General features: G+C 41.3%; 3 protein-coding genes and 2 long non-coding RNA genes across 8 annotated transcripts in view; 4 read left to right on the top strand and 1 right to left on the bottom strand.

Annotated features, from left to right (window-relative positions):
* Positions 1-53,296, top strand: part of LOC134615630 (adenylate cyclase type 1-like) — a 60,974-nt gene extending 7,678 nt beyond the window's left edge. The window contains exons 4-20 of one of the 2 annotated variants that reach the window (XM_063460188.1): positions 4,884-4,995; positions 13,775-13,902; positions 15,657-15,815; positions 25,904-26,045; positions 28,167-28,322; positions 30,921-31,115; positions 33,409-33,506; positions 33,654-33,738; positions 34,498-34,587; positions 36,309-36,583; positions 36,988-37,114; positions 37,525-37,641; positions 41,206-41,352; positions 42,611-42,709; positions 43,184-43,298; positions 45,660-45,784; positions 50,680-53,296. In XM_063460188.1, the coding sequence (XP_063316258.1) occupies positions 4,884-4,995; positions 13,775-13,902; positions 15,657-15,815; positions 25,904-26,045; positions 28,167-28,322; positions 30,921-31,115; positions 33,409-33,506; positions 33,654-33,738; positions 34,498-34,587; positions 36,309-36,583; positions 36,988-37,114; positions 37,525-37,641; positions 41,206-41,352; positions 42,611-42,709; positions 43,184-43,298; positions 45,660-45,784; positions 50,680-51,009 (2,500 nt within the window). In that variant the 3' untranslated portion in view covers positions 51,010-53,296. Of the gene's footprint in view, positions 1-4,883; positions 4,996-13,774; positions 13,903-15,656; positions 15,816-25,903; positions 26,046-28,166; positions 28,323-30,920; positions 31,116-33,408; positions 33,507-33,653; positions 33,739-34,497; positions 34,588-36,308; positions 36,584-36,987; positions 37,115-37,213; positions 37,490-37,524; positions 37,642-41,205; positions 41,353-42,610; positions 42,710-43,183; positions 43,299-45,659; positions 45,785-50,679 lie in introns of those variants that run through there. The other variant, XM_063460189.1, reaches the window with a different exon arrangement.
* A 21,035-nt stretch (positions 53,297-74,331) lies between these two features.
* igfbp1a (insulin-like growth factor binding protein 1a) lies at positions 74,332-76,967 on the top strand. The gene is made up of 4 exons (XM_063500756.1): positions 74,332-74,891; positions 75,010-75,182; positions 75,495-75,623; positions 75,803-76,967. The coding sequence occupies exons 1-4, from the start codon at positions 74,510-74,512 to the stop codon at positions 75,911-75,913; spliced, it is 795 nt and encodes a 264-aa protein (XP_063356826.1). The 5' UTR covers positions 74,332-74,509; the 3' UTR covers positions 75,914-76,967.
* Positions 76,968-82,676: 5,709 nt separating this feature from the next.
* On the bottom strand, positions 82,677-103,501 carry igfbp3 (insulin-like growth factor binding protein 3). The gene is made up of 4 exons (XM_063500615.1): positions 102,910-103,501; positions 98,730-98,977; positions 95,766-95,885; positions 82,677-82,821 (listed from the first exon to the last, which is right to left on the bottom strand). The coding sequence occupies exons 1-4, from the start codon at positions 103,271-103,273 to the stop codon at positions 82,696-82,698; spliced, it is 858 nt and encodes a 285-aa protein (XP_063356685.1). The 5' UTR covers positions 103,274-103,501; the 3' UTR covers positions 82,677-82,695.
* Positions 83,142-98,867, top strand: LOC134646746 (uncharacterized). Its single transcript, XR_010096779.1, has 3 exons — positions 83,142-83,228; positions 83,881-83,973; positions 98,759-98,867. It is a non-coding gene; the product is annotated as an uncharacterized LOC134646746 (long non-coding RNA).
* LOC134646745 (uncharacterized) lies at positions 103,198-140,902 on the top strand. 3 transcript variants are annotated; one of them, XR_010573289.1, is made up of 4 exons: positions 103,198-103,307; positions 103,727-103,845; positions 137,984-138,057; positions 139,229-140,902. It is a non-coding gene; the product is annotated as an uncharacterized LOC134646745 (long non-coding RNA). The 3 variants fall into 3 exon arrangements; XR_010573288.1 differs by having other exon boundaries at positions 137,984-138,061; XR_010096778.1 differs by lacking the exon at positions 137,984-138,057.
* Positions 140,903-144,179: the final 3,277 nt, after the last annotated feature.

The raw sequence follows: 144,179 nt of genomic DNA, 5'->3' as shown, positions 1-144,179 counted from the left end.
AAGTTTTCACAGGATTTTTATACGGTCCTGTGAAAAACTAAGCACACCCCATGATTCAGTAGCTTGTAGAACCATCTTTAGCAGCAATAACTTGAAGTTATCTTTTACTGTATGACTTCATCAATCTCTCACATTGTTTTGTAGGACTTTTGGCCCACTGTTCCTCACAACATTATTTCAGCTCACAGAGGTTTAGAGGCATTTGTTTATGCGCACCTCTTCTAATGTCCAGCTACAGAATTTCAGTCAGGTTGACGTCTGGACTTTGACTGAGCCATTGCAAAACCTTGATTATTTTCTTTTTCAGTCTTTTGTTGCATGAGTCAATTTTAGCCAGGCTTTAGCTGTCAGACAGATGGCTTGTCTTGGTCCTGTAGTTGCAAAAAAGGCCAAATCATCACCCCTCCTCACCACCATGTTTTAAAATTGGTACTTTGGTCTCATTTTGGCCGCTTGTTCTCCTACAACATTAAATATGCTAAATGAGCTTGTAGAGTCGGACATATAGTCCTTGCATATTTTGCATTTTCTCTAAACTATGCACAATCTGACATCGGGTTGAATTTGCTGGGATTTCCACTCTTGTTTGTGGCATTGTATTTACACCCACCTGAATGCTCCAGCAAATGAACAAACCCCCTGGTTTTATAGAAGTGGCACACAACACTTGACTGCTACTTACCTTCTTAATTCCTGTGGAAGCAGTAAAAATGCACTCAGTTTTTCACAGGTCTGGTTAGAATCCTGTGAAAATGTCCTTTTCACATGACTGTGGCTTGATAAATTGCAATTTCAACACAGAAAAGTTTGAGAAAGCAGACTTGGTCAAACTTAACATTAAGTGATCAAACAGAGTATCTCCAGCTCCCATCGCATCCTTGTTGCTTATTTGTAGCTCATTTTCGAGCTGTTTAGTTTCACACTCACTGGTTTCATGGGATCATTTTCAGCATCAGCAAGCAGCTGTTTCATTTGTGAAGGAGCCCTAAAATCTACTGTTTCAACGGGAAAATACTGTTAGCAGCTATCTGTCGAACACAGCGGTCCCATCGAGCAACTAAAAGAGCTAGATGCTAGAGTAAGGTAATGATTAAGTTTGCACCCTATCGCACCAAAGGAGACAAAATGACAGATGAAATACTTCAGTTTCAAAATTCACTAACAAAAGGTGTTGCAATTAAGAGGCAGTAGATCTACAGTGCAAGAATTTTTCTTATACAAATAGTGTTAAAACTCAAGCAAGATAATAACGGGCATGACTGTAAAATGGATAAAGAACAAATCAGACAAAGTTAAACATAATGGTGAGTGTGCATCAAACCATAGAGAAGTTTTCTATTGTGTTATTTGTCCCTATGCAGTCATGTTGTAAATCCATTAATATGAAAAGTACAACCAATAGCTGGACTCAAGTATAGTGAAATATGATCAACGATTTCTCTTGCCTATCTCCAAACCTTTTCATCTCTATAAAAGTGGAGTTGAAGCATACGATTGCAGGTCCCCTCGAATGCCATCAGTGAACTTGTCGTCCATTTCTGAGACGTGGCATCTATCAGAGACTCCCATTTGACAGCCTTTTGCAAAGGACTGCTAAGCTAACTGAAGTTCAGATATTTTTAACTTGTGTCAATGTGAATTTAAAAGGAATAAATGTTCACGACATCATTACAAATCCTCAGCATCCTAGGCCTATTACAGCATGTCTTAGGGTGTTTTCATACCTGCGGTGTTTAGTCCGTTGAAATCAAACTTTGATTCGTTTTCCTACTTAGTATGGTTCACTTGTCCAGGTGTGAACACAGTAATCACACTTGGATTTGGACCAAAACAACCACGTCGAGACCCTTTGGAAAAGGTGGTCCAGACAAACTCCAGAGCGGTTTATTTGTCTAACTACCAGGTGTACCTTACAAGCTTGAGCTAAAAAACGTCCGGTAGCCACGTATGCTTTGTGTTCTTAATGCAGGCAAGTACCATAGATATGGGCTAGCAACTAGCTGTGACAGTTGTAATTGTCCATGTTCTACAAGTCCAGAACATAACACTTTCTTCCTGTATTTACTTTTGTTGCTTCTGCCCCGGACATATCTGTCCAATGAGCAGACTTAACACTCTCACGTGGTTTGTAGGGAATCATTTTGGTTTGCCTGGAGTTCACTTGGATTTTTCTCTGTGTGAAAACAAACAAACTGATCAATTGATCTGGATCAAAGTAAGTGAAGTATAGGTGTGAAAATGCCCTAAGGAATGGTTCAGCTTCACCTGATCCAGTCCAAACTATAAGCATTCAAACATCTGGAAAAAATGATTTTTTTTTTAACTTTATCTTAGACATATAGTAAGTTAATTAAACATCTTTTGGGCTTATTGACTGTTGGTTGTGCAGAAAAAATAATAATCTGAGCAGAGTTTGATTTGAACATTTTATGATTTTTTACATTTTGTAATTTACATCATTAATAAGTAATCTACTCATCAAGCAGCTGATATTTACAGGTGAATTTTTAGTAAGCTATTGAATGGGCCAGCTCTAATGTGCTTGTAATGATAAATGTGTGTGAGAACTTGGCTTGACTTTGAGCTGATTACATTCCAACGAGGCAGTAAAAAGAATAGGAGAGCTGTATTAGTGCTGCTGAGTGTAGGAGTCGAGGACTAGGTAGCATATCAACAGCACTCCTGTCAAGAGACAATCCTCCCCACTCTCTTCTTGCTCATACTGTCTGCCTGTCTGTCTGCTCGGCTCCCACACTCACTCACATCTCAGGAACATCGCCGCCCGTTCACCAGCCTCTACTGGCACTCAGCCAAACATCATGGGGCTGTGCTCAGCGAGCATGCTCCCGCTCGTCTCTGGGGAGCTGCTGGAAACACATACACACATAAACACATGGCAGTAAAAAAAAAACAGAAAAAAAAACACCTCCATGTTCCAGAGCAGAGACATACAGCCCCCCAGATTTGGTCCGCCTTTTGATGTGACCCTGAGAACGTTTGATCATACACCTATTTAGCTCCGGCACATTTGCCACCTCCTCCTCTCTGCCCCACTGCCCCCAACACACATCAGCACGATCTGCAGCACAGCACCATTCAAAGATAAATGGCACAACAGAGCGCTTCTGTCGAGCGGCAGTCGTGATCCGAGCTTTGCATACATCAGACTCCTCAAGAACTATAGTGTACTGCCAAAAAAGAGCGCAGCTACTCAGTCACGATGCAGAAAATAGGCCTTCCTCATGCTATCGAGCTTTCACTCATTTTAGTGACTGAGGGGAATGTGTGTGCGCCTGTGTAACAAAAAACATTTTGTCATCATGTAATTGGTCTGGTGTGTAGTCTTATTTGTTCTGTGACAATTTTTGTAGCCGTTTGACAACATTTGAGAAAACACAGAAACTAGAGCACTGGTCATTTGTTTATATAAAATGGATCATCTGTAGTCCATTTTATCCCTAGTGGTCAGGTTTGGTGTTCCTCTTCACTGAACCTCCCCTCCCTCATCCAGAACATTGCTTAGCAACTACAGTCAGTCAAGGTTTACCCAAAGGTTGAACAGGAATGTCCAAGATTACTAACATGAATGGCCTGGTTCTTCCAGAGATCTCTTCCTGTTTAAACCAAGTTCTTTTTCCCCACTATTGCCAAGCGCCTGTCATTAGGTTTTCTCTCTAATATTGCATTCTTCACCTTCCAATATAAAGCACTGTGAGATGACATGGTTTACACTAAGATTATTGACTCTGCTTTATTTATTTCATCTGGGAAGGTTTGATTTCCAGCAAATCTAGCAAAAAGTAACGAGACAGATGATGTACTGCTGAAAAATATTAGTTCTGACTAAGAAAAACTGTGAAAATTGTCAACTTGAATTTGCTGTACCAGGGATTAGTGCTGTCACTGACATTATACAGAGCCAGGAGTGAAAACAGGGAACCTCATTATTTGAAGTTTGACATGTTTCATATGACGATGCAGGAACAGTAAATGTATGATAGAAATTAAGACTAATCTTACAGGTCTCCTTAGAAATTAGTCAACAGAAGCATTTGAAAAAGAAAAAAATTATTTTAATCAACTCTTGCAGCTAAAATTAGCTCAGTCTGCTAAATGATATGCAAGCAGCTGTTGTTTGACTGTAAACTAGAAAACTGATTATGCCTACCTCTGTCTTAAATCAAACTACAATCTGCCACTGTAAAAGGTATCACAAACGAATAGAAGGCCTAACAGATGTAGCATAATATCCTTATTACTACTTAAAAACCTCACAGGCTGGAGGTTATGGTGAAAACATGTGTCATTATTTCTCAAGAGGTATCTATAAAAGTAAACCTAGGCCATTATGATCAGCTCCACACAGCACACACCGGCTCTGATCCCTATACTCCACAGAGAGCAGTGATTTTTCCACTGAGTCAATAAGATCCATAACACCTTGTTTTGCTGCCATCTGGCCTGCCTCTGAGCAAATGAATGAGGGGCTAAGTAGCTTTCAACACCTTCCTCCACCCCACTTCAGCAGCTAGCCAGAAGCAGGCAATTTAGCTCCGTAATTGATTTAGTGTTTGGCCTAAAAGATGCTTTCACTTATCAGAGATTGGATTATAGTATTTGCTGTTTGCTCACTATTAGTCAATTTGTCGCTCAGGTGTGATCTGTTGGTATTGTTTTGTTAAAGAAAAACATTGCTCTGTACAGTTAACATATCCCATCCTTGCTTGTTGAGTGTTTTTTTTTTTTTTTTACTAAATTGAGAACCACAACATGTTTGGTTGATGGTGAACAGGAGGGAGAGCAGGAGGAATCAAAATCAGCTGTCATCGTGAACTGAGCGCTTCACTTTAGATTAAAATCTCTTTTTCATTCTGTCTCGACAGCATCCTGTTTGCAGACATTGTGGGTTTCACCAGCTTGGCTTCTCAGTGTACAGCTCAGGAACTGGTCAAGCTGCTCAATGAACTCTTTGGGAAGTTTGATGAACTGGCTACAGTAAGTCCTCTCCCTTTCCTCTCTGGCTACTATCTATACTTAATTAATAGCAAAGACCATTAAAATCACATTAAACCTGTTCTCAGGATACAAGAGCAGTTGATTGAGATTAAATACCAATTGCTGGTTGTAAATTCTTCCATATTCTCAGAATTCCACTTTGTCAGGTTCAAATGTCCGAGTTTCACTAATATGGTAGCCACTTGTTGATGTTGGTGTGTCACTGAAGATAGATGATCAAATAGCCATCTATTTACACTGCTAGCAAAAGAGGTGCTAGAAATGCATTTGATCTTATTAATTGAAAACTGTAACTCAGTTACCCTGAGCACTTACACATTACGCAGTAAAAAGTCATTACAATACCTAGCAGTGAAAGCAACAGCAGTTTAACAAGCAGCAAGGAGCACAATTGGAAGGGATTTATGGACAACTATTTTATCCTTTCATGTGCACTCAGCATTATAGAAAACCCAACCCCTAAAAGCACCAAAATGAAAAAACCCCCACAAAAAATAAATTAAATGCTTTACTCAAAAAGCTAAAGGGACACTCATTGGGGGAAAAACACATGCTGGATATCTAACCCATGTGGACTGGGTAATGTGTTAGGTTTAAAAGGATGGAAATAATAATTGAATAATTCATCATTTTGATTATCAATCTGCAGAGGGCTGAATTCAAAGACACCAGTGATGGACCAAAACATAATGTCCCAGAGGTGTTCAGTTGGTTTCATTGCCATGCACCATGGGGAACCCAGGACCCACTGCAGCAGTGTGGGGTCTGAAACCGGGTCCAAGGTATCATCCTGATACCTAATGGCAGTCAGGGTGCTGTTACCTAGCCTGTTTGAGGTCTGTTGTTAGTCTTCTCAGCCCATCACTGACCCACCACCATAGCAGTCATACTGAATGATGATACAGACAGCTTAATGTTTTCCATGGCTTCTCCAGACTCCTTCACATCTGTCCATATGTGCTCAGGGTGAACCTGTCTTCCTGTCTTTAGCCCCAAACATTTGCAGCAGATGAGCCTGTTTCTGCTGGAGGTTCCCTTCTGTTAAAAGCGAGTTTTTCCTTCCCACAGTTGCCAAGTGGGTCGTCTGATTGTTGAGGTTTTCTCTCTGTTATTGTAGGGTCTTTACCTTACAATATTAAGCACCTTTAGGCGACTGTTGTATTTATTTGGTGCTATGCAAATGTAAATTTGAATTGAATGGAACTGAATTGAACCCTTGAAAAGCAGGTGGATCTGCCAATTCTGGTATTCTATGATAAATGCTAACCAAGCTCCACTGTGCCGGGCTGTGAGCACAGGGCCCACTAGAGGATGTCAGGCCCTCAGGCCACCCTCAAAAGTCTATTTCTGATTGAAACCTTCACATTCAGGTAATAGCATGTATTGATGTGGTATCCTGGTGAAATTGAACTACCTGTCCAACAATAATTGTTGCCCCGGGCAACAATGATTTAAATTAAGACCAAAGCAGCCGAAACCGATTAACAACCCCTTTGCTACTTCACTGACCTGATCGATATCCCAGAGGTTTAACTGAACGATGCTATACTCTGATTAAAGAGTGTCCCTTTGATATTTTTCGAGCAGTATATTAATGCATTTTTGAAGTTAGTGAAATTTACTCATTTTTGTGGCCTTTTACTTTTTCAACATGGTTACAAGAATTGCTGTAGGTAGAAACCAACTAAGGATTTTGTTGGGTGAGAACAGTCTGAAAGGTACTATAAACTGCTCCACAGTGGGACCAAATCTCAGAGTAAACTCATATCAAGCTTCTGTTTAGCTTCCAGTGATAGGGAGCTAGCCAAGCCCATGTAACATGTATTACTGGAACTAGTAACAATAATTTATTAATGGATGTAAGCTTGGGAGATAGTTGAGGAAGGAAACTCTAGTTGGACACACATACTACATGCTCCAGTCTCCTCATGTCACTTACAAAATACATCCTTCCACTTTTGGTGGCCTATGTAAGCTGTAGGATTTCCCATCTCTCCCTCTGACATGTAAATACTGCTGCGCTCTTAACTGCTATTCGTCAACATCATCCAGCTGCAGGCTCCGGGAGAGATATTTTACTCATTACTCCCTAATTTAATATATAGCATATTTGGAGGAGTGATGATCTCAGAGCCTGGAAGCAAAGCGCTGACTGTATTCTGCTGCTTTAATACTTTATTCATTTTGATCACGAGTTGTTTGCATTAACACACAGATGGTGACAGTGATGAGACTTACAAATAAACTAAAAATAGACCAAAAATGGTGATATGAAAGGCATTAGTGGTTTTATTATTTGTATATGTGGCAGAATCAGCATTCACATTCTCCCCACTTCAGATATTCATGTTATTAGTCATTCATATCCTCGACAGCTTGCTGTCAAACTCTTCCACAAGAGTGCGTCATCTCCCATTTGGCTGTTTGCAGTCTTCAGTGCAGAGAGACCCAGTTGGTTAATTGGTGAAAAAATAATTAGGTGAATGATTGGCCTGACTTCTTGCTCTGGCTCATTCAGTCAGTATATACAGGGTGATGCAGGGCTGTGTAGGTAATGCTGTTTTCTTATTGGTTATTCAGCGACATCAGCAACTCATTAAGGAGGATAACAAAAAAAAAAAGAGAAAAAAAACAAGTTTTGAAGGCATTTTTTTAGTCCATCACACAACTAAATGACACTTTGTAGCTAAGTGAGAGTTTGAGCATTGCATAGTCATTCATTCAATTGTTCTGTTATTCAAGTGTGTACTGACAATCAAGCTGAACTGCACTCCTGGCAGCGATCTTGGTGGTTTGCTGTATACAGGGCACACCTGTTAAATTGCTTTGGTCTTCCCACAGTTGTTGTACATATTTTAATGCCGGATCCACTTGAACTGCTGTTGTATATAATGCACCACTGTAATGACATTACTTTTTTGTAATACAGTAATGTGAGACATAACTGTACTGAATTCAGCAAGCACATTGCAGTAACTAATTGCAAACAATTATATTGTTACTTGTGCTACAAAAGTTGTTCAGACGGGGAAAAAAACGGATATATGTTTTTTTCAGGGTATATTTACACTTCTCTCACTGCGGCTTCCTCCCACAGTCCAAAGACATATAATTAGTGGGATTAAGTTACCTGATGAGTCCAAATTGGCCATAGGTGTGAATGTATGTGCGAATGGTTGTCTGTCTCTCTGTGTCAGCCTTGCCACAGACTGGGTGACCCTGGACAGGTCAGGCTCCAGCCTCCCTGTGACCCTGATAAGGATGAGCGGAAGAGGATGGATAAATGGATTTCCACTATAATCAGCTTATTTTAGTTTTTTTGGAAATAGAAGGAAAATGGGAAAGCGGTTTACAACTTTTGAGTAATGGAGACGTAAACATTACGTAGACTTTACTCCATGGAAAAGGACAAGAATGTGCAAACTTCAGCCCAAACCAGCAACAGCTATCCACCGCTGGTAACATGACATCAGCTCTTTCCAAGCACCTGCAAAGAAAACATGTTAACAAAAATGTTGTTAGTATATACAGTCAGGCTTGTAGCCTTCATTTCTATCTGTGTATTTTTCTGCAGTAGGATTGCTGTGTTTTTTGTGTCAAGCGCTCTTTCACCAGCTTTGGTGTCAGCTTATCGTTAACACTTAAGCACTGACAGCAGTCTTGGTCAAGTTCTTTGAAAATAGTAATTAGTTACTAATTACTGATTACTTCTCCAAGAAAGTAATCCTGTTACTTTATTGATTACTTATTTTCAAAAATAATTAATTACTTTATTACTTAGCTACTTTTTAAAAACATGATACACAACCTGAATACGTAATAAAGCAACAGACCTTTGCCAATTCTATTTTTTCTGCATAACCATCATATAAAATTGAATCAAATGAAAAAGTCTCTTTTAAAAACTTGTTTTATTAGTTTTAATCTTTTAACTTCATGCACATTGCATCAAGCAAAATTAAATTATATGCAACAGTCTTTGACTGGAAGAAATTTGTTTAACATTTAAACCTATTTTCTGCATATTCCAGCATATAAAATAAAAAAATGTTTTGTGTTTACACTCACTCTTTCAAATAGATGCAAGTAAAACACAGAAAAAAATAAATAAAATCAACGACTCAGCAGCACTGAGTCCTGTCGCTCTTAAATCTATTTTCACCTGTTTAGCAGGAGTGGGGCGGGTGGAGGTTTGCCTGGTGCCACAGTGATCATGTCAGTGGGGGTATCCGGGGGTTTCTCTGTGAATTTCACATTCCTGTGGCAGCGTGCTAGGTGCTTGCTCAGATTTGAAGGTTAATTTTTCGCTGTAGAAAGAAGTTTTCTTCCCATGCAGAATGTACAGCGGATGATAAAGTAATTTAAGTACATCCAAGCTTTAAACGCTGCATGGTCGTACTGTCTCCTGCACTCCATATTATTCATTGTTGATCTACACACGTCTGTTGCTGCCATGGACGTCGCACGTGCTTACATCATTGTCATGAGACACTGACAAACAAAATCACGTTTTAGTAATGCAGTAATGCAGCGTGCTTACAGGAAAGTAATAGTAATCTAATTACTTTTTTGCAATAGTAATCCCTTACTTTACTCACTACTTAAAAAAAATTAAATGGATTACAGTAACACGTTACTTTTAACGTGTTACTGCCCATCTCTGACTGACAGAAAACTCTTGTGTACAATCATTAGGACAAGGACGTATGTAGCCTAAACTTCATATTGTTAAGTAGTGTTAATTATCTTAGGCCATGTTCAATTCAATTCAATTCAGTTCAATTCAATTCAGTTTTATTTATACAGTCGCTTCAAGGCGCTTTATATTGTAAGATGGACCCTACAATAATAGGGCCATGTAATAATTTACTTTCTACTTGAAGTAATTCAGTGACATAATGCTATAAATTTTTGTATTTTAAATAATAAAAAACAATGTGTAATAGGCAGTTTTTTAAACAATGACCTCAATGCTACAATTAATCAGTGTAAAAGCTTATGGCCACACCACCCTGATCACGCAGCTCTCATCTGATCTCGGAGCTGTGCGATTACAAATCAGGGCCGCATAAATGATACTAGGTGTTGTGACCGTAGTAGTCCATTTACTATATCTGTTGTCTCACTGTACCATTAATTTTCTATATTACTAAAACTGAAATTGTAAAATATGTAAAACAATTTAATGGGAAACCGACAACTTCCTTATTAATTACGTCAGCTGTAATAAACTGAGGCCTCTCATATGAACAGTCCTTTTTTAGAATATTAATGCAGCATTACGTTTTACTTTATTGTCATAGAAAAACAGAAAATTCACTGCTTACAGCATGTGCAAAAGTTCATTCTGCAGAGGTGGATTTGTCTCTTTAAAAATCAATAAAATGAGGAATCTGCATAAAAATGTTGTGTTTGTAAGTCTATTTGGTTTTAGTTGCAGTGAGGCAAGTATATGGGATGGTAAAACTTGCAAAACAAAGTTGCTTTAAAAAAAAGAAATGATGTCACTGAGCCATCACACTCACAGCCTACAGTGAGGGAGGAAGGCTGGCTGCAGCGAGTCCAAACAGTTGGTGAGCTCCTTTTTTCAGCATGTTGTTCCGAAGAAGCCTCCAAGAAAACAAAATGTATTATTTAGTCCTGGAGCTCATTTATTATGCCAAGTCATGTATTGATCCAAAAAGTGAAAGTAAAGCTGAAGAGGTTAACTGACATGTAGGAGGAGGAGGAGGAAGTCAAGAAAGAGAAGGAATTGGGAGGCTGAGATAGGAAGAGATGACAGGATCGATTTCTAGACAGAGGGGAGATGAGCAGGGCTGAGGAGGTGGAGTGTTAATGTGTGTGTGAGAAGAAGTTCTGGGTGTACTGAGAGGGTGTATAGTTGCATACACTGTTCGTCAGTAAGCCTGTGGACAGTAGGGTTGTTCTCCGGCAAAGGTGATTATATGAGTGATAGGTTATCTTCTGCCAGACCACTGTAATCATATTAATACTGCATGAGCCACACTCACACAAAAGAAATGTAAAGGAGTGTTGCAAAGATTCCTTCCCAACAATGTAAGAAACTTATAAAGTCATGAAGTAAATGACTACTTCAAGTTACTGCCTCAAAACATGGTTCTACAAGCTACTCAATCAGAGGGTGTACTTAGCTTTTTCAGAGGACTGCACAGAATCCTGTAAGAACTTTCTTTGTCACATGATTGTATATAGTCATTATAAACATGCAGAGTTAACATTGTGAATGGATGTATTTGATCTATGATCTTTTCATTATACTAAACAAGGTGCTTTGGTCACTGCTCCTGTAACATTTGTTGTTAATATTCAGCACTTCTCTGGCCTCTGGTAGGTACAAAGAGGCTGTGGCCTTGAGAAAACAGTCACAAGAGGACAGACTGTACCATTAGAAGTCAGTCCTGTCCAAGATATTGCACTCACACTCAACCATCTCTTTACCACATGCTTGACCTCCTCCATGAGGCCAAGAGACAGTTTACTCCTGCTTTCTACATGCAGACACGCACACAAGTCACATGATGGGCAGGATTATCCATCATGAGCTCATTCTGCATCTCAGCAATCAGTCGTGGCTTAACATAGAGAGAGCGATAGACCGAGGGTGAAAAGAGCAAGATACGAGTTATGTGTCTTGCTAGCAGCGCTTTGAAACTCAGCAAGCCATTATATAGAAACCTTGTGATGAGGATATATTGGGTGCATGTGTGTGAGCATTTGTGCGTAGCTGCAGCTGCAACCTAATTGAGATTTATACCCCGTCGTGTTAGCCAGGGAGAAATTCTCTTTCAAACCAGCTCTGTCACAGCTGCTGAGCCTGTCTGTCTGCTGTATGCTACACAACACATTAGTTCCCTGCGGGCTCAACTTAAACTTAACCACAACAGACACATGCCTAACACTAACCTTCACCTAACCATAGTGAAGACAGCATCAAGCAAAACAGAGGCACAAATTCTTAAATGTCTCTCCCAAAGCAGACAGAGATACCTTTCTCTTGTGACATGGTTTGCTGTCAGCAGATAATTTCTGTTCACGGACACGGACGCACACACAGGCACATGCACACTTCTCTCTCTTCCGAGTGCCGGGATAATCATGCACGTTCTGAATTCTCATATCCTCCCACGCCAGAATCTTTCTGCTCCCGTGAGCAGAAAACCAGAGCACCCCATCTTCTCTCTTCTCATCTCTGCCTCTTACCCCGCAATTGTCATGAATCTTCTGTATATATGAATGTGCGTGTTTGTGTGTGTGCACATGTGTGCTTGTCAGTCAGAGGTTGCCTGCAGGCTAAGCTTTGTAGGGTCTACCATTGCAGTTTTCTGATGACTCTGTGTGATACAGTGCCAAAAGGAAAGCCTGCGTGTGCCACTAAATCTTGTGCAGTACAGTATGTGTGCATGTTACCATGCAGCTGTTTTTTTGCGTTTTTTTTTGCAGGTATGTGTCTGAGTGGGGATTTGTGTGTCTGTAAAGGTGTCTGTGTGCATTGGTGAGTGTGTGTGTGGCACCATTGCTGAGTTTGTGCACAATGTGCACTGTGACAAATAGCGGATCTGTCTGGAAATGTGGGGGCGGGATTCTACTTCAAGAGCATGTCGGAGCAATTAGAGTTGGCCTCAACTACAAATACACAAACAGTAGCACAAGCACACACATCTGATTAAAATGAATCAAAATGCAGCTGCAGCTTCCATACAGTTTCTGCAGAAGAAAGGGTTTAAAATAGCAATGGCCCTGTCATAATTAGCTATTTATGGGGCATTAAACTTTACAAAATCTGCGATCCATATGGAAATAAAAGTTAGTCACACCAGCTCACGTCACAGAAAAATTTGACCATGCTATCTAAGAACAATTAGGAGTCATGCTCCGTGTAGAGTAATAATGATAGAGCCATCAAATAAGATGGCTACAGGTAAATGTATATCAGGGCAAGTACCAATAGTTTACAAAATCAGGGACGTGCTAGGATTAAGCTGACCCCCTACAAGGGTTATCTACTGGTGATTTTCAATTGAGTTAAATTAAGAATTTCATTAGCTTATAGCTAATGTTAACTGCTTTGACATTTAAAAAGAGAAAAAATGAGAACACAAATAAGTAAAACAGGATTAGAGAATAAGTTAAATAAAAAGAAAAGCTACTTTTAGCTACTCCTTTAGTGATCCCTTTATTATGAGTGAATAAAGGGATCACTCATTGTGGTGATCCCTTTATTCACAAGGGATCACCACAATTAGTAGCAAGGTCTTATTGGGCAGCAGGATCTTTTGATAGTTAGGCAAATGTGTAAGCCACTACACTATGGAGGAACTGTTAGACAATAAGTTAAATATTTGACTTGCTAAACTAGCAAGGTAGGCTAAACAGTTCAATCCTATGTGTAAAACAATTGTTTTCTGTGCTCTTCTGCTGGTATTTTACTTTCTCCTCATGCTGGAGAAGGGTAAATAAACTCTCTGATATCTGTCTCTATCTCCCTCATATCTTTTCCAGTGTACAGAGCTGTAAAAACGCAGCTACGTTAATCATTATGTGCCACCACACAATTAAAGATTCGTGTTAAAACCAATGGGAATGGATGCATAGTATTACATTAATCCTGTCCAACACTTAATGACATTAAACCTGACAAAGATACATTTAAAGATATGTGTAGTATACACTCAAAATAACGAAATTTTTCTAATCTCACTGACATTGCTCATCTTTCTTTTTCTCTTTGTGTCTGTAGGAGAATCACTGTAGGCGCATAAAGATACTGGGGGACTGTTACTACTGCGTGTCAGGACTGACCCAACCCAAGGCGGACCATGCCCACTGCTGTGTAGAAATGGGCCTGGATATGATTGATACCATTGCGTATGTAACACACTGACATGCAGGCAAAAATTTCTTTGTTATGATTGTTTTGGGGAAGGACCAGAAGTCAACAGTTACACTACAATATGTGATCATCTGAATTGTTTCTTAAGAAGAAAACAATTTTATCCTTTTAAGTTGCTTTTGGTGCATTGCTTCTATGACAACAGTTTCTAGGAAATCTGAGAAAACTGGGGCACTTCTTACCTGCTTCAACAGTAATATACATCGATCAGGGATAACATTAGGACCACTTGTCTAGTATTGCGTCGGTCCCCCTTTTGCTGCCAAAACACCTGTCACAAAGGTAACCTAGAAAACTGACCTTTGTAACATGTGATTGATATTGAGTGTGTATATATTCCAATCCAAACAATTTCTAACCACATAGATTTGGTTGACTTCTAAATCTATTCCCTCTACTTCTTTTTCGTTCATTTGGCACCTAAAAGACACTTGCTTGTACGTAGCCCTGGCTTCCGCCCCGCTCCCTAAAAGGATGTAGACACCACATACACAGAGAACCTTTGCCTCACTTTCCTGTGTGAACCTGCGCCTGTCATGTTCTTTGCCCCACCGCTCTGTCTGGGAGGATGGATGCCGCAGTGGGAGCCCTTTATCTCAAAGGACAGGTGCTGCCATGCACACGCATTCCTCAGTATGCGTGTGAGTGTAAGATGTCCCTTCTTCAACCTTATGGGCAAACCACATTTTCTTTTCTGCCATCCTGTAAACAGACACACCCACCCCCACACACACGCAAACACACACTTTGTGAACCCTTTGCCATTCTCAATTTCTTTCCTCGGCTCCGTCTGTGACTGTCTCACATCTGAAGTGGGTGACCTCCCACAGGTTACTAGGTGATTTACCAGGGAGGAGAGGCTCTGGAAAAGTCCTGCTTTTTCGTCACTGCCCCACAGTACGACTCAGTGAAGGTGATCCACACATGCGCATTCATATTGTAAACACATACATGTGAACATAAACTTTTTTGAAGGCGCATTGAGTAGTTTGTGCTTTTTTTGGAACAAAGTTGAAATGTGTTGGAAACGTATGATTACAGATGCGCTTCTTTACATCAAAGATTTTGTACTCGTGTAGCAACCCTGAATCAGTTTTGCTACACGATTCAGAACTTTAAGATTCAAGATTAATTCCATTATCATAATCTAACACGAGGCTGTAAAACAATATCCACAAAAATAGCAATTAAAAAAAGGGCTCTTGTGCTCAAATGTGGTTGCGCTACAGCAGATGTTTCTGGTTGGCTTGCCACATGGCAGGAAGGTAAACAGGTTGTGGCAGGGGGTGGAATTGTCTTTTAATATCTTTTGGGTTGTGCACCAACATTTAACCTCATTGTACAGATATCACTGATGCTTGGTAGATGGTTGCCTGATTTGTTCCAACACATCCCATACCAGTTAGTGGTGTTTCCTGCTGGGAAACAGCTATGCTTCTTTGGAGATGTTAATAAGACCTTGTTGTGAGAATTTATCCTCTTTAAGTTTCCTTAAAGTGATGAGCTAAAGGTCACTGTAGTCTAACCTAGTGTTGTTAACACTCAGTAATCTGGAGAAATTTGCTGGGCATCTTTTACTACCCAGCATTATCATTGCTTCAGCCACACTGCTTCCTATATGGCAACAAAAAGAAAACAAAACAACAACAATAAAACAAAAATGCTTTAAATGTTAAATTGTCCTGGTTTTTGTTCAAGTAGTTATAAATCATTCTTTCCCCCCCTGCAGGTCGGTGGTGGAGGCCACAGAGGTGGATCTGAACATGCGCGTAGGCCTGCACACAGGACGGGTGCTGTGTGGCGTGCTGGGCCTGAGGAAATGGCAGTATGATGTCTGGTCAAACGATGTCACACTGGCGAATGTGATGGAGGCTGGAGGGCTGCCTGGGTCAGTACTGACTGTTACACCCACTGAAAATCAGACGAACACAGCACACACACTCATGCAAAGACACAGAATACAGTATGTCAGCTACAGTAATATGACACAGTGTTATGACAGACTTTCTGTATCTGTATGTACACTACTATGTTCATAGACTTCTCAAATGGTTATCATAATTCACAGGGTCATTTACATAGAAATGTAAAATTACCGTATTTTTCAGACCATAAGACACACCGAATTATATGGCGAGTTAAGTGAAACAAAACAGTCAGATAAGTCAGACTTAACTCATTCTTCTTGCTTCCTCCACTTCCGTACCATTAATTCATTAATGTTGAATTCTCTCGCAGCTGCTCTATTCCCATGTTGTTTCAGTATATTAATGACTAACCTGTTCTCCTGACTGAAGTTTGGTCCTTTTACAGTATCCTGCCATGCAATTGCATTTGTCCATAACCATCAGGAACCCTCATATTGGCATTGGAAGTGGAAAAAAGTTAGCGTTCATCCTCCAGTTTCACTGTGTTTATGTTATGCTAACATAGCTGTGTTGCTAGTGATCACGTAGCACATCATTATATACCAGCTAGCCCAACTTCAGTAACCCTACAAATGTCACTGCTGTTTAGTTTCCTGTATTCATTTATGTTGGAAGTGATAGCAGAGCTGTACATTTTAAGTTTTTCAGAAATCTCTCAGTCAGAATATGCTATATCTGTCATGGTTGGCTGTGTGGCAGGCAGGCAGGAGAGGTGGATCCAAAATGCAGGACTCAGACACGGGGGTTCAACTTAAAGCGCAGCTTTATTGCTGGGAAAAAACCTTGAATTAACTAAACTCACCAAAAAGCAAACAAAAACCCTAGAGAACTAAAACACTAGAACAGAAATACTAAACTGGAGCTGGAGACCAAAACACTGGAAACACAGAGGCAAAACACACAGCTAGTTGAGGGTACGACGCGACACTGAGCAGGGGCAAACACAGGGCTAATATACACAGGGAAGTAATCAGGGAATGGACAACAGAAGGGAGACACAGCTGGGAGAAATCAGGACTGACGAGACAGGGGAAAACGTAAACAGAACACACTGACATCAGACACAGACCTTCACAATAAAACAGGAACTACACAAGCAAAGACACAGACTAAGAAACGCGGACTAAACACAGGAACACATGGGCAGAACTGAATAAACACTAAACAGAGGAAGAACAGAACCAAAATCACAATGGAAAAACACAAAACGCTGGGTCAAAAGGACCCAGGATCATGACAGTACCCCCCCCTCGAAGGCTGGCCCCAGACAGCCCAACAAGAAAAACAAAACCGCCCGAAAAACAGAAAACCCGACCAGGGCGGGCGGCGGGGGTCCAGGACGGAGGGCTCGGAGCAACACAAAACAGGTGCACTAGACAGCAAAAAACAAAACACGAGTCCCAAAACCAAAAGAAAAGAAACACACCAGCGCTCAAGAAAACAGTCCAAATCAGAACACCTCAGGGGGCCGGCCGTGAGGACGGCAACGTGGACACAGTTCAGGGGGACGGCCAGGGGGCCGACAGCACCGGAGCCCAGACAGTTCAGGGGGTCGGCCGTGAGGACGGCAGCGGCGGCGACGTGGGCACAGTTCAGGGGGTCGGCCGTGAGGACGGCAGCGGCGGCGACGTGGGCACAGTTCAGGGGGCCGGCCCGGGGGCCGGCAACACAGGAGCCAAGGGGAAAGCAGTTCAGGCGGCCGACCGTGCGCACGGCAACGGCGGCGCCGGGCAAACAGTTCAGGGGGCCGCCCTCGACGGCCATGATGCCGACTCGGAGGCTTGAAAAGCGGCCAACAAAGGCGAGGAGGCGCAGGTCGAGCCGGCTCTGACAGCAGAGTTGCCACAGCAGGACCAGGCGAGGCTGAGGCCGGACCAGGCAAGGCCGGACCGGGCGGCCGCGTGGCAGCTGCGGAAGCCAAAGAAGCTGATGCTGACGCTGCAGGCGCGGATGAAGCTGATGATGATGATGCTGGACCAGACGAGGAAGAGGACACGGAGGCTGGACCAGACGAGGAAGAGGACACGGAGGCTGGACCAGACGAGGAAGAGGACACGGAGGCTGGACCAGACGAGGAAGAGGACACGGAGGCTGCAGCTGGCGTGGATGATGAGGCTGCAGCTGGCGTGGATGATGAGGCTGCAGCTGGCGTGGATGATGAGGCTGCAGCTGACGACGGCGTGGAAGCCGGAGACGGAGGCGCTGCAGCTGACGACGGCGTGGAAGCCGGAGACGGAGGCGCTGCAGCTGACGACGGCGTGGAAGCCGGAGACGGAGGCGCTGCAGCTGACGACGGCGTGGAAGCCGGAGACGGAGGCGCTGCAGCTGACGACGGCGTGGAAGCCGGAGACGGAGGCGCTGCAGCTGGCGACGGCGTGGAAGCCGGAGACGGAGGCGCTGCAGCTGGCGACGGCGTGGAAGCCGGAGACGGAGGCGCTGCAGCTGGCGACGGCGTGGAAGCCGGAGACGGAGGCGCTGCAGCTGGCGTGGATGATGAGGCTGCAGCTGGCGTGGATGATGAGGCTGCAGCTGGCGTGGATGATGAGGCTGCAGCTGGCGTGGATGATGAGGCTGCAGCTGGCGTGGATGATGAGGCTGCAGCTGGCGTGGATGATGAGGCTGCAGCTGGCGTGGATGATGAGGCTGCAGCTGGCGTGGATGATGAGGCTGCAGCTGACGACGGCGTGGAAGCCGGAGACGGAGGCGCTGCAGCAGGCGACGGCGTGGAAGCCGGAGACGGAGGCGCTGCAGCAGGCGACGGCGTGGAAGCCGGAGACGGAGGCGCTGCAGCAGGCGAGGATGGTGAGGCTGCAGCTGGCGGCGGCGTGGAAGCCGGAGACGCTGCAGGCGGCGACGGCGTGGAAGCCGGAGGCGGTGAGGCTGCAGCTGGCGTGGAAGCCGGAGACGGAAGCGCTGCAGGCGGCGGCGTGGAAGCCGGAGGCGGCGGCGCTGCAGCTGGCGTGAACGAAGAGGCTGCAGCTGGCGTGAATGAAGAGGCTGCAGCTGGCGTGGAAGCCGGAGACGGAGGCGCTGCAGCTGGCGGCGGCGTGGACGCCGGAGATGGAGGCGCTGCAGCTGGCGGCGGCGTGGACGCCGGAGACGGAGGCGCTGCAGGCTGGACGGATCCCTTGGACCCTCCAGCGACGACAGGAAGCAAAGGCCGGACGGATCCCTTGGACCCTCCAGCGACGACAGGAAGCAAAGGCCGGACGGATCCCTTGGACCCTCCAGCGACGACAGGAAGCAAAGGCCGGACGGATCCCTTGGACCCTCCAGCGACGACAGGAAGCAAAGGCCGGACGGATCCCTTGGACCCTCCAGCGGAGACACGAGGCAAAGGCCGGAGCGGTCCTTCGGACCCTCCAGCGGAGACACGAGGCAAAGGCCGGGGCGGTCCCTCGGACCCTCCAGCGGAGACTAGAGACGAAAGCTGGAGCGGTCCCTCGGACCCTCCAGCGGAGACTAGAGACGAAGGCCGGAGCGGTCCCTCGGACCCTCCAGCAGAAGCCATGACCAAGCCAGCAGTCATGGAGGCCACTAGCTGACACAGTGGCGACTGACAATGCACTGAGCACTGGCTCCGCCCAGGCAACGCTGACATGAGGTGGTACTCAGGGGGCTGCTTAAACTGCAGGGGTCCAGAATTAGCTGGGGCCTGACACCTAGCCTCTGGGGAAGCCCTGGAGTGGCAAACTGTACCAACGGCGGCTAAACCCTGAAAAGTACACTGAGAAGACGTAAGACTTCCTCCCTGCGTGGAGTGAACGGGTGAACCTGGTGGCCCTGGGGCCTGGACTACAGGCGGCACTGGAGGCACTGGAGACTGGACTACAGGCGGCACTGGAGGCACTGGAGACTGAACTACAGGCGACACTGGAGGCACTGGAGACTGAACTACAGGCGACACTGGAGGCACTGGAGACTGAACTACAGGCGACACTGGAGGCACTGGAGACTGAACTACAGGCGACACTGGAGGCACTGGAGACTGAACTACAGGCGACACTGGAGGCACTGGAGACTGAACTACAGGCGACACTGGAGGCACTGGAGACTGAACTACAGGCGACACTGGAGGCACTGGAGACTGAACTACAGGCGACACTGGAGGCACTGGAGACTGAACTACAGGCGACACTGGAGGCACTGGAGACTGAACTACAGGCGACACTGGAGGCACTGGAGACTGAACTACAGGCGACACTGGAGGCACTGGAGACTGAACTACAGGCGACACTGGAGGCACTGGAGACTGAACTACAGGCGACACTGGAGGCACTGGAGACTGAACTACAGGCGACACTGGAGGCACTGGAGACTGAACTACAGGCGACACTGGAGGCACTGGAGGCTGAACTACAGGCGACACTGGAGGCACTGGAGGCTGAACTACAGGCGACACTGGAGGCACTGGAGGCTGAACTACAGGCGACACTGGAGGCACTGGAGGCTGAACTACAGGCGACACTGGAGGCACTGGAGGCTGAACTACAGGCGACACTGGAGGCACTGGAGGCTGAACTACAGGCGACACTGGAGGCACTGGAGACTGAACTACAGGCGACACTGGAGACTGAACTACAGGTGACACTGGAGGCACTGGAGACTGAACTACAGGTGACACTGGAGGCACTGGAGACTGAACTACAGGTGACACTGGAGGCACTGGAGACTGAACTACAGGTGACACTGGAGGCACTGGAGACTGAACTACAGGTGACACTGGAGGCACTGGAGACTGAACTACAGGTGACACTGGAGGCACTGGAGACTGAACTACAGGTGACACTGGAGGCACTGGAGACTGAGTGGAGAGTGGCTGCGTAGGACAGTGAGGATGCAGTCTCTTACTGACGGGAGGATCGAAGGATTTGGTTAGTCTTGATTGGAAAAGATGCTGACGCTGAGAATACCAGGCTGCGAGGGCGTCCAGAAGGGCCGTGGAATCTTCCTTGCCTGGACCACCCATGCCAAACAGCTCAAAGCAACACCTGGCTCGCAGAGCTGCTATTATTTGAGTTAGTCTTTTAATGTCCAAAAAGCTGGCTGTACAAAGGGTGGAAGACAGAAAGTTGTCAAAAAAAACAACCTGAATGAGTCTCTTGGGGGTGTTCTCAGCGTGGATAACGTCCCGGCAATAATTCCACAGCTGCGCGAGGAACAGTGAGTCTGCTGGATCCATTTGATGGTCGCGTCGTTCTGTCATGGTTGGCTGTGTGGCAGGCAGGCAGGAGAGGTGGATCCAAAATGCAGGACTCAGACACGGGGGTTCAACTTAAAGCGCAGCTTTATTGCTGGGAAAAAACCTTGAATTAACTAAACTCACCAAAAAGCAAACAAAAACCCTAGAGAACTAAAACACTAGAACAGAAATACTAAACTGGAGCTGGAGACCAAAACACTGGAAACACAGAGGCAAAACACACAGCTAGTTGAGGGTACGACGCGACACTGAGCAGGGGCAAACACAGGGCTAATATACACAGGGAAGTAATCAGGGAATGGACAACAGAAGGGAGACACAGCTGGGAGAAATCAGGACTGACGAGACAGGGGAAAACGTAAACAGAACACACTGACATCAGACACAGACCTTCACAATAAAACAGGAACTACACAAGCAAAGACACAGACTAAGAAACGCGGACTAAACACAGGAACACATGGGCAGAACTGAATAAACACTAAACAGAGGAAGAACAGAACCAAAATCACAATGGAAAAACACAAAACGCTGGGTCAAAAGGACCCAGGATCATGACAATATCATGTTTAGGTGGTAACTAGCAAGCTAACTTCCTGCTAACTTCTAACTCCGTTAAATTTAATAAATTCTGTTTTCATGGATGCCTGGATGTTAAACTTAATTGTTACACCTGGTAAAGCTGCAAAACGATCATTTTATTAAAGATGAAACAATTTAGACCATGTTTAACTCTCAGTAATGCCACAGTGTTCGTTTGACTTTGGAACCTGAAGGGGACGGATTTTTGGACCCAGATTACTCCGTGAGGCTCCTGACTACGGTAGCTATAATGCTCCGACAATCCATCAAGCGGTACGGTTTTGTAGCTTACAAAGTCGTACTAAAGCATTTTTTGACAGATTTTTGAGTGCCGTGTACCACATAAAATTGGTTTGAGGTCAGTAACCACAACCAGAATTCATACATAAGGCGCACCGGATTATAAGACACACTGACGATTTTTGAGAAAATTGAAGGATTTTAAGTGCGCCTTATAGTGTGGAAAATATGGTACCTTTAAAAAAACCAAAAACAGACAAACAATGAATTTAGCAAGCTATTGCTTACCTAAGTATTTTTCAAAATGTATAAAAATTGTGAAAATGCACTTGATCAGTCACCCATTTTCCATCCATTAACTGAAGATCAGTGAAAAAGTGTATAAAATAGTGTTTGAGCATGAGCTGACATTGTTACCAGATATGAAAGAAAGCTTTCACAAGACTCTAAGCAGTCCCATGGAAAACTGTATCATTAGCTTGTTGGACAAACTTTAAAAAGCTAGAAGCTGAAGTACTCATTTTCTGTAGGTCTCTATCAGTTTTTCACATTATTGTGAAATTTTGGCCCCTGTGTTTGAGGCCATTGTCCTGTTTCATGATTCAATTTTGGTCCAGCTTTACCATTTAGACAGATGCCCTCACATTTGACTCTAGAAAATTTACAGGTCCTGTGCCTGAATCATCACCTCTCCAACACTGTGCTTGACAGCTGGTAGGATGTGTTTGTGCTGATATGCTGTCTTTGTTTTCTTCCAGACATGTTGCATCATGGCCAAACATCTTTACATTGATTTCACCTGTCCAAAGGACATTGTTCCATTCTCATGGATTCTTTAGCTACAGCTTTGCAAACCTAAGCCATGCTGCCATGTTCATTTTAGAGAGAAGAGGCTTTCTCCTGGCAACCCTTCCAATCAAGCCATAGTTCTTCAGTCTTTTTCTACTGTTCTGAGCTTACCATTTTACTTGCTAACTGAGGCCTGTAGAGTGCATGGTTTGCATGGTTTGACTTGGTGGGATGTCCACCCCTGAGAAGACTGTTGTGGTGTGTTAACACATACCTGGATACTCCAGACTAGCAAACTGCCAAAAAATCTGCCTTTATCGACCTGCTCACACTTACTGATGATGATTTGAATTACAGCATCCAACTGCTACTTACCAATTCCTCTGGAAGCAGTGAGGGTGGACTTAATTTTTCACACGAATAGATCGAGGCCTGTGAAAACTTTTTTTTTCCACATGACTGCACATTGTGTAGCACTTTCTCTAATAATCTATCACCATCTGATAAATATAAATTCTAGATCAAAAGCGTGCTCAGAATAAGAGCACATCAAATCATTAGTTAAAAGAAAAATCTTACGACTTTAGCAAAAAAATGTAAATTGTGTATTTACAGAATTCACACGCAAGTATTATAAAATATAAATAAGATAAAAATTCACTAACTGGGTCCATGTCCTTATTTTAGTTTTGACAGCATTTTAGTAGATAAAGCTGATTGGCCTGGACGTGAACTGAGCTGCGGTTTGGGGAAGGCCTCGAAGGGGACTGGCGGCAGCTCCCCGGCCTGGCAGATCTCCATGTACTAAATAGATGTAAAGAAGTTAAAGAATTGAAAAGGGCAGGGAGGGTGGGGCACGTAAACGAGAATGAACAGCTTGTAGAACTGGAGAAACATATATAGATGAGAACTGGAAGGAGAATGTTTGGAGATGTGGTCCCGCTCCTGAAATTCCGATACTTTATCTCCAAATATTGCATGCTGCTTACATAACATAAAATACCTACAGGGATCAGGCATAACATCATGACCATTGACAGGTGAAGTGAAGAACACTGATTATCTCTTCATCATGGCTCCCGTTAGTGAGTGGGATATATTAAGGACTCATATTAGGAACCCAAATTGTGGTGGCTAGACGACTGGGTCAGAGCATCTGCAAAACTGCAGCTCTTCTGGGGTGGTTTGGGTTTGCAGTCGTCATCGGGCCCAAAACACCCCACAAAAGCCTATGACCATACTGCTGTTTCGCCAGCAATAGGGTCATAGGCTAAGACTGATTGATTGATATCAGTTCTGACAGAAAGGTGTCAGAATACACAGTGCATCACAGTTTGTGCATAGCTGCAGACCAATCAGGAAGCCCGTGCTGACCCCCGTCTACTGCTGAAAACACCAACAATGAGCACGTGAGCATCAGAACTGCACTGTGGAGCAATGGAAAAAGCGTCACCTGGTCAGATGAATCATGTTTTCTTTTACAATCGTGTGTAATTTCCTTGGGAGCACCTGGCACCGGGATTCTCCATGGAAAGAAAGCCAGCCAGCTGCAAAACATTGGGTTCTGCCATCGTTGTGGATGTTACTTAGACATGTAACACTTAGCTAAGCATTGTTGCAGAGCATGTACACCCTATTAAGGAAACAGTACTCCCTGATGGTGGTGGCCTCTTTCAGCAGGATAATGTGCCCTGCCACAAAGCAAAAATGGTACAAGAATGGTTTGAGGAGCACAACAGAGTTTGAGGTGTTGACTTTGCCTCTAAATTTGCCAGATCTCAATCCAGTCGAGCATCTTCGATCCATGGAGGCCCCACTTTGCAACTGGAAGGACTTAAAAGATCTGTTGCTAAAAACTTGGTGCCAAATACCGCAGCACACGTTCATATTAAGCGGCGGGTCATAATGTTATGCCTGATTGGTGTATACGTATATGCAGCCATCAGATTGTGTTTTGGACAGCACCACATTTTTTGACATCAGAAGGGATCATATTGGAAAAAAAATACTAGAATTTCACTCACCTCACTCAAGCACAAATTTATTGGACTTTACTACATATAATTAGTGTAATAATCTCATACTATAACTTATACTAAGCTATGGTTTACAGTTTTTGTACTTTTTCCAATAAATAGAAAAGATATTACAGGTCCGATTGAATAAGGTGCTGCTTACAACTGTTGTAAGATACATCCTTAAACTTGTCATGTCGATCTGACCTAGAAAAAGCCAAACAAAATATCAAAGCAATGTAAACATAAAACAGCATCCCTGAGTAGGCACACCAACATCTGCTCAACAAGTAACTGAGAGATCACAACCTGTGTTAGTTTACAGAGTTGTACCAAAATAAACCACACGGGTCATCCTGATATTTAGCTAAGTGTTTTTAACTGTTTCCATACAACATCTGGATTGACTTGGCTTACTGTAATCATTTGTGGAATCATTTCGTTGGTGTTCATGCTAATTGTTGATGAAGTAGTAAATAAAATGATCTTTTAAGAGGTCAACTTTTCCCACATTCTGCCCTGAAAAACCGTTGCAAGAAAATAATTCAGATTTAATGTAGTTGCACAAATGTGCTAACTAGGACATAAACAGCAGCTAAAAATAAAACTGACCACCACGATTAAATTAATGTCACTTCATTAAACTGGCTGCAGAAATGATCAGACCAACACAGTGTATACGGACGTGGTTGGGTTTCTTTATTTTGTTCACTAGTTCTTTTCAGGTTACGGCACAACTCGAGCCAGGAGTCAGCTCCTCTCGAGGCCTCCTCCACTGCACACTCTCCCCATCAGTCTCCTCCGTCACTATATACAAGGAGAGAGTGATTAGTCTCTGCACAAACACCTGTCCCCTCTGCCACCCCGACGCCGCCCCGAGAGCTCACTGCGCCACCCGTCCCACAGCAGCAGGCCAGAGACCACACCCCTGCCACACTGGCACACAGTAACAAGCAGATTTGCATTTTAAACAGCGCTGAAATGAGATCGCCTGTTTGGCTAAATTTGGTTCTGTTTCAAGTGAGGTAATAAGATTTTAGGACTCGTTACCAGATTAGATGATTTATCAGGATGAAAATTTCCATGATGTGACGAGTTTTGAGCAAGCCGAGGGGCTATTAAGCTGATAAAAATAATGAGGGGATAATGATTTGAGACCTTAGCGTTGGACTTTTTATCACCAACTGCTTTTTGTCCTCTGCTTTGCTTGTGCTCCCAGCAAGGTGCACATCACAAGGACCACCCTGGAGTGTTTGAATGGAGACTACGAGGTGGAACCGGGCTTTGGCCACGAGAGACATGCCTTCCTACAGAAGCATCACATAGAAACGTTTTTCATCGTGCCATCACACAGACGGAAAGTACGACAGAATGATTTCTTTTCTGCAGATTCTCTTACAACCGTATAACTTGAGAGGTGACACAGCTGTCAGTGTTGTAATAGTTAATCCTCTGATGGAGGGAGAGGGAGGCAAGCCATGTGCTAAGCTGGCATACACATGACTAGTATCAATATCTCACACCAACTGCACATGTGCGTCGGAGCTGGCTGTTCGTGTCAGAAAAATGTTTTAAATCCCTCGTAAAGTGCACATGCACAACGCTGGCACCGGCATGCACACGCAGATAAACACTTGATCCAGGTTTTGTAATATCCCACATTCACAGTTTACTGTAAAAATCCCACTCAAGCCTACTTAATTTCCATGAATGAGACAATTCTCCACATTTAATTTCATGCCATGTCCTTTTAACCCCTTCATTAATGGAGAATATAAATTTTAAATTTAAACATTTTTGAATTAAAAGATTTTTATGGATAATTAAATGGAGGGAAGATGCAATCAGAAACATTGATGTTAAATTGAAATTTCAGAAGTGCATCCCAGGCGAAATTACCTAGGAGGCTTCAGGAAGCAAAGTTTAACTTGTGGAGGGTTCCAAAATAATAATAATAATTATGATGAATTGGCAAGAAATAACATTACATTCGTCCCTAAAACAGAATATATGTTGCTTTTCCTTTCCACACATGACACTGAAGTAAATCTCTTTCGATTTTTGAATCAAATGAAATCAAGGCCTGATGTCTTCTCTGTCCCATCTAGCCTAAAATGAAGCATAGCAATAGTGAATTTAGGATTTTTTTAAAATTTAGATGCATTTTACTACTTATTATGAGAGCTGTGCTATTTTTGGAGCTACATATTTGTTATTGTCATTTTACATTTACTCATATTTAGTCATATGACTAAATGTAAAAGGAGTGTGCCTGCTTATATTGTGCTTGTTCAGATCTACTGCGCATTATCATAATACATTTTCTTTGTTTGTAATACATGTAGAGTGATACATCTGTCCTAAGGGCCAATGGCAATACATAGCTCTGATTAATGAGGACTTAAAGGCAGCCACTGGCGCAGTGTGGCATGACACACATTTTGTGTTGCTACTGTGTTTTTAATAACAGCTGGCTGGTGGCGACTTTTATTGACCCTGTAGAATACCAAGAAATGAGCAGCACATTATTTTTGGTAATATATGAAACTGATTTAAAAGAAAGAAACAAAACAAAACAAAAACATTTATTGTTTTTTCAGCCAGTATAAAAAAAACCCTTAAAACCATAATAGCTTTAACAAATTTACAAACATAGGACATTTAATAAGACTTACAATTTCCTTGATCTTAATCAAAGCTTTATAATGACCCACAACGGTCAGGGTGACTTGAACTGACTAGTCTTTAAGCACCCTTAAAACAATAAGAACAAAATAATCACATTCACATGTCCAACTATTTAGTTAAAAGATTAAGTACCTCTAAAATACATGGCCCAAATCAATAATTGTATTAATTATAAAAGCAATAGTAATGTAAATGTTCCAGCCTATTTAACCTTTTTCATCTCAACCATATTTAATGTAGTACAACATACAGTAGCAACAGTAATACAAAAATCCTAACAATGTATGCCACAAAGCTAAATTTATAAGTCTGATACAGCACATGATAAATGGTAAAATTCTAATGTTACGGCAAATATCCATATTCAAATACGAGACTGCATAATGCTAATGATAATTACTTTGACTTTGGCATGTTTCAGTTTCATATATTTCACAGTTTCACTTCGCAAGCAAGAAAAAATAACATAAAAAATGAAAGACGGATTGAATTTGTGGATGTATTAGTTACGAGTTTTTGTGTTTACTGTTTGTGCTGTCAATTATTCTATCAAAGCTGTGCTTAATTGTGCTATATACACTAGGCTAAATGTTAGCTTTTTCTTCCTGAAAAATATTAACAAGATAACTGTAAGAGACTTAATGCTTCATTTGATTTATGTGATGTTTTCTTTTTCTTCTTTTTTTTCAAAAAAGCCTATTATAGTATATCATATCAAGCCTTAAATGTGTTTAGTATGTTGAGTTCTTTATCAAATGTTCTATTTATTGTTTTATTTTTATCTTTATTTCCAGATCTTTCCTGGTATTATCCTATCAGACATCAAACCAGCCAAGAGGATGAAGTTCAAGACAGTGTGCTACTTGCTTGTGCAGCTCATGCACTGTAGGAAGATGTTCAAGGCCGAGATCCCCTTCTCCAATGTCATGACCTGTGAGGATGATGACAAGGTATGTGTAAAAAGCACTAAGGGAAGCATCTCTTTGGTTTCAAATGACAAAAGTAATTTGCTATGCTTGCATATGAGTGCACAGAATATGAATTACTAGTTCGCATAGTCAAATGGCAATCCTTTTATTAGACTTGCCTATAGGTGTTTTTTGGGTGGATTGAAATCCTGCTTGGATCCATAATCTGCATGTCAAACAATCACACAAGCAAACATTAATATGTATTTAATGTTTGCTTGTATTGTATTAATGTATTAATATGTATATTTCACATCTTCAGAAGTACCACAGTACTCCTGCCTTATGACAAACTCTTAAAAAGTAAGCCACTGGGACTGATACAACCACTGACATTGACTTTATATATGCCAGATTACAATTTCATGTCCATATGAGCATCACCTTGTTCTTGTTGATATGTTTCTTAGCTCTGTGTGTGACGCGGCAGTGAGTCAGTCATGGAGTCGTCGAGTGTTTGAGCGATTGGTGTTGTGTCACAGTGTCTGGCTGTCAGAAATAGCCTGCTAGCTCTAATCCGCCCAACTCTGTGAGCCCGTCCAGGCATTAGCACTTCATGATTTTGATGAGGTTGCATTACAACTGCTGGTAATCACCCACTGCCTGGTATCATCTCTCATAATAGCATTAGACACATTGTTATATGATTATCCAAGTAGCTAAAATCCTTCCTTTGTGACACATAGCAAATCTATAATAGAATTATGACTGGGAATTGTTTGGTGCTATTTACAAGATCTAATCTTGCTATACATGACAAATTAAAAATGGTGACTCTTGCTTCACTGTCACCTGTCAAGGGGCGGAATACATTAGGCAGCAAGTGAATATTCAGTTCTTGATACAGATGTGTTGGAAGTAGGAAAAATGGCCAAGCATCAGAATCAGAGAGACTTTGCTAAGCCAAACTTTAATGGCTAGGACACTGACTGTTCCAGGAGGGTTTTTCTAGTTAGTACATACTAAAAGTGGTCCAAAGAACGGTTTTGAATGACAACACAGTTATCACCAGGTTCATCTGGGAAAGTTTGTGTTTTAGGGCGTTACTTTGATGGGTTCACAAACATAAAAAGTTCAAGCTTTAGACGTGATTTCAAATATCTCAGTGTGACTGAGCATCTGTGGAATATTCTGAAAAAACAAGTCAAACTGAGGGAGCCTTCACCTGGCAACTATGCTGCTTACATCTTTTTGCTACAGGACATCGTCAGAAATCTTGTGGAGTCTCGATTCCCCAACAAGCAAAAGCTGATTTTATGACTAAAGGGGGTCTTTAAAGCATGTATGCAGGATGTGGCATGTACTGTGCTTTGAAACACATTATCTTGATTAGCTTGCACCCACTTTGGGGGCACTGTGGTCAACGTTAGGAATAACTTTGATTGCTGCATGCTGTGAAAGGAGAAGGGGGGTATCCAGCTGGCAGCACAGAAGGCTGTGTGTGTGGAACAGGAGTTGAAAAAGCAGATCTAAAAGAAAAATGTCTTCATATAATATTATACTGTAGCCAATGAGCAGTAACTTCTGCAGGTAACATGCCATTCTGTAGTTTGTTATCATAATTTTCAAATTGGGCATTATTTTATTCATTATTGTATTTGACAACTGAGTTCCATCTCCCTGGATTCCACCCACAGGACCAATAAAAAACCGTCACACAGAAAAAGCAATTAAAACACACCAATGTGTACTTTGTCTACCTACTTCTTATTTTCTGATTAACTGCTACCTGAAACTTCAGTGTGATGTGACATTAGTGCCACTGTTGTATTACCAGCAGCAAATAAGTATTTATAACCGTATCATCAGATTGTATATTAGACCTTTCTCTTTGCCACCATCAGATCAAAAGCACAATGTCAATACAATGCCCATTTTAATGAGGTTCAGCTATAGTTCATATCTATATATACTTTAATTTACATTATAAAATGTGATCACATCTTAATCTGCTACATGGAACTTGTAGTAAGTTGGCATGTAATCAAGAAACAAAAGAACCACCCCCCCCCCCCCACCCCCCCCCCAAAAAAAAGGCTATTAATGGGTGGTGGAGCAAAGAAAAACTGTTTCTTTTCTTTTTTTTTTACCAAGGTCTTTTAATGATAAGAGCCTTGTGCCTAAATTTGTGTCTGAGCTCTAACTTCACAGTGGTTAAACAATATTCAAGGCCCTGTGGTTTTGATTGGTTAGATTTAAAGTCTTTTTGTTAATTTCTTAATCTGTTTAAAAAAAAAATTCAGTCACCTGACTTCTAATTTCAGCCTTCTCTGCATTTATGAATTTGTGCACGCATAACATGCGTGTGTGCATCTCTGTGAGCTGCTATTGGTGAGGTAGTTTGACGGTAAGTAATGAGTATTATATCCTCAGATATTCAGACAAGCATGTCTGCAAACTTTTTTATCGTCTTTATAGAGTTATATCAAATTCTCCTGTACTCAGGAGCTGTGTAAGTGCTGAGCTCACAAAACTCTTCATTTGTATGCCTCACCGCATCAGCTGACAAGCAGTCAGCCTTAACGCACGAGGCAGGTCTCTGCAGAGACTGATTGTGTTGTCTTTTTCGCTGTATGACAGCGGCGAGCCTTGCGGACTGCATCGGAGAAGCTGAGGAATCGGACGTCTTTCTCAGCCACTGCCGTGCAGCACTCGCCAGGAACGCGAGTCAACCGCTACATTGGGCGGCTCATCGAAGCGCGTCAGACCGAGTCCGAGACATCAGACCTCAACTACATCACCCTGTTCTACAGGAGCAGAGACAGGGAGCGCAGGGTGAGGACACACGAGACCTGAACATCTGATCGAGAAACTCGTAACTTTTCAACAGATATACAAATGTATTAATATATACTTTGCTCATTACAGACACAAGATACAGCATGCTTCGTGACTGCCCCCCCCCCCCCCCCCCCCCTTCTGTCTTACTCTCGCACATACACACCCTACACCAGCTCTAATTCTCTTTCTCCCTCTCTCCCACGCCTGTTGTCTATGTGTGTGTGCGTGCAAGTGGAATCCACCCACCCTCTCAGGAGGGGGTGCAGATAATGATTTGGGAACGTCTGAGCAGCACACGTGATATCTTTCTCCAATGTGTGCGTGGGTAGCCATAAAGGAGAAACAGAACAGAGATGGGTTCATGCGTCGATGTGTATGCACGTGTCAGCGTCTGCATTTAAAGTTGTTTCAGAAGAAATAAAACCTGTGCAAAGTAAAAACATAATTAATTGCCTCTCATGTTTAACTTGTTTTAGCCTTGCGATCTTTTAGGAGAAGCGCAATAAATAAAGAAGACACAAATGAGCATAATGGGTTTTTAAAAATATATTCCTGCACTACAAGATTTCTTTCAAAACACATGTTTTACAAATTTAGACATCCCCTTTCCTTTCTTTTGCAAGAGATAAGTAAAGTTTTTTATTAGTACAAACATGAGCCAAAAAGCCTCTTTTCCAGTTAAATAAACACAATTGTGGCATTCTGTATTCTGGGTAAAAACTATTTTTCTTGTTAGAGTAAAAACAGCTGTGATAAGTAAATGGCTTATGGCTGTCACTTTTTGTGGTCATAAACAAGTGAGGATCCAATTGGAAACACCGTAGGAGACGGAAAAATCAAATCCTGTATTTTCAAAGGGTAAACAGAAGGCTCTGCAGATATGAGGCAGGAAGTCTAAAATGTGTCCTAAAAGTCTAGGTAGGGTAGAAGGAAAATAAACTAGATGCAGGATTAGATGCAGGAATAACAGAGAGTTGTGATGAGGTAGGACATGGAGAATAAATGAGCACAACAGGGAAAGGGATAATAAACCGCATGTGAACTAAATCAGGACAGCAACCAGGGCAGACAAATGAACGAAAGGTGGACAGGAACTATTCTTCGAAATAAAGCAGAGAATATTAAAAGAAGTAAAAAGAATGAACAGTAAGATAAAGACAGGTGGAACAATGTAAAAAAGATGGGTGTACCTTCCAGGTCTGTGGCAGTGTCTTAAACCTGCATTCTTTCTAATGACCAGCAGGGAGAGAATCTACTGGTTTCAAAAACCCCATATGGAAAAGAAATAGTAAAAACTTATATGATTTACTCATGAAAGTGGCCACTTTCTCATTACTTTCATATATTTTTTAGTAAGTATCCAAAACATACAAGTTTCATTATATAATTTTTCAAGGGATCTTATATGTGTTTTCACTCTTGTATGCTTTTCATACAAGTTTCACACAAGACAGATACAAACTTTATAAGATTTATATATATCTTTTCCATATGGGACACAATCTGAATGTATAGAAGTCTGCCCCTCTGCCTCTCTGATCCATTACCTCAGTAAAGACTTTTCTGGTGAAATTAAGTGCTCACTCACTAGTTTCAAGTTACACTGAAAGCATAATATTCATTTGATGAATTATAATCCCCATCAGAGGCAAAAATCACGTACTGTGTGATTAAGCATGTGCAGTATCTCTTGGTTTCTCACGTTTTAAAATCACTCCACTCTTATCACCTTTGGTTTAAAGATTCCAAGATGATGACAAGAAAAGATTGCAAAGACTTTGCTAATGTCACGTTGAATCCTCCATCTTTTATATACATACCGGCATTTAAAATCACAAAGGCAAAACATCTAAGAATTATAGTAAAAACAAAAACAAAGAAATTCAATAATTAAAAAGACAGTTACAAAGAAATCTATAAATTGCTTTGAATAGATTTTCAAGTTCAGGTGATGCACATCATTGTTGGAGTAAAACAGTTTATAGCACCAGCACCAGAGTGTTTGGAAAAACCAACAATAGCACCTTTAAACTTCATTAGTATCATACCATGTTAATATTTGTAGCTGGTCAGTTTCTAATAAAACTGAAATGACCATGTATTTGTCTTCAAACAATCTTATGTACTTATCTCTAGGATGATGTAAAAGCAATGCCAGGATTCCCCATGATAAAGGATTTCCAACACAGTGCTCTGAATGGACCTACACTGTTTTTGCAATGGATGGATGGATTCTTTGTGCTTCTTCTTCTATTTACATTTTAACTCTTGTTTCCTCTTTTCTTAGTATCATCAGGTATATGATGACCAGTTCATCAGTGCTGTGGTTCTTTCTCTGATCCTTGCTGCCCTGTTCGGCCTTATCTACCTACTAATGATCCCACAGTATGTAGACACACACATTCACGCACAAAATGTCCAATCATATTACGCAAAAAATTTTGTGGGCCAGTTAGAAAGGGAGCTGTTTTTCATGGCATTTAGTGAAAACTGGGAAAGCCCTGCTCACTCTCTTGTCTCTTTGTCTCTCAGGGGGATGCTGGTGCTGCTGCTGTTGGTGCTGTGTGTGTGTTTCCACGTGGCCTGTGTCATGTACCTTCATCTCACCAGTGTTCAGGTAAGACTTCCAGACCTCTCCCAGCAGCCTCACGTGTGTAAAGATCACACTCTTAATACACTCTTTGTCATTGGTTTTAGTCACTTTGTTGTTGCTTTGGGCCTCTTAATGGCTATTTTGTGTCTTTTTGTTGTCTAATTCTTTAGGAAGTTACTTCATATGGCTTTAAAATAATTTTGAGTCTCTGTAATTGCTTTGCTTATGTTGGGGGTATTTTGTATTTCTTTAAGGTAATTTTATATATATGTTCATTGTGGGTTTTTTTTTTATTTTAAAGTTGTTTTTTCATGAAATTCTAATCTGACATAATCTGACATTTCTCTTAGATAAATCAGTGTTTCACTATCACTACTATAACTTCATAGTTTTATTTATTTATTTTTATTTAGCCTCCTTTAGCATACACTTAGTGGACTCACAAACTTTTTAGCATTTTAGCAATCTTTGATTAATTATATTTTTGTGTGTGAAAAAAAAGCCTTCATATCGGAGCACCATAATCATTTTTGCATAGTGAGCGCATAATCTCTATATGACACTGTGGCATCATGCTACATTGAACTATCATCATACCCTTTAAGTGTCTCCTCTAATAGACCTGAACATAATGAGCCACACCACAAAATGCACTCATTTTATTTCCAGTCCTGGTTAATGATTTGTCCAAAATGCATTTAAAGTAGATAAACAGGTGCTTCATTTACTCCTTCTATTTTCCGCCTCCCTGCCAACCTCCCTTTCCCTTTCCTCTGGCTTTAGTGCCAACCAGGCTGCCTCACCATCCAGATCCGAACAGTGCTGTGTGTCTTCCTCGTTTTGCTTACCTACTCTGTTACCCAGGCCTGTGTGGTAAGTGTATGTGATTTATATAAATGATATCATGGTCTGTGTTCAAAATCAATTACTATTCACTATATGTAGTTTGGCATATTACTATTCATGGTTGATATGCCACAGTCATGTTGAGTGAAAGGAGTTGTCAGAGTTTCATCATTTCAGTTCTGGTCTAAGGAGCTCGGAAAGAATGTGATTGGACTTCTTTAAATTTTGTCACCTCTCATTCGAGAAGCTTCTTCAGTTCAAGTAGGGATTGTCCCTTAATAGGGTCGTTGGTTACGGGTCAAACCACTGTAAGATCTTGCCTCACCCTACCTTGTGACCTATAGAGGTCACCTGACACAAGATGTGAGTAGGGGTTGAGGCCCCTGGGAGGGATCTCAAAACTGCACTGGAGGTGGCCTCTTTCACTCCTCTTTCTAACCATCTGTCTTCTCTGTTCTAAATGTGAACATTGTCATCCTTGCAAGATTGACCTTTATCCTTTAGACGCAGACGTACAGCTGAGTCTTGTCCTGTCGAGGTGGCTCTTCTATGTTGTGCCATGCGTTTATGGAGTGGCTGTTTGGTTTATCCAATGAAGAAGTCAGAGCACTCCGTGCTGCGCTGAACAGCATATACTGCGCTGTTCTTCTTGTATTTGGGAGTTTTTGTCTGAGGGTGTGGCTGGGTATGAGGTGCACTGGGGTGTCATGATTAGAGATAATTCTCCTGATTTTCTCTGACAAAACTTCATTGTTGGTCACGGTTACAAATACCAAATCTGATTTGACTGCAACTGTATCAGAGAAGCGCTTGTGTCAGCACACCACTATTTTATTTGGATATTTTTTTCTTCTTTTCTTATTTTTCAAAGGAAATGCCCATATGATTTCTTTTTTAATAGTTAAAAAGTTGGCAACACTATAATCAGGATATAGCTAGCTTAGCATAGCAGAAGAAGAAAAAGTTACTTTAAGTTGATGTCACCCCAAAGGAATTTGCACCTCCTCCTGGGGATCTTTCTCCTGATAGTCAAATATATGAACTACTACATTATGAATGTACTAGTTTAGCATAGCAAAGAAACACAAATACTGGTAAAAACTGGCAGATCCTAATCTAACCCCTTTAACAACCTAATATGCAGACCATTGTCTTAAGAAGACTGACGTCACATAGCCAGGCTTGCATTATTTCAGCTTGTCATAGACTTCTCAGTTTTTGTAACCTAAAATGCAGGGGGGTACTGATCATGACCCGAGGGTCGTTACATTGAATTTGAACATTCAGCTTGATCAGTAAACAGTTTATGGCCTCTCCAGTCATCATATTGCACATGGGTGTACTCTAAAGATAAATGCGTGCATGCAGAATCTGTCTGTCTCCTTCTGCAAGGCAAATACGACCTGAGTGCACGAGCAGGTTGGTCTTTACTGCCACAGCTGAGAGATTACTCCCTTACTGTTTATATTACACGGGAAGATAAGGTTCGGAAACAGAATCCAAAGGCATGGTTTATCACACTGTACTTACGCTTTATTCAAATGTTCGTGGTGCTCTGTACCCAGACGTGATGTAGCAAAATAATTAGTTGAGGATCTCTTGGAAAGGAACAAATCAGGCACATAGATTGTTAAATTGTCTATTCAGGTTTCTAACCTTAATGCCATTAGATCAATGAGAAATTTATTATTTAATATTAAATGTTTTAGGATTTTTTAAGATAAATTATCAAGGTAATTTTCTTCCAGGTGGGTTGTGTTCCCTGGGGTAAAGTTGGGACAAACTCCAACCGCTCTGTGGAGAACATCCCCGCAGACACTCTCATGGTTAGATCTGCTAACACCACAGCAACGGACCGGGCTTGTCCCAACATGGCCTACGCCTTACTCTCCTGTGTGGCGGGGACCCTCACCGTGATCCCTTACATTCGTGTCTCCTCGCTCCCCAAGATCCTCCTCCTCTTTCTACTCTCCATCACATATACAGTTGTCATGGAGACCAGTGGTTACCGTCAAGCTGTGGGGTAAGCTGTGTTGTTAAGACTTGTATATGTAATATATGTAAGGTTTATGGTTATAGTCAGGTTTGGCTAAGTGTGCTAAGTACAAAAAAGTTGCTGTTATCCACAAGAACACAAGAAAGTACAAGACAAAAGCTCAAAATCCTATCAAATTATTATCAAAATATTAAAACAGTAGGAGAGGAATTGCAGCAAAATCTGACATATTTCCCTCATCAAAATACTCAGTGTAAAGTTCTGCTTTACATTGTATTTGCATTTGAAGCATGTATTTCTATGCATATTTTCCCACTTTATTCTTCCACTCCAACACATTTCAGGGCATTTTTTTGTATTGTCATTAGTTCTTCCCTACATAACAAAAATAATAAACATTATAAAAATGTTTTTATGTCTCCATCTTCCAGTGGTGGCTTTCTGCACACACGGGGCTATGACCCTGTTTTGGCAGTGTTGCTTTTTTCTGGAGCCCTGGCTCTGCATTCAAGACAACTGGACCTTAAATTGCGACTTGACTATCTCTGGGCAACTCAGGTGTGTGGCTGCTGGTACATTCAACACCCTGTTCTTGCTTCTAGGGTTCAGTTTTAGTCAGGATTTGATCATTGTAATACAGATTTGTGTTTTCTTTAGTGCCTATGCTCAGTCTTGGGTTGTCTCAGTGGATCATCAAAGCCTGGATGTTTCTATTTTGGGAAGATGCTGCATGTTTGTCTTGTCTGCAAATCATTATCTCCCTCTAGTGATAAGGACGGGCAATTACATCTCCTCTTTGCTGTAAGCTAGAGTACGCCATCATAGTGCTTAAAACTTAAAATGTCAAGATCAGTGCCACTTTTTAAAGGATCTGCTATTTGTGTGTGTGTGTGTGTGTGTGTGTGTGTGTGTGTGTGTGTGTGTGTGTGTGTGTGTGCGTGTGTTGCGTGATTGCTGATGTCATGCAGGCTGAGGAGGAGAGAGACGACATGGAAAAAGTGAAGCTGGACAACAAGAGGATCCTGTTCAACCTGCTGCCAGCTCATGTGGCTCAACACTTCCTGATGTCAAATCCCAGGAACATGGTGAGCATCTGCGGGCATGTCCAGGCTCATCCAACAGGGATCGTCAGTCTAAAGTGCGTAAGCACCTTTGAAATCAGAAAGCACACCCTGACACAGTAGGTGCTTTAGGAAGCTCTGAGGTTTAGGTTTGGTGACTTACAGGTCAGAAGGTGTCTAGATTTTTAGGTGACAAGTCAAGATTCACACCTGGGTTTTTTGTTTTTCAACTATTTTGCCTTTTAATGTAAATGTCTCAGTACAGTGCATGTATGTGGGTTTTGAGAAGTTTAGTTACTGGTTTTGCATTTTCAGGAGCTTATATCTGAGGAATTTGAAGGTCGAAGGTGGAGGGAAAAATCTAAAAAGCATACATTTCTAAATTTTGTTATATCTTATCAATATTTTTGTTCTGTTACAGTAGTAACAGTAATTCCAGAATTGCGGTTACTCAATTTGTTCATTAAATTAGGAAGTAATTTCAAATTCAGTTTTTCACATTTTGGTTATCATCTTATGTCTTAAGTATTATGTCCACAAGAGATATGGTTAAATCAGTAATGAATAATAAAAAGACATATCAGTAAATCATATAATCTGTATGGCCCTTACAGGTCATACAGATTTGCAGACCCTTTGCAGGGACCATAGACTCCCATTGTTGGGAAATTATCTCAGCTGTTTAGGACAATGGCACTGCTATCCTGACCATTTGTCATGGTGTTGAAGTGGAAGTGTGTGCTGTTCTGTGGGCCACTCTCTCCCACCACAGGAAGTGATGAAGACATATATAGCCTAGAAATTAGGTAACTCTTGACAGGGATAAACTGAGATTCTAAACTCAGGTTATTTGTTTTTATTAACCAGAGACTGTATATACGGTAAAGGACAGATGCAGCCACAGTGATGCCACACGTTGGTTTTGAAGTCTTTGGTTTGAAGCACTTAATTTTAGCATTTCAGTGACGACATGATGTCATGCTAAAATAATTTTCTGATCATTATATAATCCAGTAACTCAGAATAAGAAGGAAAAATGAATTTAAACTGCAACTTGACGTGTTTGCAGAGACACACAACTGTGGGGATATGTGTTATGCTCGTTCCCACTGTAATAAAGTACATATGGCCTCATCATTTCAAACTTTATGCATATGACAGTAAATGTGAAAGCATGTGATAGGTTCCCTTTCATCTTCAATACCATTTTGAACAATAGAGGAGTTTTATGGCTACTGTGAGAGTACTGGAGGCTGGAATTTGTTAATAATAATAAAAAGATAAAATAGTCCCTTCAACAATCGGTGGGGCTATACATGAGACGATGTAGGATGGTCTGAGGCTGAGACTCGTAAACACAGGGGGGAGGAAGTCAGGAAGTATGTTTCCAGCACATTGGTGACCCCACAGAGTTACAGTGTATAGAAAGGCTTCCTCTCTTTCCTCTGGGCTAAAGTTCACTCATATACTGTATTCATAACACAGCACAGTGGGACTCCACTGCCTGGAAGTTGTGCAGCTCCAGCATAATAATTTAACCAAAATTTTCCATGCACATGAAACTGCAGCTTTGACCTGCAGGCATGCTGATCTCATCTCATAAACGATCGTTGCATCATTTATGTAGCTCTAATATATAGACGGTATTGTGATTCACGGCGGTTGAGCTGCTTCACATTCGTCTTTATTTTCTAGCTCTATTACTTGTTTTAGTTTTGTCCCCTTTGCAATGTCTTTCCTGAGGATCGTTGTATTGCTATTTCTTAAGGGGGCAGTTAAACCAAACGACACAAAACAATATGTTTTAAAATAGACTATAAAAATATTTTTAGTCATGTCACTGCAAGAATTTCCAGCACTTAGATACTCTCAGATTTAGTGAAAATCATTGCACAGATATCTGCTAAACAAGTCAAGATAAACTGATATTATTATTATTACTTTTTATTTTAACTTTAATGTATTAATGTAGCAAATAACCCCTTCACATTGTTTTAACATATGTAACAGTAATAGTACAAATCAGTGGTTGTCACCTTAACATTAGATCTGGGTCACTGGGATGAGCAAGTGACCGGCATGCTGAAAAGCTACTGCAGGGGTCCATGTTTAAGTCAACCCTGCACCATTTCCTGCTTGTTGTTCCCTCCTCTCTCTCCTGCCTACTTCGCTGTTGTTTTAATAATAAAGTCTAAAGGGACTAAAATCCCTGACTGCTCGTTTTGGTTACAGCAGGCACTTAGGCGAGCTTAGACAGCAAACTGTGTCAAAGATCTTCCAAACTTGGGGCTTCTTAAGGACATTGGGGCTGTTTTTGCTTTCTTTTCATTTGAATTAAAAGGTCTGGATCTGTTCTTAAACTCTTCCACAGACTTTGCTGTATATTTTAAATTAGCATATATTTATTAGGAAAGGGTGTTTTTTAAAAAGCTTTTGATGTGTATTAAAATGCTTTGGTTTAATGTGTTTATACCTGCTGCATCTGATTGATTATGCATCAGTATTTTACAGATATAATGACATTAAGGTCGTCTTAAATCTTGTTTTCCGTGCAGTATGAGAATATGCAAATATCAAAATCAGGATGTTCAACTGAAGAGCTCCCCTAAGCTTGACTTCAGCTGGTAGTTTCCAGTGAGTGCGTATAGTACAGTTCTGTCAGGAGGATTGTATTTAAATCAGCATCCCATCAACTGTAGTATGTATTTGGTGATTTGGCTTTAGTCTGGGACGTTCCTGCCCTTCTGTGAGCATTCACAGAAAGCCAAAAGACAGTGAAACCATCCACAAGACCCAACACAGTTTAGAGCAGGCATCACTTACAGAGAACTAATAGTAATACTATTACATGGAGAATCCAAGGTGAAAGTACGTTACAAAGTGTTTGTCAGAGGGGGGCAGAAAATGAAGCAGCCAAAATAGCTAACATGTCATTTACCAATCAGGCATCAGCTGATGTCTGCTGTCAGTGATATTAGTTGATCCGCCAGGGTTGCTAGCTAAACTTATATGTAGTCATCTAAGTATGCTTTGAAAAAACTAATGCAAACACACACGCCCATAATAGAGGGAAAACAGGGACTTTATTGTGAGTGAAGGAAAATGAAACGTAACTTCAGTGGTTAGTGGTACACAATGAGAAAGTATAGCGACAATTTCAGGAGAAATGCACCAGGGATAGTAGTATATTGCTAAGAGTATGAAAATAAACCAAGTAGTTTAATTGGGATTATTTCTTAAAAATGAAAATTTTCCTTTAGAAACTGTACACAGCCCATCTTAAGAGCACTGTTACACTCTGGGAAGAGTGCAGCGTGATCAAAAACCAACTTGCTTTATACAGGCAGACATTACAGCTAAAGACAGCTGAATACAAAAATGGCTGCAAAAACACTATGGACATCAGGATGAAGCATGTTTATTTGTTGGGGTTGTGATGGCACCGGGTCACTGCTATTTAATACTGACAACAGTGAGATCTTGCTCAAAGATTCAGTATGCTAGCACAATCTTCCATATGCAAATATTTCTTCTTCTTTGGTAGTATGGGTTGTTGAATTGTTTTTATTGAATTGTTCTACCCTGCAGGATCTGTACTACCAGTCGTACGCTCAGGTCGGAGTGTTGTTCGCCTCTATCGCCAACTTTAATGACTTTTACATCGAGCTGGATGGAAACAACATGGGAGTTGAGTGTCTGAGGCTGCTCAATGAGATCATCGCTGACTTTGATGAGGTGACTGAAATAGTTTGTTCCATCAGATCATCCATAAATCTGCAGCATTTTATATGTTTTTCATGTAGTGAATCTTCTGGCCAGCAGTGCAATTTTCAGAGATGATGTGGCTATGACCAAGGGTTTAAAAAATACTGTTTATTTATGGAATATAAAAAGCAATGGTGGCAGCTGGGAAAATAAGGAATTACTTACAGATGATTTTTGGCCAACTTGAATCTATAATCAGCTGCACAAAGCATTCCTTTACTCAAACATGCCAAACAAGTCCATTTTAAATTGTATTCAGATTTGTTTGTCACTTGTAATATACACTCACGCTCACCACTTTGTTAGGTATACCTGTTTAGCTGCTTGTTAATGACTGATATCTAATCAATTAATCATATGGCAAAAACGCAGTGCATTTAGGTGTGTAGAGATTGTCAAGACAACCTGTTGAACTTCTAACTGAGCATCAGAATGGGGAAGAAAGGTCTTTTAAGTCACTTAGAATATGTTGGTGTCAGACCAGTCTAAGTATTTTCAGAAACTGGGGTTTTCCCTCACAACCATCTGTAAGATTCACAGAGAATGGTTTGGAAAAAGAGAGAGTTTCCTTGAGCAGGCAGTTAGAACTGCCTTGTAGATGTCAGAGGAGAACCAGACTGCTTTGAACAGAAAAGAAGGCAACAATAATTCAAATAACCATTCACTGCAAGTAATACAGAAGAGCATCTCTGAACAGAGATAATGTGAAACCTCGATGCAGAAGACCGCACCAGGTGCCACTCCTGTCAGCTAATGAGAGCAACCTGAGGCTACTTTCACAGGGGCTCACTAAAATTGGACCACAGAAGACTGGAAAAACATCGCCTTCTCTGATGAGTCTCAATTTCTGCTGTGACGTTCATATGGTAGGGTCAGAAAATAACACTAAATCATGGATCCATCCTGCCTTGTAATGTATCTGGTTGGTTGTGGGGATGTAATGTAATGGTGTGGGTGATATATTCCTGACATACTTTGGGCCCCCTTACTACCGACTAAGCATAATTTAAACACCACAGCCTACCTGAGTGGAGGCTCAGGTAGTGTAGCGTAGTGTTCAGATCATCTCAAATGGGTTTCTTGAACTTGACAATGAGTCACTGCAATCAAATGGCTTTAAGAATGTGCAACCAACAAATCAGCAGGAAATTTGATTTGAATTTTCTTGTTGTGGTAATCTGTTTCTCCTGTTTTTGTCCAATTTTTCCTTCTTTTTCCTCGCTTCCAGCTGATGGATAAAGAGTGCTACAGGGACATTGAGAAAATTAAGACCATTGGCAGTACATACATGGCTGCAGTTGGGCTGGTTCCTACAACTGCTTCAAAGGTAGACCTCCACTAACTATATTTATCTCCTGAATAAGGTTTTTGCACTTGTTTACAGTGTATTTGCACATTTGAAAACTGTTCCGGGTGTCCAGGGTACTGTTGAGAGGCCTAGCCTTTCCAAGTTTGTGTTCTCTGAGTGCTGATCTTTTAAACACTGCCACATTTCACACCACAAAATCCTCTGTAGGGGATTACTGGTATCTGTGGTGTCAGCATATTCTGCTTTCATAAAGTGCATTTAAAGCCCACAAAGCTGCCAAACAAAAGAGCCCTTTATGCAACTTGCTCAAAAGTTTTACCCAAACATCACGGTTTTACTTTTGGGTAACCCTGAAGCATGTCTTTGTGGTTTCTGTAGATACGTATGTATGTTACCACATCAGGGAAACAGAAATGGAGGCTAATATTGCTTCTTACTTCAGGTTTATTTCTGCATTAATATGTCACATATGTGTCTTCCTCTGATTCTCAGGCGAAAAAGTCCATCACCTCACATTTATGCACCGTGTCAGATTTTGCCATCGAGATGTTTGATGTCCTGGATGCTATCAACTACCAGTCTTACAATGACTTTGTCCTTAGAGTAGGTGAGTGAAGAGATACACATACACACTCTATGGCCTATAAATATGGATGTCAGAACTTCTGACCTATTGCACTGGACACCGTGAACACTCGGTGCTGCTAAGCTTGGGAGGAAATGCATCACAGAAAGAGCGTTCCCCGCAGGAAGCTCGTCACAGCGAGACCTGAAGTTCTGGGTTCCATTGTGTTGGGTATCCTGTGGGGAGCCTGCAGCTAGAGCCCCTGTTTAATCCCAGTGAAACCTGGTGTACACAGTGCCATCCTGTCTGCAGCCTAGGTGGCTCCACATGTAGAAACTGCCTCTGTTTGTGTGCTTGGATGGACTTACTCTGCAGAAATGCAACTTTTGGTAATTTTTGCAATTCTGGATTTCCAAAACGGACAGAAAACAAAGTTAGAACTTCAATATGCGCCATGTTTCTGTCTATCACTGAAGTCCTTGGGAAATATTTACATAGATGATGCAATATACTGATGCAAAAAATGTCTTGCAAACATGTATTATCATAGTTTTAGAAATGATATTGATATAAATGATATGAAATTCTTGCAGTCATTTTTTACTATCATAAGTATACTAAACACTTCATTAAAGTTGCATTTGCGTAACATTAATATTATATGGAAATGACAGATAGAACAAGCCCATTGGTCCCTGTTGGATTAAACTATTGCTTTGCGTGTGAGTTTAAACATGTGAAATTACAAGAGGCCGTGTCTGATAGATTTGGGCAGTACTTTATGGGGTATAAAATATGATGCTCTTTTAGAACAGTGCTAAAAATGTTTAGTGTATCAGAATGACAGTGTGTCTGTTATTGTGCATCTATTATTGTGTAATTTCCTAACAGCCTTGCACTACATGTTTTCTGTGACACTAAGAGTGTACACGAAGTTTTTCTGAGAACTGTCATCTATACTCAGTACTCTTTAGATGCTAATATTAAGTGCAGTGAGATTTAATTGCATGTATTGTGTTTTAATAATCACACAAATCAGTAAACTACAGTTACAAGAAGAGATGAAGTAGCATAAAAACATCTATTGTTGCTATGGCGTTATTACTATTGCTTACTGTGTGCAATAGAATATTATGGTAACACACCAGAACTGGGAATCAGTGAACCTGTTATCACTCATTCTCATTCTTCATACCCTCCTTTGCAGTGTTACTGGGAAAAAAACACTGTGTATGCCACATGCATCCTCTGGAAATGTTATCTTTGGCTTGCAACAATGCTTTTCTTCTCACTGCAGCAGCAGCAGCATGTTATACTGCTGGTAAAATGTTTCTCTTAGCACTAACATAAATAAATAAATAAACAGATCATTTGCCCTCGTTTCCTTAAATATTTCCAATTGCTAATAATTAACCTGAAATGCTCTTTCTGAAGAGCACGAGTAAGACACTGATTTTTGTAGGAGTTCAAATATTGTTTTGAAAACTTTAAAGTGATTCAGGACATGAGTACAATCAGAGAAAAACTATAACATGCCACTTTCATTCTGACGTAGAGAAAATGGTCTCTTGGAAATTCAATTCAAATCAGTTTTACTTACAGAACACCAAATCGTCGTCATAGTTACATCAAGATGCTTTATGTTATAATGTGAAGATCCTACAATAATACAGAGAAACCCCAACAATCAGATGCTCCCCTACGAACAACCACTTGGCAATAATGGGAAGGAAAGACTGCCTCAATCTGCCTCCCGGGAGCTGGTTCCATAGTAGAGGAGCCTGAGAGCTGAAGGCTCTACCTTCCATGGTACTCCTAGGAATCATAAGTATCAGGCCACTGCTTATTTAACATAAGAAGTGGCCTCAATATTCAACCCCTTGTATGTAAGAAGACATTAAGTTTCATTCTGGATTTAACAGGCAGCCAATGAGGAGAAGCCAGTATAGGAAATATGCTCTTTCTTTCGCATTTTTAGGGAGTTTTTACAACAGCCTAATAATAATGAATTACAATATACTCCAGTTTAAAATTAATGACTGGTCCAGACAGGAATTAAATGAGGAATATAATCAAAACTTTTTCTTCACATCTAATCTGCTGTTCATAAAGGAAAAGTTAAAAGATATGCCACCAGCTGCTGAAAAATGGTGGGTAAGTCTAGCTGTTTGGTGTATGTTAGTGGAAAGAGAAGTGAATCCTATCACTAACCAACACTCAGCAATTACTTTGTTCTCATTTCTTAGTGCAGCACTGTTTAAATTTGTAATTCCAGTAGAAGCTCGACATGTTTGTTATAATTATATGAAAGCACATGAAAGCTATATTTGAAAATATGTAGCACACATATGTAATATGCATGTGTGACCCAGACATTATATGTTTTGTTCATGTTAACACCAGGCATCAATGTGGGCCCAGTGGTGGCAGGAGTGATTGGAGCCCGGAGGCCACAGTATGACATCTGGGGAAACACAGTGAATGTAGCCAGCAGGATGGACAGCACTGGAGTACAAGGAAAGATACAGGTACAGCTCTTCAGTCCACATGTATGTCTTCTCTGTTACCTACTCTTCTTCTTTCTATTCCCAAATGCAACAATGTACAGATCTCACTAAGATTACAAGCTGCTGCTGTGTTATGAAAATACATGCAACGCAGATCAATATTGCAGTCATAGATAAAAAAATAAAAGATAAAAAATAAAAACAGCATAAAGGTGTCCAGCTAAGATATTTAGAGTGCTATTTGAACTAAAAAGTTAGCTGTTTTGGGGTAACTTTTCCCCGAGTTGGGCTATTTTTGCTGGACATATCTGAATATTAAGGATGTTCCTTGAAAGCACTTGCATAGATTCATAAAATAATCTCTCTCAGTCATCACCTAAGACCCTCCCGAAGCGTGTAGTGGTGTATTTACCTGTGGACACTGTGCCCTCTGAGTGTTATTTTTATACATTTAGGGCTTTCCCGGAGTGCTTTCTTTGGGTAGTGAGTGTGCTGCCTGTAGCTAGTAACAGCAGCTGGTGGCACTTTAAATGCAGTGACCAGTGACCAAGCACTGCTGTCTGTTTTGCGCTCTGTAAGTAAAGCACATGTTTCACTGATGGAGACTCAGTGAAGCACAGTAATACTACACCACACCACACATGTGGAGGTGTGGGCGTGTTTATGCTGTGCTGCAAAACATAACCACCGTGAAGCAATCAGAAAACAACTGTTTCATTTTCTGCTGTGCTCTCACTCACACCGCATACGTAGATCAGTCATTCTCTGGCTCGCTGCTAGGCCGCTGCTTTCTTGCTCTCTCTCGCTCATTGAGTCGGGATAAATTAAGAAAGAGTAAGTAAGTTTGAATGTTTGCTTTACAAGCAGTTGCTGCATACTATAGCTTTTTATTATTGACATGACTAGTTCTCATTTGACAAAGGTAAACAGATTAGAGGGTGTTATTTGGAAATAATTAGAAAAGTTCAGATAAAGTTCATGTGTTTCATTATTTTCATATATTCAATTCAATTTTCTTTATATAGCATCAAATCACAACATCAGTCGCTACAGCTAAAACCTAACAATCAGAAACTCCCCATGAGCAGCACTTGGTCAAAGTGGGAAGGAAAAACTCCCTTTTAACAGGAAGAAACCTCTGCCTGAACCTGGCTCAGGGAGGGGCATTTGTTGCGACCCACTGGCTGGGCGGGAGGAAGACAGGACCACAGACACAGTGTGGAAGATGATGACTAAATACAGTGGTGTATAAACAGAGTAAAAAGACGTGATTGAAGAAATAACACAGTGCGTCATGGAAAGCCCACAGTGGCCTAGGCCTATTGCATCATAACTAAGGACTAGTTCAGGGTCACCAGATCCAGCCCCAACTATAAGCTTGATCAAAAAGCAGCTCAAAATGAAAAACATGTAAACTAAGATACATAAACTTTACAGTCTTCTCTGCTAAAACTTAGATGTCCAAGCGGTGCTGTTCTAACCATGAATTAGAAAAAAGAAAAATAATGTTTTTAGTGATTAGAGCAGGAATCCTACAGGATTCGGTTCTCGCCCACTTCTTTTATATGTAAATGACTTTGCTTTATGCTTGAAAGGAAATTTTCTTATGGTAAATTTTGATTTCGATAGGTTAAGTCTGCTTTCACAGCATGATTTGAAAACACGAGTTGCCTCATATTGTGTGGATGTTTGCCCATAACAGTGAAGGAAGGTGGAGGAGTACAACCAATAGCGGGATTTAGGTTAACATATTTTCAGAAGGTATCAGGAACTCAAACTAGCAACATACATACATTTAGACTTATTCAGCACTGGCATTATGAACGGGCCTTGGGGGTCCAGGCTGGTCCAAAAAGTCACATTAATTACTCAAGCTCAAGTTAATTATTCGCACTGCAAAAACAGCTCCACATGAAATGAGCCAAATATTCTAAAATCTTGTTGTCTTCTTTTCAGAAAAAAAAAATCTGCCACTGGGGTAAGCAAAAGTTGCTTGACTAGAATCCTTAAAACTACCAAATGAATCTAACTGCTGTATGCCTGTAAATTAGACAAAACTGTCTAAAATTTATGCTTAATTGAAAAGAATTTGACTTATTACATGCAGCAAAGGGCCGGCCGCTCTCTGCCATGTGGCATGAGGGCACCTGCTCAATACAGTGAGCTAAACTGGTGCCCATTAAATTCATTTCTTAAATGAAAAAGTTGTTTAAGTGGACTTGCTCTTGAAATAAGAAAAATAATATTATTCTTATTCAGGAGTTTCAACCAAACCATTGTCCTACCCTGTAACTGGTAAATAAAGTTCAAGAAAACGCTAGACATATTTTCCTAGAATAAGCTTAACTTTCTTGTGCAAAACTTGCTTGTTAAGAATGTGTTTTCTTTTTAGGCAAAAAATAAGAAAAAATGTCAAGTTTTTTTTTCCTTTTTATTTTAGTGCATCTGCAGCAGCTACATAATCAGCATTACTGTGGAGGACTAACCTTGGAGCAGATATTCTTATGCAAATCGGACTTTGGGAAGTTCCCTTCCTGTTTATTTAGCACTAAAAGAGGTCATTCATCAGCTTGTGCAGCTACAATGTACTAAGGACAAAAGTAGTATCTGTTTAGCTTTGAAATCAGGTGTTTTCAGTCACAGCTATATAAAATAAGGCACCTAGCCATTAGGGGTGCAACGATACACAAAATTCACGGTTCGGTTTGGTTCGATACTTTGGTGTCACGGTTCGATATTTTTTCGATGCAAAAAAATGTTCATGCCTTTTTAATTTGTCATTTATTAAAATTATAAATATATATCTTAACTCAAAAGTACAGTTTTTAAATTTAATGTTGCTGAAACAACAAAATAATAAAAAATAAAAAAAATCTATCTGATCGAGAAATCACTCATCTTTGGAAAAGAGAGTTTATTACAGAGAAATGGCTCTTTCCAAAATAAAAGCTATACTATACGCTTCTTCTGGGCTATATTCTCAGCAGCATATTAAACATATCAGGTCCCCATAAGGAGAATCATGTGCTAACGGCTGTCTAAATGGCTAGGGTAAAGTTTGTAGCATGCGTGCTTGTTGTTTTTGTCTGCTTCCACTTGTCTTTGCACTAGGATGATGTCGGCGTAAATGTGCAGTCATATTCGTTGTGTTCCCACTAGTGCTGTCAGCGTTAATCTCGTTAAAATGACATTAACGCCATAACGCGGCAAATCTCCGTTAACGAGTTACCGCGGATCGCCCCGTACGTGGGGCTGGACGGCGTCAACACGTTAACAAGGTAACTGCGCTAACGCACTAGTTCCCACCAATTGAGCATTGCGTGGCACATCCGACATACTGTTTTACTTTTGTCCATGACGCGCTTACCATCAGGGTCATGCTTCACATGAAAACCAAGATAGTTCCAAACGCCAGATCTGAATGAGGGTGGGGGAGGTTCAATTTCAGGTAGCGTTGAGGCAGTTGCCATGTTGCAACGAGCTTAGCTTCTGTCTTGCTAGCTTGTGCTGCTCTCAGTGGATCTGCACTCGACAGTGCAGCCTAGGCGGAATAGTCGAACGCAGATCCACTGAGCGCTCAACACAGACAGCATCGTCAGAAGAAAAGTTGATAAAATAAATAAAAAAAATTGTATTGTTCGATACATATGCGTACCGAACTGAAAGCACTGTATCGAACGGTTCAATATCGATACGAGTATTGTTGCACCCATACTAGCCATGCAGTCTGGCTGTACAAACACTGGTGAAAGAATGGGTCATTCTACACAGATTAATATAGGCATGGTACTGTAATAAGATGGTACTTTTGCAACAAGTCAGTTTGTGAAATTCCCTCCCTTATAGATATTTCACAGTCAACTGTAAGTGGTATTATTGTGAAATGGAAGCATTTAAGAACCACAACAACCCAGCCATGAAGTGGCAGACCACATAAAGTTACAGAGCAGGGTCACTGAGTGCTGTGGTGCATGGTGCCTAAAAGCCAACACTGTGCTGACTCATTAAACCTCCTCTGGCATTAACATTTGCACAAAATTGGGAGTTTCGTGTCATGGGTTTCCATGATCAAGCAGTTCCTCTAGGTGTAATGTGTAGGTGTCCCAGTACTTGTGTCCATAGAGTGGAGGTTTAAAGCATGACCTCACTTGAAAATTGCAAAACAAATGAAGATGTGGTGACGATATGTTGTGCTCATAGTTCGCTCCCCTAGCGTGTGATGATTTGACTGATGCTCTCCTGCGCCGAGAGAAAATGTCTCTCCTGTTTGTCTCCAGCTTTGTATCTGCAATCAAAGATATTGATGATATGCTCAGAGTGAACCTGCTCTGATCTGTGAAAAGCACAGAGTACCAGTGGTGGCAGTTCTGGTAGTCTGTTGCCACTAGGGCTTCAGAGTGCCAGGCAGTGGGCACAGAGCTCACTGGAGGGCATTGGGCCCTTAGGTCACCCTCATGAAGTCTGTTTCTGAGTGTTTGGTCAGAGACATTCACACCAGTGGCCGGCTGGAGGGCATTGTGCAGCTCTAACAGTCCTCGTGCTGTTCTTCCTTGCACAAGGGATGGGTTAAGGACCTTCTGTGTGATTCCTTGCTACCATACAAAATAAATATTTTTATTACATTTTCTAATATTAAAAAAAATATACTAAAATAAGAAGATTACCGATAGTTCCTCCTTCTGTAAGATCCACTTTTATCTTTTCTTTTTGTGTTCAGATGCAGATGTAATCCTTTGCCCACATAATATTTTGATTTGTCTTTTTTTAAAAGCATATTATTGTTGCTTCATTGTTTGCAAACTCCTTATATATTTACTTTTTTGTGCAATCTCTTGTTCATTTTTGTCATGTCGCAGGTTTGTCATGGTAAAATATTTGGTCATAAAGCTCATCAAACGTCTGTGTGCCTCCACCAGGTAACAGAGGACGTCTATCGCCTCATCACCAATTACTACAATTTTGTGTGCCGTGGCCAGGTCAGTGTGAAGGGCAAAGGTCAGATGCTTACATACTTCCTGGAGGGACGCAGACAAGGCAGCAGGCCATCTCAAACCCAGCAACAGCCTGGCAACGGTGAACGCCGGGCCAGTGCGTTTGCCCACGGCAGTGTGTGCACTAGGCTTAGCCCCGCCCCGACGGTGACCACCTACGCCGCTATGAGGACCCCAAGCCCAAGTGTGGCTAAACCAACCACATCCACCAGCACCACCAGGTACCTGCCCTCTGTTCCCACTGCAGTGGTGTGAAGGGCACTGTCTCCATCGTGACTACGAAAAAATAAGAATGTAAGAGTGGAGGTGGGTGAGTAACACAGATGGCTGTAGCAGAGAAAGGCTATTTAAAGAGGAAAGGTTGTTCTCCACTCTTCTTCTTCTGTCTGTGGAAGGCAGGGAGGCTGAGACACTGATCATCCAATGGAAAGCCCGAATTTGGGCCTAAAGCCTGGAACCTGAGGCGTCCTCGATCAGACTGTCCCTCCACATTCGAACCCTGTTTGTTGTTTCACACAGCGGGATGTCATGAACAGGATACAGGATGCTTTAGCCACGTTGCTCTGTCATCAATCAAAGGCCAAGGATGTCTCCAGGATTTCATAGCCGACTTCCAAAAAACTGGATCCACCACTACGATAAACTAAATAAGCATAAAAATAAAAACACATCGCAATGCACAATTGAAAGTGTAGCACGCAAGCCTGTCACAATAACTGTATCCCGAAATCTAAGAACGTTAGCTGACCCTTTTCTCCCCGTCTAAAACCAAAACAGTGCTGTTGCCTTAGCGACCACTCTTCACAATGAGATTTTTGCCATTTTTTTTGTTGCCTTTTAGATTGATTTATCAGATTAATTCATTTTAGGGGCATCATTGTCCTAGAGACAACAGTGTTTAAAGTGGTTGAAGCTAATTGTGTAATTTTAGATGGCAGTTAATGACACGAACTTGCCAAAATACAACAAGGCGTTGCCTTTGACCATTTGTGGGTGGTTGATGCTGTATGCTTCATTTCTGCCCCTTCGCTGAACCACACGAGGCAAGCTCTTGATTCAGTGAGCCGAGCTGCTCAGCGTCTTTAAGTGCATGATGCCACTGCTGCATTTCAGTCATGTGTGCTGTCTGTTTCCCTGTGATGCTTGACTTCCAGATTCTTCCTTGTCAAAGTGTAGCAATAAAGCAGTTTGTCTCCTATCTCAGCCTATTCACTCCTTGCATGCTGTAGCCAGCTGGATCCTACTTTGACCTGATAGTGTTTGTAGCCAATAGAGTGTGCATAGCTAGCCACACCAGTCTGTATCTGTGGAGTTGAAGCATGAATTAGAAAACCTATTTTTAGTATTGTGCGAGTGTGATTCCTTCTTCCTCAATGAATTATATTTTAAAAAAGAGAACTTTTTTTCTGTGTGCTTGTTTACAAAGAAATATTTTCTAGTGTTGAAAAATATTCTGTTCTACTATTTTTATGAACTTGAAGCTGCTTTGGAAAGGGGGGAAAAAAAGAAACCTTCTGTTTATGAGGAGATTCCCACAAACCTCTGTGTCTGGATTCCTCATGCAAACCCAGATGATTTATTTTACGGTATAGCATGCTACTCACAGTATGGCTTACCACAGCCATTAACTTTCCTCTAATCTGTACGAGCATGCACTGCCTGGAAGCCTGCGGATCAAACATGCATGCTTTGATGAAGCACTAATGCAGGCGGAGCAGCGGACACACGTTGACTGTGTTTTATTATAGTCCTCATGCATGCGCTAAAGGTAGCGGTCCTCTTGAATGTAAGGTGCTTAATTGACCCGTGTCTTCTTCATGAGCTTGGTGTGCAAACCTTTTTGAGGACATATTTCAGGATAGATAGACTTCAGGCCTGGGGGGGAGAGGTTCCTCCTCCTCCCTGCTCCTGCTGTAATCAACAGGTAGCTGGTTTTCTAATGTGCCAACCTATTTTCATAAACATATCAGACTTTTTCGTGTTGAGCTGTAGCACAACTGAATGCATTGCTACGGTTATTGTGGATTTTCTTTTGTTGGATGCCTGTATTTTTACTGTTCGAGGTGATTGAGTTTTGTTACTCAAAACGATGGCAAGTGTCAATTTTGATCAGATTTATTTGGAACCTGACGGAAATTACGTTGGACTTATCATATTTAAAATAGATTTTAAATCTATATGGTAGCTTGAGTGCTTAATTTAAGTTTGTAAAAGGTTTAAAATGAGGATTTTTTATACACTTGCTTTAAACAATTAATTGAAAGTTGATGAAAAGGAATTGTGTACAATATTTTTCCTGTAAATTGGATATTTTCATACTGTATGATACGGGTTTCAATTGTTATATGTAGGTATTACTAGCTATTATTGTACATTGTAGAGATATATTATGGATGATACAATATTTGTCAAGTTCTTTTGTTGAAGATGTATTTATTGAGATGTTTTATGTGAATGTAAATTTTGGTAAAGAAAATATTTTATACTAAAATATAAGTGTTTGCACTGCAATTATATTGACGTATGATGATTATGAAGAATAAAGGCAGTGGAGATGTGTCTCCTGGACTAAGAACTCTCATTCTGTGCTTATTTTGAACAAACACAGACAGAAATGCACATACAGAGTGCATATGGAGAGGACACGAAACTCAGTTAAACAGTTACGTAACACTAGAAAAACAGAGTAGCTCATGTAAGAAGTTGGAGCAACATCGGGGTCAGTGGCAGTTTGACTCCTCTGGTGCTGCTCAGCATTGGCGGCCTCACGCTGACGACATAAACACGTCTGCTCTAGTAAAAACATGTCAAAGGAGTTAAGTGTGTGGGTGTGTGTACAATATGCCTTAAGTTTATTGCTCATAATGGTTTAAATGCAACAGATACACATAATAAGGGTCTATTTTTTGGTTTGTTTTGCAGAAACTACAGTGCAGGGTTTTTTTTATGTTGTGTCAAATCATAAGACATCTTAGGCAAACATCTAGAAGCGAGTGTCACAACTCAACAATCTTCAAGCATTCACTAGGCCAGGTATTTGCATATAAGGAAACACCAGTCAAAAGTGATAAGGATCCACAAATCTACTAAACACAGTCCACAATCCACAATGTATATTTTGTCTTGTCTCCATCCCCTCACCCGTAACCGGTTGCGGCAGATGGCTGCCCCTCTCTGAGCCTGGTTCTGCCAGAGGTTTCTTCCTGTTAAAAGGGAGTTTTTCCTTCCCACTGTGGCCAAATGCTGGCTCTTAGGTCTTGAGATGACTGTTGTTGTAATTTGTTGCTGTATAAATAAAATTCTATTTGAATTAAACAGTGAAAGAGACCTAAAGTTAAAGAACAATGAAATACTTTTAGTGTTTTATACTTTGATGTACTTTTCTCCTATCCCCCATGCTGAAGCAGAAGCTTTGATGGTTTGTAGAACATAGAAAGCTGTGATGTTAAAACTAAAATGCACAATCAGCACACATACATGGTTGAGAGGACAATTTCAGTGGGTCAGATTAGGCTGAAACTACTTCTGTTTTTTTGTTTTTCTTTTTGGGCCAGGTTGTAAATATGCTATAAAGTTGGATATTAGGATTACACGTGGGAGTCTAGTGGGATTAAGAGCAATCTTTTTTAATATTTTGCACTGCTTTCATTTTTTTCATTCCCCAGAGGTTACCAATTCATGGAAACTCAAATTCCCCACCCACCCTTAGGCAGGACTTGGCAAATGTGGGGAGGAAGAAAGCTTTAACAGGAAACATTCACAGTGCTTAGGGCACTCCTCCTGCTTAGGGCAGTTAAAATGTTTTGCTTATGAGAAAAATGTAAGTTTCTCATGATTTTTACATATAAAAGGCATCAGGACCTCAGTGGGTATTCGTTTGTGTCTTTTCCCACCCTCACCCACCTCACTCCACCCCACCGAAGGCGTTGGTGAGAGAAAAGGAATGTTTCAAGTCCTGTCACAGGAAGACCCGACCTCTAAACATTCATCAGTGCTGTGAAAATGTGTGTGTGTGTGTTTACCACTGGTGTGGAAATGCCATGGCATGCGGAGCGTCCTGCGTGACAGGTTGTCATGGCAACACGATAAGAATACACACTGACATGTAACCAAGGTTGTGTTTTTCAGCGGGTAAATGATAAACCAGTAACCCCCACCCTCGTTCTTCTTCTATTAGCTTTGTGATCTGTGCTGATTGTGTGCAATCACCACAGAGGATGTCAATATTCCACTTGTTGATAACCGGAAAATGTACAACTCTGCGTGTGTGTGTGTGTGTGTTTACCACCTGATGGACTCTCCAATATGATCAAAGACGCCCGGTCAGGAGTGCCAAGGTAAACACTCACACACAGCGAGATAAGCGACGGAAATGGTCTTTTTTGGACCTCATTTACAGCTGTGGTGTAGTGGAATGGCTGTCTATCTGCAGCCTGAATCAGACACTGCAGAGCTGAGATGATGACGGCGAGGAGGCTGACCGAGACACTTTGAAGGGTTATGGATAGTTTTACTACACTGCTTACTCAATGACTCTGTGTGTCATAGAATCACTTACTGTAAACTTTGCTGTCATTTCAACACTGGAGCGTAGGAGGAAAAACACAATCTGACTGCCAAAACAGCGTTTGTGTGTATTAACTGCATAGATGTATGCAACATTTTAACCCCTCTACTTTAAAAGGATGATGGGATAGTGTCATCACCCTGCTGGGGGTGGATTCCCAAGTTTGTGAGTGTGATAACTCAAGGATGAGGCGCTTTAGGATTTTCAAAATGATACCAGGTGCATCTACTAGAAGGTTGAGTGGCCGTCAGCATTTTTATACTAATTTGCAGACATATTTGTATTTGTCTACAAATACAAATATGTCTGTAACTACAGTTTGTATGGGAGTCAGACCAAACAAAGTGATGAACTAGCAGCTCAGCATCAAACATGGATTGCATTGGCCACATCCACCCAAGAACCTAACTAGCCTAAGGTTATTAAAGAGCAATTTAAGGTATGGTAGTGCTGTTAGATCAAAAATATAATACACTAAGACATATGAAATCATCATTAGAAGAAAAACAACACTGTAAACTTTAGTCACACAACATTGTTGGAGAGGAGTTGCTCTATACAATGGTCCCTCGCTATAATGCGGTTCACCTTTGGCAGCCTCGCTGTTTCGCTGATTTTTTTGTGCAATTATGCATATTTTTTTTGTTTGTTTGTTTGTTTTTTACAGCACATTGTGTTCTGTATCCTGATTGGCTGTAGACCATTGTCAATCAATCTTGTGCCATGTCTCCTGTACAGTACAGGATGCAATTAGCATGTCAAATTTACATAAATCTTCGATCACTAGCAGTGTGTGACTCTGAAGTGCTGTACTTTTACGTACGTGTATGTTTGTAAGTTTTCTCCCCAACAAACACAACAAAATGTTGATGAAACGTTTTGCACTGTCAAAAGCAACCGCGGGTGCCTTTGGTTTCATTCTATAATACTGGACTTAATTTTCTACAAAGGTTTGAACTTTGAGGGTGTTTAAACAAGAGAGAAAAGTGTGAAAATGCTCATGTCTGTTTGAGAAAAGTGTATAAAGTGTGTAGTGAGTGGTTTTACAGCCTTAAACATCTATAATAATTGTAAAAAAAAAAGGTTGGCTACTTTGCGGATTTCACCTATCGCGGGTTATTTTTGGAACGCAACTCCCGCGATAAACGAGGGACCACTGTATCTCAATCTTGATGTCTTATTCGTGAGTTGGGTAAGAGCAACACACACACTCTTGCTACTATTCTTCTATCACACAACACCGCTGACACTCATCTCTATCCATTCCACCCAGCCTCCACTTTGTTCTCCACCTTATATTTTATACACTCTCTTTTGTTTTCAATGGTTGACCCCAGGTATTTAAACTCATCTACCTTAACTATCTCTACTAGCTGCATCCTCACCTTTCCAACTGCCTTATTAACATTCACACATATGTATTCTGTTTTGTTTCTGCTGACTTGCATTCCTCTTCTCTCCAGTGCATACCTCCAACTCTCCAGATTCTTTTCCATCTGCTCCATATTCTCATTACAGATTGCACAATGTTCTCTGTGAACATCATAGTAGATGAAGACTCTGGCCTGACCTCATCCGTCAACCTGTCCATCACCATTGTACAAGATGGTTTGGATTCAAACCTTCCCACTCTCACCTTGGACCGATCTGTCACTCCTACCAAGCACCTCGCCACAATCTCTCTATCCTCATACGTGTCCTGCATCACTGTCGCATACTTCTTTGACTTCCTTATGCAGTACCACAATGCTTGTGAACTTATATGCTTTCTCTAGAGCCACAAGGACACAATGCTACTCTTTCTGATCATCTAATGCTAAATCTATAGTGCTCTTTTTTTTTTTTTTTTCTAGCATGATGCCACACTGCTGAACTTAGCTTGAGCAAGTAATTCCCGTATCTTCATGCTATGGTTTATCAACATTATCCCTTTGTAATTACTACATCTCTCTACATCTCTGGTACCAGAAAACTTTTTCTTCATTCTTCATTCAGACATCTGCCCAAACTCCAAGACTGTGTTAAATAATGTGCTTAAAAAGTCCACTGCCTCCCATTTACTCTCTAGTCCCTTAACCTCAGCACACCTCTTCACAGTTACCCTCACTTTCTACTAATCCTCTGTGCTTCCAGTACTGCTGTGTTATTACATCCATCCTCTCTCATTTTCATGATTAATGAGTTGATCAGTGTACTTATTCCATCTTCTCAACACATTGTCTTAATTTGTTAGCACATTTCCATCTCTGCCCCTAAGCTGCCACTCCAGCTCAATGATTCTATCTAGCCACTTGATATAAGTTCTTTTCACCTTCCTTAGTGTACAGTTTACTATAAGCTTTTTCCTTTGCCTTTGGCACCTCTCTCTTTGCTTTACTCCTATCCTCCCAGCTACAGTGGTCCCTTCGCTATAACGCAGTTCACCAGCAGTTCGCACCGCAATTCGCGGTCTCCCTGTTTCGAGGATTTTTTTTGTGCAATTTTGCATGTTTTTTTTGACCCGAGGCGGCCACTGGTCCGAGTGTCAGGGGAACTGAACTTCAGGTAAGAACTTATGACCTGCAGTCTATCTGGGTCAGATATAAACCAAGTTTAGGTGTAGTTTATTTTCGTTATGCTGACTTTTTACAGTCAGTTACAATAACTCTGCGTACTAGCTAGCATGACGGAGTTTATATACTGCTGGGCGGGTGCTATGATGTTACTGATGTTTAACTTTATTTTATTTATAAGGTTAGTTATTAGAGTTTCCAACCGTCCCGTAAAAAACCGAATCGTCTCGTATTCAGAGAAAATATTACGGGTTTCGTATTGACCTAAGGAGCACAGTTTGTCCCGTACTTCAGCTAGAATGGAAAAAGACACAAAGCTGGAGTTTTTCTGCGTCTTTACGCTGTCAGCTGTCTCTTATTCTCTGTTTACCTTTTAGGTGACATGAATGAGTTGAAGGGAAGTTATAAACTGTTTCTGAGAGACAAATAACACCAGGATCCTTTTCTAAGTAGCTGATAGCTGGTAACTGTGCAGGGGCGGGTCTAGCAAAATTTTGCCAGGGGGCCAGGTAGGGCATTAACAGGGAGAGGGGGGCACAAGGACTACTTTTCTTTATTATTCTCATTTAAAATGTCTCGCTTTTAACAAAAATTATGTGAATCTTACAACAAACGTTTTCATCTGATGTAAAATGTATATTATTGTACATAGTAATTTTTTTTCAGGGTCCCATCATAATTTCTTCAGAAGTAAGTACTGTATATGATGCCAGTATTTTCCCACATTTTCTAGATTCTGTACTAGTACTATGTAAAATGCCATCAAAAAGTCAATTAAGTTTTATTCTTTTTTTACCTGTCTTTCTGTCTCCTTTCAATTTTTAAAGGTTGCCATGTTAAAAAAATATTTTGTCCCACCATGCTGCCATGCCATGTGGTAAATGAATAATTTATGAAAATATATCTAAATCTGTCATTTATTATTTTTAATATTCAGTAATGATCATGTCTCACCTCTAGTCTTCTCTGTCTTAATTTCAGGTTTCCACCATGTGTTGTAGATAGTTCAGGAGGTTAACTCGACCAAGCAGTCTTTGGGTTTCGGGTACTGTTTAGAATACCAGAATAGGGATGATGGTGTAGGTTTAAGTTTATTAGATTGATACATATATACCAACAAGACAGTGTACAACACTGTCACAACAGTGTTTGTTTTCATTCAAAGGCTTTATGGCTTTTCCTATAATACCTGGTGGGCCGGTTGCTAGTCAAAATGCCCGGGCCGATTTTTTGTCCCAGTCCAGCCCTGGTACAGAATGTGTTCAGCTTGTCAAATTTACATAAATCTTTGATCGCTAGCAGTGTGACTGAAGTGCTGTACTGTATGTTTGTAAGTTTTCTCCCCAACAAACACATTGTTGTGTTTGTTGGGGAGAAAACTTTGGGTGCCTTTGGGTGCCTTTGATTTCATTCTATAATACTGGACTTATTTTTTAACGAAGGTTTGAACTTTGAGAGTGTTTAAACAAGAGAGAAAAATGTAAAAATGTCCATGCCTGTCTGAGAAAAGTGTATAAAGTGTGTATTACAGACGTTTTACAGAGAAAAGTGTATAAAGTGTGTATTACAGACGTTTTACAGACTTAAAACATCTGTAATAATTGTAAAAAATAAAGTTGGCTACCTCGAGGATTTCACCTATCGTGGGTTTTTTTTTTAGAACTTAACTCCCGTGATAAACGAAGGACCACTGGCTACATGGCTAGGAGTACATCCTCCACCTGGCCTAGCCTCATTTTCCACCATTTAATCCATACCACTGCTCTCTGCCTTCACTTCACTGCTTCTTGATTACCAAAGTCATCATGCAGGCTACCATCCGATGCTGCCTAGCCACATTCTCCCCTGACAGCACCTTGCAGTCTCCTATTACTTTGTTATTTTATGTTTTTGGAGTACACTGGTTAGTGTACAAACAAATGAAATTCGTAATTGTTGAATTTTTCAAAATGATCGCATTCTTTTGTGATATTTTCTCTACTGTGAAGTCCTGAAGAGTTTTAAGACTCCAAGAAATCTGAACTCAAGGGTTCATCTAAAACTCTAGGTATCGGTGAGTGTCAAAGATCATACAGTAATGTTTTTAAGCTTTAAAGGGCTTCACATTATATAGTCAGGCACAGGACAAATTGTAGAGCTCAAGCACATGAGTCATCCTTAAGGTTTGTTGTTGTTTTTTCAGGTTTTATCAAACCCATATGAAGGCCTAAATCTTCAAATACTTTCAGTGGACAAAACATTAAAATGAGTTTCCAAGAAAAGCGGTTTCACAACCAAGCTTCTGCAAGGTTGTGAAACCAAATGCTTCCTAGGGGTATCTGACAGGAGCCCAAAACACAAACTACTCTTTTCTGATTAGCTGAGGAAAAAACACATCCTCCCACTAGATTGTTTCTCATCACAGATTTCCCCAATGCATGAGTGTTATCTTCTGTCTTCTACAATATGTTTTTCCTACAAGCACATCAGCCCAGATACAGGCAGGGTCAGTGAACTCCATGTTGTGTAAGAACTGCAGTGACCCCTGCTAACCTACTCGTACCACTCCTTCGTGTTTGGTCTCTTCTGAACAACCATGAAGATGGAATGTGACGAGGTGCCAGAAAACAGCTTTAAACATGCAAGAAATGTTGTAATAACCTCTACAAACAGAGCAGATCAATGTGACCTGCTGTAGATTGATGAATCCTTTGAAAAACAGAGCAGCATAACAATAGTTTGACCTAGAGACTTACATCTGTAAACACACACAGAGAACCTCCCATCACAACTGTTACAAAACACATATTTTCCCCCTTACCCTAGTCAAGCAGGTAGTGTGGAGTTTATTTGTCAAGACTTTGAAATATCTGAAGTTTCTGCCTCCACCCCAAAACAATAGAGGTGATATTTTGAGGGGATGCTCAGAGGCAGATCTTTCAAAGAACCACATGTTGGTTTCTTAGGATAATCCACAGGCAAACTTGTCCTGTGGAGTATCCTGCATATGGTTTCTGTAATGCAAGATGCAAGCTACTGGATTATAGGCATTTTCAATACTTTACAGTCACAAATTAGTACTCAGCTCTGCTGTTACTTTATAGTAAAAAAAAAATCCTGGAATTTAAAGCAGAAATCATCTACACTATGTCTTGTGGTGAGAAAATAAGGCTTGTGTTTTTTGTTATTGGGGTGAAACAATCTATCTCTATCTGTTATGGTTACTGATGAGACTGTTGACAGCCTGTTGAACTTCCCTTTCACAAAGGTTGTTTTTATTCCTCTGGTTAAAGAGATCCAACAAGCCACTTCCAAGAAACATGAAAGTGGTGCACTGAAACAACTTTAAACCTCCATAAGTTTGGATCTATAGGAACAATGCCAAAAAGCATCCAAACTATAATATATATATGTAATATATAATATATGTTGTAAGCAAAGTTAATTTGCTTTGTTTAATTTGATATCTACCTCTCAAAGAGCAGTAGTTATCTCTTTGAGCATAAAATGTGAAGTTATTTCCAAACGCTGACATTTTTTGACACAGGCTGTGGCTGTAACTTGTGAGGCATGTCACATGTTTACATTTCCCTGTCACAATGTAAATACAGTTAATGTGAGAGGTGGACTGTCACACACTGAGATTAAAGGATCTTGCTTGAGAATAGAGTTTATGGCTAATATTGGACTTTTTATGAACGATGTTGAAAACTTAAGCCGAACCTGCATTCTTTATAAAGGTCAGCAGGGGGCGACTCCTTTTGTGTTTTTCTTTTTTTCCCTTTTTCCTGACGGGTTTCTGGTCTCAGTCATTAGTTTCATCATTTAATGAACAAAAATTATATCCATTTTATAAACAACATAGTCACATAGGAAGATAAAGCATGAAAAGCTATTGGGCAGGCTGTTGCATGTCAAGTGATCTGAGTGCTCAGAGTAGAAAAACTTGTCTGTTTACCATGTACCTGCTGTAAAATCCTAGCTTTCATATACTGTTTCATATTGTTTACTAATGAGTGGGTGGTGACACATATAACGTTTGCAGTTGGATTTTTTTTCTTTTATGATGTAATCACCATTGCAACCTGTGTAGCAACAAATGTTTGGCTTATTAACATATTGCCAATAGTCAAGCAAAGCTCGAAACACTGGAAAATACAAAATCCACACATATTGGTTTGTTTACAAAGTTTTATTTTGACCTAATTCTTCATGTGTTATGTAATAGCTTCAGTGTATTTAGTATAAGGGAAAAAAAACCTTGAAACATTTTGACTCATACCCAATATGTACATTAATGTAACTGAAATACTTTTTATAAAAAAATACAAAACTCTTTCCTCGTGCCCAGGTTAAACACCACTGCCTTAAAGGATCAATTGCATACAGTAGTATCTAGACACATCAAAATCAACAGAAGGCTACTTAATTCAAAAGCAATATAACTGTAGTTGGTAGTGCAGCTGTATAGTTCATAAAACTGTACAATCTGTTGCTTTGACTTTGTGATGACTTCATGAGCAGAAGTTGGTTTCGTTTTGCATTACACTGTCTTGATATTGATGCAGAAATACAACACCTCAAATCAGAGAACGTACTAATCACTTTTGGTTTGAATTCATTTCCTCTCTGTCTTGGTGTTGGAATAAAACAATTAACCTGGAAAATAAAACACAACATTGTCCTTTTAATGTAAATCAAATGTATCTTTCTTAAACCTCTGTATGATTGGACGAGTGTGCTATGTGAGTGTATTATTCACCCCATTTGGAGATAATAAAGTTAAAAGACAAAAGAAGTGAAGCTGAACCTTTGTCAGTATCACAAAGGGTGGTGAATGTGTTTATTCGCTGTTGCTCTTCCTAACTGTACATGAGCCTTCAGTCTCTATTTACTCAAGTGGGGATTCTTTGATGTGGATGTTTTGGACAGATCGTTCTATTGTGAATAAAGAAAGGATCTGCGGACATAGGTTGGATGGAAGGAAAGGGGAGGAGTGTATCTTAAGTAACCATGAGTCTGGATGGAAAACTCCATTCTGTTGCACAGGGAGATAATAACAGCTAATCCTACCAACACAACTCCCCTGACCCATTCATGAGACTGTTTCCAGTTAACTTTGCCAAGTGCAATCCTCTGGCTTGGGCTTCCTCCTACTTCTCATTAGAGCCGCAGCGAAGAGGGAAGCATTGCAGCTAAACACACAGAGTCACTCAGAAAGAGAGAGAGAGGAGGAAACTAAACACAATGGATGCTGGCGCATGGGAGACTGGATTTCCTGGGTTTCCCACACAAAAGTGTACAATCACAAGCTCACAAACATATACACTCATTTGGAAACACACTGTCCGACACACACACGTGAGCCATCATGCAGCATGCCAAGATGCTCGGGTCTAACGGATAAATCCGTTCCCCTATTCACAACCTTAAAGTGGTGAGAGCAGCCCCCGATGCCAAACCCCAATCTATGATCTGCACTGGCTGTTTAATAAGACATAAATTATCCGATTAAGGAAATCTTGTGAGAAGGGGAGGAGAAGAAAAAGAACAACTTTGCTGGGGATTAGCGTCATTGTGCCCACTCACATCACATTCCTGACTGCTGATTCTCACCCCTGGTACTACTGTTCTGTGAACAACTAGAGAAAGGGAATGCAGAGCACAGAGTTACAGAACAAAACTAACTAGAAATAAGGGAGAGAGAAGACAAAAATGTAATATCATGCTGCCGTGGTACATAAATACATGGGGAGTGAAAACAGGTGTGTGGAGAAGAAGTATTCAGTGCCCTGCATAAAGTCCTGCAGCCTATTGCAACATAACTAAGGGATGCTTCAGGATCACCTGATCCAGCTTTAACTATAAGCTTCATCAAAAAATAAATTATAAGTTTTAAGCCTCCTACTTTTAGAAACTCTAGGAACTACAAGTAAGCCAGCTGTCTGACAGCAAAATGCTCTATTAGGATAATATGGTACTATGAAGTCTTTAAACTATGATGGGACCTGATTATCCAAAGCTTTGTGTGTGAGAAGAAGGATTGCAGGGATTAGGAGCCAATGCAATGAAGACGGAATAGGAGAAATATGATCTAGGTTTCTAATTTTTGAAGTATTGTGCAGATGTATTTAAGTATTGTTTTTGTATTTATGTATTTAAGACCAAGTAACAACTAATTAACTGTTTTAATTGTTAATTAATTGTTTTGATCATTTGGCTTCATAGACAAATATAACTGGGTATCATCAGACATATTAATCCTTCTGTAACCAGGTTTCTGTAAGGCAAATAAACCAGTCTATTAATCAAATATTAAATCATTTACTAATGTGAAGTCGGAAGACAGTCCTCTAATGTTGAATAGCCCACATCTATGGTGATTGATTTTGGCTGGTGGATAAACAAACTGGAAGTCTAATTTTAAAAACCCAAGCAGGATCCAAAAACTGTCCTGGTTGAAAATCTTGTATTTGACACCGTCACTCAGCCCAGCCCACTCCCACATGGACTTTGTTTCTCTATGTAATGCCTCGCTTGACATCCTCAGGCCCTTTATAAAGCTTTCTGGAAACTTTTCTTCAACAAGCAAATACACCCAACCTCTTTCAAAGATGCGTAGAAAAAATTCTGAAGAATACCAGTACTCCAGATGCTAAAAATAAGATGTGGGAAAATATTTAAAACAGATGGAGTCTTCGTCACAATATATATCAACACTGGAGAAACAGTTTTGCAGGTCCTACATTCAAAGTCTGGGCTTCCAAAATACTTTATAAAATTCAAGATCTCTATCATCTAAACTGATGATTTTGAAGAATTGAAGCATAATGCCACTTTAACGGGAAGCTTCTTTTTCACTCAAATAGCTACACCTAAGAAGTTTTGTAAAAGCAGTTGGACTCAACTCACTTAGTAGACCCTCGACAAGCACCTGGTGAAACACAGATCATGTAGGAATTTTTGTGAAAGTGCATGAAATGTTCCATTCTGTCCATCAGAAAGTTAACATTACAACCTGAGTGCATGAAACAAAGACTTAGTCACTTAATCACTTTGTGCTGGAGCTCAGACTTTGATTATACACCTCTAGTTAATGTTAGCATATGTAACTCCTGCGAAATTAAATGTCAGAAAGATTAAAACATTTTGAGCAAGAGGTCAAACTGACACATGGGGAGATTATTTCAAAACAAATCCTGGTAGACCCAAAGCTATTTTTACTTGTTTTGTATCCAAAAGGACACAATTATAATAAAAATGAACAGACACTAACGGACGTCAGACTTTGAAATGCCAAAAACACAATGGTATTGTATTAGAGGGAAGAAAATCCAAACTTTACACACATCCAATGATGCAAAACCTTCCTCTAGAAAAAGCAAAAAGCAAAAAACTATTTTCTGTGGGACAAAGTGGATTTAAAAAGGTTTGGTTTCCCGTTGTTAACATTGTAAAGAATTTGGATCTGGCAGAGGGTAAATCAGAACAGCTGTTTGTTTTGGACCACCGAAACTTGTTGTAAGTTGGATGTCAGTTTGGTGTTGGTGTTTTTAGAATCTCTGCTGTTTTCTTTTTGTTTCTTTTTTATTTAGATTAAAATAATACTATAAAAAAGTAAATGAAACAAATGTGGCCATTAGATATAGATATATTAGATATAGGCTGCATTAAAAAAAAGTAAGATAAAGACACAAACAGTTGTGCAAAAATGCGTAAACATTATAGACAATATGTGTTTATAAGTGTGTTCCCCTTGCCTCATACATGGTGAAAGGTATGAATGATTTCCTAAACAGATTTTTCTGTGGCATGGATTGCTTTGGATGGACTCCCCATATTGTGGAGACGTTTCTTGAGGGATCGTCTGCATCTCAATCAAACATTTCCAGGTTTTCACTACTTTGATTGATCCTGCTGACATCTCTGCAGTTTCAGACCTAAGAAAGATGGACTGTATATGGCACTTTTCTATTTGAACACTCAAGGTACTTTCTTCTGAAAACTTCATTCGCGCACACATTTAACCTAACGTTAACACCCTCACATGGATGCATTGGAAACAACTCAGAGTTCAGCATCTTGTCCAAGAACTAGAGGAGACGAGGATCGAACCTCCAACATTCTGATTGGGAGACAACCTGCCCTGCCTCCTGAGCAGCTGAGTCTGTTTATTACCTTACTGTACACTCCTGCACGTATGTCTTACCAGAGATCATAGATGCACTGTTAACCATCTCTCCCACAGTCTGTGATTCTCTCTCTCTGTCCAGTCTCCTTGTTCCTTTCTGCAGGTATCTCAGGCTGCAGAGCTGCGTGTTCCTGCTCTGTGGTTAGTGGCCTCACCATCCAGCCACGCTTCGATTGTTTGTTACATTGAATGTTATTTGTCACCTCTACACTCTTTTGTTCTCTCATTGCTTTCTCCTCACCCTGTACCTGGTATTTCCAGAGGATTCTTCCTGATAAAAGGGAGTTTTAGTGCTGGCACAAAGAGGATTACTGGATAGTTGGAGGTTCCATTTGTAATTCTATAGAGCCTTTAAAATATAAAGTTCACTGTGATTACTATTATTGTGCATAAAGACAATAATAAGTACATAGAGGCAATTCAAGCAGTTTTTCATTTTTTCAGGAGAAGTAGATAGAGAGTAGCATTATTCAATTCAATTCAATTCAATTTTATTTATATAGCGCCAAATCACAACAACAGTCGCCTCAAGGTGCTTTATGTTGTACAGTAGATCATACAATATTAGATTCAGAGAAAACCCAACAATTATTATCCACCATCCACAGCCATGTAAGAATCTGGTGATTGTTTTGCACCATAAGCTGTAAGTAATAATGTATAGTATGACTGTATAGACACAAATTTGCCCACATTGCTGTATCTTTATGCCTGTCATGAAAGGTCGTTCGTTTTTTATTATTGTTATCAAAACACTTCCTTTTTGTTCTTATGTAAAATGAAAAGACAAGACATAATTGAGGCTGATCAAATGATAAGACATTGAATGCATATTTTTTATGATATGTGATAACCGTGAAGTAAATAGTCTTCCAGTCACAGATACAGTAACTAAAGGTATGGGTGTTAGATTGACCAGCTTTAACCAAACAAAATTCCTACTTGCAGAAGTGCCTGGTGGATTTTAGGAGGCTAACAGATGATGTCATCAAGACTGAATGGCTAATTATTAGTTGAGACTCACTGAAGGGAATTTCCATGTCATTCTCTAGTGTGGTTTTTGTCCCGTCTCCCTCCTCTCACACCGCACTGAGCCAGATGGGTAAACTTCCCTGAGCCTGGTTCTGCTGAAGGTTTCTTCCCATTAAAAGGGAGTTTTTCTTTCCACTGTCACCAGCTGTTTGCTCATAGCCAACCAGCTAATTGTTGGGGTTTTCCCTGTATTATTGTACAGTCTTTACCCTATGTTATAAAGCGCCTTGAGGGGACTGTTGATGTGATTTGGCGCTATCTAAATAAAAGTGAATAATTAAATTGAAATGAAATTCTCATCCCCAAGACATCAATCAAGATGTCAGTGTTATGACGGTAACAAGTGTGGATTATTATGTCACAAGATGTCTTTGTCATTTGTGCCATCGGTCACTGTGTCTGACTGAAACCCTTCAAATAAGCCATTCCTCTGCAGACAAACTGTTAGCTGTTTGACAACTACTCATTCAAGAATTTTTCATATGAAAAGAAGGTTGGAGATTGGTCTGCAATGATTGTTCTTATTTTCCTCAATCATTGATGAATAATAAGATGTTCTAGCTTTACGGAGGGCTTTCTTATAAAGCAACAAACTATTTCTCCAGGCTAAATGATGATCTTCTAAATTTGTGACACGCGATTTCCTCTCCGGCTTACGACTTGTCTGCTTTAGGCTACGTGTTTGAGAATTATACCAGTACTTCTGATTTGAGGCTCTATTTTTCACAGGAGCTACAGTATCCAGTGTCATACGTAGTGAGGCGGTAAAATTATTAACAAGATAATTGACTTCTGTTGGAGTAGCGTTCAGGTAGCTGCTCTGCTCTGTGTTGGTACAGGGCATTGACGATGATAACAGTGTTTGGATTATATTCTTAAACTTAGTTACAGCGCTTTCAGAAAGACATCAAATTTAAATGTTATCATGAAATGATCAGAACAGAGACGGTTTTCAGGAAACACTGTTCATATGTTAAAACAAGATCTAGAGTGTGATTAAAGTGGTGGGTGCGTTCTTTTACACCCAATACGTATCCTCTTTCTTTACTCTAATAGGGACCACAAATTACAAAATGAACAGCATCTAGGATGTAAGAGTTTGCTTAGATCACAGATCAAAGCAGTCAAGTGCCATTTTCATATAGACTTCTATACAATCTGACTTATTTTGAATTCAGACAATCTGCCTCCTGCTGGCCATTGGAAAGAATACAGCTACTTCCACATTCTTTTCATTTTTCATAGCTGAAAGTTACGTTCCTCTGTTATATGCAGTCTGTGTTTTCAGAATTCGTTTATATAACTTTAGTTGTATAGAAGCTTTTGTCTCAACAAAAGCTTAGATTTGAGATTAGGGTGATTCCAGGTGCTGCACAGCTGACTGACAAGTAATACAATGTTGAAAAGAGCTGAACAAAGTAAATAAAAGACAAGTATAAATCTCATAATTTTGTAAAGAAGAGAAAAAACAACATGTTATTCAATCAATATTTACTGTGAACAGCCTTTGACTATAAGGCAGCATGCATTTTCCTCTTGCACGGTGTTTCTTGTCGGGTCCTTTGGGATGTTTTTGTTGAATTTGTTACCGTATTTTCATGTAATCCTGGACTGACTCATGGAGCGAGTACTGTGGGGGCCAGACCATCTGTTGCAGTACTCCTGTGTCATAATGCCACAGATGTTGCCTGATTAATGACGAACACGTGCTGATGGTGTTAATGTGTGACAGATGAGAATCTAAACACATTAAGTGGATGTAAAACTTTTGCACAGCGCTGTATGTAAACCTCAGAGAACTTTCGGCGTCAGCGCTTGTGCAGGTGTGCGTTCCTTGAGTGGGTGTGATTGCAAACAGCCCTGTTTTTCTCATCCCTTCTGTCGTGGAAACCTCCCCTATCCCCCCGCCTCTCCCGACGCCCTCAAGAGGGCAAGGTTTAAATCACCTTAAGTGAATCTGGGGGGACCAGCATGCGTGTTTGTGTATGTGTCAGTGTGTGCTTGCGTATATATGTGGGCGTGAGTAGCTCCTGACAGAACCAGACTGTTTTTCCCGTTGCTCTTTGTCAAAGGTAAACATTCCAGTCTTGGGACGTTCAATGCCATGTGCCGTTTGATCTCCTCATCATGTGACACCTGAAAGAGGTGGAAAGCCCTTCATTTCATGGATCTCCCAAACACAAACCCTGCAGAAAGCACACGGGGAGGGGGGCTTTGTGTTCAGGGTCTCCGGCTTGTTAGGGATCTGGCTGCGTTCGTGTGTTTTTGAAAAAGTAGGGCCGACTCTGACCTGAGATAACTCTGCTCTGTTTGACCAGTCCGCCTCTCTGATCTGACAGCAGAAGAAAACCCCACACAGCCTGGCAGCTACCACATGTAGCTTTTCTATGAGAATACTTCACATGTTTTAATGCCTGATGTCTCTCCCACTTTATATCAACCTTTAATTACACAGATGTGTGCTTTACAGCTATGTAAGGCAATATCACACAGTATCACAAGGACCAGCTTTAAACGGGGGCGTTTAAGGGCTTGTAAAAAATATTTTGAACTGTTTAGGGTTAAGGAACATTCTCTATTATTTTTTTAAAAAAAGCAAAGAACATTTGGGTCACATGAAAATAAAAAGTGCAGCCAGCTCCCAGCGACCCTGGAGACCAGATTCCCGCACAAGGACATAGACTGCAAGCATCATCCTGAAATCACAGTTCAGCTGGGGACAGATGCTGCACATACCCCAGGAAATATGACTTTGATGACAGCGTATTGTTTGAACAGGTAAACTGGCAGCAGGGGAGACTAAGTTAACACTAAAGTTAAAAAAATGTTTAGTACAACTTTATGTCTGCTCATTTGATGACTTTGTTAAAAAAAACAAACAGAACAGGAAGCACTTCACTCCCTGGGAAGTATTTACTTTTAAGGGAATAGTATTGTATTTTGTATCTATTCATGCTGTTTTATTTGTTCTTTTTAAACATACTTTAAGAAATTTGTAGTGGAGTAAAGATCAGATAAGGGAAGCATGACAGATGTTTACTGTTATTACACAGTGATGCACTGGTGATGCAGGAGTAGGTCATGGATAACAGGTACTGATTTGTAAATAAGTGGACATGAATAACTTGAGCTGCAGAATTTTAGGCTCTGTTTTGCAGATAAAAGACATTTTATGAAAGTTTGGGCTAATTTGACCTTGAAGCAGAAGTCAGAGGTCCAAACTAACATTATGTTTATCCCTATATTATTCCTAGATATCATTCCTTATACATCTATATGGTGTCAATATAAACAATGGCAGGAAGAAACATGGTTTTAAATAGCTCTATATAGCATTATTATAACTTTGACCTTCAGGTTAATTTATTGACCTTGAAGGAGAGGTCAGAGGTCAGATGTGACATGACATTTTAAATAATTATACGATGCTTTGTATATATTTTTACAACACACACCACCTTATATTTTCAAAGTTATAAGTTTGTCCAGTTTTCACCTATAAATCATTACAGTAAGCTGACTTTGGAGACCTTGGTGGAAGTAAGTCACATGTTCATGGATCGCTAACATGACCAAACTCTACACCCATACAAAGTTTTATCAGAATTCGTTCAAAACTTTTTGAGCTATGTTTGCAGACCGAATGGCACGTATGCACACAAAAATTACCAAAAGCATAACCTCCTTGGTTGCAGTAATAACATTAATAAGTGGAAATGTACTGCTAATAGCACTGGCACTGCATCTGTAAAATAATGTCCAATATTATGAGTACTGCTCTGCAGCATTATGAATAAAATGATATCGAACTGTTTGAAAACTTGGTTAAAATCCTTCGATATGAAATTATACACTCTTATAAACTATATACTCCTGTAAAGTTTAAAAAGCTTTATAGGAGTTTTTGTTTTTTAAACTTTACAGCAGGACTGTTTTGTTATGCTGACATTGCATTAGATTAATGGGATACTTTATTATGTGGACAGTGACTATGGATTATGGTTCAAAGCCCCAGAGACAGCTGAACTTTTGTCAGGAACATTAAAGGACCTTAGATGTAAGCTGCTTTCCTGTGTAGTAGCTGGTTAGGATTGAACTAATTGTCTGACAGTTTTAACCCTTTATGCACTAGCCTATTTTTTTAAGATTAAAAAAGTGTTCCTCATATTCAGTTAGTAATAGCTTCACAACTATGAGACCAAAATAAACAAACGTGGACTGTAAGATACTTGGGGCTGAATTGTGATGTTTCTGTTTCCCAGTCAGCTTATCAAACCAACATTTAATCTCCTGCCTACTCAAAACTGTGAATTAAATGCAATCAAGTGCAACTCTCAAAGCGATATATGAGATAAATAAAATACAAGTAAACATAAAATAAAATGCTGTACAGCCCTTGCAAAAGAAAAAAAATGTTTTGCCAACTCTAAGTCGAGAAAGGATGCTGTCAAAGGACTTCCTGTTCTGTGAGAGTGAGAAAAAATAAACACCATTAGGACATCCTGTAGGACATAGTGTATAAGCTGCACATGTGCACGTGTTTTATTGGTGAATGGCCTGAATGCTGCCTCTGTCCTTTTAACCCTCGTAAAAGGAGCTGCTGTGGCTCAGGGGGTCACCCACTAATCAGAAGGCCAGTGGTTTGATCCCTTGGCTCCTCAAGTCTTTATGTTTATGTCGAACAAGGAAAAACTAATATGGTCATAGTGCTAACAACAAGTGATTAAAGTGCATACAATAAAGTGCTGCGTGGGAGTAGAGTAAAGGCATTTGAGTACTTAATAAAGTTTTTAAATATTGTACATAAATACCACTATATTTAAACCTCACTGGTCTGTTACCAGATGGACTATTGACGTCACCTTTTGGTTTGTCCTGTTTTGAAGCCCTCGAGTTTATAATTTTGGTCATTGTCATCTCATGTTGAAACTGAGGACATCGGACACTCACATCCATACCAACTTGAACATCACACATGGAAACACACACTAAAGTTCTGCTTCACCCTAAACCAGGGGTGTCAAACATAAGGTCCAAGGACCAGGACTGGCCCGACAAAGACTCTAATGAGGCCCACTGGATGGTTTTTGGAAATGCTTTGGAGGGCATAAATTTTGGATTTCTAACTGTATTTAACATGGCTCTCAGCTTTTACTACTGATAAAGACTTGCCCCATGGCCATTCATGTAACAACAAAGTAACTGAGTAACAGACAAACAATTACAAACAATTACATGACAAAAAGATTGCTGTTTTTTAGTATCTCCTATAGAAATATCCTTTTTATTTTCCAAGGTAAAAAAAAGTGTGGTTAAACTTCTTTACAAGGACAGAAATGGGTGTTTTACCCACTTGAGCTCAAAGTGGGCTGTACGTGGCCCACTGTGTAAAATGAGTTTGACATTCGTTTTCGTAATGGAACCATAATTCACATATTGAATATGTTTTGTTCAAGAAGACCTGAAAGTATCTTCTGAGACCATAAATTCAAGATCAAAAATTTTCCCTTTCAGTTTTTTTGGGTCAGAATCAGTAATGTAGTTGAGATGTGTTTTCAAAATATGCCAAAACATATAATAAATCTGGGGCTTTATGTGTTCACTTATAAAAAGAGGTTAAAAACACATTTAAACAAGTGGCCTCCCCAAACGAGAAGTAAAGAAACTCTCTACTCGTGTTGACTCAGCAGGGATGATATCAAATCAGAGAAGTTGAGAATGAGTATTTATTGGAAAATTATATAAAATATCACGGAGCACATTGTTTACTGTAGCATATGAATGCAGTATTGAACTGTCACCTTGCTACTGATTTTTATGTTTTCTTTACAAAAATGTGCGCATAAAAGTGAATTGGATGTTCAAAATTTCCAGAGGAGGACAACCAGCTCAAATAAACCCCAGGATCCACATATTACATTCAAACAGGACTTCAGCTTGTTAGCTACGAGTCCCCCAAATCTTTATTTCACCCCAGGGCTTGGAGGAACAGAAATCTGGGCATTGAGTGTGAGTGGCTGTTAAACCAACTGGCAGATGATGCAATCTCATAAAGCAGTTACATAGAGATAATGACACCATGCAGGGCATTGCATCAGAAAGTCAGATATTAGGTGATAATTTATCATAGCGTGTAAAGAGGGTTTTTAAATAGGGGGCAGTGTGCACTGGGAAAGGAAAATCTTTTTTTTCCTTTAGTGTGTGTGTGTGTGTGTGTGTGTGTGTGTGTGTGTGTGTGTGTGCTGGGGGAGGAGGGGGGGGGGGGTCTTTTCTAAATGGAGGGAACATTCTCACATGCAGGTCAGCAGTGACAGGACTGAAAATACCTTGCAGCAAGCCGTGAAAATGTGCATGTCGTCCACTGTGGGACCATCAAAGTCCCCAGAGAGCGGCTGGGAGGCCTGGGACGTGTCTGCGGCCACGTCAGGCCAGCCCCCATTCAGAAGCATTGGTCTATTATTATCCCCGGAAACAGATAATTACGACGGGACATCTCCTGGATGAAGCTCAAAGCCGTCTCCAGTGCGCGCACAAGGGGTAGTCGGGGATCGCATACAGAGAGCCCCGAGCAATCCAAACGGCGACCCCGTTTCACGGAGCTATTTCTGAAACTGGAGTTTTATTATCTCCTCGCAACGATCCGATGCTTTCTCATGTCAAAATTAGAGCCACCGGTTCGCTCTCGGAAGGCCCACGCTCCAGGCGCTCAGCGTGGGCGTGCGTAATTTGCGCCCATTATTGTTATTTTTTTTTCTTCTCCAAAGTTGTGTAAGAAGTTTGTGGAGGACAATTAATAAAAGCCTATTATGAATGGACAAATTCATGAATAGTCAGTGTTGTTCCAGAGGAGGTCATCTGCAGCAAAGCCCCCCCTACTCCAAAAAACAAGGAACTATTTCTCCCCTCAGTCAGTTCATGCGTGCCCACTGCTGGAACGTGTCCTCTTTACAACTTATAGAAAAACAAAAAGAAGCAAGAGAAAAGCGGCGCTGATAACTCATTGCCCGCGCCTTGTTACTTTAATGTGGTACTCTGGAGTTCAGTGTGGCACCCGGGTGAGGAAAGGGGGTCCTTGATTGCAACAGCAAACACTGGTGTCGTCACTCATCGGCGGTACACGCAAAAAGCACTGCCTGTTCCAAACTAAATATTGACGCGAATGTTGTATTCAAATGAGCTGCCTGACCGGACGTGGACGGGCCAATCAGAGCCCATCGTATCATTACACCTTCTTTTCAGAAATCATTCATAACGCCGACGCGTCAAAGACTCGCAGAGGAGCCGGCTATAAATACGGCTGCGCGCAACGCACAGTTAGACATTTTCCCAAAATCAAACGAAAGACACAACTGAGGAGCAGGAGGCGACCCGGCTCGTACCTCTGATCATCATCTCTGCCTTGCGCTACATTTCATATTTAGTATCCAGATAACAATGCTGGCCGTGGCTGGATTATACGTAGGACACGTCGTGACGACGGCTCTGTGCTCCGTGCTGCTCACAGGGACGCTGGGGTCCCCGGTGGTGGGACCAGAGCCGATTCGCTGCGCCCCGTGTACTCCGGAGAAGCTGAGCCAGTGTCCAGCGGTGGCGCCCGGATGCGCCGAGGTGTTGCGGGAGCCCGGCTGTGGATGCTGCCTCGCCTGCGCTCTGAAAGCAGGGGAGCTGTGCGGGATCTACACGGCGCCGTGCGGCTCCGGGCTGAGGTGCGTGCCGAGACCCGGCGACCCCCGGCCTCTGCACTCCCTCACCCGCGGACAAGCCGTGTGCACGGAGAGCCCTGAGCCCGAGCCCACCCCCGAGCCCCAGACACAAGGTAAGGCCTATCACCTCCACATTCTCCATCAGTGTTTCAGATCATCTCAGCAAACCCTCAACATTGGGATCTTTTACAGTCGCACTCATTCATTCATTCATTCGTGTTTTCTCTCCAGATCAGGAAGAGCCAGAGCCGTTGGAGATGGACAACGCAGCCATCATCTCGGACCCCGGCTACAGCCACTATCTCCCCGGTCACGGCAGGCCGTACGACCCGCGGGCTGCCGCCGACGCTCAGGAGAGCATGAAAGCCAAACTCATCGCCATCCGCAAGAAGCTGATAGAGCAGGTACTGACACTGGGGTCCGCATTACTGTGCTGAAAATCCTCACTGCGATGTGTTGCTAAAAGTTTCTTTGGGAGGTTTGAGAGAGGGCTGGTGCGCCACAAGGGTGCGCTCGTGTGCTGTTTGAAATAATGGAAAATGTGTGCGTGTGTGTGTGTCTGTTCGCCCGGGGGGGTGGGGGGAAGACTTATTATTACAAGTTTGATATGTAGTTTCATGTCAGCCCACGTGCTTGCTGATAATGAGACGCGGCTGATTATACTTTGTTTGTATCGACTGGGATTAACCCATCTCCATCCTGTGTGTGCTGTGCAGGGGCCCTGTCACCTAGAGCTGCAGACGGCTTTGGAAAAGATTGCCAAATCCCAGCAGAAGTTAGGGGACAAGTTAACCAGATTCTACCTCCCCAACTGTGACAAAAACGGGCTTTACAAACCCAAGCAGGTTGGTACCTTCAGTAAAAGGACTGTTTGTGTGTGTGTGTGTGTGTGTGTGTGAGAGAGAGAGCTCCCAATACCCTGCTGTAATATAATTGTGGGTGAATGAGAGATTTTGGTATGTGTGTGTGTGTACCCAGCAAAGGCACTGAATAAGAGGGTTTCTTCTTCCCTTTCTCTCCACAGTGTGAATCCTCGCTGGACGAACAGAGGGGTCGGTGCTGGTGTGTGAATTCCTGGAATGGCAAGAGGATTTTAGGTTCGACAGAACTGCCTGCAGATGCCGAATGCCCTTAAAGAGATCAACCACTGAAGCGGATCTCATGAGAAGAAGAAAAAAAAGAAGACGCAAGCCACTGATGTTTCCTTTATTTTAATAGCTGTTTATTTATTGCTCTTGTCCATGGTGGTGTTTAATTCAGGTACACTGTCATTGCGGGACTGTGGGTCCCAACCACCCCGATCCCCTACCCCCCACCTCCTCCTTCTTCAAACACCCATCCCAAAGAGAGAAAAAAATATATTTTTGTTTTTTCTGAAAAGGAGATTTTAATATTAATGTATTTACTCTTCAGCCTTATTTATTTCAACTGTATTGCATTTTATTTGTAATTATTTCATAAGTATTTATATCATCTTGCGTTGCCTTATTGTTATTGTTATATTATAATTATTATTTTTATCTACGTGTATAAAGTGTATATATGTATCTTGGCCCTAAGTAACTCCATTGCTGAGTTGAGCTCGCTCTACCCTTAAGGAGTTGTTTGGAGGTTTGCTTGATGAACCAAGCAAGAACAAAAGCACTGAGTGACCAAATGTCATTTAGAAGTATTTCTGAATGCTGTTTCTTTTTAATGTTCCAGTTTGTCATCGTTTTTGTCTTTGTGTTGTTGCTGTCTTTTTATTATTATTTTTTGTCAGTGAATGCAAAATTCTCAGTCGGGAACTCCTTAAATACTCAGAAAACGTTCCCCATGATCCCGTGGGGATGCAGATAACATCACAGGCAGCGGCTGCCCACGTTCGCCGCCTCTCAGACGGGTATTTCAACATTTACCTACCTCCGATATTTACGTGTCTGTTGTCACCTGTGTTGATGTCATAAAAAAAGATTTGCTACTTTCTACATGTTGCCATTCCTCTCTGACCAACAAGAAAAAAAGAGAAAAAAAAGAGCCCTGCTGTGTGCGCTGGCTCGACTCTAGCCACATGCTGCTGTTGGAGAGAGAATTATTGTTTATGTGAGTCTATTCCAAAGTGACTAACTGCTCACTCGTGTGTATGTACACTTTTGTAACTGAGATATAAGAGAGAGAGAGAAAAAATGGTGATATATTTAATAAAAACATTAACCTCAACTATGTGCTCCTGACATTTCTTTCCCCACAAGCAGGCTTGTTTTTTGCACTGTAAGGTGGAGAAAACATGAGAATAATAATAACAGCTTCATCAGGACATGATTGGCAGAGGCTGTGTCGATGCTCTCCCGGACCACTTTTGCTATATTCAGTGTGTGTTTGTGAGCAGTGTTATCACAGTGATCTAAAGTGGAGGTCCTTTTTCTAACTTTAGCCGGTTCTCTGGGACAAGCAGCTCTGCGCTGCCTTTTGACCTGTTCTCTGTTTGCCTTGGTCGGGCACAGGAATTTGCCTCAACCTCTCATGCCCACTGCCAGCCTGCCTGGCACCACCACATTTATTTTTGTTCTTTACAAATTGAACCTTTGCTTTATCCTTATTGACACATTCCAAGACTGAAGGGAGCCCAATTGCATTCAAAAAACAGGAGCACAAAAAAAATAGTGTTCCTGAAATTAAGATGAAGACAAGTCAGAGAAGTGGGGAAAAAAGACACAACAGAGGCAGCAGCTTAAAATGTGTTGCATTTTTATTAAAAAAAAAAAAAGACATTAAATATTCAAAATCATCTCCTTTCTCAGAGAAAAATAATAGCTGTGTGATTTCTAGTTAGGTATGATGAAAAACACAAATCATTGCATGATAAACTTGAATACATTTACCCGTGAACAGAGAAGAGTCTTACCAGCAAGAAGAAAACAAAAACAAGAAAGGAAAAGATAAAAGGTGACATTACACAAGTGTGACCCTGGCTCTGCTCTAACAGACTGGGGCAGGATGGCTGGGTGTGCATGGAGAGAACTGACTTACTGAGAGGTGAGAGGTTCACTGGCCTTAAGAAGCAGTGAACTACGATGAGGATGTATTTGAATGTCTGACTGATGTAGATGTGCACAGAGCAATCCAAAGAGCGACAGAAGGAAAAGGTTGATTAAAAAAGAAGAAGAAAACATTCATTAGTGATTATATTCCCCAAAGTACACTGAATCATAGACTTTTGCTGTGCAATCGGTGAGTCACTGGTGTTCATAAGAAGTTTGGATCAGCTTATAGTTCTTTCTTATATAAATAAGGTTTTTTTATTTTTACGTACTGTACATGATGTCTAGTCAGACACAAAGCTGGCCAGGAAATAATAATAATAAAATAATAATAATATATAAAAAGACACACAAATATTAGGGAGGGAATAGCTTAAACATATTTTTATGTGTGTCCTCCCCCTTAACATCAAGTCTTTGAATAGATTGGATATAGCACCAACAGGCTGGTTCTAAGATGTTGCTGTCTGTTAGAGGAAGTTTACAGCCGATTTTTTTATGCTACCAAGCTACTGGGCAAGCATTCTTTGTCGGCGCTCTCTCCACTTTTCAAGTCTTTACACAGGACGCAGGAGAGCATCAGGGCAGGAAGCTCCTCGGGGAGGACCACATCTCCTCCCTCGGACCCCCTACCACTTGTGTGAATGCATATTTGGTGCCGTGTTCACCTTGTGGAGATTTGTTGGCGTACGATCATACAAGCAAGTTTTTTCAAAGAAACAACAACAACAACAACAACCAAAAGAAAAGAGAAAAGAAATAGTTGCATTGAATGGAAAACTTCTAAAGGGGGTGATCTCTAAGTTTGCTGTCAGAAGTCCTGGTGTAGTTTTGTTTCTTTCTTTCTTACATTTTTTTCTCCTCCTCCATAGGTTAGTATTGTTTTTTGTTGTTGTTGTTTTTCTAACTGTATCACACTCTTTCATCTGACATTACCTAGGAAAGGAATGCAGATGCTGATAGGTCCAATTGTCTTTAACTGCATGCATTGACAAGTAGCAGTGCAGCTAAAGTGCTTTAAGTGCTTGTGCTTGAAGCATGAGGGGCAGCTGGCACCTGTGGCAATGCAAGCCAGTCATACCGGGCTCACCCCGATTAAAAAAAAAAAAACCTACACCAGGTTGCATCACTGACAAGAGAGGAGTACTGGAGGTGGGCAGGGTGCTGGAGAGAGGAAATCAGGCACAGGAATAGGACAAACCTTCCAACAGTAGGGGTGAAGACAAGAAGGGTTGGATGGGCTCAGTGAGAAGATGTATGACAGAGGGGCTGAAGGCCAAAGGGGGACATGGATGAAGACAAGAACAGCTGGGGCACCAAAAAGAAAGATGAGAAGTTAAACTAGCCAAAGTGATCCCTAAAATTGCAGAGCAGCATGCAAGTGCTTAATACTCCTCTGAAGACATGTCTTTCAGATATCAAACGTGAACCTGTTAGCATGACAGGACACTCTGAAGAGCTTGTGACTTGCTATTGCTGCAGGGACTGGCAGCTGCAGTTACCAAAAAAGTATGCAAAATTCCACTAAACATTCCTGCTGTTGCTACATAAGTCATCTTTCCACTGCTCATTCCCATTGTCATTTGCACTTTGGTTGGCTTTTCACATCAACAGAAGAGTTGACCAGCCTTCATAAAGTATCATTTTCTTCCACTTTTTATGCCAATTTAGTGGATGTTTTTTCAGAAGCTGGTGAAATTCAATTCAATTCAATTCAATTCAATAGTTGCAAATCACAACAACAGTCACATCAGGCGCTTTATACTCTAAGGTAAAAACCCAACAATAATACAGGGAAAACCCCCAAAATCAGATGACCCCATATGAGCAAGCACTTGGCAAAAGTGGAAAGGAAAACTCCCTTTTAACAGGAAGAAACCTTGAGCAGAACCAAGCTCGGGAAGGAGCAGCCATCTGCCATGAACACTTGGGGGTGATGGGAGGGAGACAAGACAAAATATATGCTGAGTCAGAAAATCTTCCCTCTTACATATTCTGTGATCACTTGACATTAACAGAACAAAAACTGTATGCCAGGAGCTTCATTGCATGGTTTCCATGGCCAAGCAGCATCTGTAGATATAACGTAATAACAACGTAGCTTTAGCATCCAATAGAACTATAAGTTTACACTTTTAAAATGTGTCCTGAAGAACTGGACTTTCCTTCAAAAGCAGTTTAGGAAGTTTACAGTGCCATGAAAACCTTTTTTTCCCCTGATTTATTTTAGTTATTTTGCATTTTAATCACACAAATTTTAATGTTAGACAGAGACAGCCCTGGTTTTCGAACATGAACGGTCTGTTTAAGGTCACGCCAAAGCATCTTAATCAGACTAGAACTCGACTAGTCCACTCCTAGTCCACTCCTAGTCCACTCCTAGTCCACTCCTAGTCCACTCCTAGTCCATTGTTTTCTTGAGCCATGCAGAGGTGGACTTGCTGGGGTGCCTTGAATTTATTGTATTGCTGCATTACCTAAGTGCCCTTCGGGCTCAAGGCACAAACTGATGGTTGGAAATTCTCATTCAGGATTTTCTAGAAGAGCAGAAATCCTGGTTCCATCAGTTACAGCAGGTCATCCAGATCCTGACGCTGCAAAGCAGCCCAGACCATCACACTACCCCCACCATGTTTGACCATTGCTATGATGTTCTTTTTATGAAATGCTGTGTTAATTTTATGCTAGGTGAACCATGACTCATACTTTCCAACGTGTGTCTGACTTTCTCTCTCAAAAATTGTGGGGACCATCAAGATGTGTTTTGCCAGGCTTTTTGTTCTTTTTGAACAGCAGTGGTTTTCACCTTGAAACTCTCACATGGGTGCCTTTTTTTCCCCAGTCTCTTTCTTCTTGTTGAAACATTAGCATTGACTTTAACTGAGGCAAATGAGGCCTGTAGCTTTTTAGATGCTGTTATGAATTCTATTGCGACCTGAATGAGCCGAGCTGCTACTAGAAAGGTGTGCCACTTCTCCATTTGTGGATAATGGTTCTCATTGGAGTCTTAAAGCTTTAGAAATGGCTTTTTAACTTTTTCCGGTCTAATAGATATCAGTGACTTTGTTTCTCATCTGTTCCTGACAAAGAAAGAAATCTGTCAGCACAACTCTTTGGACAGAAACTTTTCTTTCATTGAATTGTTTATTGCCTAATTACTTTTTTTAGTATGAATGGCCATAAGGGAGGTTTTTATCAATATGAAAAGCCGTCAAACTTATGAAAATACAGTTAAAAATCCAAAACTTCTGTTTGTGCTTGTTTATGGTGAGCAGCAGATCAAACAAGATAAGAATTCTAAATCGCTTCAAGGCACATTCTCATTAAGACACTTAGACACTGAGCCACGGCTCTGTGCTACATGCACACATTTCCGCATCTCTGCCATTCAAAGAAACTTTATATATAGGTTATTTTATGTAATATTCAATACTGAACTGCAAATTTTTTCTTTTTCAGAAAAGCGATTTTTTATTCACTGTTTTCCTAAACGCCTTATTTTTATACATTTACTATGAGGGAGAATATGTATCAGGTTTAAGGCTTGGAAAAGTTTGAAAACTTTTGTTTTCCACAATGGAAAATGGCTGAAAATAAAAAATTGGGATCACCTTAGCCAGCTCCTAATTTTATAAATTCTGCACTCAGATTCGCGTCTCCAATATCATTGAAATGCACCCAGATGCAGGTAAGTTTGAACAGCTTTTTCCCCCTTGCTAAACAAAAACATTATTTGAAAACTGCGTTTTGTCTTTCCTTTGGCTATCTGTGTCCAATATTAGAATTCATTTGATGACCTGAAACAATTAGGTATGGCAAATATACAAAAAAAGGAAGAAGAGAAAGAGAAAATACTGTTTCATGGCACTGTATCAGGATCTTTGTGTATACTGTTTTAGTTACAGCTGCTCTCCTCATCAAAGATGCAAGCCTCAAAATTGTCAAGCACGATACTCATAAGGTAGCTTTTCAGTGAAGTATTGCTTTATGCTACTGAAGAAGAGGAAGAGCTGAATCTGAAGAGGAGGCAATGAAAGGCTAGTTTTTAAGGCACTGTGGCTGCATGGACTGCCTCCAATCCCTTTGCCCTGCAGGTTAGTAACAAGGAACTAGAAACAGCAAGGCTGCCCCCCGAGCTGCACTAAAAAGTTAAAGCCCTACCATCTAATATTTTATAATCCTTCACTTAATAATGGACCCTGAGCCAGAGTGCTATGTTTTTTCTGCATTGTTTAATGGAGCAGGGCCTGGGGATTGGCAGTCAGACATCTCTAAACTGAGTTTAGTGACATGCAGTATTTACACAAACAAACACACAAACTCACACGCCACTTGCGTGCAGACATGCAGCTGTGCATGCATGTTACACAGCCACACACACACGCAGTTACTAACTGGCAGATGGGCACACAAACACAAACAAACAAACAAACAAACAAACAATGGCGTTGGTTTTTTAAGAGGTGGGGGTGCAGGTCACAGTCACAAACAACTCCTCTTCAAAGTGAGTGGAAAAATCCCTCCTTCCTCTCTCTAAAAGAATAGTGCAGTTGACGGGTCCCCCTCCCCTCCCCAGCTTTCAGCTTAAACTTTTATTTTAAAGAAAGGACAGAGGTGGTTCCCCCTAGCACAGGACAGATAGCTGTGATGGACAGAAGGCTGTGCGCTATCCTTTACCCTTCCCCCTCACCTTCCCCTAGTCCCCCCCTCCCTCCCTCCTCCAACAGAAGCAGGACCTGAAATCAGAGGTCCAGAGTTCCTTCAGATGTTTACATAAAACTAAATGCAAGAGCACAGCGGGATCTCGTTCGTTCTCGCCCCCCTCACCCCCTCGCCCATCCCTCCCCCATATTACACCGTCTTCCCCTTTCCATCCACTTGTCGTTCCTCCATCCTCTCATTTGCTCTCCAGGTTGTAGCACTGCTTCTCGCCCCACTGCCTGCCATCGTAGCCGGGGAGAGGCTGCCCATATTTGTCCACGCACCAGCAGTAGCCCCGCCTCCTGCCTTTGGACGGACGGCACTGTAAAAAAAACACGAGGAAGAGAAGACAAAGAAGTTTAGTCTGCCACTTGTTCGATTTCACAGAACCAAAGGTAAACCAACTGGTGTCAAAAGCAAGACCATCGCTCATCGAGCCTTGACATCCACCTCTAGTTTGGGTGGGGTTAAAGAGGTAGCGGAGGACTTATCCCTCTGAGACACACTGGGAAAACAGATTAGCGTTTCCACGGAGAGGAATTAATGCCTTGACACAGCTTTAACAACACCACCTTCAATGTGCATGCTTGTATTATAATAACACCCCATCCCTCTGTTGGTTTTCAGATCTCAGATGCTTGTCAGCAGGCCAAGTCATGCCTCAGCAGAACTCTCATTAGACAAACCCGTCGATCACGGAGTGGAATGCCCTGCTACCTGAGTTTTTATGTGAGTAAAACATCAGCGGTACACAGCGCACACAATGCAGGGGTTTGCTTTGTGTAAGACAGTAATAAATGCATCATGATTAGAGCAGGAGAGCTTTTGCAGCAGCATTACGTGTGGGCAGCGTGCTGTTGAGTTTGCCCAATTTAGGTGCTGTGGAGGAGTTTACTTTGTGCTCCCGGCCACTGGGGGTAAATGATGAAAAAGCAGATTATTTCTGATAGAGAGGCGCTTGGAATGAGGAATGCTCTGAGTGAGTGAGAGTGAAGAGTGTGAAGGTAAACATGGGGTTGCTAAAATATTTGCCAAGGCCAGTTGGAGGGCTGCAAACCAGCGCTGCTATTCTGGGAAGCTGGCAGGCACTCAAAATCATCTGGAGTTAATTATGGCCTGCCCCAGTGCACGGGGCGCATGTGAATATAAACACACGTTAGCAAACACGCAGCAGCGCACAAACAAGAATTGTATGTGCTGTACACATACACCCCCCACCCCCCCCACCTGCTCCCACACATGTACGCAGTAATATCAGATGTCCCACAGGAGGTTCGGCTTTGTAGAGTGGCAACTTTATGAGGTGCATTTTGGGGGTACACATGGAACAGCACAATCAGTTAAACCAGGTTCAGATCTCAAATTGTCCCACTCCTCTTAGCTCCCATCATCTCTCACCGTGGGAGTGGTGAGAGAGAGGTAAGAAGTCCAGCCACGACCGAGACACGCCTGTCTGCCTCGATGGCAACCGTCGGTAAGTACCGGCAGTCTAGGTGTGTGATCAGAAAGTATGTACTGCAAAGAGCACATATGTTTTGCTTTGCACACCAACACTTTTTTATGTCTTTTCTGCATGAGTTCAAACACTGTTTCACTCAGCCTTTCATACTTAATTTTCTCTGTTAGGTCCAAATTATCATTGATGATGACCTGAGAACCTGAATCTCTAATCTCTAAGCCCATCTTTTCTTAAAAAAAAAGAAAAAAAAAAGACTAAACTAAATGAATGCAGTACCCCATTTAGGGAAAGTGTTAGATTGCATTTTAGTGACATGCTTAATGTGATGGCCCGAGCAGTGAAGGAGATCAGACACAGGTTAAAGTCCCCCCCCCCCACCCCCCCCCCCCCCCAAAAAAAAGTGGGGAGGGGTATTTAACCCCAAAAGTAATTTGGTTAAATTACACTGAAAAAATCAAAATCTTGGGCCCATAAAAGAGGTCAAAGAATCAAAGTAACAGAACTCTACTCAAAAGCTGACACCAACCAATTGCACTAACTCAAACAAACTGACCTACCTAAACAAGACAAAGTGAAAACTTAAATAGTGTGTGACCTGCTCCATCTTAAAAAGAGAAAAAACAAACATAAAAAAACTATGTCATGGGAGACAAATTAAGCAGCCAAGGAGTTCTTCTTTTTTAGTATAACTATATTAAAACATGAGAACTGTCCATCCTGGCTAAACGCATTTGCAGCCCTTCTCACCCTCATGAGACGACACAAAAAGTGCTTTAACTTGCCAGTGTATCAGTCAGGGATGTAAAAAACAACAAATTAAAAGCTGAAAATCAGCACTTCAATCTCAAACTGAGTGCTATACTTAGATTTCTAACATCTATCAGTAAACATTGTAAACAAAACTGCAATGTTCCTTGGCACAGGGAGACAGATGGAGTGTGATCAAGTGTCCTTTTTCCAGTGTAATCAAGATTCATGTACAACCTGAGTGCATGATCAAAGGCAGCTTTATAGAGACAGCAATCTATTAAAATACCTCACTAACAGCTAGTGGAGTCTGGAGATAGGTACACGACCACATGTGCCCCTAATATCATCCAGGCATTCTTGTCTGTGAACTCAGTATTTTGGTTGTATCGTCTTCCTACTCCTGTCCCCTTGGAAAGATGGAAAGGAGAGGAAAAATGTGCATGTGTGCATATCCCTGTTGCTTGGCTACCTTTTAATTTCTATTCCAGCCTCTGCAGTCCTTTCTTTAGTGCTTCACTCCAAACACACGCATAAGCACAAAACATCCACTAAGCAGTAAATGTCACTACAGATGACGCTGCGCACAGAGCCAATGCTGGCCGGTTGAAAAGTTGGAAAGGGAACAACAGCTAAGTTCACCAAGAAGGGAGAACAAAAGTTATCAAAAAGTAGCATAAAAAGGACAGACAGCAGCTGCAGTGGATGGTTTTCACTGTTTTTTTTCACCTGATTTCTCTTACTCTCTATTACTCTCCATGGGTGTACTCTCTCTGCTGAATATGTCCATCCCTTTATGACACAGTGTATCTATCTTATGCTGGCTTAGTGCAGGATAACAGCCATGGCACAAAGCTCAGATCATTTCAAACTGGTTTCTTAACATGACGATGAGTTTGCTTTACTCAAACAGCCTCCACAGTCACCCGATCACACGCAGAGTCCAAACCGTGCGCCAGCCTAAATCCCATGCCCTATATTCTGAGCCTCATAGCCCAAAACTAGCCCTGCCTGGTCCACATGGTTGTCACTAAAAAAAAGCAACAAAAAACAAAGCATATTTCATCTACCTTGCAAAGCTATAATGCTACCTTTATGAGGTGTGCATGCATGTGCGTTGTGTGTATGAATGCAAGCTCTTGTAATGCTGATCTTAATAGCTAACAGCAAGACTGCTGGGCTTCACGCACATTAAAAAGAGCCTGGTCTGACCACTGGATAAACACCAGCTCATAAAATGCAGTGTGTTTGTGTGTGTGTATGGGCGCATGTATATGTATTTGTGTAATCAAGAGGGCATCTGTATGTGCTTGCAAGTGCATTTGGGAGTAGCTGCAGGATATTGCTTTTTCTTTAAAAAAGTATCTGAGTGAAGAGAACTCCAGAATAATTTGTTTGTTTTAGAAGAATGGCAACACACAAACTTTAAAATAGAGTCTTAAATATTGCTTCACAAAGTTTACAAAGTGGTAGACTGGAAGAAGGGAGATCAATATAAGTAATGGCTCGATGTGGTCAAACCATGAGAGGGAGAAGAGGGTAAATTTAAAACAGCGTATTTGGACGATTATCTCTAAGAGAAAGATTTCTACATATACACTGCTTAACAAATTTATTAGACCACCACCCAATGTAAGGTTTATTAACATTATTAAAAATTACACATTTAATTTTTGATGTTCCTCTAATGGCTCATCCCCCAGTTTACGCAAGCTCTTTAACCTCCTAAGGCCCGAACTTCCACGACATGCATTTCTAATTTCTCTTTGATATTTGGGCATATTGGGGCCCGATGAATGTAAAAACAAAGAATTTCCAGATTTTTTTTTTACCTTATTTTTGTTTTTAAGACAAATATGAGACACAAATGAGGATATTCATTTAAAATTTTGATAGAACAGTAGCAGTATAATGTCCTCGTAAGTGGATATCAGCCCATGTAGAGCAAAATTGAGTATTTTGGTCTAAATAACCAAAAATGTGATGTCCACATATGTGGACGGCAGGCCCTAGGAGGTTAAAGATGATTAAAAGATATTTACTAGTAAAATATAACTATTGCTGTTTTATGTAATAATAATTTCCAAATGTACTGTTTTACAGTTCAAATTCAATTCAAATGCCAAATTGCTGGTTACTTGCAGCAGAAAATTCATTTTAATGGTAGTCAAGTTTGGGTTTAATTTAATAATTAATTTAACTCAGCTCAGTGATTAAAGTCATGTCTAATTTTAAACACGTTTTTGACATGTATAATTTATAACATCAATAATTTGTTAAGCACTGTATCTGTTAACCATAAACATAACCACCTACTAGCCAATATTTGCACATTAAAGCTTAATTTATTTCTACTTGTGTTAAAGCTACATCAATCTATTTAATATTATTATGATAAACATTGATTATCTTTCAGATACAACAGTGTTACATATAGTGTAATATAGTTAGTGTGACAGAGTCAGCTACAACATTAACCCTCTGAGATCCAAGTCATCATAGCTGATAATCCTTATCAAGACCCTACTCTGTTTTAGCGAAAAGCAAAAAGGGATATTTTGGAAAAAAATGTGCAGGTGAATAACATGGATCATTCTGTGTTCTCCTGGTAACCGTTAAGTCTGACTACTTATGTGAATGTTAATTTGACACATACGCACTATGAATCTTAACATGCCAATGGCACACCCCAATAACAGCAGGCTCTCGCAGCACAATATGCTAACCTGATCAAGCGTCTGTGGGATGCGCTGCTCCACAGCCTGCATCCAGTAACACACAGAATCCTAAAGGAATCACTGCCAACATTCCAGTGACAACCAGGACACCCCCAGAGGTTCTGCCAGCATGTCCTGTCAGAACAGAGCTGAGACATAATATTAGGCAAGTGATTTTAATGTTGCAGCTAATGGATGTATACCTCCCAAAAAACATTCATACATGTTTGTTGGCACATGTAATTGAGTTCAATTAAAGCAAAAATAATAATCGCCATTATTTTTGGTCAGTACCGTGATCATGCTCAAATAATACAATTGCTCGGTAAATTTGGAAATATTATTAATTTATTGAAAAACAGATATACTTTTTCATGATAAAAAAATTATATTTACATTACTGTTAATGGTGGAGCACTGTGCATTTACGTTCCCTATCACGAACGACAAGACAGGCATATCTGAGAGCCTAAACAGAGAGCTACTTCAGCAACCCCAACAATGCAAAATATGCAAGAAAGATCTTCCTGCTAAAAGTGGAAGAAACAAACTTGTTTCACCACTTGAGGCAAAAACACATAGCATGCAAAGAGGAAATACTGGCAGTTGGTGATGTGCAACCCAAAAATAAATAAATGGCTCAAACCCAGCACTGCCGGAGTACTTGCTACTACTTAAAAAGGTCGACCCAAGATACAGCCATATTTTGAATTAGTGTGTGTCAGCATGTCTGGACTGTGTTTTGTATGTGTCTTCAGTGCCTTTAAGAGTCTCTCCAGGTCCTCCTGATTGGTTGAGCTGTTTTGGGCTGGCTTTGGCCTGGCGGCTGCTGATTGGCCACCATTATCAACTGGCTGCTTCAAAAAGCCCGTCTCCAGCAGTTGTTCCCCTGGCAGCAACTGGCAGCAGCAGATCTGTCTTCAGCCTCCAAACTTGCAGTGCTTGAGCTTGTGTGTATTTTGACAACAACTAGGTTTTGTATATAGTATTGTAAATAGTCGTGTCCATCTGTAAATAGCACTAAAGCAGAAGGGGTGAACTGTCTATTTAATTTTGGATGCTTTGTCTTGTTTATGAAGCTAGGGAGTTAGAGGTAGCACTTGTCTTTTGTTTGGTTTTGTTTCATGTAGGGTTGAGGTAGCACTTTTCGGGAATAGCTTGTTTGGTTTGTTATTTTGGCCTTTGTTCACCCTGGAGTTTATCCTTTCAGTTTTGGTGTTATTGGTATAGCAATAAACCTCACCTTTAATGATAAAATGGCTATTGGGTCTGGCTTTGGGGATGGGGCGGGGACACCCTTTTGAACCCTTTTGTTGCGCTCCTGTACTCCTAGACCGGGACATAACACAATACTGTAGGTAGAAAATAATGTTCACTTTCAGCTTTTTTGTGTGACAAGGTTGGGGAAGAGTTTCAAAGTTTTACTTTGTGTAAACTAAAGTGTTAAGCAGTCATGTTATACTTTTACTTAAAATTTCAGAGAAAAACACCACCTATGCTGCTGTTGTGCTTACATATTGACTTACGCTGTATCACTACTGTTACACTACAAGATGCTGCTGCTGACACCTTGTGGCAACTGATTCAGACTTTGATTTAGGTGATTTAGGTCTGTCACTTTGTTTTGTTTGCGCTATTAAATATTGGTTCTCACGAGCTGCAATCACCAATAAAAGATTAGGTATTTATTTTTAGCATCAGAAATATCATCATCACACATTTCCTTGACTTTGCCACTAAATTGAATACATTTCAAACATTTATCTGAAATATGAAAATAAATGGAAATTCCTCTGACAGGAATATGAATAACACCTTTCAGGACTTTACAGAGTTGCCTAATTTGCAGCATAAAAAAGGGATTTTTTTCTTTATTGAAAATGTTTATACACTCAAGTAAAACTACTGAGAAGTACAGTTTGGTTATCGGCATCTAAATTTAGGTACTGTGTTGGCATCAATAATAAAAATATTCTCCTGCTCTGCGTATTATGCATGAGACACTGGAAAAAAAAGACTTATATTTCAAAGTGAAGAAGAAAGAGAGATGGATTATAAATCTAGGGAGGGAAGAGAACTAGAGAGAGACAGGGTGAAAATAGCTGTCTGGATCCCCAAAGGTTGGCCAGTTATTATAAAGCCATTGTGGTTGGTGTGTACATTTCCACAGATCCTTCTGAGTCACGCTCAATAAGTCAACCCTTATGGGCCTGGCAGTGTCAGGACCTAGTGAATGAGGACGCAGAAGGGTACACAGGCACCTGGCTCACATCCTTAACCCACGGCCTCCTCCTCCTGCTCCTCTTCCTCTTGACACACACTCTAAACTCTAAAAGAGTACACACAGAGACGCACACTGTCGTTCCATTCACAACCCTCTGCGGGGTGATTCCTGTCCAAACAAGGAAGGAAAAGCCAGGTGGGTGGAAGGGCAGGATGGATGGAATGATGGAGCGGGCAAGCAGAACAAAAGATGGGTGGATGACCGTAGGCACGGCACAATGGGGGTAATGATGGGTGGTGAAATGATGAATTAAAGAGAGAGTGAGATTTTGAGGGATGTAATGAGTGGTCAGTGTTGGGAATGCCTGGCCTGAATGGGGATACTGAGCCAATTCATATAACTCCAGCTAAAAATAGGTTCCTCCTTACTGTAGCTTATGTAGAGCTGCACTGCTCAGCTTCTCCCATTACCAGCAACACATACAGAAAACCACACATACACTAAATGCTTGCAGTTTTTTTGCTAATGGCACGTATCTTTCTTATATGAAAATAACACCACTATAGGGTTGATACGTGAACATGGGTATGCCAAAGAGGTAAGATGGAAACCTAACCTTAACCCTGACCCCACCCTTAAACCGGTCACCTGTGACTGGGTGAATGTTAAGAGGTCAAGGCTATTGCTTTCACTCTCCTCACTGGCTACATTACTGCACCATTTTGCATTTAAATAGAAAAGTACAGCAACAGAGGTTGAATGAAGCTTGAATGATTAACACAACTTGAAGTGTTTCCGACACAGATTTTTTATTGGAGGAATAAATTAATTATGACTTATTTCAGCATTTATTTCATTTTCATTCTATTGCTCTTATTTTTGAAAGTTCAGGTGCTGTTAACCCCCTATCTCTAGTCCTTCCCCTAACACTACTCTGACTAGTGCTGTGATGGACCTCAGCGTCGTTTAGCTAAAATCCAGACACTCAAACCCCATAGCTGCAGAATGCAACTGGGGACAGTGATTCTTCTCCTGCTCTAGAAAAATGGAATTAGCTAGACAGCGATTCTTACTAGAATCTGTCTCGGATAGTGAAACAGTCCATGTGCCACGTAAACAAACTCACCAGGGCTGCAGTAGAGCCACGGCTAACCTTGCTACCTGCAGTTCATTATAGTGGAGTTGGAGTCATTCCAGGATGGGAGGAACTGACTTGAGAGGGAGTATATGCACTTATATGGACAGTCCATAGGAGCTAAATAGTCGAATACTTTTTCTTTTTCCAAAATATGGTTAAATAAAAATAGTGCTGGGGAACCACTTTGAAAGTGTTGTTTTCCAAATTACCACTAACTTGACAGTGGAACAAGCTGAACCATAGCAAACCTAACCAATGGTGTAAAATAATGTTAAACTGTTGAGAAAAAAGTAGTTCAATGTGCATTATTCAGTTGGTAACTGAGTCAGCTTTGGGTTTACATACATGTCTGTGAGTCAGAACCCTGCCTTCTAGAGACTTGAGTCCAGGTGGGGGTATTGCACGCAGCAGAATAACTCATTCAGCTCAAATAGCATGTGACAACTTGTCTGAACATTTGTTTATCTATAATGACATTGCTGTATGAGCTCTGAGCCACACTCACCCTTTTGCACATGTTCCACAAGTTGCCTACGGATTAACCCTCTGTGGTCTAAGTCATCATTCATGACAATCCAAACCCTAACCCTAACTATAACCTAACTTATTTTATTTAAGAAAATGTTCTTCTCAAGTCTTGGCTAACAATGAACAAAGAAAATAACCATTCAAACTGATCCTAAAAACTGTTTACATATTTTTTAATATTTTTTTTTTACAAAACACATATATTTCTCAAAAATATAGGGTTGGGGTTAAAGTTAGGGTCGTCACTTTGAGGGTTACCTGTTTAAAACTCCAGCAACACTTGCAGGATACATAACAACCTTTTTGTTTGACTCGTGCAACAATGTTTGACCAAACGCATGTGTCTTTAGGGTCAGCTTTGACAGCTTCATAATTTGTTGTCTTGGAAGTAGGTTATGGTGTGCCAGAAGCGTCTACTTTGTTTTGACAAATGCATTAAGCCATATTCATAGCCACGCATTGTTTTCATAAATGTCTTCATTTACATACTCCTATAGCTATGCAGGGAGAAGGATGATGGAATGGAATGAAAACTGCATTCAGTCCTCTAAAAATCTAACAGCAGACTGCAATGAAGGTGGGCACATTACAAATCCTATTTTATTATAAATGTCTCTGGAAGAGAAAAGGGATGGCAAACATCCACTTTCTGTCACTTATCCATGGCAGGCACTTAGGCTCTGAGGCATTCCCAAACCAGCCAAGAGGCACACTCTCTCCAGTGTATCCTGGTTTAGTCCTGAGATCAGACCACACATTGACATGCCCAAAACACCTAACTAAGCAGGCAACCAGCAGGCATCCTATTCAGATGCCTAGACCAGCTCTTCCAATGTGGAAGGATCCCTTCTGAATCACAAAGCTCCTCATCCTGCCTCTATTGTAGAGTCGGAACAAGAAACTTATTTCCTGCCCTGACTGGAAATGAGCTCTTGATCATAGACACCACACCATCCTTCCACCATAAAGGATGGCAGGGTACCCATGAACATGACCCTGAGATATGAACTCCTCCATTGGGGGCAAGTTTGAATGCCACCATATCCCCATTGAGAGCCATAACCTTAGACTTGGAGGTGCTAATTCTCACCAAAGCCGCTTCACGCTTTGTTGCAAACCACCCCACTGCCACTGTGACGTGGAGGTTACTGTTTGATGACAGAACCACATCGTCTGCAAAAAGCAGAGAGCAGATCCTGAGACCACGTCTACAGTAGCCCGGATGAATTTGAAAACGGTGTTTTCGTCTGAAAACGCTCCGCGTCCACACTATCGTTTTCAGTCGCTTTCACATAGTTGTGCATCCACATTGAAAAGGTCGAAAACACTTACATTCCAGTACTGCGCATGCGTGAAACGCAAGACGATTCGACCTTTTTTTTAAATGGACTAACAATGAGGTGGAGTTGTTGCTGTGAGTAACACAAAAGTGCAAAGTTGCAAAAGCGAGTGAGAATTAAAGAATTTGAAGAAAAGCTATCTGGAGCATGTACAGACTGATATCAATCTTTAATAGATTGAGAGCAAACAAAACAACTGCTGTTTAATGCCTACCGCTATCTTAGTTTAATTGGTCACATGACTGCATCACATGACTAAAATGTGTCATCGTTTTCAAAAAGGCTCCGGGTTCGCTGTCCACACTGTTCGCTGTCCACGCTGTGTCCACACTGTGATGCCAAAGTATCCGCATTGGAGAGCATTTTCAAAACGCCGTCTCAGTGTGGACGGAAGGCCAAAACGAAGAGAAAAAGATGTGTTTTCAAACGAAAACGTATTAGTGTGGACATGGCCTGAGACCACCACCATTTTCTTGACCGCACTTTGGCTGAACCAACAAATTCTATCCATAAAAAAAAAATGCAAATAGAAATAGTGGCAAAGGGCAAAGTCCAGCTTCAGCCCACTACAAAAAAAGTTATCACATTTTAACAATGACCCCTGCTGATGCAATACAGCTTATGGATACCTATGGATGGCCACCACAGTACCATGACAGGATCTTTACCTGGGTATGCCATCATAGTGGGAAGGATCTGGACAGGAAAAGAGCCTTTATTACAGTAGACAAGTCATATTTTTTAAACTTCCTTTCTTTTTATGGCCCACAATTTTAGTTTTAGTTTTAGAAGTTAATTAACTACCAGCAAGCTCCGGGAAAATGTTGTTAAATTACTAGTTTTATTACATGCCGTTCTCTACTCCCCAACTCTAATTAAAACCTTTCACAGTGAATGGCTCAACAACAAACATGCCAGCATAATCCCAGAAAGATACATTCTGCAACAACTGAGCAAACTACACGGAGAGTTCAGCAGAAATATAAGCTATATCAGCTATCAAGTGGTTATTTAATTGATTTTTTTTGTCTTTGGCCATTGAAAATGTCACTGTTAGAATTAACTGTTACTGAAATGAGTCAAATCCATGCCCACCCACATGCACTGACTTTGAAAAAATCTTTAAGGCCCATTTCCTGATTTCAATGAGAAAAGCAGTTACACTTAGCACATAAAACGGTTTGAGCTCCTGCCTTTCAAAAAAAAAGTCCCTAAGCTGAATACAGGACTTTCTGGTTTCCCTGAAACTACCAGGAAGAGGTCTCGTATTATCAACTGTCGGACTTGATGGTACTTTAAGCAAAAGTTGTGGAAAAAAAACCCCAAAAACTGCAACTGAAATTCAACATCTATTAAATCGCTTTTGTCTGCTGTTGTACTTAAAAAAATCAAATGACAATTATATGTGGCCTTTAAGGACTTTTCATCTTAAGCTGCAGAGACGGACACGCAGCATGCACAATTCAGATTTAGATAAACACACACTTATTTACTGGAACTTCAGAAACCTAGACACAATTGGGATAGTATAACTTCTGTTCTCCTTTTTCACTTCTGTGAATCTGTGTGTGAAAATGTTATTTAATCCATCATCAGCATCTTCCTAACAAACACTTCAAAAGTGCTGTAACGCAATTAAGGATGCAAAACGCTGACTTAAAGTTCTCAATTTTAGTTCCCTCTGAGCTATCATCGTTAAAAGTAAAATAAAAAGGTTCCTCTTTTAATATAAGAGATTTAAAAAGCTACATTTCAACAACATTTCATATTTGAGGGGGTATATTCATACAGAGGTACAGAACCTGCATATTAGGTATACAGTTATGCTACTTTTTCCTCTGTTTAGTCCTTCCCCCCCAACCTCATCCCTCCCACCTCCTTTCTCTGCTCCCTTCTTTTCAAAGTATTGTCACCCTAGACGGTTCACACGGTCTCCTCTTCACCATGTTTCCGGTCATAAATCTCTACAACACACCGTGAAGGCACATCCCCTGAGACGGATTTAACACAACACTCCGCACCCCACTGGTGCTCTGAGAAAAGGGCGACAGGAGCTGGCACACTGCCACACACACATTTGCAAACACTCCAACCAGAACTGACACTTTCCCGGTAGATATTTTGTTGAAGGAATCCAGGAAATGAGCAAGGTAGAGGCTGACTTTAATGAAAGTAGCAATGAAACTACTGTGGAGAGACTGTGGGGAAAGAGTGAGGTAAGAATTTAGAAGACAATTCTTTCTTTTTTTTTTCTGTGTGTGTGTTACGGCTTGAGTTGGACTCTGACTCATGGTGCTTGTAGGGGGTTTTCGGTGACTCATGCTTTTCTCAGAATGGGCCTGTGGAATCCCTCCGATAAGACTCCCCACCCCAGGAAATTGGATAGTGGTATTTGTCACATTGTGTGTCTCACTAATGCCCCACAAGCCCTCCTCTTCATCCACCACCTTCCCCCGTCTTATCCCTTCTTTCCTCAGGTCACAGCACATGTCACCCACCTACAGTGCTCTGCCAAATGTCAGCTTCTTTGCTCTCCCCCCCTCCCCGCCATCTTTCAAATGAGTAGCCTATGGGTGGCCCCAGTCTGCACTACGAACACGAAAAACTAAATCAGTGACAGCCTGTTTGTTTTTTTACCTCGCCAACAGCACCCCACACCTACTCTCCCACACCAAACTACTGCCATCAAACAAGCGCCATACATATACTCCCCTGCTGCCACATCTACCATGCCACACACACTCCTGGACCACATTCTTACATCCCTACCCCCCACACTCTCCCACACCACACACCCACAAACACACCTGACCGACTTCATTTCCTGTGAGGCATGAGTCAGACGGCTGGAGTGCATTTACTGGAGTAATACATGGTTATTAGCCATTCTGATAATATAGTGTTGATGTGGCTGTCAAGGCAACCTGGGCTTCAAAAAAGGGGGATTGTGTGAGTGTGGGTGGTTGGGATGAGTCTTTGAGGATTCTTTGGAAGTGTTCAGGCATGCGGTGGGTCTATTTGTATGTCCGCAGGTGTGTATGTGTGTGTGTTTGAGGGACAGAGACGAGGTATAAAGAAACAACAGAGATAAAACAGCAGGGAGAGCCAGTCACCTGCTTTTTCTTGTAGAAACCCTTTCTGTCACAGTTGGGTATGCGGAAGCCTCTCGGGTTAAGCACGTTGCTGATTTTAAGGCTGTTAAGGATGCTCTCCATCTCCCGCCGACATGGCCCCTAGCAACATAGCAAACAAAAGCATTAATATTAGGTCGCCATCCTTACACATTCACAAACAGGAAGAACACCAGGCACAGCCATGCAAGTTCAAAAGTTTGTGGTGAACATCAAAGTCTATAAAAGGTACCGTGTTGAACCTTTAATGTTTTTATCCTACTAATCGGCTCCAAAGCTACGAGCTAAAGATATCACATCAATTCTGATGTAATCCATTATTCTTATACTTATTCTTATAATATGCTTAACATGCCATTGAGCTTCTGGAATTTTCCTGCGATTTTAAGTAAAGTTCTGTAAGTTTGAGCAACCTATGTTGAGCCCATGTCGAAGTGCAGAAACAAACACACTGTAAGGTCCAGGTTGAAGAGGTTAAATCCCAAAATGAGATAGTCACTTTGTGAAAAAGTGGTACCTTCTGTTACAAAATGTTTGTAATCAAAACTACTGGTGTTTAAACAATAGTAGATAACATAAAAGTACCCTGTGGATTTTTGGACCACAAATTGCACCGTATAGCTCCGCTATAATGAGAGATTTGCCATATTGTTTGTATTTTGTTTCTTTCCTGCACGTGAAAGAAGCTACACATTCATACCACCTACCATGGCTTGACAGTATGCATTTATGCAATCATAGTTGGGCCACAGTGGAATGTGGACCCACTTTATCTATGAGACAAACTGGTTAATGCACAGTTTGCTTCTTTATAGAGAACTTTCTTTTGTTAATTCAACACTAAATAGTGCCAGAACTTGGTATAGTTTGTTGAAACCTGGGTTGCAAATATTCCTCAAGAACGTGCAAACACATATCATCATTTACATTTCACTGCTTCAAATGGTGCCGCAGCATCGTGGCATATCAGCAAGCATAATACATGCCTTGATTGGAGCTATTGATTTGAACACTCTTCTATTTTCACTGGTTATATGAGAGCCATCATGTCTTTGAAAAGCTAATGGCATTTCTTCAGAATAATTTATCCAGACTTAATGTTGTTAAAAAATATAATAAAGCTGGTGAGTTAATTAGCCTGCAAAAAGGTCTGTTGTTTGAAACACGGTGAAGAGTTCTGCTCTGCATTTCCCTCTCATTTTCTGGAATATTGATATTCCAGAAAATTTTTATATAAAGAGTTTTAAGCCTTGAACCAAGCTGATCAGCTATAGGCTAAATCATAATCATAAAAAGACTTCTTCTGGAAAAAATAATAATAAAAGAAATGGAGGGAGGGGCAACGCTACAAGACTTTACATATTCACTTTTAATGGTGAAGAAAATAATGTATTGCAAATCCCTGATTCCACAGTGAACGACTTCCAACCTTTTTCTCAAATGTAATGTCTCAAAAGTATTTGTTATCAGTGCCATATAATAATAGCTTTGCATACATATTGTAGTTTGTATTGTATTGTACGTGTGTATAAAAGTGACCTGAAGTTTGCCAGTTTAAATATTTGTGGTTGCAATCACCTTCACAAATCAGAAACATCTCTGTTTCAGTTTACAATTATAGTTATTTTCCATGACATCATGAATAAAATGCTTTTGTATTAAATCAAGGTGCATGCTGAATTTCTACATTGTGTCATAATGTAATAGCTCACAGTAAGTCTGCTTTTATGGTTACAGAATTATGGTTCATAATGAAAATCTCTGTGGAGAATATAAATGGGATTTTTATTACAGACTGTTACACTCTATGACTAGGCTGCTTTCCCAGAATATATAATTTTTATGATGCACAGTTTTAATAAAAAGTACTTATAAATAATGCAGCTGACCAACTACTGTTACTTTTGAGTTCAAAAATCAATATTAGTCTTAATGTACAATAATTATTGCAGTGAAAAGAGCTAGGACAGATGAAAAGCTAGCTAAAAACCTAGCAAGCTAACAACCTGCTAACAACTCTCAGTTGCAGACTTTTCAAGTACCAACTTACTTTCATTTCTGTAATTGGTTGTTTTTGTTTTGGTTGCAATTGTTTTCCCCCAAAGTGCTACAAAATGGCTAGAGAGCTCATTTTAATAGGCTAGCAAAAATAAATAAATTCTGCTGAGACTGTGACACTAGTCTTTCGTCTCATCTTTGGGATTTGTGCCATTATTGGGATGGGCAGTGTACAAGGCAGTGTTGTTAGAAAGCAGGTGTGCAGTAGTCCTTTTGGTAAACACTTTTTATTTGACAGCAAATAAAAAATGGCCATAGGCATTTGGATTGCTGATTCAGCAATCCACATGATACAAAAAAGTGACACAAAATAACAAATTTTTCAGATCTGAACTGCTCATATAATGTATATCCACAATGAAAGTGTTGTGTTTGGGGAAAATTCGTCTGAGGAAAAATAGTGTTACTTTACTATTTACTATTACTGTACAGATGCACATTTTGAGCTATGATCAAAATTGTTACAGTGGCCTCATTACTCAAATCTGTTTAATCAGATTCAAAAAATCTGAAATATCAAACTTGGTTAGAAAAAATAAATGCCGCAAATTTGTCCAGCAAAATTACGAGGTCATAATTTAAACTACTATTAACGCATGATATAGTCACACAGATTTTACACGTCTGGTGTGTAAAGGCCTAAATACTGAGGCCTAGGTTTGAAGCTTCCCTGAGGGCATTTACTGTGTCTTCTCCCTGGTCCTTCTCCCAGCGTTCCTGTCTTCTGTCCACTAGCTTATTAAAGTCAGGCTAAAATGCCCCAAAACAATACATAAAAAGAAAGGCATGGGCATTTTATATATTTCAGTGAGATTCCAGGTATTTTTTTTCCAAAACAGCAATAATCTCATAGTTTTAACAGAAATCTCATTGCCTGGTGTGACTTACATACTCATTCTCCCTCTTGTTCTCCACAGAGAAGTTGTGCACATCCGTATTGGCTCCTCCTGATAATGATTCCACCTTGTAGCTCTGGGTCTTCCTGTTCTCACCCCTCTGAATTAATATGTTGTGCAAAGGAGGCCTGGTGTCCATCGAGCCCCGACTATGTCCATCCTTCACAGTTCCCACACCAGGCAGCACTGTAATTGTCTGGGTGACATTGACAGAGTCTTCGACCTGATTTCCAGCATTTTCTACATGGACAAAGAAAAGGTCTCAATTTAACAATTTTATGGTTTCATACATATAAATTGGTGCTTAATAAAGACAAATAGTGACATTTAATGGTTGATTCTCTGTCTTGATTCTTGTAAAAATTTTACAACCCTCAAGTCAGTTTAAAAACTTGCCATATCTGTATTAAATTAAGAAAAGATACCAGAGATTGTTAGGTGTTAAGTTGTCTAAATGTAAAGAAGCTTTTGGAAATCGAGTCAGCCTAGTCCAGGTTTGTTAGGTGTTAAGTTGTCTAAATGTAAAGAAGCTTTTGGAAATCGACTCAGCCTAGTCCAGGTTTCACACACTTGTGTGTGAAACCTCCCATATGGAAAAGATATATATAAATCTTATAAAGTTTGTATCTGTCTTGTGTGAAACTTGTATGAAAAGCATACAAGAGTGAAAACAGATATAAGATCCCTTGAAAAATTATATAAATGAAACTTGTATGTTTTGGATACTTACTAAAACAATATATGAAAGTAATGAGAAAGTGGCCACTTTCATGAGTAAATCATTTAAGCCTTATATGATTTACTCATGAAAGTGGCCACTTTCATGAGTAAATCATATAAGTTTTTACTATTTCTTTTCCATATGGGCTGGCTTCCTTCTCTCTCCCCAACCGGTCATGGCAGATCGTCGCCCCTCCCTGAGCCTGATTCTGCCGGAGGTTTCTTCCTGTTAAAAGGGAGTTTTTCCTTCCCACTGTCACCAAAGTGCTTGCTCGTATGGGGTCATATGATTGTAGGTTTTTTCTCTGTATGTATTATTGTAGGGTTAACCTTACAATATAAAGCGCCTTGACGCGACTGTAGTTGTGATTTGGCGCTGTATAAATGAAACTGAATTGAAAGTGTATTTAGGTTTGTTTGATATGGACGTAAAATTGCCATTTCTTTGTTTCGTTAATCTTTAATGGAAACATCTTCCTATTATCTCTTTTCTGAAGCACAAGTGGAGCTTAAGCTGCGACCTCAGAATCAAAAGCCAACATGTCATCGCTGTTCTGTTTTGTATAGAAATTGCCATATTACAAAATGACTGCAAAATGCTCGCTTGTGCTCATTCAATCCAGCAGGAAATTCTTGACTGTGTATGAGGAGCCTGTTAAAAGCAGACAAAATAAAGTTAGCTCATTGCCTTGTGGGATGTTTGGAGCCAGAATTGAAGCCAAGTAATAAACAGAAACATGACAATTTCATATCCACAAATTTCCACAGTATGCAGGCCAAGAGATAGAGTCACAAGGAGGAACTGAGCGTAAACAAGACATTTTAAGGACCTTTAGAAGAAACGGTTGTATATATGTTTATGTGTGCATATATAAGGTGGGGAGAAGGCTGGGACAGGTATATTAATAGCCAGTGGTGTTGGCAAAGATTCCTGTCAAATCGTTAAACACAGCACAGCAGGGACCATCTGTCTGAGAAGAAGAGGGGGGCTTCAGATGTTCCTCACTGAAATAGGAGAGGACCAAACTACCACCCATGTGCCACCCGGTCGACCACATCACCGCAAGGCCACAGTGGAAGGAGCTTACTGATCTCAGAGACGACGTCCTGGAGAGGCAGAGGGATGATGGGAACACACATGCAGCGACTCACACACACACACATACACACCCAAACACAGTTTTAAACTGTTAACTCAAAGCAGATTTTGTGTTTAAGAGCTGTGGTGAGGGCGGCGGACGGGCATGTAGGGGTGTAGCTCGTGTGGGCAGGCAGGCTAGCAGCCCACCCTTTCTCTGTGACCACCTGATCAGTTAGTGATGCGGTGGAGCTCCACAGTCTCCCAGGCTCACGAGAACTGAGAACAACAACTTGGATGTCAACAACAGCGTGTGCTGCAATAGCACAGAATCTGAAAGTGCCTTTCAACCTGAGGCACCCTCCACATGTTTTGCCCCAAACTTTTCAATAACAGCCATATATGTCCACAAGCAGGGACAAAAGAATTATGCCCTGTTTTAGATTTCTGCAAGCATTCCTTTTTATTGTCAATATAAACTTTTTTATAACCCTTCTAGGAAGTCTGGGGTGTTTTAGATTGACACATTACGCAATTTGTTTGTATAATAGCACAGGGGTAAACAGCACAAACTGCGGTGAGGAGGAGAGCTTGTTAATGTCTGGGAGGAGATCCTGTGCTGAATCTGGGGACATGGCTGTGGAAACCGCTGAGCTGCATCAACACACTCTGACCAACAGGGGCACTTGGGGTCATTTTCTTCCTCTCCGCCTCCTTTTCTGGATCTCTTCTCCAGTTGTGCAGATGGAGAAGGAAACAGATCAATACCCATGTCAATGCTGTTACTGGTAGTTCTCATTTTAGGTGGATCTCTTTGCTCCCACATGAGTTTAGTTTGTCATAAATTAGAGGGTGAGGTAGTGAGAAGAAGCAAAGCTGGAAAGTAAGTGAAAGAGTGAGAACTTTGTATTTGTGTGTGTGTGTGTTTATGTTTGTATGACACTGTGACTGCTGAGTGCTTGTACACCACGCATTAGTGTGGCCAAACCAAACAACCAGGAAAAAGAAAACACACACACAAGCTCTTGGGTGCCTGACGTCAGTTGTGTGCCCAGACGCACAACCATGTGTATTCACATGTAGGTGACATGTGTGCCATTTGACTAGTGTGAGCAGCAGCCATACATTTAAATAAAAGACCAGGCATAGGATGGCTCTCAGTGTGACAGTTAAGAAATCTGACATTGGTATTCAATGCTAATTGGCTGTGATTGTGTGTTTGAATACTTGCGTTGGGAATTTCATCCCTGTTTTGTCAGACAGAGGTATCAAACATATGGCCCGGAGGCCAATTCGGCCCTTTGGATACCTTTGGAGAACGTGAAGGACATACATTTTGGACTTTTAACTGTATTTTCACAAGTTTTACAGCTTTTCCTATTTATGAAGACCTTTCCCACATCCAGTTATACTAAATCAAAATAGTTAAGTTATACATATCTGTATTTTACACATTTACTACTTACAGTTTGACCCCATAGTTATGACAGATATTTTCCATTTACTACAGAGGCATGTAGAAAAAATGAGTGAGGGGAATTTCACTGGTCCAGCCCACATAAGATCAAAGTGGGCTGTATTGGCCCTAGATATAAAATGACATTGACATCTGTGATCTAGGCTGTCTGCACCAGGGAAGCACATACTGTGCACATCCATGCTGTGTCCAAGAATCCATTAGCTTTAACATAAGGGCTTTACAGCAGATAGGGACATGGACTGCACTCAGCCTCAGCTAAATACTATAAACCATAAACTCACAGAATGTAAATGGCTAATTCTGGTTTTGGGGACTCTGTGTGTGCGCATATGCTACTGTGTGCATTATGAAGAAAGGGAAGGAGTAGTGTCCTCTTCTTAAAACAATTTTCAAGTGTAACATGTCAATCATAAAACTCCTCGTAGGAAAGCAGTATTAGCTGACGTGGAACCCTCCAACTTAGAAAGTCACGACTCCTGTTATGAAGTCAAACTTTTAGGAGTCTAGTGGGATTTGTTTAATGCAGGCCAGCGCACAACTGTGCAATGTAACCCCCCACCCCCAAACACAGACACACACGTATTGTTGTGATTTGCCAAAAAGCTCGGAAAATACGTTTTTGCATCTTTCTTTGTGCTTTTTAATCACAAGCAGCTCTGTCACAGCATCTTCAGCCCAGCCACTATAAATGCCACACATTTAACCCACATTTTCACCAGGAGGGAACTGTTAGACTTGGTCAGCGAAGAACAGCACCCTAATGGGCAGGGCGCCTGTCAAAGTCAATGCATAATAACATTCAGGGGCGCACACAAACATACCCACACAAACACGCACACACGGGCAACAAGGTGTCAGAGAATCATTAAAAAAAGAAAAGAAAAGACTTCCCACCTTCTTTTTGCGGTGGCATGAGAACGCTGTTCAGTTTTTTGGACGCGGGACTCGAACACACTCCCCGTCCCTCCAGGAGAGCCTGCAGGGGTCTGCTCTCCCCGGGCTGGTGCCGACAGGTCAAGCCGGAGCCGCAGCGCGCCGTGTACACTCCACACGGTTGTCCCTCTCCGAGGGCGCACGTCATGCAGCAGCCGCAGCCGGGCTCCTTCACCCGCTCCACACAGTCTTTCGGCAGCGGCTTGCACTGCAGGAGCGCGCCGGCGTCGCAAGGCTCACATCGAACCACGGGGCCCACAGTGCCGGCGAGCCGGGCGAATGCAGCCAGCGCGGCAACCAGACAAAGCACACAGACATCGGGCATTCTACCGATTAAGCTGGTCACAAAGGGACAGTATGTGAGTTGTCACGTAGGCTTAAGGGGACTCTCTGTGACACAGCGAGCCGGCTAGCCTTCTCCATCTGTATTTTCTTTTACGCGAAGTTCTCGTTTTTATACAGACAGAAAAAAACAGCCAACAGGTCACACCCTCCTCCGTATGAATAATGTAAATGGAGAGCCCCGATATGAGGGACCGCTATATCCAGTCTCGGGTGGGGGTGAGTGGGGGGGCAGCCGCTGAAAACATTCAACTCTTTGAATCCTTTACCGTATTTTACTGAGTTCTGTTCATCTAGTGCGCTTCCAGCTCCAAATCTGCTCCGTCCATGTGGTTCCCCTGTAAAAGGAAAAGCCAAGTTATGTCAGCAGGTTGAAGCTGTTGGCTTTTTTATATACTGTTTACCAGTATAAATCACTTTCATTTTCATTTTGCAGGTAAGACAACAAACTGCACCAAGGACAGTTCTCATGTGGTGACTGCTCCCAAAACTCCGGGTTTGGGAATTTGAGGGTTCTGCTCCACTGGTCGCATCTCCTGCTGGCATCAATCCTATGTGAGTGAGTGCCACTGGTGTTACCCCCAGCTCCCCTACCACACCCACATGCAATACTGATAAAACATTCCTCTGGGTAGGTGTATAGGTGGCCTCATACTATAACAATAATTTCTTTGCATATAGTGTTTGTATAAGTGTGACCACATGCTGGACTGTGGGTGCAGCCAAAGAGGTATTGTTTAACTGCTCTGGTCTGCTAAAGCTGCAGAGATTGGATGCACATGCCAGCTACCAAGCACGTGCAGACCAGACTGCATACCTGACCCTTTTTCGCTTGGTATCCAGACCCCCTTGTGCCTTTCCTCCTGGATGCCTCCACCCTGTCATTGACCCCACAGGACTTCCAATTATTAAAAAGAAAATGTTGTGATTGTGCAGGCTCAGCATCTGCCCCCCTCTACGTTCAGCATATCCTTCTGTTCTGCAATAACAAACGCAAGAGGGGGGCACACGCTGAGAAAATAAAGTAATAAGTATAGTCCGTTGTGTGATTTCCACCACAGAAGCAGAAAAAGTGTTGAGACTCCATTATGAAAAACAAGCACTAGGTAAGGAAACACCCCCAGAATAGCGAGAAAACGTCTCCAGCTAAGATTAGTTTTCTCATTACTTGACATGTTTTTTCTCTTTTTGCATTTTTCAGCTTTTTTTGCATCTGAAATATTTAGCTTCTGATCTGTGGCTTGTTTATTGTCTGCCCATCTGTCCAGAGTTGGGTTTAACTAAACGTACAGTTTAGACTAATTCAGCAAAAAGACACTTTTGGAAAACTGTGTCCACTTCGTATGAATACAGAAAACTTCTGGTTTGTGTCTGTAAGGGGTGACCGGGTTCATTGTGATGCGTTGTTATTGTTTGGCTGGCTAAACCAGCCCTCATATAAAACATGTAAACAGACTAAATTGATATGCTGTTCTCCAGTTTTATGACAATTTGCTTGATTAGATATTGCGAAACGCAAAACATATACAATGGCATGTGGCAAAGGTAAACAGACATTCACTGGATCCTCCTGATTTCAAGATTCAGGAGTCAGAACAGAGTATGTTGTAATTTGCCTCGGGACAGTTTGGATATAATAAAATGATAAAATGAAATCAGATAACTGCTAGCAAAAACATGCACATCTCATTTCCTAAACCATATGTTCAACTCGTCTCTGTTGCAGTCTCAGCAAACTGCAATAAGAGATACTATTTGTCTCACTCAACAATCTTGTCTTGGTCTTGCATCTGCACTTTTGTCTTTCACCCTCTCTGTCTTCCTCTGCCTCGGGGAATCTGATATCCTCTGGTTATTAATCTCTTCTTTAAAGTGTCCCAGTCAACATTCCTTTGTGATACAGTTTCACAATGCAGCACATTTCAGGCCATAAATCATTAATTGGAAACACAAAGTCACTGATGGTCCTCAGTAACGCTGGCACAATGTACTTTATAATTTGCGGTTTTGTGGAGCCCAAAGGTTCTGCGCTGATTTATTTATTTCCTTCTCCCAAGAGTGATTCAAGAAGTGAATTTCCTTTCTGTCAACATGTACTGTCTTCATATTCAAGCTATGCCATCAGCAGGCACTGCACTCACTGACCACATTATGACCTGCGGATCACTTCATATAAAAACACTCATTTTACATTCTATTCATAGATCACGTTGACAGCACTGTTACTTAGTGATATGTTACTTGGCTGACTTTCAAGCCCATCACAGTGCAGTTATCCTCTAGTTTGCTTACAGGAGATCTTGTTTTCTTATCTCTTCTTATTTTCATTTTTTTTTATCAAGAAATAGTGGAAAGAATGAGATTGGCATAGATTTTGTTGGACTTTAAATGTGACCCACAAAAAACACTAGGTCAACTTGCTGTCAGCAATAATGGGATACTGGTGGAGCCCCTGCACCCAGTCTGTTTCAGCCCCCCCCCCCTCCCTTGTGATTGGCTACGTGTATATGAAGTCTAAAGTGGTCGTAATGGTAACAGGAGCATTCGGAGCTGTGACCGTACTAACTGGAAGAGCGATTCCAGCAGATTCCCAAGAGAACACCAGAAGTCTCTGTCCAGAAGCAGTCCTAGGAACAGCAAAGACAGTGCACCGAGTTTCTGAGGGTTTGTTACATTACTGAAATGATGGCCAAAATTATAAAAACAAGATATCAATTAATATAAAAAGTTCCTCTCTTGAAAAAAGAAATCTATCCCTCCATAGTCTTTTAAGAGCAACTCATTCTTAAAGGATGACTGAACAAACGACCTAAATTTACCTGAACTCTTCTGTTCCAATTTGACTCTTCATCACAGTAAAATTAGTTCAACACTTCCTCACATATTTTCGTTTTATTGTATCTTCCTATGGCATTAAGTGCATTCCAATGGGCGAAGTGAAATGAAAAAAAGAAAAAAATCAGGCATTCCTTTAAGCAGCCAAATAAGGGTCTTTCTTATCAACAGAATCCATCCCAACTTCAGAAACATCCTCAAACTGCAGCCCAAATATTTGAAGAGTTTTTGCTATGTAGTTCCACTTATTTGCACTGCTGAGCCACTTTCAATGTTAACTATTTTTTTAAGGAGTTGGGATGCTTTCCCATCAGAAGGGTGATTAACATGTAATTTGTCTGAATTATGTTGACTGTGGCTTACAGAGAAAAGGCATAAATAATGTGTACTGCCAACAGCATGTTGAGGAAAATCATTTGGTGCTCTTTAACTCAACCCGGGTGCTGACAGCAAAGACAGGCCTCGTCCATCATGGTGGAACATGTAGATGGGCTAATGAAGCCGGGATCATTTCTGCAGGCTGATAATTGCTTCTGGGCTGTTTGGGGCCTCAAATGACAAGACTGTAAAGCATGTAGTAAAATCTGGTAAACTTAGAAAAATGTAGGGATTTCTTGGTGGATCTTGGGAATCTGCTATCCCTATCATAATCAGAACTGACATTTAACATTACTGTTTAATGCTTTTAGCTGTCTTTTGACTTCAGCAAATTAAAGAAGAAGGGATGTAACCATATGTTGGATGCCAACTTGGGTGGCAGACATCTGCCTTTGTTAACCACCATCCTTGGGCCCTATTAATTTGGCTGTTTTGAGGTCAGGACTGACAGTTGAATTGTTTTCCAGAAAGTTAAAGGCCTGCAGTTGATGTTACTGTAGTCACATCAGTTAGAATTTCTCTTAATGTTCCCTGATAGTTTTTTTTTTAAGTTTTCCCACTTGCATAGACATGACTCTTCCACACAGCAACCAAAGTGACATAGGGATGTACATTCTCAGAAAGCATAGTGCTGACTTTTGAAACAATATACAAAGATAGAATGTGTGTTTTTGTTATTTCACTTGCAAATTTGTGACACAGGTTTTGCTTCTATAACATAATGGAGGCCTTTCCTAGAGACAATGGTACAGCTTTTGTTGATATCAGTCAGATGCCAAGCATGCTTTCAAAACCAGCCCTTCTTTTATTGATTGTTACAATGGGGGCTGCACTTCAGGAATGAACTCATCCTTGTATCTGTTTTCAATAAATTGATGGAATGAGCATGGCTTGACGGCCCTCTGTCACTGTCTGCGTGACATGTGCAGAGAAACATCTGGAGGCAAGAAAGAAAGACAAGAAGAGGAATGTGGGGAGTTAAAAAGGTGAAGAAAGAATAAAAAAAGATCACAAGCTCTACATTTTTTAAATCAAGGAATCTACATGTGGGAGCAAAGAGACACAAAGAAGTTAGGGTTCGCGTATGTGTTATGATGTGTTTGCGGTGAGGTCTGTGTCTTTTGTTGGGCTCTGTTGGACTAGAGTTTGGTATGCCTGGCAGCTCTCAGCAGGAGGTCCTGCCCAGCAGAAGCTCACTAATTGTACAAACAGGCAGTGTGGCACCTTGGATTGAACTTGTGCCTTGAGGCCAGGTAGAGCATGCTTTGGCATACTTTCAAGGAAAGATCAGAGTCATGTGCTCACAAGTGCTGATTGTCTTCAGGTCAGAAGTACTCCCACTGCGAGTTGGCGGAGGTAGGAGGTTGCTATGGGAAGGAGATACAAGGCTAGACAATCTTGCCTGGCACTCTCAGGTTGACCAACTCAAGTGACACTTTCCTGAGAGTGGGCCAATTCCAGGCTGCTAAGAGGATCAGTGTCCCCTTCCTGCCATGACACACATACTCAGCTAGCACTACTCAGTAATCTTCAGGATTGCTGTTCATCAGGCACCAAATTTTCAGACACTTTTCCAAGCTTTCCAAAATTAGTGGGGTTTTGCAGTATGGAATCTGCACTCAGTCTAACGAAAACAACAAAAACACAAGAAACTCTACTGGTCACAAGCAGGCAAAGGTCTGCTAGAGGAGCAAAATAGATTTGTGAGGTAAGGTATTGGAATCGGTTCTATAGAAAGGGAACATCCACACAGAGGAAAAGCATTATGACACAGTAAGTGACGTAGAGACGTGTCTAATCTTGGATCTTGGTGTAGCACAGCTTGCTCTGGGACTTCACATGCAGTCACATGACAGCTGAACAGGCAAGCTAACAAATCCATTAACAGAATCTGTGAATGGGTATTTGGGACAGAGAAACCATAATACCATTTGTGGTATTATTACAAGACCCAAATCACATAAAAGTAATAATAACACAAATCAAATTAATTTACTTAATATTTATTTTTTTATTTAACATTTTATTGATTTGAAAGTTAATTTTTTATATATGGTTTCTATATGATTTGTCATATTTTTGTCAGATTTAGTGCTCTGTTCTGATTAAATAATTATTGTAGGTGATTTGAATATCTATGTACAGGGTGGGCCATTTATATGGATACACTGTAATAACATGGGAATGGTTGGTGACATTAAAGTCCTGTTTGTGGCACATTAGTATATGTGAGGGGGCAAACTCCTCAAGATGGGTGGTGACCATGGTGTCCATTTAGAAGTCGGCCATCTTGGATACAACTTTTGTTTTTTCAATAGGAAGAGGGCCATGTGACACATCAAACTTATTGGTAATGTCACAAGAAAAACAATGGTGTGCTTGGTTTCAACGTAACTTTATTCTTTCATGCAGAGCATGGGGGTGCCTACTGGGGTCAGCGGGGGAGCTGGCCCCAGGGAGGGGTCACTTGCCCCTCCCTTTCTTCCCTCCCCATCTCCAGCTGCCTCCCTCTTCCCGCTCCACCACAATCACCCACACATGCAGGGCCTTGGGGTAGGGGTGTGTCACCAGGGTGCAGAGGAGGCATCCCCCCCCCTCTGTCCCCTTCTGGCTGCCTCTGCCTCAATTTTATCTCACAACTTAGACATTCACATTACTCACACTCTCATAACACATACATATAGGATCTTGGGGGTGGGCTCACAACACGGACTCCAAATTACCATCAGGGTGTACACCTCACCCCTGGCGTCGTTGCCCACCTCTCAATTTTAAATACACGTAGACATTGAGGGCTATCAGGAGGGGCTATGCGCTTACCTGCTGCTCTCTGGCAGGGAGCTCCATGCCCTCCTGGGTTTTAATTGCACCTTAGAACACATATACATCAACACTACATATGAGCGGGCGGAGGGAGGTTTGGAGTCTTCTCACACCCCCGGTCTCTGCGGCCTGCTGGAGCGGGGGGGCTAGGAGGAGGAGTTGGCCGTCCGACTGGGGTCTGGGGTGTGGGGCCTCCCTGCTGCTGCGGAGTCGGGGCAGTCTGCTTCTCCCCACTGCAGGGAAAAGGGTAACACCACCTGGGTCTGGGTGCAGTTTCCCCCTCCAGGGGCAAGGGTACCTAGACCCGGTTCTTAGAGTACGCTTGGGGAGTGTGATTGTGTGTACAGCGTCTCTTTATGTCTGTCTCCACGTTGGTTGAGTGTGGAGTAATTGCCTATGAGAGCATGAGGGTGGGAATGGATGTTTGTATTTGAGTGTGCCTGTATGTCTGTGTCTATATGTCAGGTTGGGTATCAGACGCCACCTCTCTGGGGACATCTCAGGCCCTCCAAGGTTTGGAGGCCTATCTCCCCCCACCACTTCCCCTGCTGGTGGCAGACGCCCTCAGACATCGATGCGTTGGTGGTTCTTTGTGTCCGGGGGTGGGCGTCCGGGTACACACCGGCTCACTCCTTGGTGGCTGCTTATCGGGGCCTGGAACCTGGGGCTCGCTCGGGCCACTTCGGGGGTGGGGTGCCCTCGGCCTCTCGGCCTGGGGCTCGGTCACTCAGGCACAGCTGGCTGCCGGCGGAGCTCACGGGCACGTCACTGCAACCCCCCCTGGCTTCTGCTCCGCGGCTGCTGAGTGATCCCTCATCTGGGACTCTCCTCAGCTCTTTCTGGGACAGTGGCGCGGCTGCCCCTCTGTTGGTCTTCCTTGGTCTCTTGTGTTCTGGGGGCCTCTGGATGTCTGGAGTTTTGATCTCCTCCATACCTGCTTCATGCCCTGGAGGATGGGACTGTGGCCCCCCACACCCTCTAGCAGATCATTACATTAAGGAACCTTTTAAATACAAGCGCGCTCATGCTCACAGGTGTACACACAGGTGATCACACACACAAACTACACCCTTTTTGGCTCCTACCTCAAAGCACACTGTGCGCTGTCGATCTTACGTGCTGCACAATAATGTTTAATATTAAGTATGTAGTGTTATATTCCCATATATCATTGTGATGTTGTTTATTCTATTACTCTCGTTTTCTTCTGCTTGTTTTCTTTTTTCTTTCTCAACAGGTGATCCAGGTGATCGATATATGTATTTTTTGTCTGCTTATTTTGTTGGTTTTTGTTTTTTGCCCTTTATCCCCGTCCCTGTTCTCCGCTGTTTTTTTTTTTTTGTTTGTTTGTTTTGTTTTTTCCCCCTCTTTCTTTCTCCCTTTTCTTTTCCCCTGTCCCGTATCTAGCAAGTAAAAAAAAAAATAAAATAAAATAAACAATAAAATTTAAATCAAATGGACCATTACGGCAAGGCTGGGATGGTCCATTTGGTAAAGTAAATCCGTTGGGCATCTTTCTTCGCCTTTAGACAATAATTCTGATGGCAAAAGAACCAAACGGGACAGGTTTAAAAAAAAAAAAAAAAAAAAAAAAAAAAAAAAAAGAAAAACAATGGTGTGCTTGGTTTCAACGTAACTTTATTCTTTCATGAGTTATTTACAAGTTTCTGACCACTTATAAAATGTGTTCAATGTGCTGCCCATTGTGTTGGATTGTCAATGCAACCCTCTTCTCCCACTCTTCACACACTGATAGCAACACCGCAGGAGAAATGCCAGCACAGGCATCCAGTATCCGTAGTTTCAGGTGCTGCACATCTCGTATCTTCACACCATAGACAATTGCCTTCAAATGACCCCAAAGATAAAAGTCTAAGGGGGTCAGATCGGGAGACCTTGGGGGCCATTCAACTGGCCCACGACGACCAATCCACTTTCCAGGAAACCGTTCATCTAGGAATGCTCGGACCTGGCACCCATAATGTGGTGGTGCACCATCTTGCTGGAAAAACTCAGGGAACATGCCAGCTTCAGTGCATAACCCTGGAGAACCCATGGGGTCAGAGCCGACCCCATTGGTTTTCTAGGGAAACCATGGGGTCAAATTTGACCCCATGGGTTCTCCAGGGATAAAGAGGGAAACACATCATCATGTAGCAATTTCAAATATCCAGTGGCCTTGAGGTTTCCATTGATGAAGAATGGACCCACTATCGTTGTACCCCATATACCACACCAAACTATCACTTTTGTTGTTCCAACAGTCTTTTTTTTCTTCTTCTTTTGCCATCAGAATTGTTGTCTAAAGGCAAAGAAAGATGCCCAACAGATTTACTTTACCAAATGGACCATCCCAGCCTTGCAGTATTGGTCTATTTGATTCACCTTTGCTTTTATTGTTTATTTTATTTTCATTTGCTGAACACGGGACAGACCTGACTGGGGAAAAGAAAAGGGAGAAAGAAAGAGGGAAAGAAAAAGAGCGGGGAAGAGGGACGGTGATAAAGGGCAAAAACCAAAAACCAACAAAACAAACAGACAAAAAATACATATATCAATCACCTGGATCACCTGTTGAGAAAGAAAAAAGAGAAAACTGTCAGGCTCAGGAGAGACTCAGGGGCAGACCGTCTCAAAAGTTCACAATTTATTTACAAACAGACACCAGGTGCAGATATATACAGGTGGGGGGGTCACAGGAAGAGGGCACAGGCACGGGAAGGGAACACACGGGCTATGTACACAATCCTCCACTGACGCTCAGGTTTAGCTCGGACTCCGGCTTTTAGCTCACCAAACGGCGGTCCTCAGGCTGGCGAGAAATCTGGCACAGGGAGGAAGAACAGGTAAGTTGCTGCACGAATGAAACTCAGAGAAAGCTCGGACTTGCAATGACACTGACGAGTGTTACACAATAATCCAGCGAAGAAGCGTTCTCAGCAGCCGCCTTAAGAAGTGAGCGTGGTGATGAGATGATTGCTTGCAGGTGTCAGAGCCAGGGGCTGGAGTCGTCATGACTCCGCCCCGGTAGAGCGCAGCGCGCGGGAGGAGAGAGAGAGACGCAACACAACAAAGAACACTTGTAGCCATACAGAGTCAGCCGAGAAGGCACAGGGACCATGACAAAAACAAGCAAAGTAAAAGAGAGCAATATAATAAACAACATCATCGCGATGATCTATGTGAATATAACAGTAAATACTAAATATTAAATATTATTGTGCAGCACGTAAGATCGACAGCGCACAGTGTGCTTTGAGGTAGCAGCCAAAAAGGGTGTAGTTTGCTTGTGTGAGCACCCATGTGTATACCTGTGAGCGTGAGCGCGTTTGTATTTAAAAAGTTCCTTCATGTAATGATCCGCTAGAGGGTGTGGGGAGCCATAGCCCCGTCCTCCAGGGCATGAAGCAGGTATGGAGGAGATCAAGGCTCCAGACATCCAGAGGCCCCAAGTGCAAAGGAGACCAAGGAAGACCAACGGAGGGGCAACCGTGCCACTATCCCGGAAAGAGCTGAGGAGAGCCCCAGATAAGGGGTCGCTCAGCAACCGCGGAGCAGAAGCCAGGAGGGGTTGCAGTGACGTGCCCGTGAGCTCCGCCGGCAGCCAGCTGTGCCAGAGTGACCGAGCCCCAGGCCGAGAGGCCAAGGGCACCCCACCCCCGAAGGAGCCCGAGCGAGCCCCAGGCTCCAGGCTCCGACAAGCAGCCACCAGGAGTGAGCCGGTGGGTACCTGGACGCCCATCCCCGGACACAAAGAACCACCAATGCACCGATGTCTGAGGGCATCTGCCACTGGCAGGGGGAGTGGTGGGGGGAGATAGGCCTCCGTACCATGGAGGGCCTGAGATGTCTCTAGAGAGGTGGCGTCTGATACCCAACCTGACATATAAACACAAACAAACAGGCACACACAGATACAAACATCCATTCCCACCCTCATGCTCTCATATGTAATTACTCAGCACTCACCCAACGTGGAGACAAACATAAATAGACACTGTACACACAATCACACTCCCCAAGCGTACTCTATACCCCAGGTCTAGGTACCCTTGCCGCTGGAGGGGGAAACTGCACTCAGACCCAGGTAGTGTTACCCTTTTCCCTGGGGTGGAGAGAAGCAGACCACCCCGACTCCGCAGCAGCAGGGAGGCCCCACATTCCAGACCCCAATCGGATGGCCAACTCCTCCTCCCAGCCCCCCCGCCCCAACAGGCAACAGAGAACGGGGGTGTGTGAAGACTCCAAACCTCCCTCCGTCCGCTCATATGTAGTGTTGATGCATGTGTGTTCTAAGGTGCATTTAAAACCCAGGGGGGCATGGAGCTACCTGCCAGAGAGCAGCAGGTAAGCGCATAGCCCCTCCTGATAGCCCTCAATGTCTACGTGTATTTAAAATTGAGAGGTGGGCAACGACGCCAGGGGTGAGGTTGTACACCCTGATGGTCTTCTGGATGACGTGTAGCGTGCCCACCCCCAAGGTCCTATATGTATGTGTTATGAGAGTGTGAGTAATGTGAATGTCTAAGTTGTGGGATAAAATTGAGGCACAGGCAGCCAGAAGGGGACAGAGGGGGGGATGCCTCCCCTGCACCCTGGTGACACACCCTTACCCCAAGGCCCTGCATGTGTGGGTGATTGTGGTGGAGCGGGAAGAGGGAGGCAGCTGGAGATGGGGAGGGAAGGAAGGGAGGGGCAAGTGGCCCCTCCCTGGGGCCAGCTCCCCCGCTAAACCCAGTAGGCACCCCAACACTCTGCAACCCACCAGGCAAAGGGGGCCCAGGCCCATCTGGACCAGGGCCCAGTTCAGCAGCGCCGCCCGGCCCCACAGAGCCCAGGGCAGCCCACCCGACCCCACCACAGAGAAAACTGCACCCACCCCGTCATCCACTTATCTTCCAGACTACACAAGACAATAGACACCCAGGCTGAGTTCTTCCTCCACCTCTCCTATATCTCTCCGCACCTGCAGAGTCAGTTCCTGGAGAGAGGAGACCTCCTGCAAGATGTAACAGCCTCCCCCGCCAGTTGAAGAGCCCCCCAGGTGGCTCGATGCACCGGCGGCACCCTGCGCCAGGGCTGAGCCCCCATACACCCACCCGCCCACAACCCTGGCGACACACCAACCAGGACCCAAGCCCCCAACGCCCAGCCAGAGCCCCAGCCCGGAGACGGAGCACCCCCAGAACCCCCCGCTTGCCCCGGACCCACCCAGGGACAGCCAGGCTCCCAGGTCAGTAACCCACGTCCGTCAGCACAGACCCTCCCCTAGCCCCGCTGCACGCAGCCACGAGGAAACCATCACCTAAGAGCCAACAGAGCCCTTAACAGGCCATGACCGCAACCCCGGGTTGAGCCCTCCAAGGAAGACGCTTCTGTTCCAACAGTCTTGGAGGGATCCATCCAATGTGGGTTAGTGTCAGACCAATAGCAGTGGTTTTGTTTGTTAACTTCACCATTCACATAAAAGTTTGCCTCATCACTGAACAAAATCTTCTGCGTGAACTGAGGGTCCTGTTCCAATTTTTGTTTTGCCCATTCTGCAAATTCTGTGCGCCGATCTGGGTCATCCTCGTTGAGATGCTGCAGTAGCTGGAGTTTGTAAGGGTGCCATTTGTGAGTAGCTAATATCCGCTGAAGGATGTTCGACTAATGCCACTCTCCAGTGACATGCGGCGAGTGCTATGCTGTGGGCTCTTGCTGAATGAAGCTAGGACAGCCACTGATGTTTCTTCATTAGTGACAGTTTTCTTGCGTCCACATTTTGGCAAATCCAACACTGAACCAGTTTCATGAAACTTAGCAAGCAGTTTGCTAACTGTAGCATGGGAGGTGGGTGGTCTCGTAGAGTGTCTTGCATTGAAATCTGCTGTAATGACCCGGTTACTGCGTTCACCAGATATCAACACAATTTCGATCCGCTCCTCATGTGTTAACCTCTTCGACATGTCAATGGCTGTGAACAAAGAGAAACTTGTAAATAACTCATGAAAGAATAAAGTTACGTTGAAACCAAGCACACCATTGTTTTTCTTGTGACATTACCAATAAGTTTGATGTGTCACATGGCCCTCTTCCTATTGAAAAAACAAAAGTTGTATCCAAGATGGCCGACTTCTAAATGGACACCATGGTCACCACCCATCTTGAGGAGTTTGCCCCCTCACATATACTAATGTGCCACAAACAGGACTTTAATGTCACCAACCATTCCCATGTTATTACGGTGTATCCATATAAATGGCCCACCCTGTATATGTTGAAAATAACACCTTCAACATTTAATTCATTATTAGACTCAATTGGCTTCTCTCAAAATCTCATTCATTGTTTAAATCACACTCACACACACACACGTATGACATACAAACTGAACATGTAACAGTTTTTCCTGAAAACCGTCTTTTGTCTGATCGTTTTTTGATAATATAATAATGATGCTACAATATAATTTCTGGGAGTGTTTTAAGTGTGAGGAAGTGATTCCTCCACTGTGCTCTTCTTCAATGCCATGTGCCAGCACAGTGCAGAGCAGCTACCTTCACTCTCCTCTCATAGAGGTTGATTATCTGATTAATAGTGTTACATCCATACTGTGTGTATGTCCTTTTTCTCTGAAAAAGGAAGCCCCAAATGCTTGACTCCCTGTTAGAACTCACAAACACACCTTAAAGCCGATAACACGTTAGCTGGAGAGGAAATGGACATCTCTCTATTTATCACTGAACAGGAAACTGAAACAACCTTAGATTTCTTTTCAAAAGAGCTGAACACAGCCTTGTGAATAAAATCTTAACCATTAGAGAAAAAAAAAAGTTACTCACAGCCATCCCACAGACATGTCATTAATGCCATTTGCAAACGTATGGTTTGTTTAAAGAGTTCAGTCAGGGTTAAGAATGCACCATAGCACAGAAACAGCTATGATGCATGACCTATGGTGAAGGTTACAAATAATCTTCTTATAGCATCTGACAGTGGACTCATCTCTGTGCTTGTCCTGCTTTACCTCAGTGACACGTTCAACGCTGTTGACCACAATTTTTTATTACAGGGATTAGAGTATTTTAAATTATACGTGCTTCCATTAGCAGATATTATTTGAAAATGGTGCATACATGTAATTGCTATGTAGATGATAAAGCTACTTTCCTCTCTTTTCTCAACAGGTTGCTCCAAATGTTTGATTTGGCAGAGTTTTGTTCTTTCTGAGACGACCACAAAAGGGATTTATGTTCATGGCTAGAATGACCCACCAACTTTTCACTTGCTAAGTAAATGTGTTAACCACTACACTATTGAGGCTCACTACTATTACACTTCGTTCTCAAACTGCTGGCATACTTGTGGTTCCTAGGATATTAAAGTAAAACGGGAGGCAGAACCTTCAGCTTTCTGGTCCCTCTTTTATGGAACCTGCTCCCAATTTGGATTCAGGACTCTACTTTTAAGATTAGGCTTTTATGAAGCTTATAGTGAAGGCTTGTAGGTGACCCTGAACCCCTAGTTATGCTGCTATTGACCTAGGCTGCTTGGGTACTTTTGATTATGCACTGTTTCTTCTTCGATCATCTCTTTTCACTCTCTGTGTGCTTATACAACACTGATGTACTTAATCATTAACAATTATTAAATTCTGGCTGTCTCTCCTATTGTTTACCTTTTATCCTGTCTCTCTCTGCTTTCTGCTCTTTCAGCAGATGGCTGCCCCTCTCTGAGCATGGTTTTATTCTGCCTGACGTTGTGTGGGAAATTTGATCAAACCTTATTAACATTTTTTAACATGAAATGTACAGTATTTCAAAAACTGACGATCTACTGGAGTTTTCCCACACAACCCATCATGGTCCCCAGGTCTGTTTCACTCCTTTTGCTTTTATTCTCTCTCTCTTTCCTTTGTATGTGTGTGTGTGTGTGTGAGAGAGAGAGTAAATTGACTCTACTTACACACCCTCCTGGAGGGTGGGGACTCCCTGCCCCCCTGGTTCATACCTGTCAGCAATTATTCAACTGGGTACAATCAGTTGTTTCCATCTGTCTTAGGGTGTACCCTAAGACAGGGGGGGCTGTCTTAGGGTACACCCTGGATAGGTCACCAGGGTTTAAAGCTGAAGAATTCCCTTGTTTGACAGCAGTCCGATCAGACACCACTACCTGTGGTTTGGCTTCTTTGTGCTGTGTTTTGCCTTGTCAATGTCAAATTGATTTCAGATGAGACTGGCCAGACACTCTTGAACTGATGGAAAGGCAACAGTAACTCAAATAACCACTCGTTACATCTAATTTATTAAGAAGAGCATCTCTGGACACATCCTGTTGCACATGGGCTACAGCAGCAGAAGACCACATTGGATGCTGCTCCTGTTAGCTAAGAACAAAAAAGAGGCTACAATTTGCACGAGATTACCAAAATAGGAAGATAAAAGATTAGAAAAGTTCTTTATGCACTGATGAGTCTGAATTCTGCTGTGACATTAACATGGTAGTGTCAGAATATGTTGCAAGGAACATGAAAGCATGGATCCATCTTGCCATATATCGACTGTTCACGCTGGTGGTGGTGTAATGATGAAGGCAAAAGTTGGTCCAACCTCGTACTAACTAGCAAGGTTTATCTAACAAAGTCGCCAGTATGTGTTCAGCCTATAGTGCATGCTGTTTCAAAAAGCAACAATGTTTGCAGACGCTTCTTCTTCAACCATTAAGAACTTCAAATTTTCTGAAACTTTCACACGTTACATTTCATGTAAAGTGTTATTCATTTTGGCATTAAAGGTAAAGCACCATTTGGTGTTTCAAACAGTTGAATTCTATTAAAAGGAGTGACTGTTTACCGAACCCAAGCTGGATCAGCAATCACCTGGTGGATGTTACACAGAGATGTGTTAATCTTAAGCTCAATTTAAATTAAAAGGGTTAATGAGGACAAACAGACAAAGACTTGACGTTGACCATAAGATGAATAGACTTCACCATGTAAGATCTCACAGAGGTAAAGTCTTGAGACTTGCACAAAAACATTGCAGTGACTCAAGTTTTAATCCAGAGAAAACACTAAAACTGTCAGTGAAGAATTGTGACTTGACTTTGACTCACCCTAAAAAGGCTTTAAATACAAGTGTGGAAACAGGCATCTCAACATCAGTATGCTTTTTGCAATTTGGGACGACCTTTTAACATGTTATTATTGGGAGCTAATGACAAGTAAAGAGAAAATTAAGGTTCTGTGGCAGTGTGTTGGCAGTCCATGGGCAGCTACAGACGACCCATCTACCTGCAGGGAGTGTCTGTTGTCAGGTGGGGGCAGTGTAAAAAATATGTAGTAAAACTAGTCTGGGGGCTACTCATCTTTGTGATGTTGTTGGCCCGAAAAACAAGTTCCAACATACCAAGTGTTAAAAAAAATGGAAAGTGTCTGCTGCAGCCACTGTCTGTACCTTTCACTCTATTTTTAATCTTTGATCTTTATTTTGTGCTTCACCTATTGCTAAAGAACTCTGATGTGGCAAAGTTTCTAATGTTACTATATGGTATCACCAGCTAGCTCTTATTGGCAGTAGTTCCCAAATTTTGTTTGACGCTCATTTCAGCCAAATCTGAACGAGACATGTAGTTTGATTTGCAGTTTTGTGCTGGCATGACTGCTTAAACTTTAAAAAAAAATATGCAAGGATTTAGGATGTCATGTTCAGGTTTGCTGGCTTAGAAATTTTACCTTGGAGGAGTAAATTTGTGACCTCTGGATGTTGCTCTATTCACATTATGCAATGTGCGTGTTGGGATTTCGGACGATTGCATGGGTGCACATTTGCAATGGGTGTGTGTGTGTTGTTAAGTTATGCTCCATCTATTTATTCCTGCTCTGTCCATTCTGCTGCTATAACAATCTGAATTTCCCAACTGTGGGAATAAAGTTCATCTTATCCTAAATATTAAGAAGGTTATGGATTTCAAATTAAAAGACCTCTTAAAAAAACCTCTGTTACTGATAAAATGTTACTGCTCCAGAGTGTGCTGTCAAAAACATCAGAGTGTAGGCCATTATGTATGAGTGTAACACTTTGTATTTTGACACACAGTGGGGCCTGGCCTGACACTGAGCAGGTGTGTGTTTGAATCGGGTAAAAGGCAGCATGTTCTTCGCACCAGCTGCAGAGCGGATCTGTCTGAACCCTACCGCCTGCTAAACCTGTGCGTCTGACATGCTGTTTGGATTGTGGGTAACTGATTAGGTCATGATGTGGAGCCCTTTACACCACAATGTCTCTAAACTCTTACAGTCATCCAGCTAACAGCTGCTCGGTCCACCTAGCCATGTTCTTATGGATGTCTTCCATCTTCTGCATGTGAAGGGACTTACAGGCTTTAACAGAAAATTTTGGTGTGGCACTGCCGCCACACCAAAATTTTTTTGCTATTTTTTGCTATTATTATTATTGCTATTATTAGAAACTCCATGTTTCTAATAATTAGAATTATTAGAAACTCCATGTTCCTAATAATATTGTACATGTATTTGTGTGCATGTATGTGCTACCTGTAAAGTGCAATTAGATTTTTTTTTTTGCCATGAAACTAGAATGCTTCTTTAAAGGTATAGTATGTAACATTTACACATGTTATTGCCACAGGCTCCTAAGAACAAATTTAGTCAAGCCTGAATAGGCCAGAGGTCCCCTGTGTGTGGAAGACACAAAAAGATGTTACAGCACAATACTTTTCTTTGTTGCTCCCAAAATCATTTTAGTTCTATGATGCTACAAGCATGGCACACCTATTTTGGGTAGCTTCTCATATTCTTCTTTGCAGAACCTGTAAAGCTGCTTCAGGCTGGATTTGTGTACAACCATTTACAGATGACAGATGTTTAATTGGGTTTAAGTCTGAGCTCTCAGACATTCACAGTGTGCATAAGGTCATGAACCTGTGCACCAGTCTAAGGTCCACAACAACTTGGACCAGAGAAGATTAGCACCAAGAATGTCTCTGTACATTGCTGTATCTTTCCTTTGACCCCAACTTGTCTCCCAGTTCTTGCTGCTGAAAAACATTCCCACAGCACGATGCTGCTACCACCATGCTTCCACTGTAGGGATGTATTGGCAAGGTGATAAACGGTGCCTGGTGTACCCCAGATATTCACGTTAAAGAGTTCAATCTTTGTTTCATCAGACCAGAGAATTTTGTTTCTCATAGTGTGAGACCCCTTCAGGTGCCTTTTGGCAAACTCCAGGCAGAGTGTCATGTGCCTTTCACTAGAAAGTGGCTTCTTTCTGACCACTCTACCATACCAGCCTGATTGGTGGATTGCTACAGAAATGGTTGTCCTCTGGAAGGATCTCCTTGCTCCACAGAGAGATGCTGAAGCTCTGTCATTGTGACCATTAGGTTCTTGGTAACCTCCCCAAATAAGGCCCTTCTACACTGATCAGTCAGATTGTGCTCACTGGGACCTTCAGAAATGTTTCCGTACCCTTCCCCAAATCTGTGCCTTGATACAATCATGTCTCAGAGGTCTACAGACAATTCCTCTGACTTCATGGCTTAGTTTGTGCTTCAGCATTCATTGTCAACTATGGGACCCCACATAGACAGGTTTGTGCCCTTCCAAATCACATCCAGTTAACTGAATTGACCCTAAGTGGAATCTAAAATAACCAGGCCTAGCAGAATTACACCACATTGTGCCACCTTACTTGACAATATTTTCACTAACAATATGGAAAACAACATTGTGAGCGGAATATTAATTAATGACATCAGTGATCACCTGCCAGTTTTTGCAGTTTATGACACTAATTATAAGAAAAATCAGCATGAAGAACAACTGAGATACAGACGTGTAAGGACAGAAGAAACTATGAATGCACTTAAGAACGATCTATTAAATCAGGACTGGGACAATGTGTACAAAGAAACTGATATTGATATTGCATATGGCATATTTTTAAGAATATTCATGGAGTTGTACGATAAAAACTGTCCAACAATAAAATACAACAGAAAGCACAAATATTCAGATAGACCATGGATCACTAAGGGTTTACAAAATGCATGTAAAAAGAAAAATACACTCTATAGGGAATTCCTAAAACAAAGAACAAAAGATGCTGAAAATAAATATAAAAAATACAAAAATAAGTTGACCAATATTATACGTGTATGTAGAAAGGAGTATTATAGTAAAATATTGAACAATAATAAACATAATATGAAGGGAATATGGGATGTTTTAAATGGTATCATTAAAAATAATTCTGGACAACAAAGTTATCCTCAATACTTTATCGACAATGGCAATATTATGGAAAACACTGCTGATGTGGTCAACAGCTTTAATCATTATTTTGTAAATATTGGACCAAAACTGGCAGAACAAATTCCTGAGTCACTGCCATCAGTGGACTGTAGTGAAAGCCTGATTGATAGGAACCCTAACTCAATGTTCCTCACATCAGTGGAGGAAAAAGAAATAACTGACATTGTACACATGTGTAAATATAAAACATCTACTGATTGTAATGATATTGACATGAAAATCGTCAAGAAGGTCATTGAAGGAATTGTAGGACCTCTAACATATATTTGCAACTTATCATTTCAGACGGGAAAAGTGCCAAACAAAATGAAAATAGCTAAAGTTGTGCCGCTGTATAAAACTGGGGATAGACACCACTTCACAAATTACAGGCCTGTTTCTTTACTACCACAATTCTCCAAAATACTAGAAAACCTGTTTAATAAACGATTAGACAAATTCTTAGATAAACATAAATTACTCTCTGACAGTCAATATGGATTCAGATCAAAAAGATCAACATCTCTGGCATTAATCGAATCAATTGAGGAGATTACGAATGCTATAGATCAGAAACAGTATGCAGCTGGAGTATTTCTGGATCTCAAGAAAGCATTCGACACAATCAATCATGACATATTAGTTAATAAACTGGAACGGTACGGGATCAGGGGGGGTGTACTGCAGTGGGTGAAAAATTATTTAAGTGACAGGAAACAATTTGTGAAGCTGGGTGTCCATTCCTCATCATGCTTGGACATTGCTTGTGGTGTTCCACAAGGCTCTGTACTGGGTCCAAAATTATTTATTATTTATATAAATGATATTTGTAAGGCATCTGATATATTAAAATTAGTATTATTTGCAGATGACACAAATATTTTTTGTTCTGGGGGGAATCTAAAGGAGCTGCAGGATACAATTACTTCAGAAATGTGCAAAATTAAAAAATGGCTTAACAGGAACAAACTATCGCTAAATCTAAGTAAAACTAAAATAATCTTATTTGGGAATTCCCTTAGAAATGCACAAGTGCAGATTCAGTTAGATGGTGTGGAAATTGAAAGAGTACTTGAACATAAGTTTCTTGGTGTGATTGTAGATGATAAATTAAACTGGAAGTCTCATATAAATCATATACATAACAAAATTTCAAGAAGTATCTCAATCTTGAGTAAAGTAAAACACATTCTGGACCACAAATCACTCCACATTCTCTATTGTTCCCTGATTGCACCGTATTTGAATTACTGTGCAGAGGTTTGGGGCAATACTTACAAATGTTCGCTATCATCAATCTTTATATTACAAAAAAGGGCCATAAGGATAATCCATAAAACTGGTTACAGAGATCATACAAATCCACTATTCTTAAAATCAAAAATTCTAAAATTCACAGATCTGGTTCATTTTCTCACTGCACAAATTATATATAAAGCAATAAACAACCTGCTTCCTGACAATATTCTAAAAATGTTTTCTAAAAGGAAACGGGGATACAATTTGAGGGGGGAATTAAATTTAAAACATCCTCGTATCCGTACAACATCAAAAAGTTTTTGCATCTCTGTGTGTGGAGTGAAGCTGTGGAACAGACTAAGTAAAGATATGAAGCAATGTCCGAGCATGGCGCAGTTTAAAAAGCGGTTTAAGGATATGGTTTTTACAGGGTACAGGGAAGAGGTAGAGATTTGACAGGGTGTTCTTGTCTAATATTTTCATGTATGTGCGGGTGCACGGGTATATTGGTATGGGTATATATATATATTTGTAGGTTGTGTATCCTTCAGGTGTTAATGGGGTTAGTGAAAATGTGTATATGTGCGTATGTGTATATACGTATGTATGGATAGATAGAAACATATATGTATATATAAAAAAAATAAAAAAAAATAAATAAAAAAAGAAAAAAAGAAAAAATACACATGACATAATGTAATTGCAAGGAGGTATTTCTGTAGTCTATTGATACTAGATAGTGGAAAAGGGGTGGGATTAAATAAGCTTATGCTTCTTCCTGCTCCTTTTTGAACATGAAAGTTATTTGGAGTTGTGGTTGCTCGTTTTCCTTTTGTTTTGCTTTGTTCATTTGTCTCTTTTAATTCTATTTTGTTGTACTTTTTCAACATGTTCAAAATAAAGATTCAATCAATCAATCAATCCAGTTGTAGAAACACCAGTGGAAACAGGATGACCCGGGGCTCAGTTTTGAGTTTCATGGCAAAGGCTGTAAACTTATGTACATTTTGTCTTAGTTATTTATTTATTTTAATACATTTTTTCAAACAAACCTGTTTCACTTTGTCACTATGGGGTCTTTTATGTAGAATTTTGGGGTGAAAAATGAATGTAATAAATTTTTGAATCAGACTGTAACAAGACAAAATGTGGAACAAGTGAAGCGCTGCAAATTCTTTCCAGATGGACGGTATTCATCTTCATTCAGCAGTTAATAACATAGCTGAATGTATTTTAATTTGTTACCATGACACTTATTGCTGTGTTCTACAGGCCATACTCACAGGCTATCCGGGTGCAACCGTTCTCTTTTCCAGTTCATTTGACTAATATGATCATTGCATGCATACTTCAAAGGGTGGACCCAGATTAATTTCAGCTGGTGTCAGGCATAGTATGCATGTAATGTGATTACCGTATTTTCCGCACTATAAGGCGCACTTAAAATCCTTTAATTTTTTCAAAAGTTGTCAGTGCACCTTATAATCCGCACTGCTTGATGGATTTTCGGAGCATTACGGCTACCATAGTCAGGAGCCTCGCGAAGTAATCTGGGTCCAAAACTCCATCCGCCTCAGGTCCCAAAGTCAAACGAACACTGCGGCATCGCTGAGAATTAAAAACTGTCTAAATTCTTTCATCTTTAATAAAATGATCAGCGTTACTGCTTTACAAGGTGAAAGAATTAAGTTTAACATCCAAGCACCCATGAAAACAGAATTTATTACATTAGTTAGAAGTTAGCAGGAAGTTAGCTCGCTAGTTTCCACCTAAACATGATATAGCATGTTCTGACTGAGAGATTTCTGAAAAAATTAACACTCACTTCTAGGGATGGGTACCGGTTTCCGGTGCCATAAACGGTAGTAGCCAGACCGAAAAGCAGCGCACATTTCGGTGCTTTATTTTTTCCTGAGATGTGATACACTTTAGATTCTAGCCAATCATTTTACGTTTCCGAGGATAGTAGGCGGGCCCAGGTACGTACGTTCTTTTAGAGCAGAGCTACAGATTAAAAATGCCCAAGGCGAAGCGGTCAAAAGTCTGGCTGTACTTCACAGGAAAGATGCAAACTCAGCAGCCTGCAACAAGTGCTTTAAGGTGATACTTTGATACTGTGCAAAGGAGGTAACTCCTCGAATCTGATGAAATACCTGGCGACGCATAGCGTTTTTTTAAAAGCCGAGAAATGCGCCGTATTTGATAGCTTGCTGCGAGACCTCACACCGTGCACATCTACTGCGGGTGTGGTGCCTGTTATCGGACCTGGAGTTAGCAACATCCCCCAAAAACCCGAAGAGGAGAGTCCTGGCCCCTAGCCCTGCCAGTGTAGCAGAAATGATGACGGATGATGATGGCAGCAGCAGCAGCCGTTCTTCTCTGAGTGAGTAGCTTAATGTTGTTCGTGTGTAATTTACGTTGAGTACGCTAACCACGTTATTAAATTAATGCATGTAAGGTGAACTAGCAAACACCGTAGTAGTTAAATGCGGCTGTCTTCTTGTTTGATGGCAGATACTCCCTTCACCCTGGCCAAAAAGGCTAAAATGACCAAAGAAAAATTGGAAAACAGTTAAACATGAGAGGTTTTTGGACAAAGTTTGTTTTTTCCATTGTTTAAGCACTGCTTCCAGCCAAGAGTGATACCATATATGCCCTATAGCTGCAGAAAAGGCTAACATTGTTATCTTTTTACAAAAAAACAGTTAAACATGAGAGGTTTTTGGACCAATTTTGTGTTCTCCATTCTTTAAGCACCGGTTTGAGCACCGTTTAAGCACCGGCACCGTTTCAAAAGTACCGGTTTGGTACTGGTATCGGATAAAACCTAAACGATACCCATCCCTACTCACTTCCAACATAAATGAAGACAGGAAACTAAACAGCAGTGACGTTTGTAGGGTTACTGAAGTTGGACTAGCTGGTATATAATGATGTGTATGTGATTGCTAGTGACACAGCTATGTTAGCATAATATAAACACAGTGAAGCTGGAGGATGAACGCTAACTTTTTTCCACTGGATAAAAGTTAACGTGAGGGTTCCCGATGGTTAGGGACAAATGCAATTGCATGGCAGGATGCTTTAAACGGGCCAAACTTCAGTCGGGAGAACAACTGAGGTACCGGTAATCCATCCACAATATGATGTTAGTCATTAATATACTGCAACAACATGGGAATAGAGCAGCTGCGAGAGAATTCAACATTAATGAATCAATGGTATGGAAGTGGAGGAAGCAAGAAGAATGAGATGAGTAAAATTTGACTTATCTGACTGTTTTGTTTTGCCTAATGTGGCTTATAATCCAGCGTGCCTTATGGTCCGAAAAATACGGTAATATCCACGTGACAGCATAGATCTCCAGGGCTTTCTCAATGACCGCTGCCTCTAGACAAATCACTTTGTCAAATAATTAACAAACATGTGAGTGGACAGCAGGCTGCTACTTCCACAGTTAAGCTATAAAATGCATAAAATCAGGGAATTCATGCTATGTAACACTGAATGACTTTGCAGTATTTCTATCTAAGCTTTAATTTTTCTTTCTTCCCTCACTGCAAGCTGGTCGCAGCAGACGACTGCCCCTTCCTGAGCCTGGTACTGCGGGATATTTCTTCCTGTCAAAAGAGAGTTTTTTCTTCCCATTATTGCCAAGTACTTGCTCGAAGGGGGTCGTCTGATTGTTGGGGTTTTCTTTGTGTTATTGTGGGGACTTTAACTTACAATATAAAGTCCCTGGAGGTGACGACTGTTGTGATTTGGGGCTATATAAATAAATATTACCTCTGCAATGCAGCTTAGAACTTGTGGTCCCGAAAAATTTGCTCTGTAAAACCTGATTTAACAGTGAAAACTGTGCCTCTGAGTGTCAGCTTTTGTAGCTTGTGTTTCACTATTAGGTCTTGACTGACCACTGGTAGTCATGGAATATTAATGGAGTCCTGCTTTTGGGCCATGTTTGTAAATTTGTGCTACTCTCCAGCTTTGGAGACATGTCTGTGGATCCTCTGAAGGCTCTTAATAAACCTAAATGGCTGAAAGCAAAAAACGCAACTTCAGCACCTTTTGACACTTTTGACAAACCAGGATTGGGCTTCACTGGTGAATCTGATTAATAACCGCTTACAGTCAGTCATGCCTCTGGGCAAATCAAACATGTCAAATGCATTTTTTCTGACATTTATGGAAGAGTCTTGGAGTAGTGCTGAAATGTGGAACAAATCTGATGACCTCACATGTCTTTTATTAAAAAAACAAGGAAATAATGTGCTTTCTTTCAAAAGGACTGGCTTTGAGGCTGGTCTTTACTTTGTGAGAGGTTAAAAGTAAAAGTGTGTGTCACATGCCAGAAACAGGAGAATCTACAACCTTGCACATCAGATCAATTTTTAATGTGAGGCTGTTAAACAAAATAAGTCTCGTAGGCTCCACGCTGCTTCACTACTCCTTCTTTTCATTTAATCTTGACTAAGTAAGACCTTGAAGGAAAAGTTCCACACAGTGCAACTTAGTGTGGGTTTTGTAAAATATAAAAAAATAAAATAAAAAACTACCTTATACATGTGTCAAGTTTAGTTGTGAAGATTGTTTAAAGGAACAAAAAGAGTGACCATGGGGTGGTGGTGGTGAGGGGGTTGTAAATGGTTCCCCAGCTCATGGCTTAGCAGAGATGCTGGTTGAGACAGTGGTGGTGGGGAGGAGTGGCAGTAAAAGTTTGGTAAAGTAAATAAAGTGGGCTCCTTTTGTCAGCAATGGAAAAAGAGAAGAACAAAAATGTAATCTCACTCCGGCTTTTAAATCTTAACTCCCCTGCGAGACCTCGAGAACACGTTTCCCATCAAGTGGCAGATTAATCTTGTGTAACTCATGCGCGGTCATATCCTGTCCTCTCACAGTGCTGGGAAGGCTGCGTGGGAGAGATGACAGGCGAAGATGCTAGGAAAGGCTCGAAGCGTGCATAGTATTATCTGATTTTTGGGGAGTGTGGGGGAGAGCAATAATAAAGATGCCAGGAGTGAAACTAAAATCACTGTCTCCAGCCTCCTATAACTTGTGTTTCCATGCCACCTGCTCTGCATTGTGCAGCTGCGGAATGCTGGAGTGTTTGTACAAACCTTGTCAGGAGAAGTCACTTTTAACAAAATCTAAATCATGTTAATGGCTAATTCCACAGATGTTCCAAACATGGCAAGAACCTGTTAGAAGTAAAAAGTAAGTTGGATAATGTCAGTCTGTAATAATCCTCCAGTGCTGACTGCTTTGGGTGCGAGGATGACAGATGATTTACTTTTACTTCTTTTTACTTTTACTTCTCTTTTTTTCATTTTATTGCCTCTGCCTAGGATGTTGTGTGACTGGTTTGGCTTGTGTGTTTGTCTGTGTTAGCAGGATTACCTTTTCTTTCTGTTTTTTTAATCAGTGCAAACTAATAGGGTGATTAACGTTTTAAGTATATGCAGATGCAGAATTTCTTTTTTTGAAGGATTCTTTAGCTTTAAGAAGGCAGAATTCAACATTTCATGACATAGCTTTACACATATAAACTCATCAGTCAGAAAATCAGTTTGATGTTATCAAGGAAAATATCTCAAACTAATCTAGTTCACTGTTCTCCACCAAGGAAGTTTTTCACTGCTTCTAATGTGTTACTTCACCTATGCCTGCTAAATGAAAGGAGATTTCAATCGTGCCCTCTTGTGTTTGTTCAGCTGTAACCGAGCAGCAGGGCTGCTAGTGCTTTAACCAGAATTAGCTTCCTTGCCATCGGTCTTCGATACGCTTGGGGTCTGCCAGCCTCTGTCCTACTGTGGTTTTACACAAATTACCACTTGTTAGAAAACTTTGGTTGCAGACTGCCGAGTTCTCATCAACTTGCTGTCATCACTGGTGCTACTGCTCTGCTCCACCCCATCCCCTCTCACATCAGAGTGAAGTTGACCCCCCCACAAATGTTTGTGCTGGTTTGTGCTGCAAAAGTTGTTGTTTGTGCCACTATCATTTAAAAGATATTGATAAAAGTTTCTAGGTGTGCCATGCTTGTAGGTCATCCAAGGTCAACCAATTTAACCTTTGATGACCAAACTCATCAACAGAACCTCTGATTCGGGTCCGACCGATACGCACCAAGTGGCAGGCCTTTTTAAATGTCTTCAGAAATGAAAGTTTTTAAATGATTTCAGGATAAACAAAACTGTAGCAGCACAAACCATCACAAATGTAGTAGAACTGATTGACATAAAATTTGTTTGATTTGATAAGTGTGTGTGTGTGTGTGTGTGTGTGTGTGTGCGCGTGCGTATGGTGGGGTGGGGGTGGGGGGGCTGGTTGACCTCTGATGACCTCTAGAAACTTTTCTTAATATCTTTAAAATGATAGAAGCACAAACCAGCACCAAACGCAACAAAAACGTTTGACACCACAAAATTAATGTTTCAAATAATGAGGTCCGCATGTCTATCAACGCAAACTTCAAACTCCTCCAGTCAGTTGGTTTCCATGACTCTTTATGACATAAGTGAGAGTGGGTATCCCAGTAGGAGCTTTATACCGTCGTCTCACACCAACACGTTCTCATCCCAATGTGTAAAATACAGACGATTGTGATAAGTCGTCTTTACCCTTTGGGATTGAAAGCGGGTTGAAATGAATCAATGTGTTTTTCGTGCCAAGTAAAAATAATAAACCTAATAAAGCATTATGTACATTAAATCTGTTCATTTTCAGATCGTGAGTCACTTGGGAAAACACTATGTTATGGCCACTACATCAAGCTATTTTATTGTTGACTTATCAGTGAGACTTTGATGTGTTTGTGTTGGAATGGACAGCTGGAGCCTCTGCTCTAAGTATCTCTTACCGCCGCGAGCGGGTTTATATATACGTGGAAGGTTACCTTTTGCTTCACTATGAGAGGCCTAGAGGCGTGACAAGTTGTCCGTATTTTTGCGTTGGGAATGAGAATGCTCTGCTCACACAGCTTTGACTCAAAATGGCTTGTTTCAGACTATGGTAAATGGACTGGTTCTTATATATTGCTTTTCTATTCTATCAGACTACTCAAAGCTTCATTTACCCATTCATACAACGTTTTTTCTATGAAAGTGCTTTCTATCTAAGATTCACACTTTAATGGACGCATTGGAGAGCAACTTGGGGTTCAGTTGCTTGCCCAAGGATATTTGTCATACAGACTGGGGCAGTCAGGGATCAAACCACCAACCTTCCAATTAGCAGAAAACCTGCTCCACCTCCTGAGCTACAGCCACCCCCAAATGGATAAAGTTGGATGAAGCTTCGCCAAGAAATAGTTGAAAATTAAGATTATTTTGAACTGTGAAAAGCTACTCTCACGCAGTCCAAGAATTAAAATGTGGAAGCAGATGTGAGCCTAATAACTGAGAAAGGCAGAAGTCTTTTTTGTTATTTTCCTTTTTCTCCCGTCCTTCCTGCCCTCTGTTCATTATTCTCAGGTGAAATTGCTGTGCTGGCTTTGTTGGTGGTTTCCCCCCAGAGGTGGACCATCTCAGTGCAAGTCATTTCTCCCACACCTGGTTGCATTGGAGTCATTAGGCAGAGTATATCACGGACAGGTGGTGCCATGGTTCCTCACTTGACTGTCCCCCGAACATACAGACCAACAACAACACAGTCAGGACCCAGCAAAGACTTTAATGCAGGGGAGGCGTGATGAGCTGATGCAGCTCCGGTGTGACAGTCTCCCTGCAGCATCGCTACAGACCACACCCTGCCACAGCTACCTTGTGTGTAAATCCTTCCACCAGTAACTAACTTGAAAATCTCATCAGGACCGCGTATGTCTGGAACCCACTGGCCTGCATTTTTTGGTGATGGCTCCAACAAATCTGGTCCCTTTTTGCACCTCCTCATCAATCAAAGGAACACTTGCCTGCAGTCCAACTGACTTACAGCTCATTACCTATGCACTCTAGAAATTCACCTGCCAACTCAGCTCACCACCCACGCTAGATCCAAGTAGAGATCACTAAAACATAAATTTTCAACATCTTCCTGTTGGATTCCACTCTAATTTATACTCTTTTCTGGCAGAAGACCTGTGATCTCTCCCAAGTTGAACATACTTATTCATGACCCCTCACTATATAATAAAGTCCACTTAACTGAGCATGCACGGCCAAACTGCCTTCTTGGGTTCTGACAGTACCTGATCTTGTGACACACACAGATTTCAGATGTCATTCCTGGAATCTGCTGGAGACACGCAGTTTTGAAGTCACTGCCCCAAGTGTTCCGATTACCACGGGGACCACTGTTACCTCCACCCTTTCACATCTTCTCTAGCTCCTCTATCAGCCCACAATCTTCTTGTGTTCATTCTTCTTGATGTTGCTATCACTTAGTAAAGTTACGTCTATCGATACGGCCATCTTCCTCTGCTTATCCATCACTAGTATGTCTGGTTGGTTAGCCATCATTAGTTTGTCCATCTGTATCTGGAAGTCCCACAGGATATTAGCTTGGTTATTTTCAACCAAGAGGTTGCATGTAAAGTGTGACTGCACATGTGGAGTATGTGCAGGGTGTCCATATAGAACCATGAAAACCATGAACTGCCCATTATTGGTGGGATCTAGCAACATTCTTGCTAGATGATGTTGTACGAATAAATGATTTCTTATTCTAACTCTTTTTTACCTTGATGTCACATTATTATCTGAATACTTGCTCTAGTATTAGTGGGTCAGGCCACATCTTTTCCTTCATTTTGATCTGAATTACTCACCTGTAAGATGTACCCACAGAAACTTACACCAGGCAAAGTACCCAAAACAACCTGTGTTTCTGCCATGGTCTCCAGGACCTCATTTTGTCATGTCACATATATACACACAAACTCACATGGTGACAGCACAAACTTCATGATCGTGGCTGGTAAAATAATGTTTTCTTTTTTTTTGTTTTTCTTTTTTTCTCTCTTTTGGTTCCTGTAGGAGGCTTCACACTTGGAGGCCCACAAGTAGGGAAAAGAAAGACTCGGGAGTGTTTCTGTTCACCTAACTTGTACACATTCAGATTCATATTTCCTGACCATATAGTCTAATGTATTTTTGCCACGGCCTTCTGTGAAATTCCTCATGCAAACTTTATTTCTGACACAAAATATTTGGAAGCTACTTGACATATTGTAGAAGAGAAAGTGAGTGAGAAGGAAAACACACTGTCACACATGCACACGGGATTGTCAGCCTTACACGCACACACATGCTTACACACAGACATGCATATATACATATCCTTTCATGGAAAGCCACAAGTTTCTAGTTATATCCCGGGTTTCAAATAAAAAGCGTTTACAGCCAATTCGTTTGCGTAAATGCCATTCCTGTCTGTGTGGAGTAATGCAACCATTTCTAAGCCTTCAACAATAAATAGTTTATTGCTTTTATTTGTCATGGCTTATGTTGTATTGCCAAGCCCTCAAAAGAATAGAGAAAAAAAAGTATATTTTCCCACTAATGACTGTGTGTGATTTATAGAGTCTGTCTTTGACATCGGGGTGTCTGTACTTTCAAACCGAGCATAATTAGACCTCTGGAGCTGCATGCATCTCAAAACAGATTTGACAGAAAAGCTGTGCTTCCCAGAGAGAGCCTCTGCTGTGTGGTTTTGGTACGATGCTGAACAGTCAGCGCATGAGAAAAAAACGCCTGCAGGTTTCCCTTCCAAGTACACACAGATACGTGCACGAACACACACAGAGGTCAACGATATCCGCAACAAACATAATGATTGGCTTTGACACACTTTCAGAATCAGATACAAGGGGAGAAGAAAGAGCATATAGATTGGGTCCAAAGTGAGGCAGTGAGGCATGAGCTGTTCCCCGCTGAGCAGAGAAAGGACGGATCCCCCTCCCTCCTTCGTCCTCACTGACCCTGAATGCTCACAGAGTGATTTTAACAGGTCACAAAGAAACAGGAGTTCACACTTTTTGACACCCCTCACCCTCCTCTCCCTGCTCCTCCTCCTTCTTATTTTTCTCTTCTGCCTGACTCTTGACTTCCGTCTGTCTCCATTTCCCTCTCTGTGTGGATGGAAAGAAAAAAGAAAGAAAGAAGAAACTGTTTCTGTTTTGGGTGCAGGTCAAGTGATTTCTAATGACACACTGTTTTCGTCTCCACAACATGTATTTAAGAGTAAATGAATCAGGCAGTACATGGTCTCATTAAGTTGAAAGTGCCGCTTTCGGCCACATAAGTACATGGTGTCCGGAGCCGCAGCGTTCACACCGAGAGGCAGGCAGAGCTACAACGCCAACATCACACATGTGCAAATGGGAAGTGTTTGCAGGAAGACTTTGAAGAACTGTGTTGAGTGTTGAGCAACAGGACCAATCAGCAGAGAAATAATTTCGGATTGACACTCTATTGCCACATTTGTTTATAGGCTGTATTTAAGTGTCTAATTACTTTCCAGACTTCAGCTCCTTGTTCGAAACTGGGAACTCTGCTAACCGTTACTTAGGCTAGGTTTGCGGTCCGTCTGACCTGCTTGTTGGACAGTCAGATGGTATCGGAAACACCCTGCCCCACAAATGTTAGACGTCAGATGAAGATTGTTGACTATTATGTATAACCTTCTCTAAGAGCCATTATGTCATTGGTAACAATTGCAAACTAAAACTGTCTGACAAATTTCTGAAATATATATTATGGCACCATGTTCCCATACTGTGATATCGGCTGACTGTTTACTTCGATTTCTGTTACTAATATTGTTCAGCCAACCACAGTGAAAAAAGCAGCTCTTCCTCTGCTGCTAGGAGGCTGGTTGGTGCCTCTCTGATCAATTTTAGGACCACTTCCTTTTCCAGGCATGCATAAATGTTTTTCCATAGTTATGCTAATGGAACACAACAGATAGCCACATGTCCTGATGACACAGAACCAATTTATTGTCTCTGAAGATATATTTTTGATATTTTTGTTTAATTGTATTTTAGACATAAATATCACAAAACCTTTACTTTTGAACCAAGTTAAGACAGAAATTTCATTAGTAGGTTCTCAAACTCAGAATAAAACACTAACAACAAAACTTAATTTCCATGGAGCCGAGTAAGTGTGGTGTTTGACCCAGACTTCAACGTTAGAACTTTACTGGGTCCATCATGAAGAAGTGGAACCTTTTTGACTACTGTAATGTCGTAATGTTCTGGATATTGTTACTCTGTAATCTTAGTAGGACCAGAAGGTCAGAACACAAAAATGCAGTCCCTGCACTGACACTGGTCTGCTCCAGTATTGATTTTAAAATTACTTTACTTGTTTTTAAAATCACTTCATGGTCTTTCACAAGTGTAAACTGTATGCCTCCTATGTTTTCAATGTTTGACCAGTGCAGCCAGGCAGGTACACTGGAGAATTTCTGCTAGTTGCTCCAAAGTGCAAAGCAAAAACTTTTTGGGGAGAGAGTTTTTAGCTTTTAAGCCATAAGCCACTGGGACAGATTGCAGGATGACCTGAAAGCAGCTGGTAATGGCTGTTTGCCTTAATGACAGTATTTCACTGTATGTTGGCTTTACTTTTATTTGTTATTATTTTCTTGTTTATTTCATAGATTTGGCCTTTTAATACATTTGTATTATTATTGTGGTTTCTTTATGCTTTCAGCATTACTTTATTCTTCAGTTTACAAACTTTAAGTCTATTTACAGGCTATTTTAAAATTGACTTTATTCTGTCATGCCTTTTTAATTTCTTTTAAGTTATGGTTCTGGTGCACATGTGGAGCATGTGCAGGGTATGCATATAATACTGGTATGTACAGAAATACATACATTCCACTTTGGTGAGTTGGAGTCCCCAGCTTTCCATGAAACCATGAAGTGACATCTTTAAGCGATTGCACACACTGTTTTTCTTTTTGGCTTTTTCATGGTGTCCAGCCAAACACAGTCACATCTCAATCGCTTTGCGGTGTCTCTGACACTGTTCTTGTTGGCTCTTACTACTGCATGATGATGATGTTGTTGACAGAGGAGCATCTGATTTTCCTGATTTACTCATTTTTGTGTGTGTGTGTGTGTGTGTGCGTGTTTGTACAACAGCATATAAAGAATAAAAAATCACTTTGTAGGTTGATTGAATCTGCACATTTACAGCTCTTCAATCAAATTTTTGGACTAGATCAACTTTGCATTCTTATTAATACTAATCATTGAGACAGGCCTTGGTGCTGCCCCTTGGATCATTTATCATCCGAAACAAACTTTTTTTCCCCACTCTCTTGATTCAAATGTTCTGATTGACTGTCCCACACAAAAAAAGGCTTAGGCAGAAAATGGATGGGGCAATAAGGTCCACTGTCTTCTCTCAGTGAAGGTATGACAGGTATGTCAAATGGACCAACCGCCTTTCCAGTTTTCATCCTCTTCACAGCTGCCCTCACGTCTTTTGTACTAATTCTCTGCATTTCCTGATTCATTTTCCTCCATCTTTCTCATTTTTCATCAGCTCCTCAAAGTACTCCTTCCACCTTCTTGAGTGTGTACTCTCTTCATTTGTTAGTCCATTTACGTCTCTGTCCTCAACCTAACCTGCTGCACATCCTTTCCAGCTCAGTTTCTCTGTCTAGCCAATCAATACAAGTCTTTTTTTTCTCTTTCCATAGTGTCCAGTATTACATACCACTTACAGTAGGCATTTTTAGTACTCCTGTCTACTTTCTTTATCTCTCTGACTATCACACTTTTTCTTTGCCAACCTCTTCCCTTCAGCGGCTTGCTTTATTTGGCATAATACTGACAAAAAGGACAAGGGAGACAAGATACGATGTCACACAGTAACATTTATGAGTGCCATTGAAACCAGTGACGTCTTAAACCTGCAGTTTGTGCCTCAGCTGTGTTTGCCTCTTCGTGATCACAAAAATTCTTTATTTGTGAGGCCATGAATGAAAAAGAAACAGCAACAGTCACAGCTCATAACCCAGTCCATTTACAAAGAGCATCCTAATAAATCTACACCAAAACAAGGAGGTGAAGTTATTTATTTTTCCTAAAGGAGAGAAAGAAGGATCTTTTATTGCACTGATAAATTTCAGGTTCTCATTACCAGCAGTGTTCCTGCACATTGAGAGGACAGATTGATAACATTGATTTTCCAGCAGGTCACCTGACTAGCGAGGACTGGTGGAGACAGATCAGGAGGTTTCAGCAGCCAATCACAGCTAAGGCGCATAGTCTGTCACAACCAATGACTTAGCCCATAGCTGGACACAAGCCCTTCCTCCTGAACTGTGCAGTCAAAGGGTAAAAAAGAAACTACTCGATTGAAATTATTAGGCCGGTTGACTGAAATCCACAGAAAGCAAGTCAACACAGATGATATAGAAGCCTGTGCACTACTTTATCTTTTTCTTTCGGAAAAAAGGAGAGGAGAGAACAACGGAGGAAAGACTGGCAAAATGAAATAAAAAAAATAAACACAAGCACTACATGTACTGACGTACAATGATACCTCGCATACAGGAAGGAATAGAAGGAAAAACGGAAAAAAGTAAAAAAACAAGCAAAACATATTAAAACAAAACACTGAATACTTGGATGTGCATCTCATAGTGACACGACAATTGAATCATGGCTGCAAAATGATGCAACTCCCCAGAGCTCTTGCATCAGGCAAACTGACCAACAGGAAGACTTCATTTAGTTGTTGTTGTTTGTATTTATTTATTTATTTGCTTTTTTTAAATTGTAGGAATTACTTAAACTTAAAAATGTTTATTGAAATCTTTTACTAGTGAAGATGGCTGGATGTAACTGGACACCCACAAAGAACACACAAAGGATTCCCAAAGTTTGATTCTGTTCATCTGGACGTAGGGTTTTCAGTGGGAGAAACATTTCGTCATTCATCTAAGTGACTTCTTCAGTCTCAGCTGACTGCAGGTTTCCCCAATCTGTTGTCTCAATGTGCAGGAACACTGCTGGTAATGAGAACCTGAAATTTATCAATGCAATAAAAACACAAAAAGGACATGTCAGCGGAAGTTGGGGGTCTGATGGTCTTTCTTCAGGACATTTTGAGCACAAGAGTGGCCCAATGCACAACATGCTGGCACTCTTACCTCCTGGTTTCAAACCTGTGCAGGTTCCTTCTGTAAATGACTTTTCTCACTGTGGGTTTGCTGCTTCACTGGGCCCAGGGTAATCTTGAAAAAGAAATCCTTAATCTCAATAATGTTTCTTCCCATCTAGCTTCCCATTGCATCTTTGATATCTGCAGAACTTTGTTGATGATGAGATCGGCAAGCAAGATTTAAAAATCACAAGCTAGCAGGACGACAAGAAAGCAATCTAGTCTTTTTCAAATACTGCTGTTATCTTGAAAAGATGTTCCACAGAAACTACATTACTTGCTCTTTCCTCCATAGTGTCCTGGTAAGCTAACTGTATCCAAACCTACTTCAAAACCATAAAGAAAATTCAACGAGGCTATCTTTCAAACTTAGTGCCTGTTCCTCCATTAGTCTCTGTAAACACTACACACATAAGCCCCTGATGTCACTGATTGCCAAATTAGTCCAAAAGACGCAGACTTAAATGCACAGATACTATAAAGTATCATGGTCACATTGAGCAGAAACTTCTGTTTAAACAAACTATACTTCATGTGAATAATGCAGACTTGCCTACGTATTAAAATATTTCTGGTTGTATACATAAAAAAAATTATTTTTGCTATGGAACAGCTACAAAAAAATAAGAACAAAACAAAAATATACATGAAATATGATCAATTCTGTTCTGAGCCTTAAGCTCTGAAAAGGTTTAACTCCTTTCAGTATACAGTAATGAACTGATCATCAAACACATGTTAGCTGTGCATGTATTCACTCCAGGCCCACCTCTAACCTAAGTGGCAGGTGGGACATAAAATGTTGGGAGGTCCCAAGCTCAGGACATCAAAAGGATGCATCATGACTGAGTCACTGCCACAGGGACTAGATTGCTGCCCGGTGTCATGAATACTGAGGGGTTGTGCATAAAACACTCAGCAAAGAGAATGAAAAGTGGGATGTGATCGGTCACAAAGGAATGTAATCAAAGTTGCATTTCATTATGTTTCGCTGCAGGGCCACAGGACGCTGCAGCTGTTAGCACACCACTCCACTCGGTTACGGATGAAGGACGCCTGCTTGGTTTCAAAGTCTGTATGTGTTTGGATACGAGTGCAAGCATTCCTCTCGTTAGTGTGGTGCATGTCTGCATGCTTTTGAATGTCTTTCAGTAAGAGAATGTCTGGACTGTCATTTGCAGCATTTGTTAACAAGTTTAAACCCACTGGTATGGCCACTTCAGCTTAACTCTTTAATTGAAGTGGAATTTAATTTGGGCCATCATTTAAAATCTGTCACATCTGTCATGCCACAAATTGACTGAAGAGAATTTCCCATTATTTACTGCACAGAGGAAAGCATTTAAAAGCATTAATTTTAATGAAAACTATTTCCCACAGGCACAAGTCTGCTACTGGTTAAAGGCCCTGAGTATGGATGAAATGGAGTTGTTTGTCCACCAAATGCTCCGGGAACTTTAAAGAACTTGTGATCTAAAAAGCAACAAGGCACAAAAAAACTGAAACCAGAAGCAACACTTTTCATTTTCAGAATGATCTGCAGTTGGGTTTAAAATGTTTTATAACATTGGGATATATGTTTGAGTATGTTATAGTAAGTAAGTAAGTTGAATTTATTGATATAGGACTTTTTAAGACAAATCTATCACAAAGAACATATCATACAAAACAACATATTACAGAAGAACATTACCCAAATGTCTAAATAGATGAGTTTTCAGATGTTTTTTAAAAGAAGCCACAGAGTCAATGGTGCATAGAGGGGGAAGTAAACTGTTCCACAGGTTTGGAAAGTGCGATCCCCCTTTGTTTTCAGACGGGTCTCTGGAATAGTCAGATCCTTAGATCAGTGGATCTAAGGATCCGGTTTGGTGAATAAGGGTGAAGAAGCTCGGTGATATAGGTGGGGGCCTCTCTTCGTAAAGACATAAAAGTAAGAGTGAGAATTTTAAACTGATATCTACCCAACCAGAAGCCAGTGCAAGGGCTTTAGAGAAGAACTGTCCGATTTTCCCTGTTTTATATATCTGGTAAGATTTCGTTTGTTCAAACTGAATCATTTTGTATTGCTTTGTTCAGGCCAACTAGAAGCAGGGGTCGTAGCCAAAACTCAGACCATCCGTCTTCCATGTTTCTTCTGAATTTAACATTATGCTGAGCCTTTGAAATGACAACAGATCTGTTGTGGAATCTGTCACAAACATGTGACACACCTTACTCTGGTCTTTTTCTTCTTGGTCAGGTGACAAACATCTCAAAGGATAAGGGTGGAAAAAATCCCTTAATGAACAGCAAAGAGGAAGAAATGAAGGAGAAAAGAAATGGTCGAGAAAGGGCAAGAGGTGAGCTGATGACAGAACAGAGGAAAGTTTAACCCTGCTGGGCTTGGGAGAGCCCGATTGTCCTGCGGAGACGTTTGCTGCCGGATACTCGATGGTCGGTTGCGTCGTGTGTCTGGCGACACTCTCGATGGAGGACAATGAATGACATCTACCAATTTGGAACCACGATAACAGAGTTTGGGCTGATTGGAGCTGGCTTGGACCTGGCTTATCGAAGAACAAGAAGTGGCTACAGCTGTTCAAAATCCCATAAGGCTGGCCGACATGATAGACGATTGGCAGGGCTGTGAGTACTCAGACTGTGTTTTGAACGCAATATGGATAACATCTTGGAGAAGAACAACGGGAATTGAGATAATTGGTGACCAGTGATGGACATTAGACCAACTGTAAAAATTGGATGCAGTTGTTCGCACTAAACCCAAACATTCACCATCTTCACTCATGCAGCCCCCCTGGCGCCAGCTGAAGGCCTGCCAAGGTCGAAGCTGACTGGAACAACAAATTCTTCCCATGATAACAGGATTGTTGTCAGAACTCTTTGTACCTCCTTCAAGGTCACCTGGGTCCACTGGAAACTGTTGACCTTCGCTTAACCGGGCGTGGTGACCCTTTCTCTCAACTGAACATGGGATACACACACACACATGCACACGCACAGAACATGTACACTGATACTGATATGCCCTCACTATCATCCTCCCTCCCCCGAATCCAACGCCTCTTCCCTTGCTTACCTCCCATCCGATGTGGACACCTGATCAGCGGGAGGCGCAATCAAAGATTGCAGCGGACCAAGATCAGCTGTACACACTGGAATACTCTCCCATGTTGCTTGTCTGTGTTTTATTGTGTTATGGTGTGTTGATATCTGTGCATTCCTGTATTATCCTTTTGTGTTACACATTTCGATGTTTTTTTTCCCTTGTTACCTAGCCTGACCTGTATCCTCAATGTGATGTTTGTGTATTGTATGTATGGTCGGCAAGGTCTGTCATCTCGGTTGTGGGCAACTGCAACTGATAAATAAAGGCTATCTCATCTCATCTCATATCTTTTGAGCAATGACATCTGAATTCTGAAAACTGCTTCCAAGAACAGACTGATGGTTTTTATTGGTCATCTTTATAACGCCAAGTTAAAAAGGAACATGAATAAAAGTGTGAAGAAATGAGAGAAATTTGGTTGCCAGCAAGAGGCATAGATTCAAAATACATAGATAAATAATTTTATTGTGACTCAGTGCATGCACCTTTTTAAAACACCTCTTTGCCTCTGTGTTTCAGGCATGCTCATTTACTCTCCATGCACTAATGTCATCGAGTGGTGTGGAGATTGGAGGAGGGTGACATAGAAGGAGAGGAAGTTTAGGCAGTGCCATTTATAAAGCACGACCATTTATAAAGCATGGCCCTCTGCCCGTATCATAAACTGCATATTTTGGTGGGCGATGGCAGAAAAGCAGCTGCACTACAGGAGAGATGAAGACAGGATAAAAAGTCAATCATGCAAGTCTATTTTTTCTGTTCCAGAGTTCATTTTTCACCCATCGTGAATTATTTTGAGCAGTGCAATTGAATCTATATTTTTTGAACTGAAAAAAAAAAAAATAAAGGTGCACAAAAAATCTCTGTTTTCATTGTCCCCATGTAAATACAGAAACAGTTTACATAAGTGATTCAAACACTGGAGTTTTTCAAACACTCTGTTTTCATTGACTTAAAACAGTCTTTACATGTGGACAAAGGCCAAAATACATAAAAAAAAAAATACTTTTACCCAAATTCCCATGTGGACAGAGTCTGCGTTGGATTGCCTTTAAGGCATGAGGAGTTACCTAAATGTCTTTATGTCTCATGAAGAGCACTATGGATCGCTCTGTTAATGTTGTTGTAATGTTCAAATAAAGCTGAAAGGAATATTAACATAAAAGCGAGCTCTGTCTAAATGTTTGAATGACCTTTAAGGGATTAACAAAGCCAACAATATTCATATCTGTAAAATTGGCTTAAGATGATGTAACTTCACAAAAACTGAAATAGGTTAGGCTGTCATTAATAACTCTTCCCTATCTCTCAGTCTTTCAAAGACACACAGTCGCACACAGGTCCCATTTTATCCTTGCTGTCAATGATCTGCATGACAAAATGATGGAGTAACCTACATCTATCAGACATCTCCGTCCAAAATTAGACTGTGAATTAGAAATGGCACAGTTAGTATTAGGGCTTCCCGTGGCTCTAGTTGGGTTTGGTTGGGTGAGAGTTAAGTTGCATCTCATGGTCAAGTACTGACTATAAAAAGAATTGATTTCTTTTTATAGAGAGATAAGAATTGATTTTTTTAACAGTGTTTCACTTATAAGTTATTGATCTGGAGGGAGGAAAATCCTGGGCTGGTTTCCACAAATTTATCATAAACTCACAAATTAACCAAACAGCTTTACTTTGTGGCTCTGTGTTTACTGACAGACTACAAACTTTATGAGGTCTGAATCACTAAAGGGTTCTGTGAGTATAGGAAGCCCTTCTGGAAAACCAAACCATAAAGCGTAAAAGCGCTGACAAAAGCTGAATAAAGCAGTGATATGTACTGTCAAAGCCTGACAAGAGAAGTGATTGTATGAATATTGGCAGCATGGCAAGAAGAAAGAAGGACAGCTGATCTCTCTTGATCTTTCTTTCTTTCCATGCCATTCTCTGTCGTTTTGCCCCTGTGCACCATCTGATCTATGTTTAAAAAGGATAGAGTTCTCCAGGGCCAACAGGGATAAAGCTCTCTCTCGTCTCTGCATGTTGAATGTGTCAGTGGAGAGAGTTATAAGCCCTGGTCCCCAACCCCCACCTACTTCTTGGCAAGTGGCAGTCAGTCAGCTGATTTGTGCTGGTGAGGGGATTTGGTGTTCCACGTAGGCTATTTAAAAATGCACCAACACCTTTCTCTTCCGCTCTCTCTCTTTTCCACTCTGTCACTTTTTCACTATCGCCTTCTCTTACGACCACATAACACACCCCTCGCCTATTCCCCTATATTGCTTGCTTTTTTTTCCTGCTCCCTCCCATTACTGCTTTTATTCCCTCCACTGTCTCTTTGAGTCTACTATTTCAAGATATTGTCATGTTCAACTTGTGGACAAAATTTGAGTACTTCACTCTAAATGACAATGTTAGTAACTTGTTGGTGTTTTGTAAAGCTGAATGACATGGTGACTTGTGTTAGCACTTTCTGATAGGCCATCTCTATGCTTGCTTTATGAGTTTTACTAGGAAACTAAATCTTCCTGGTAAAGGTCAAAGGTGAGTCTATTCATCCCATGTTTATCCACAGATCAGCCATGTCATGTAACTCTTAGACCTGATTTAGATTTCTGTAGGGAATCTTTGTAGCGTCTACATTGATAACAACATAAGTGGCTGACACCATTGTTAGCATGTGCATTATGTGCTTGTGCATTAAAAGAACTTTAAAATGAAGATAAACAATTTTAATGCAGGAAAAGCACAGGAGGAATCGACAGTACTGAAGAAGCCTATCGCAATAGCTGTGAGCCTCAATGTATAATTACTTTTCTATGGAGCCGCACATTAGGTTAGGCCATAGGTTAATGCGTTTCAGAGGGGTTTGCAGTTCCAACGTATGTACAATGTAAATTTCCTGCTGACGCATAAATCTCCAGTTAAAGCTGAAACTGTGAAAATGGAGAGTAATGGGCCCATTATACTCTGGTGCAAGCTGTGTATTGGTTTTTATTGCCATTTTAATGACATATCAATACAGAAGCTCAGAGATTCCCAGGTTACACAGAGAAGTTTTGACTTTGACCGTTACTTCTTTTTGCATGCAGCACAACCAGTGCGGCGATTATAGAGGCCTAAAGTATTAACCTGGCACTGGCACCATGGTCAGGCTGGAGTTACAAGTGTCCAAGCAGATTGTGCATCCATTTCTGTGATAATAGATGAATGGTATAGTTCTTATATAGGGATGTTGTACTTGAGCACTCAAAGTACTTTATGCATTCATTCATTCACCCATTCACAACCACTCTTTTTCTAATCCTAAAGTCTTTACACACCAGATATGTAACTTTCATGCAAATAATTTATGTCTTAATTATATTTTTTTGGATTCACCTATTCTTAATGCAGCCATTTTTACCAACATCAAAGTTCTTCAAGATGTGTAGCATTTATTAATTTTTTTGAATTAAGACAGATTTTTTTTTAATTTCTCACATGCATATAAATAGATCTGACCAATCAGTCCTCTGCATTTGGCAAATAGTGCCACATACCTTTAGACGAGCACTGGTACTGATGCACAGCTAGATGCTTTTGTGTCAGTCAGCTTTTTCTGCCTCCTTAGATGTTGTCCCAACTACGATGGAGTATTAAGGCCACACCCAGAAGAAATACATATAATACATATAATATATATAAAAATATATTATACATGTAGTCGACTGGGTGTACCCCGGATGAGCTGGAACAGGTAACCAGGGTGAGGGAAGTCTGGACTTCCCTGCTCAGACTGCTGCTGCCGTGACCCGAAACTGGTTGTAAAATAAAATTGGGTTGCTGGAGGATGGATCGATATACAATCTTGTCTTTCCCTTTGTCACAATGTCTATTTTCATCTCAGGAATATCTGCATTCCTCCTTTAATTGCCTCCCTGTGTTGCCGTCTGTGCTTGTTTGGATTTTTTAACCTTTTACCTCTAACATGAGTATAAATGGCTTTAGGGCTATTTTGACATCCCAGTTCACATGACTAATGGGGCGACCACAAGATACCGCCACAAGGACAATAAATTTCTGTGGAAATTGTTACAGTTGTGTCGTGATCTTATCT

Source organism: Pelmatolapia mariae, linkage group LG17 (genome assembly GCF_036321145.2).
Source record: "Pelmatolapia mariae isolate MD_Pm_ZW linkage group LG17, Pm_UMD_F_2, whole genome shotgun sequence".
Lineage (NCBI taxonomy): Eukaryota > Metazoa > Chordata > Actinopteri > Cichliformes > Cichlidae > Pelmatolapia > Pelmatolapia mariae.
The sequence above is the reverse complement of the archived record's forward strand: the minus strand, read 5'-3'. Positions and strand labels throughout refer to the sequence as shown.

Bases quoted from the DNA above. Each gene is read 5' to 3' on its own strand.
- igfbp1a (XM_063500756.1), top strand. From the start codon at position 74,510: ATGCTGGCCGTGGCTGGATTATACGTAGGACACGTCGTGACGACGGCT. The intron at 74,892-75,009 runs GTAAGGCCTATC...TTTTCTCTCCAG, and splicing joins CCCCGAGCCCCAGACACAAG to ATCAGGAAGAGCCAGAGCCG. The intron at 75,183-75,494 runs GTACTGACACTG...TGTGCTGTGCAG, and splicing joins GCAAGAAGCTGATAGAGCAG to GGGCCCTGTCACCTAGAGCT.
- igfbp3 (XM_063500615.1), bottom strand. From the start codon at position 103,273: ATGCCCGATGTCTGTGTGCTTTGTCTGGTTGCCGCGCTGGCTGCATTC. The intron at 95,886-98,729 runs GTAAGTCACACC...CTATGTTGCTAG, and splicing joins ACAAGAGGGAGAATGAGTAT to GGGCCATGTCGGCGGGAGAT. The intron at 82,822-95,765 runs GTGACTGGCTCT...TTTTTTTTACAG, and splicing joins GTTTCTACAAGAAAAAGCAG to TGCCGTCCGTCCAAAGGCAG.